Source organism: Sorex fumeus, unplaced genomic scaffold, assembly GCF_029834395.1.
Source record: "Sorex fumeus unplaced genomic scaffold, SorFum_2.1 ptg000129l, whole genome shotgun sequence".
Classification (NCBI taxonomy): domain Eukaryota; kingdom Metazoa; phylum Chordata; class Mammalia; order Eulipotyphla; family Soricidae; genus Sorex; species Sorex fumeus.
Genome location: NW_026606186.1, coordinates 472,244 through 616,422, shown reverse-complemented (window position 1 = coordinate 616,422; position 144,179 = coordinate 472,244).

Sequence of the window (144,179 nt, the reverse complement as noted above, 5' to 3'; positions counted from 1 at the left end):
ATGGTCCCTTCTCTATCCCAAGTGCCCTCTCCACCAGCCATTGAGACAGGATTCCAACTGTGGGCCAGCAACAATACTTCTACATATCTAGAAGTGTACTAGTCATGGTTTCCCCTGTATTATTTTCAGAACGTTTGTAAAGAAAATTAAACTAGATTTCTGTGACCACTTCTCTTTTAAATGATAGGATGATAACTCCAATATCTTGGAAGCATACAAGTGTAAAGCATGACATTAGTGAGAGAATTTTGAGGACCTATGGTCTTAGCTATAATATTTAATTCAAAACAAAAGGAGCAAGAAATAATAGGAAGTATTGCAACTAACACTTTTAAAAACTCAGTCTTGAAAAGTTTTACTTTTAAAATCCAGCCAGGACTTTTTATAGTTATGTATTGTTCCCCATTATAACTCTTGTCATCACTAACACCTAGAGTTTAAAGGAAGTTTGCCTCCTGCCTATCCTGGGCGTTAGTGAGATTGTAGCTGGCACTGAAAAAGAACTCAATTTTTTTGGCAGTAGAAATCAATTTTCACTTGGGTTATTTCTCTCCATCCTACAAAGTCAATATGCATTTAGTGAATAATTTTGATGCTGTTTGGACCAAATATAACAAACTTTGAGCCAAATGTACAGCCTTTTTTTCTAGGTATGTTTAGAATCAGCTCTACGTTGCCAGAGTGAGGGAGAAAATTGGATAAGTCTTAGTATTACAGACAGTCCCACTGAAACTTCTAAGTATAAAAATCTGCCTTGTCTGACTGAAATTACCTGAATTATTAGAAATTGCTTATTTATACACAAAATGGTTTCCTTTCTCAGAGAACATGTGTGTCAGAAAACCAAATAAATTTGATTTTACTAAATACTCTGTATTTGGAATGTTTTAAACAAAATATTACATTAGAAAAAATAGTCTAATGATACATAAAGGTGATACATAAAGGAAGTCTTTGCAACCCTAAATTATGTAAATTCTTTATCTGTTAAGAAAATATCAAATGAGGTTTAAGAAATATTTTTTTATTTTTTTAAGAAATATTTTAAAGCAAAGTATAATATAAGAACTATTTAACAACAGTTTATACTATTCTATACTAATTATATACAAAATATTTTATGAAAGGTTCTTTGTCCCACATATTTTTGGAGAGTTTTAAGAGAGATTCTTATAATATCTATTTAAAATTTTTTAAGTTTAAAAAATGTATGAGTGTCAAAAAAGTTCATATAGTCTAGTATTTGATTGAGCCAAAATTAGAACCCATATAAACTGACTTCAGACTCAGTTTTTTTTTAATATTTCACTATTTAGGGGCTGGAGCAATAGTACAGTGGGTAGGCCATTTGCCTTGCATGCAACCAACCCGGGTTCAATTCCCAGCGTTCCATCTGTTCCCCTGAGCATTGCCAGGAGCAGTTCCTGAGTGCAGAGCCAGGAGTAATCCCTGAGCTTCGCTGGGTGTGACCCAAAAAGAAACAAACAGAAAAAATTACACTACACTAACTATAACAATATAATAGACTTTGGTATTGACTGATCTACAATAAAGTAAAAGGACTTATCCCCCCACCCCATGATATTTTTTTATTATTGTTTTAGAATATAGCAAATGCTTGCACAGAATGTCCTGTAAGAAGACTGCTTACTTTGGGGGAAATTCCCAGATTATTATTTCCTGAATGTTATTAATGACAGAGATAATATAACTTAGCATTTTTTCATTCAACAAACCTGCTGCCACTTTGCACCTCATAATGTAAAAGAAAAGTGCAGGATGGACCTCTGATTCCAGGAATATTTAGTAGATAATCTTTTCTATTATTTTCCTTAAGCACAAAGTAAGTCCCTGGATACTGTATGCAAAACAACATATGACTCTGACAGGTAGAGAGAACAATGAGGTTGACAAAAAAATTCAGGAGACAAGGAACAACACAACAGTGAATGCTCTGGATTTTATTTTCATTACGTTTATTCTAGAACTTGACCTAAATAAGGGAGGAAGCTAACAATGTGGGAGAACCATAAAAAGAAATAAATAATTCTGAGGTGATATCTCTCTGGTAAAGTGACTGAAAAAATTGGTAAGACAAATATTTTTATTAAAATCATCACATACTAAGAAAATACTAGGGGAAACTGTAATTTCTCTACCACAGATGCATCAATGGCTGAGTGGGGAATCTAAACTTCCACTTCATTAAAAAAATGTTTATTTAAGGCACTGTGATTTACAATACTGATAGTTCAGAGCATACAATGTTCCAGCACCACACTCTCTACCAGACTATCTGCTTCCCATTGTCTCAGGGTCACCCCAATCCCCCCTGCCCACCACCACTACCACCCAAATCTTATTGCTATGGAAAGGACTTTCAATATTATGTTGATTAGTAGTGGTATAATAGAGTAGGAATCTCTGTCATTTGCTTGGAAAAGCTTTTAATTTCTCATCATTGAATAATGATATTACCTGTGTGTTTGTGGTATACAGCTTTAACTATACCGAAGAACACTCCTTTTATCCAAATTCTGAGTTTTTTTAAAATCATGAATGAGGTTAGAGTTTGTAAAATGCTTTCTCTGATAGCTATTGATGTGATCACATGATCTTTATATTTTCTTAGTGGATTAAATTTTCCAAAAACTAGATGGTAGAATGAGGAACACCTGTTTGTAACCACTCTAACAATCACAAATCTACACCAGCATTTGATTAATCTACACAGTCTCTAAATTTAAATATCAAGAACAGAGTTTTCACAGCAAAGAATAAAAGGACAACATTCAACTTGATCAAAGACAAATATTCTCTCGTCAAAAGAGAAACCCTGCTATGGAATGATAAACTGCCATTAGGAAGGGATTACCAAAATGTAGAATGTTGGTAATCTACATGGAAAGTCCTGTAGTTCTATAAGTCTATAAGGAGATGAACCCCTTGAGACCCTAACTTGAAGATCAGAGGGAAGTGAATTCCATAATGCCAGGAAAAAGTTGAAACTACAAGCTAGTATGTAGCCAACTCAATTGCATTGGAATTCAAAGTAATAATTCCAGAATGAGCAGCTCAAAACCCATAGGAGAAGGAATCAATTATTAAACCTGAAAAGAAATACTGACAGCCATATAACAGTGGTAGCATATATCAACATCTCTTTTTAACCAATAGGCAGATAAAGAAAATTAAAAAAGCAACAGCATTAGACAATTACGTCAGGTATACTTAATATACACTTATAAAGCTTTCACCCACAAAAGTCAAATTTATATTCATCTGAAATGCACATGGAATATTTTTGGAAAGTATATAATTTTGAGACACAAAACAAAATCCAATAAATTCATGAAGGGTAAAAGCATATCATGTATATTTTGATCAAAATAAAGCTGAAAATAAACCACAAAAAGAAAAGGAAAAACTTATATGAGACTGAAAAAATAATTGCTATTGGACAACTAGTGGATAATGTCACTGTCACTGTCCTCCCGTTGTTTATCGATTTGCTCAAGCGGACCCAGTAACGTCTTCATTGGAGACTTTGTTGTTACTGTGTTTGGCATATCGAATACATCACGGGTAGCTTGCCAGGCTCTGCCGTACAGGCAAGATACTCTCGGTAGCTTGCTGGACTCTCCGAGAGGGGCAGAGGAATCAAACTCGGGTTGGCCATGTTGGCTGCATGCAAGGCAAACACCCTACCCGCTGTGCTATCGCTCCAGTCCAGTGGATAATGAAGATGTAAAATGGAAATTTAAAAATTCTAAGAGCTGATTCTTTGAAAAGATAAGAAAAGCTGAAAAAAACATTAGTTAGATTTATAAAAAGGAAATAGAGAAAATCCTAATATAAATAGGATTACAATTGAAATGGGTGAATTATGGCAGGTACCACAAAATACAAAGATTCATAAGATACTTTTACAAGTAACTTTACCCCACTAAGTTGAGGAATATGAAGAAAATAGAAAATTACTTAAAATTACGCAACCTTCATGAGTAGTCATTATATATCATGAGACAATAGAAAAGCTGAATATAAGCTAAATGCAAGCAAGGAAATTGAAATAGTAGTCAATTCTCTCCCCGAAAGCAAAATTCCAGGGAGCTGGAGAAATGGCACTTTAGGTAAGGAGCTTGTCTTGCACACGGTAACTCAGGTTTAAGCCTTGCTACCATATGCAGTTCCCCCCCTAAATATCACCAGGAATGACTTCTGAATAAAGAATCAGGAGTGATCGTTGAGCACATCCAGGTGTGACCCCAAGAACATAAAAAATATCAAACTATAATTAGAAAGTTTCTGAGATAATCAAATACCCATCGGTTTCAAAATCTTTCAGAAAATGGAAAAAAAATTCTTTTCATGATGCAACATTTTTATAAAGCCAACTTTTTTTTATGAAACTAACATTATCCTGATATCAAATACAGACAAGGATCTCACAGATAAAAAGTAAGCTACAAAATAATATTTCTGATAAATATTGATGCAGGTATATTTAACAAAATTAAAGTAAACCAAACAAATTAGTACATTAAAATGTTCTTGTATATGACCAAGTGGCAAATATTCCAGGAATATAAAGTTAGCTCAACATGAAGCGGCAGGAGGTAGACAGGGATGGTCCTCCAATGAATTCTGGGAAGTAATAAAATCAATAATAGCTCCAAGGCTCCAAAATCCACCTGTGGGCACAGGAACTAAGACCTTTACCCAGCACCAGCAAAAATCCCCTAACCCCCTACCTCCTATCTCCGAGAGAAATTCCTGCAAGAACAAAAATCAGGAAAGGCATATCAAAGAAGACTATCAACTACCCCAACTTACCTCTTGGTAACCACCCTAGCAATGAACTCTTACCTAGATAGATAGCCCCAAGTGGGGCAGGTTAGCAAAACCCTATAAAAAACCAACTTGTACAATAAAAGCATAGCATGTGCTGCCAGAGTTCATATGCTGCTTATGTCTATGTGTTGCTGCCGAGCACATGTGGTACCCAAGCACATGTGTCACTCGCATCTCCCCTTTTGAGATGTGGATTTTCGTAGCTCATGCTGAGAAGTATACTGGTGTTCCTTCTCCACTCTGGAAAAGACTTTGTTCTCCCTTGAGCACGTTACTCTCTCTATCTCTGTCTCTGTCTTTCTGTGTCTGTCTCTCTCTCTCTCTCTCTTTCTCTCTCTCTCTCTCTCTCTCTCTCTCTCTCTCTCTCTCTCTCGCTCTCTCTCTCTCAGACTCTTGCCAGTCCTAGATTTTCCCCAGCCATTATCTTGATTATCTTTATGGCGGAGGTGGATACACAGATTCCCTTCTGGAGGCAAGTCTCTCCTCCTCATGTCACATTTGTCACTCGGAACCTCACCAGCACTGAACACATGTAAGTCAGTTAATGAGAAAGTCAGGCCTTCCTTTACTATGTAAAGGCCATAGAACAATTAGCTTATACGGTAATCAATGATAAAAATATGAAAGGTTTCCTGTAAGATGAGACATAAGAAAAATAAGTCCATTCACTCAACTAATCAACATAGTGTTTGCAAGTCTTATCCCAAAAATTATATAAGAAAAACAAAAATAGTTTTAACTGAAAAATAAGTAAAACCATCACTTTTTGGAGAAAGCATTATATGATGCATTTAAAATTCCTGAAGATTCTACTAAAAACTATGAGAAGCAATAAACCAATTCAGTATAGTAGCAGTCTACAAAATCAACATACAAACATCTGCTGTATTTTTTATACAAACAAGATAAAAAAATCAAGAAAAGAATCCCTTTTAAAATTGTAACAAAAGTTAATTCAAAATGAATAACCTGCTTAGATGTTAGTCCTAAATCCACAAAATACATCAAACAAAACAAAGGCAAGACACTCCGTAATGTTGGTTCCAGTGGTGTCTTTGGTGACTCAGTTTATTGGCAAGAAAAACAAAGAAGACAAATGGGATAACATCAAACTAAAAAACTCCTGCACAACAAACATAAAGTCATTAAACCAAAAGATATTGCCCTGAATGGGAAAATACACTTGAAAAATTACTCTAGAAATGAAAGAAATCAAGAAAGCAATACCACTAACAATCACACTAAAATGAGAACTGGCAATAAGCTTAACAAGAAAGGCAAAGCATTTGCACATCAAAAACTTCAAAACATCGTTAAAAGAAATAAAATAAGATACAGTAGCAGTATGATGTATCATGTTTGTGGATTGAAAATGCTTTTCCTACCAAAAGCAATACAAATTTAGTGCAATTTGTATAAAAATTTGTCTGATTTTCTTCAAGAAAATAGAACAAACTTTACTGAATCTTGTCTAAATTCACACAATAATCAAAATAGCCAACGTAATTGTTAAAAAATAAAATATGGGGCCAGGGTAATAGTAAGTATATATAGGGTGTTTGTCTTACATGCCATTGACTTCGATTCAATCTCTGGCACCACACAGGGTACCCTGAGCACTGTCAGGAGTGATTCCCAAGCATAGAGACAGGAGTAATCCCTGAGCACCACCTTGTATATTTCCAAAACCAACAAATAATATAATATAATGTAGCTACTGCATTCCTAACTTCAGACTCTGCTACAATATTGTAGTAATCAAAACAAAATTATATTAAACAGATATTCATATTGATGGAATCTATGAGTTTAAAAATAAATATTCAAGTTCATGACAGGATAAAATAACTAAGAGCATGAATGGAAAAAAGAAATGTCTCCTTAACAAATGGTTTTGGAACAACTGAATAGACACGTGCCAAAGAATGAAACTTGGTAATTATCTCACAGCATGCACACAAGTTAATACAAATGAATTAGACTTGGTGATTATAACCCAAAACATAAAATGACATAAGAAAACATAAACTAAATGTGTCACAACAGTGATGTCTTTGTGGGATTTGAATATAGCAGCAAAAAAAAATAACTGAAGCAAAAATAAGCAAATGGGGGACCCAAGTGATAGTATAGTGGGTAGGGCATTTGTCTAACATTCATTAAATCCCTGGCACCTGATGCAGTCCCTGGATCCAGAACAGGAGTGATCCTTGAGCACAGAGTCAGGAGTAAGCCCTGGGCACTTCCGGGTATAGCCCCAAAACACAAACGGATGGAAAAAACAATAACAACATTCAACTACATTCAGCTTAAAAGATCCTACAAAATGAAAGAAACTATCACTAATGAAATCACTTCACATTAAAATGAATGGCCTATGTCAAGGTGATCAGAAGGGAAAAAGTACATGTAAGACTGTGGAGAAAAAGTAATTCTCCACAAAAAAACCCATTCACTTCTGGTTGGAAGGTGAACTGGTTCATCCTCTATAGTTAACAATAAGGAAATTTGTTAAAAAATTTAAAATAAAGCTACCACATGATCTATTAATTCTATTCCCAAATTTATTTTCTAAGAACACAACACAATTTTGAATATATATATATACAAACCTATTTTCATTACATATTCATAATATGTAAAATAATGAAGCACCGTTTCCAATAAGCAAGATATTAAAGCAACTCAGGTACTTCATGACAAATGAGTGAATATAAAGATGGGAAGATAAAAGCTTGATATGTAATTTCTATATCTCCTTGTCATATAAATAGAAGAGAGTGATGAAGCTAAATCGAATAAATTAAAAGGAGAAAGACAAATATTGAATGGTTTCACTCTGCTATAGGGTTTAAAGAATCAAAGCAAGGAAACAACAATACTTAATGAAAACAAATTCTTGGAATCTGATTGCACATTGACATTCGCAAAGGGATGTAGATAGAGAATTGGTTTGAAAGAATGGGACAGAACCAGTGGATTCTGATAGAATAATATTGGGACTTTGGTAGTTTGGCATAGAGTGATTATCATCTATAAGAAGAGTTATAAAACTCTGCTTAAATTAAATACTATCTTGTAAATCAGTGTTCCATTAATACAACAAATTATAAAGGGAAAGCTCCAATAGAAAGTGATGAAGGGATAGTGGCATTTAGTGAAGAGGTAGTGTGGTAAATATCTTACTCCTAAAACATATAGATACTACAGTCTATATTGCCCTAAAAATTAAAAATTTAATAAACTAAATACATAAATTATAAATATAAAATAAAAATACCCAACTATATGCTGTCTAAAATTTGTCACAAGATTTTATATTCCAAAGTAACTAAGACAGTAGCTACTCTAAATTCTTACCTCAAGAAAAGTATTTGTAACCATATATTTTTGATGATGGATGTTAACTAGATTTGCCCTTGTAATCATTTTGAATCATATAAAAATACCAAATCCTTATGTTGTACACTTCAAACTAACATAATCTTATATATTAATTATATCTCAAAGCAAACAACTACAAGTGACAGAAAGTGATATGATGACATGAATTTCCCTTATAGTAAGTGATGGTGAACAGTTTTTCATATGTGAATTGGCCTTTCCTCTGTTCTTTTCTTGAACATCTTCTCTTCCCATTTTGATGGGATTATTGATTATTAATTGTTGCGTTTTGTGAAAGCTTAATATATCATGGATTAAGGGAGCAAGAAATGTGAAGAGGAACATAGAAAGCCTCTTCAACAAATGGTGCTGGCATAACAGGACAACCACATGCAAAAAAATGGGCTTAGACCTTGATCTAACACCATGCACAAAAGTCATATCAAAATGGATTAAAGATCTCAATATCAGGCTAAAATCCATAAGGTACATTAAAAACAAGGTCGGCAAAACCCTTCACGATATTGAGGCTAACTATCTTCAAAGACGACACTCCACTGACCAGCCAAGTGAAAACAGAGATAAATAAATGGGACTATCTTAAATTAAGGTAAAGGTAAAGGCCCTCCCGTTGATCGTCGATTTGCTCGAGCGGGCCCAGTAACGTCTCCATTGGAGACTTTGTTGTTACTGTGTCTGGCATATTGAATACTCTCGGTAGCTTGCCGGGCTCTCCGAGAGGGGTGGAGGAATCGAATTCCGGTCGGCCGTGTTGGCCGCTTGTAAGGCAAATGCCCTACCCATTGTGCTATGAAGCTTCTGCACCTCAAAAGATACAGTGACCAGAATACAAAGACAATCTACAGAATGGGAAAGGATATTTACCCAATACCCAACTGATAAGGGGTTGATATCATGGTCACGGTCATGGTCCTCCTGTTGTTCATCGATTTGCTCGAGCGGGCCCAGTAACATCTCCATCATGAGACTTGTTGTTACTGTGTTTGGCATATGGAATACATCACGGGGAGCTTGCCAGGCTCTGCCGTGCGGGCGAGATACTCTCGGTAGCTTGCTGGGCTCTCGGAGAGGGGCAGAGGAATCGAACTCGGGTCAGCCATGTTGGCTGTGTGCAAGGCAAACACCCTACCGCTGTGCTATCGCTCCAGCTCAAGGGGTTGATATCAGGGATATACAAAGAACTGGTTGAACTGTACAAGAAGAAAACATCTAATCCCATCAAAAAATCGGGAGATGAAATGAATAAAAACTTTCCCAAAGAAGAAATCCTAATGGCCAAGAGGCACACGAGAAAATGCTCTACATCACTAATCATCAAGGAGATGCAGATCAAAACAACAATGAGATATCATCTCACACCACAGAGACTGGCCCACATCCAGAAGAACAAAAACAACCAGTGTTGGTGCAGATGTGGCGACAAAGGGATTCTTCTTCACAGATGGTGGGAATTCCGATGGGTTCAGTCCTTTTGGAAAACAATATGGACGATTCTCAAAAAATTAGAAATTGAGCTCCCATTTGACCCAGCAATACCACTCCTGGGAATATATCCCAGAGAGGCAAAAAAAGGTCAGTCGATGCCTCCCCCAGATGAAACCCTGGTGACCAGAAGCCTCTACAAGCATAGCTCGAGTATGCGGGAACTAGGACTTTGCCTCCAAACTGCCGGGACCTCCTCGGCTCCCAGGTAACCTCTGATTCTGGAAGTCATGCCCACAACCCTCCCCCCAGCGCCATCTTTACAGCACATAGCCACAGAGAAGAAGGGCCACGTGGGGGGCTGGCTCCACAGCACCTGGCGAAGACACCAAAAAGAGCCGAGATCACCGGGAAGTCCAGATGGGGAAGGTGCCGCATCCCGCCTCCCCCAGATGGAACCCCGGTGACCAGAAGCCTCTATAAGCATAGCTCGAGTATGCGGGAACTAGGACTTTTCCTTCAAACCACGCGGCCGCTTGTGCGGCCACGTGACATCTCCGTGTATACAAAGTGATCAATGGGAAGTAAATCATCCAACGTTTCTCCCTGAAAATACAGTCGAAATGACATCTGCACTTGTATGTTCATTGCAGCACTGTTCACAATAGCCAAAATATAAAAAAAAAAAAAACCTGACTGCCCAAGAACTGATGACTGGTTAAAGAAAGATTGCATTCATCCGGGGAATATAAAGCAACGAAATAGGAAACACGGAAAACTAACACCCAAGAGTAGCCAAGATAAGTACCAGGAGATTCACTCCATGGCTTGGAGGTCAGCCACACATGCTAGAGAAAAAGGCAGCTCAGATAGAGAAGGGAGCACCAAGTAAAGGGTGTTGGGAGGATCCTCCCAGGATGAGAGATGCATGATGAAAGTAGACTATAGACCAAACATGATTGCCACTCAATGCTTCTTTTGCAAACCACAGCACCCAAAAGGAGAGAGAGAACAAAAGGGAATTCCCTGCCACAGGGGTGGGGTGGGATGGGGGATTGGGGGAGTGGGTGGGATACTGAGAGAATTGGAGGTGGAGAATGGGCACTGGTGGAGGGTTGGGTGTCCAATCATTGTGTAACTGAAACCCAAGCACAAAATTTTGTAAGTCTACAACTGTACCTCATGGTGTTTCACTAATAAAATTTTTTAAAAAAATATCATGGATAATAGTCTTTTATCTGATATACCTTGTTTATATATCTTATTCCATTCTATAGGGTATCTTTAAATTTTAGCATGTTTCCTTTGCCATAAAAATCTTATTTATTTCTGTTTATTATATTTATCAATAAAATTCTATCATGGAAAGTAACTTTGAGGTCTAGATCCTGATGCATTCTGCCTATAGTTGTCTCAGTAATATAAAATAATATATTTAATGAAAGATGTATCACCGGGTATAGAAAACCCAAGTTCATATTCTGTAGCATTGCTTGGAGACAATAACCTTGAAAAAACACTTAAAATTTCAGAATCATAGTTTCCTAGTCTGTAAAATGTGTAGCTTAGCTAAATTGGCACTTTAAACCAGGCTAAAGTTATATTTTTCTAAGATAATAGTTATTTTCTATAGAATCTATCTCTATAGAATATATTTTTCTAATGGAACATATGGTCATTATTTCAAATCTGGTAAAATAGAAAACCCAAATGTGTCTTTAATCCTGTTTAAATCAGCATTTCCCACAATGTTATAAATTATAGACCAGTTAAAGATTAAATGATAAACTATCTGTCTATCAGAAGACAAAAAAAATAGCCAAAGAACCACAGAAATATTTTCACTGTAGCAATGCCAATTTTTCTTTTGAATGCCCAACTTTTCTCAAAACACTGTTTCAAAGGGAAGGAGATAACTCATACAACTGTGGTAAGTCATTTAATTCACTTTAGCATCAGCAATGTTGGATTTGGTTTAATTACTAAAACTAACACGTTGACATGACATTTAGGGCATGCTTCGTCTAGCCTTTTGTCTGTCACCAGCTCATGGACTCCAAGACATTCTGAATATGAATTAATTGCTTTTTCTGGAAGCAAGTCCAAAATATATTCACACAGTGCTTTTTTAAAAAGACACCTTATTTTAAAATATCCAATGTTATAGAGTAACATTAAAGAAGCAAAATTTTTATTTAAAATTCACATGGCTTTAAATTTATAAAAAAAAAACTTTTGAATAATTGTACTGAAGTTGCAGGAGTAATAGTAAAAGTAGGGCGTTTGCTTTGCACACAGCCAGGCTATGTTCAATCCTTGCTATTTCATATGGTCCTCTGAGCACCGACAGGAGTAATTTCTGAGTACCATACTAGGAGTAAGCTGTGGGCATCACAGGGCATCACATCACAACCACCTCTCCCCAAGAAAAATTGTACTTATATGTATGTACATAAGTAAAAACAAAGTAATAGAGTTACAAGGATCAATATACAGTATACTATGTTATGTATACATAAACGTATACATAGAAATTTAGGAGTGGAAATTCTTGCAATTATAACATACTATGGGAATCATTCTGTAGGTCTGAATATCACCATAGGCTCTCCATTGAAATCTGAAGACTACATAAAGATATTTTTAAAGCTGTCATATTTATATCTTCCTTAAAATTTCAAGTAACATTTAGGGTTAGAGTTGACTTACAATCTTTATGTTTTCTATTTTATTTAGATTCCTTTGTTCCTCTCGGAGAGCCCGGCAAGCTACCGAGAGTATCGTGCCTGCATGGCAGAGCCTGGCAAGCTCCCTGTAATGTATTCACTACGCCAAAAACAGTAACAACAAGTCTCACAATTTGTTGTAAAATGTTACTGATGCCTGTTCAAGCAAATGGATGAACAATGGGAGGACAGTGCAGTGCTACATCTATTTATTTTACCTACATATTTTTGTAGTTTTCTATATGCCAAGTACTTTCTAGGTGCTAAATAGAAAAGAATCATTACACAGAGTGCTAAGTTATATTTAAAAAAGTAAGTAGAAGACTTAGGAAGATATCTAGCAAATATTGAGTTATATTTTTCACATGCATACTATTGCTTTTTCTTAAATCAGAACTTCATGTAAATAGGGACATCCAATTCCCCACATTGGGAATCACATAGACTCAAAGATTTCTAGTTGGCCTACTGGTATACTCAGAAAATTTTGACAATACAAGTCAAAAAACCTGTGAAAAACATTCTAAATTCCTCATAAAGCATGGTCATGAAACATTCACTGTTTATAAGAGAAAGGTGGTGAGACTGGACCCACCTACTGCAGGTTCATCAGAAATAAGGTTTTATGGGGTTCTCTAGAATGTTCTTCTATATTACTTGTGCTTCACCTCTCATTGACTCTAGCCTTTTTTGTCTTCCTTTCCCAGTATAATTTCTATAAAGAATGTGGGTACATGTTTTATAGTATTTATCCTGAACCCTGTCACATGACAAGCAAAGATCCAACTGCATTGTCTTAGAAAACATTCTCTGGAGGATACTGAACTACAAATCATAAGAAGTATGTTAAGGTTTTCTCCCAGAATTATGTAACATAAGAGAGCAGACTTGGAGGAAAACAGTATCCTCATGGACAGGATGACCTTAGGTTCCCCATGTAAACCCAATTCTCCTAAATCCAGACTGCTGGACTGTGTTAGTGTCTGGTCTGTCTGATTTGATTATGAGCCTCCTGGGCAAGAACTTTGTCTAATTCTATGTTCTCTAGAGCACCTAGCCCATTGTTGGCATCACCAAATGCCAAAGAACACTCAATTCTCCTAACTAATAATAAGATTGACTTCCCAATTCAATGTGATGAGGTTTTTGTCATTTTTTCAGGCCAGTGTCCTTTCTGATTTGTATTTCATTTTTGTGTCTGAAATAGCAAGCTCCACGTGTTACTGAATCACCTCTGGACAGATCTTCTTTTCAGGAAATGTAGGCATGAGGTTGAGTGTTTTTCAACCACAAGTTTTGGGAACACAGACTGCTGAAATATGCTAGGCTACACAAAGGTGAAATGTTTCTGAAAGAATCACTTTTTTTTTCAGCAGTCATGGGGATCTCTGCGAGCCAAGGATGCAGACTGGTTAACAGATGTGACCATAAAACCAGCAGGTCCCTTAAATGCAAATATTTAACCTTATTTTCTCTGTTCCTACACAAAAAATAGCTAGGTCTTCAGTCTATTAATAATTGATTTTAATTGTACTTTATTTATTGTTCCTATTTATTCTTGTGATGAATTATGTATCCCTTCGTGTTATATAAGTCACTGTATTGATTTTTGTATGCAGAAAATCAGATGTTGTGTATGGAATTCACACTACAAATATAGCAAAGAATTTTCTGCTCAATTCTAACTTAAGTTGACTTAAATGAAATATGTTTTTATAGAGAGACTTTTTGGGTACCAGAGTGATAGCATAGTGGGCAGGGAACTTTGTTTGCACACAGCCCACCTGGGTTCAATTCCTGGAACCCCAAGACTACCAGGGGTGATCTCTGACTGCAGAACCAGGATTAAGCCCTGAGTCCCTTAGCTGTGGCCAAAAAAAGCACAAGGGAGAGAGAGAGAGAGAGAGAGAAGAGCCTTTTTGCATTCTAGGATTATTATTACCACCATTTGGAACACCTTTCAATTTTTAAATGAATGTTAAACATGATGCATTGGATAATAAAAACTTAGTAAATAAATCTTTAATGTGAATTATTAGACTAATATTTTTGGATGTGAAGCTATATTCTAGCGCCTTCAAAATTCCTCTATTGTCCTTGGTTTTGTCTCCTATATTGTCTTAGAGAGCTAAGAACTCATCCTTGTAAATAAAGAAGGAACATACACTTGTAAGGAATCTTGCATTAAATCTTAGCCATTAGTGATCTCGGGTGGGCTGTGACCCTCACAAATACTTCATATCTTTACTATCATATTCATGTGAAAGAAAATACCTAGAAGCCAACAGATTTTGGTATTTGCCTTGCCCTTCCCCACAGTGAGAGTAAGGCTCTCATAAAATCTTTAACTCTAGAAAATAGGGCTTTGTTAAGGTGAATGTTCTAGATGAGTTTAAAATTGAAACCTTTTCCTTCCTGAATCACTATGGATTTTTTTTCACTCTTCGACAGGAGTATCTGGTGTCATTGCTGGAGTTGTTTGACCTTGAAGGAGACCTCCTTAGAGAGCATCTCCCAACAGTTTTTTTCCCCTCAGGTTAGTCTACTCTGAACTTTTAATAATTCATCAAAAATTATTATTCAACTTTTGATATCAAGTTTGTGACCTCTGCTCCAAACAGATCTTGCCACTGGTTTTCTAAATTCATCTATTTCAGAGTGGCACCTTAACCTGAGATTTCAGTTCTCTTTTGTGTCCAAGAAAGGTCATGTATGTTTAGCTTTCTCTTGGTGAAGGTAGGAGTCTCACCTTCCAAGTTGTTTATGCATCATTATTGAACCATTGGGCTGGAGTGATAGCACAGCAGGTAGGGCGTTTGCCTTGCATGCAGCCAACATGGCTGACCCGAGTTCGATTCCTCCACCCCTGTTGGAGAGCTCGGCAAGCTACTGAGTGTATCTCACCTCCACAGCAAACCCTGGCAAGCTACCCGTGACATATTCGATATGCCAAACACAGTCACAAGTATAACAATGTTACTGGGCCCGCTCGAGCAAATTGATGAACAACAGGAGGACAGTGACAGTGATTGAATCATCATATTGTTTTCCAAGTTAAAAGGAAAGGCTAAACAGGTACAAGTCTTGCTACAAATAATTGGGTTATTGTGGTCTGAGTTATTTTCAAGATTTATTTTGAATAATGACGCTAAGTGAAAAGTACAATTGTAATTATTAACTGAACTCACAGCTGCTTCTCCTGGAAGGGAGCATAACATGAGGCCCCCATGACCATGCCACCGGACTCCATGCCAGGTTGTTTTAACTTGGGGCATCCCAGAGGGGGGCAGGTGAGAGCCCTCCCTGCCCCAAGGAACCCAGCCCTGGCAGCTGACCTCCACAACCCAACTGCTGCCACACTCCAGGCTGCTCTCCACACGCTTCAACCAAGCTTCACATATGAGTGAACATATTTCTGGACTGTGTGGCCACAAAAGCAACCGCACAACATATCACAAGCCACTCCCTGCCCGTTTTCCATAATTACCACATTATATTTGATGGGGTTTAGATAGTAGGCAACAAAACAAAAGCTTCTGTCCCTCTTGGAGAGTCCAGCAAGCTACCCAGAGTATTCTGCCTTCACAGCAGATCCTGGCAGCCTACCCATGGCGAATTCGATATGCCAGAACAGTAACAATAACTGGTCTCATTGCCCTGACCCTGAAAGTACTTCTAATTCAGCAGCGTTGGGAAGTATGAGTAAGGAGAGGCTGCTAAAATCTCAGGGCTGGAACGAATGGAGACGTTACTGGCGCCCACTCGAGCAAAATTGGACAACAAGACGACAGTAATACAATGATACAGTGAACTGAATTACCAAGGCTGGCACTGCTGCTGCTCATATTCTGAACAATGTGTGCATCATAATCAAAGTTGATAATAATTATTCTTAATCAGAATCAATTATGGTATTATTGGATAAAAATATGCATCTATTATTTCATAGTGACACCTGAAAATAATCATTTGAAGCAATTTTTTCTACAGAAAAAATTAACTAATATGTGTTGAGAAAAGGTAAAATTGGAAAATAGTCATAACATAGTGATTTAAGCAATATATTAATGAATATCAAAATTAATATGGAAGAATCACTGGACAACAAAATATTTGTATAGTTTCAGAATTTTTCTCCATAGGATACTAAGTAAGTCCAAAAGAAAAGTGTATCTGTACATGAAGAAATTCAAATCCAACACCTTAACCAAATAATCATGTTTAATTTTGCCTAATTAGGATGGTTGTGTGTTGCACTTCTTAGTATAATGCTCTTTGAAGGACATGACATGCTCTATTTGTAGTTCTACCAAAAGTTGTTAGGTTGAATTTCATTTTACGTGAAAATAATCAATGTATGGATATTATGAAAAACAATGACTTACATTAAAAATGTTAATATTGAAAAAGAAAAAAATAGCTGGAACCATGTTAGAAGATGAATGATAACAAGATTTGACCTCAAACTGCAGAGCATAGTTCTTTATTGAATCCTGTAATAAAGGTTATATAATAGTTATCAGTTTTAACATAAAAACTTTGGAAAATTATGGACTCTGTTTTGACAAAACATAGCACTGTTAATTGTTCTTAAAATAATTCTATTGAGTTTTGTGGAAGAATATTCTTTTTCAGGAGAAAAGTGTTGAAACAGTGAGTAGAGTCATAATGTATAAAAATAACTCAAATAACTAAATGAAAAATTAATAAATCTAACTAAATATACTTTTCTCAAATTTCTTTAGTTTTCTTTTATGATTCACCTTTAGTTCTCAAATCAATATGAAAAAGTTAAAAGTGAATAATGGCACTAATAATCACTATAAAATCAAATGTTTTCTCCTTGTAGTATTAGGCACGGTAAGGTAAGGTAAGGTAAAGGCCCTCCCGTTGATCGTCGATTTGCTCAAGCGGGCCCAGTAACGTCTCCATTGGAGACTTTGTTGTTACTGTGTTTGGCATATCGAATACTCTCGGTAGCTTGCCGGGCACGATCAATCACTTAATCACTTAATCCCCGTTATTCATCGATTTATTCGAGCGGGTGCCAGTAACGTCTCCATTCATCCCGGTTGCGTGCTAGTGTAGCCCAATGGTATCTGTTCGTTCTAGGAACATGCAGAGCCTCAAACCGATCATTTAGGGTCTTGACGAAGAAGTCTGACCATCTTATAGGTGGGCATCCACGTGATCTTTTGATGTCCCGTAGAATCCAATCAGTAATGGCTCTAGTCCAGCGGTTGTCTGTGTTGCCGGGCACGATACAGACAAAAAAAAAGAAAATGATAAACTTATCACCAACTATAAAACACAAGAAAATTTTTGTATGTTTTTATGTATATGAGTTGATGTTTTGCACATAAACCCAACCCATGGTTTTTAGAAAATAATTAGTCAAATATAAACATAAGGCATAGAGTAGACAGCTCAAAAATTCTTGGGTGAAAACTCTTGCAAAAGACATTTATAAGCGATTTGGCAAACCGTGGTAGGAAATTAAAACTAAAGTTTTGGATGCAATAAATTCCCATATATTCTTTTTATTGCCACATAACCATGAAAAGGCCAATTAAAAAATTAATATCAAGTACAAATAATTGCAATAAAATGCTCTTGTTCCTTAATTAAGAACTTGGCACAAGCATACTTTCCTCAAAATGTTGCCATTTCACTGTAGTGATTACTTTGACAATATGTGAAATAATGAGAATGTACACCTAGACTTGCCTCCAAAGTTATCCCTAAATAGGGAACTTTTAAAACTTCTGCAAGTGATGGTAAAGTGATTAAAATCATGGCAAAATCCAACATAAAGGTCAGACTAAGTATTGCCAACTGCAAGAAACTTTTCGTAAAGTGTGTCTGAGTAATGTTTTTATCCTTCCACATCACCTCACCTCGTCCATTTGTGAGTGTGCCAACGCCCCAGGGAAAGGCTACTTAGTGTATTCATATTCACAGTGGAGGGTTATAAGGAAGGCAAAGGGGGTAGCTATATCAATCTGGGGATAAAAAGCACTGAGTCCTCCCAAAAAGAAAATCCCTTCCATGTTAAGACATGTATGGTATGTAAGCAGCTTCATTCCAAATGCTGTCATTTATAGCCTTTTTTTCCCTCTGAGGAATTTCAGGGATCCAATACAAAAAAAAAAAAAATCTTAATTGTCAGGACTGCAGAATAGTTATCTTTACAGGAAATAAGAATTAATTCACCTGAACATGAAGTCCTGAATTCTTCCTTGCCAAATTCCAAGAACAAATAGTCTGTTTTTAACAAGTCAAGTCACAACTTGATAAAGGGACAATGAATTTCATGGGAGATTAGGATTCCATTCAGCAAAATGAGCTAGGGGTGAAGATCTTCGGTCCCTTCAACACCTGCTCCTGTCTCACATGCTTTTTTGATGCTGAAAACCAGGAAGTGAGGGGCCACTGAGGAAGTGTAGAAAAATGATAAGGATTTATCCCCTCACCACTTTAGGACTTAGATTCTTCCAAATCCTCTTTTCTCTCTCTCTCTCCCTCCCTCTTTCTCTTTTGAAAAGTAGAATATTTACACCTCAGAATCTGCTGGAAAACAAAAGGAAAGGACTAGAGACTGGTAGAAGTGGTGTCGGTGGTGGCTTATGTGAAGCAGGGAGGAGAAAGATGGTCACTTTTTCCCCAATCTGCCTCTGCCACCCAGGACCCAGGGTTACTGAGTTCTTGTCTCACCTCGCAGAAAAGAATTTCAGGAGTAGACAAGCAGTGAAGAAAAACAGATTTTATTTGGAGCTTTTGAAGGTAAGGAGGAAGAGAAAGTGGGAAGAGTGGAGAGTAACATGCTCAAGAGAGAACACGGGCTTCTCCAAGGGTGGAAAGAGCCCCTACACACATCCCAGCATTAGACATGAAAGCATAAAAGTACACATCTCAAGAGGGGAGGTGCAGGTGACACATGTGCTAGGGCACTACAAGTACTTAGCCACAGGGGCACAAGAAGACATGGCTGTAGGTGCATATGCACTGCCCTTCCTTTATTCAAGGTGGCTTTTATAGGTTCTCTCCAACCTGCCCCCACTGAGGCTTCTACCTAGGTCAAAGTCCGTTGCTAAGGAGGTTACCAAGGTGGGTAAGGTTGGAAGTGGTTAAGGTCTTCTTTGAAATTCTCGTTTCCTGGTCTTGTTTCTGCTGGAGTTTCTCTGGGTTTGTTGCTGGTGCCAGGTAAAGGTTTTATCAGGCCTTAGTTCCTGTTTTCTGCAAGATTGGCTTTCACAACTTCAGGGCTATTACATCCCAGGAAATTTACTGCCATTGCCTTGAGTGGGGGCTTTCCCTAAGTGCCTGCCTGCCTACTTCAGAAGTACTATAGTCCTAGTGTAAGGTCCCTTGGAATCCCGAGGGAGATTCCAGAGTTAAAACTCTACTAATTAGTAACTCTCTCTTTCCTGCCCCCTCCCTAGTAGAGCCTTAGCTCTGAAGCCCTTCCTTATTGGGATGTAAATTCTGAAACCATTTGTTGACTCTTTCCTTCTGGGATGTAAATTCGGAAACCATTTGTTGGCCCTTCCTTATCTGTTACCTCTGTTAGGAACTTATCCCTTATCCTCTTCCCCTGATTCAAAAGGAGCCAGGTGATAACCAAACATCCGAGTTACCAGATGCCCACTAGTCACAATGCCTAAGTACGTAAATGCTGATCTTTGAATCTATAGGCTAAGGAGTGATGTACTTTTAAATGGATTGGTTAAGGAAGTATATGTTGTTACAAATCTATTGGCTATGAAATGTGCGGGCTTTGCTGTAAAGGTCAGTGAAGGCCTATATAAGATCCCCTTTGAAGAAGTCTGGGGTCTTGCCTCACCTATCTGACCTGCGTGTCTGTGTAGGCGGCTCGACCCTGGCTAGCCAGTCATACAATAAACCTTGCTTGCTGTTTGCAGTCTCTGGAGTCTCTTTGTCATTAAAGGGAGATCACAATCCACGTCCTAACACTAGGAATTATCCTTCAGTTCTGTTCCCAATACGGAGGATATTTCTCTGGGGTGAGCCCAGAATCTGGAAATTCTTGTGTACAATATAAAGCTCTGGAACATTTTTCAGATATGATTTTGTGTCTTAACAGCCTTTTAAAAGCATGGGCTTTATAGTTTGAGATTTAAACACTAGTCATTGTTGTTGCTGTTGTTTGGGAGCCCAATCTAGAACTATTCAGGAGCTACTCCTAGTTTTGGGGTCAGAAATGCCTCCTGAAAGTGTTCATCGGTTGATATGTAGTGCCCGAGATCAAACTGTGTCAACTGCATGCCAGATAATCACCTTAACCCCTGTACTCTCTTTTCACCCTAAACCCCAGTTTTATTGCTATGTTTAGAGGGGTTTCTTCAAATGTTTCTGGGAAGTGAGGTGACTATTTCCTGTGATGCTGCGCTTTGAGATGCTTGTGAAGTATTCAACTCATGTGCAGCAGATGTTGGGGTGATTTGGCCTGGTAGTGCTAGGCAAGGAGCTGGGAATATGTTACCAGAGATTAAATTTCAGACTTCACACAAGTTAGGCATGGGCTCTACACCTGAATGATCTCCTTGGTCCCTTGATATGTGTTATTTGACCAGTGTCAATATCTTACATTTGAAAAGGTTTTTTTTTAAAAAAAATGGGAGGCATCAAATTGTTCTTAGGCTAATGCAAACATCATATGATATTCAGGATTAAGTGTTTTTTTAGCAGTCTGATGTCATCCGCACTGGTCATGCTCTTCTGTCAATAAGGGAGGGAGAATTGTCTCTCTTTTTAATCTTATAATGCAAAATACACAACACAAGCTATGAAGACTGTAACATCCAGTCTGTTTCCGCTTCTCTTAAGGCTAACTCTGGCACACTATAAACCCTGAAACTAAATAATGCTCTACAATCACCGTCCTCCCGTTGTTCATCGATTTGCTCGAGCGGGCCCAGTAACGTCTCCATCGTGAGACTTGTTGTTACTGTGTTTGGCTTATCGAATACATCACGGGTAGCTTGCCAGGCTCTGCATTGTGGGGGGAGATACTCTCGGTAGCTTGCTGGGCTCTCCGAGAAGGGCGGAGAAATCGAACTCTGGTTGGCCATGTTGGCTGCATGCAAGGCAAACGCCCTACCACTGTGCTATCGCTCCAGCCCATGATCTACAATAATTAAGGAATTTGCTCTAATGCTCTTTTATATTCCTACCAAAATTAGCTTTCTTTTATCCAGAACCTTTTTCCCAGACCTTTCTAGATTTTGTAAGACTTACCCTATACAGCCCCTTCAAAGTCTTCACTTGTTGAGAAAAGTTGCTTCTGCCTTTTTTCATCTTCTCTTTGAGCATGCCGCCTATTCCTCCTTTTACTCTATTAGCATTCAGAGGTTACATTCAATTTCTCTTACCCTGTTTGATTAACAAGTAGTTTTAGCAGCAAGGATCATAAATTTGACGCCGAGAAGGGGAATAATATCCCTTTGTTATTCTGGAATTTAATTATTTCAAGTACTGTGAAAAAGCCATTTTCTCGAATAAAAATTAAATAAAACATCAACAATTCAAATATTGGCATAATCTTTGCTAGTTGATATTGTTCTTCTAACTTAAACAAACAAGCAAACAAATACATGAACCCAGATTAAAAGCAAGAAAAATGACCCTTAACTCAATGTGACTTTCAAATTTATCATTTCACTAATACCAATTTATACTCTCTAAAAGTAAATGGTGACATGATAACTGACTCTATACTTTGTCTATGTCGTCCTTAGATTTAGGAGAAAAAAAAACTTGAGGAATCGGGCTGGAAGAAAACTGGGGACATTAATGGTAGGAAATGCACACTGGTGAAGGGATGAGTGTTGGAACATTGTATGACTGAAACCCAATCATCAAAAACTTTGTAAAAAAATTGTGTAAGTAGCTATTAGTATGCTATAAGAACTATGGTTGCTTTATAGCTTTCTGAAAATATGTCCGAACCATACATACCTGGGCACACAGTTTGGAAAACTGAAATTAAATTTCCCAATATTTAGTTCATTACAGAATCCATGTTAACTGCCGAAAGGAAATTGACTTTTCAGTACCTTATCATGCTTTTACATTCTTAAGCGATGATTTTCTCATCACCAAAACCCATTAGTTTTCTGAAAGTTAGGTTTTACAATTAGTGAGATCATACTATTTCTTTTATGTTGTACTTCTTGGTCACCATGGGGCAATTTTAAGTGGTATGTGAAAGATTTATTATTGCTTTAGCCATTAGCATTGAAATTATCTCAATGGTAAGAACTTTTCCTAATATATTTATGTCAAAATTCAGGAATAGGTCACTTCATGATGATAATATCTTTTCATTATCCCAAACCAAAATACCCAGGTCATTGATTCCCCAAAGTTTGCCTAATTTCAAACCAGTGCTTTCATTTGTTTCCTATAATTGAACAAAAATCTTTTGGCTCCCAAAATTTAAAACAAACAAAATCCCTGACACCTTGTTCTACTCCCTATCTACTCCAGAAAAAAAATCACACAAATATTTATGAATAAGAAAATTAGCTACAGATTCATTTTTTGCCCCTCTTTTAATTATCTACTAAAGTTCTCTTAAAGTTTACTTGCAATCAAGTCTTTTTGAAAGTGCAATAAAACCTCTATCAAGACAACATGTAAACTCTCTCCACAAGGTTTGAGAAAGAAGTCCATGGCTTTAAATTTCTTTTTAAGACTGTGTCTTAATGCAAAGAGGAAAATAGTGAAGCCTCATAATGTTTTTCTCTGCCTATATGCATATTCAAAGTTTTCAAAGCAAAATGTTACTCTAGAAATAAAATAAACACAGGAAACTTTCCTCTCTGCAATACATTTCAGAGGGAAAAGCTAAATTAATAGCAGCAAAGGTGGATAGAGCATGCCAAGTATTTTTACATTTGTTGGAAAGTCTAAATAAAATGATGGTCCCATGGTTATATTTGCCACATGGAGATTCGGAGAGAAATCTGCCTGGAGAACATTCCTTGGGCTGGCACCCCTGGAGAGAGTTCCCTTAAATTCTTCACAGCTGGACTCCAGAGACAGGCAGCTGTTCTGTGTGCCAAGGACATGGAAGGAGAGGGAACTCCAAGCTGATTTCTAAGGAAGCTGGCTCCTACCCAAAATATGAAAATTACAGCCAGGACCCTGATTATTTGTCACTTTTTCCCTGCAATTTTGAATCAGTAATCATATTCCCGTGGAAGCATGGTTCATTAAATTATTGCCAACCATATTTTATTCAATCTTCAGTAAATAATTTGCCTAAATTTTCTAGACTAAGGGTATTTTAGTTAATAGTTATGTTGATATTACACAGAAATTCAATAGCACTAATAGCGATGAGTGGCTTCCAAACCTTGATGCACTGGGAGGTAAATTATTACCCCCTTTAAAAAAATTTTTTTCAGCTTAAAAAACTGGGTCTACTGTTTTTAAAGTAGCTTCTCTTTCAAAAATCAATCGCATCATCTCTAAATAAAAATTTTCTTTCTCTAGCTCCAACTCACATTAATTATTGTTCTATGTGAATGCATTTGTGATTATTAAACATCTTTCTTGTCCTTATTACTGTATATGTTTCTTAAAACTAATGATGTTTCTTGCTATGAACCATAAATATCTAGAAACAGATTAATTTTTTAAAAAGTAATTGACTCAGATATTTCTGGCTGTTTATCCATGATGAAGACAAATACTCTATATTCTTGTATCAGGAAAGATTGTAATAAAGATGTCATTTTAAACTATTGAAAAATCTAAATATGTGTAATACAAAATCAATTTTGTTACTGATTACTCTTTGATTTTATCATAAGTATTGGTGGGTACTTTTTTGGACATTTCATATTTTTATGTCTGTATAAAACTTTGATTTTACTATATAATAAATGGATTTCGTTTTAATGTTTCCTCTTTTATGTTGGCAACTTTACTAATGTAAATTTCTGGAAAACTACCAATGCAACACCTGCCAGCTAAAAGGAAGTAAATCTTGTTTAGAATAATAAATTTCCTTAGTAACAATGTAAACTCTAATTTATGTCTAAAAATAGAATAAAACAAAAATGTATTTCACACTTCACAATTGAATTAAAGAAATTCCAATATGCCTAAAGAGAAAACATGAATTAAGCTTTGATAACCTGCATACTTTCCAAGAATGTTGAGTAATCTATTGTATATCAGCTTCAGAAGTCATCATTGTGACACCTTCTTAGCAGAGTTCAACTACAAACCCAATAATAATAATAATAATAAATACCTACCTAAGTAGGTAAGACTGCTGAAAACCCTGGAATAGAGTTTATTTCTAACTGGGCAAGGATTCTTCATCATGGAAGAATGACAAAGGTATAATAAATCTACCTTCTTGCTTATATAGCTATTCAAGGAGAGGTTTAGAATATTTTTCTGGTATTAAACAGTTATTTTAAATCCTATGACTCTATTTTGTCTCTTTTTCCATTCGAATCCCACTCAGTCTCTCTCTCTTTCTCTCTTCATTAATATTATTGAAAGCTACACTTATTCTTGATATAACCAAAAGATGTTTAGAGCTCCATTACTGCAGTATTCATTATTTTATCAATAAGTAACAAAATACCATATTTTACCAGGAAAAAGGAAGAAAGGAAGAATAGACTAAATAAAGGAAGCAAGGAAGGATTAAATCATTGTCTTTCTATGTAAATTTTTAAGTTGACACTTGAAAATTCAGACATATCATCTTGACATATCTAGCCAAAAGTTCAAGAATTTCACTTTGAAGCTATAACTTGATTCCATTACATCTTTCCACTCATGTCTATTTCTCTCCCCAAAATTTATAATCCCATTTTAGTCTCCTTATTTTCAACATATTTTTTTGCTGTCAAGAGTTTGTTTGTTTCCTACATGAGATAAAGTCAGTCACCCTTCCAGGTCTCCATCTACAATGATCCTTGGAGCAGCAATGACCTGCTGTAGTAAGACACACACTCTCTGCTCTAGTTGCACATTCTTTTCTGTGACCTATTACCGAAATGTTGGATGTCTTTGCCTTCTGTCAAGAGTTTGTTCCTAAACAATAATTCAATCAAGTTACTCTTTTATTTGTAATGCATCGATAACTTCATTCTAAAGGCAGAATAACTTTTTAACATTAAAATATAAAATTCATGATTTACTCAGGATAACTTCAGTTTACCTCCTAAATAAAGTCCAGTATTGCAACTTGATTGAAAACATGGATATTAGATTTTTAATCCCTTGTTTTAAAGTCTGACTCTAACATTTTCTATCTAAGTGATCTTGCCAAGTGGATTCTTAATCTTCCTCAGTTTGCTTCTTCAGATATAAAATTGAAATAAAAATATATTTGTGGTGAATATTAAGTTACATAAACTATATGAATGTACATTAAGGATACTCAATGTTTTGTAGTTAATGCATTTTCAAAAGATGTCAACTGTCTGTAGTGTAACCCTACCCCTATTAAGTTATTCTCTACATGAAGTAGCAAATATATTTCAACTCCCATATAAACTGCTGAGAAGCTAGCTGTTAATTGAGCCTTACATTAAGAAGGATTCTGAGATAAATCAGTTCAGCTTGAAAGAATCCTAAAATAGATTAGCTATGGTTGTGATTGGGTACAGGAAAATGTCATAGGTATTTATACTATAAACTACAGTCTAGTTAGTTTGGAATGGGTGTTATTATTTCTGTCACTTTCCTCCCTAAATTTATTTTGTTTCCCTATGTATATTGTTTAATCTTTATCCTTTCACTTTTCTCTATTCCACTTCTCCAAAGCTTGCTTATGAAGATTCACATCAAACACTAAAGACCTAACATTCCCAGGATACTACCAATGGTATTTTGTACTCCTTTAGAAGCTCTTATCTGAAATTGCAATATAATTCACTATGTACTTCTCAGGTTTCTGTGTTTTGAAGGTGAGAATTGTTGTTTATTCACCTTTGTTTAACCTACAGCACCTGAAGGGCACCCTTGGTATTTTCTCTCAGACACATTGTGAGTTAGAACTCACTGTGGATCAGATACAGCTGTAATGCTTGCACAGTTTTGATTGTGGTGTTTGCCAAGAATTGGACAATTTAGTTGGTCACACATACCTCACTATGGTGTACCAGAGATTGCACATTATGTTGTGGTTCTGCAGAGCCATGCTCAGTACATGTGGGACTGATGCTGAGAATGGAATTGTGGGCTCACTTGCAAGGACAGTGCTTTTACCACTAAACTATGCCTGGGTCCAACAATCTGATCTGTCTTCTTAATCACTGTGCTATGCAGTTTTGATTCATTTGGGTGGGAGGCACACCCAGTGCTACTCAGGGATTGTTCCTTTCTCAGTGCTCAGAATTCACAACTGGTGGTGCTCAGGGTGCCTTGTATGGTGCCAAGGACTTGAAATGGTGTCATCCAAATGCAAGGCAAGTGCCTTACCTTCTGTTCGATGTTACCAGCTACCCCATTTTAATAATGATCACTTCATAGGAATGCCATCTCATCTGTAAAAGAGTATTAGTTCATAATCTGTGCAGAGGGACATGTTTTTATAAATTTAAAATTATCTACGAGTTATATGATTCAAGTTATCCATAGGCTTGTGTTTTATTTCACATAGACAAACACTCTGAAATTGAACATTAAAAATGTAATCTCAAAATTATTTCACATACACAACATTTAACATTGAAAATTTTCACTGTGAGATCATTGGAAGCTGACCAGAAAAGCAACCATACTCAGATGAAAAATTGTATTCACATGTGTCAGATGAAGCCAGATGAAACCATGGATGTTTTAATCCTTCTGTCAAGCATGCATAGCTACACATGGGAAGCTGAGTGAAGGAAAGGTGTCATATTTAACTTGGATTTTGCAACAACTCTCCATTTCCTAATATGGCTATTTTCATTCTACTTATCATGGTCCAAGTCTCAGTTGGAGATCATGCTTTTGCACTTTTCCCCTTAAAATAGGATAACCAAAGAAGTCAGGCTAGGTGGGAAATTTGCCACATTCTTTTGATTCCCTTGAGTCAACTCTGATGGTCTACTGAAGAGCTGTGTAAAAATAGCGCCAGGGATATTCCTGAATAAAGGAGAGATGTGAGCTCATGGGTTTTACTGGTAGGAAAAATCAGCCAGAACTGACCTTATTCTATTTTGTAGAGTAATCCTTTTTAGCAGACTAGTCACTTTAATGACTATGTGAGTCTTCAAGAGAATCTCAGAGAAAGAGCAGAATTGAAGGCACACTCCTAAGGGATACATCTTGGTTTAGTATTATAATCACATGATTACTAATTACAGTTGCATTTCCTTGCTATCTATGAGTCCCGAAACTTAATCTACTTTTAGATTGAAGATATGTCAATATTTTCCTTTTCCTAATGCCCTACTTTTGAAGGACATCTGTGGTCCTAAAGATCCAACAAAAATATTCACGAACCTTCAGAAAATAACCAAAAGCAGACCTGTTTACATTAATTGATATCTATGGAAATTGAGTCCTATATTTTTCCTACATGAGATAAAGTCAGTCATCCTTCCAGGTCTCCATCTACAATGATCCTTGGAGCAGCAATGACCTGCTGTAGTAAGACACACACTCTCTGCTCTAGTTGCACATTCTTTTCTGTGACCTATTACCGAAATGTTGGATGTCTTTGCCTTCTATAGTGCACTCACTCAATAGGAAACAACTGCATAAGCGAAAGCAAATTTGGCCTGATTTGGGAAGTCCTAAAGTGTTTTTTCCACCTTAAAAAGTATTTTATAGCTAGACTTCTAAATTACTGTCTGTTCCCAGTCACTATCATTCATCTTTCTTTCCATCTCAATGTGTTCCCAAAAACATTTTTAAAAAATCTTATAATTATTTAAAAAATAATAACTTCGAAGATTTTTTGAATTGAATTGAAATATTCTCTATCCTCTATGGTTAGTCCTTTTCTTTAGCTATTATTTCTTCAACATTCCCTGATGTTACAAAAAGATCAGGAAAATAAAAAAAGGCACTTGCAGAGCAAGTGCCGTACCTACTCTGTACTATATTTCTGGTCCTATAATTGAATTTTTTATTGACATTTTAATTACTAAAGATGTTACAAAGATTTGGGAAATATAGCTTAGCAGTAGAACATTTTCTTGCATGTGTGAACAAAACAAAACAAAACAAAACAAAAAAGTGAACTTGCATCACAGCACTTACGTATATAGTTCGCATCCTACTTATTTAGACTTGATCTAAAATTTCAAGTAGTTACTCTATATATGAATTAACTGAACACAAATCTGTTCATTCAAAAGTCCCACTTTTATGACTTTGTCTTAATAATATTTTTAGTTTTCTTGTTTTGTTCTGTTTTTGCTGGTCCAATAGTTGAACCCAGGACTTCACACATGCAAGAAAACGTTCTACCACTAAGCTATAATCCCCAAATGTTTGTAACATTTTGAGTAATTAAAAATGTAAGTAAAATATTAAATTATAAGACCATAAAGATAGTATAGAAGGTATGGCACTTGCCTTGCAGTTTGTGGACACTAGTTATTACCTGGAACCACAGATAGTATTACCCTAGGAACCATCAGAAGTAATCCCTAAGAAAAGAGCTAGGAATTAGCCTTGACTATCTCTAGGCATAGCTTCCACACATAATATACATACCTATTTATATTCTATGTACATGTAAATACATAAAATTATAACTTTAACTTGACCAAAGGGTGCTCTTTCAAATGAAAAAAATTCTTCCTCTGAAAATCTCCAATGTATTTTAAAATAGATTATTGTTAATTTGATACAAGACTTTTTATATTGGTGATAAATAGGAGAAATATCCTATGTGTCAATATTTGAGCTGACTTTAACCACTTTTCTTATTGGACAGGATGACAAGATAGAATATTAATCAGGAAAGACTTCAAAAAGACGTATACTCCTCAAACACTTTCAGAAAATTAAAATAGGAAACCTTCCAATAGTCCTTTATGAAGCAGTATCATTCTAATGTGTTTTATTAGCTAGTATAGCTTATAAGCCAGTTTAATTAAAAAGAATTATGCTTTCATTTCTTAATAGCTGTTCCAGTCTTATGAATATTCAAGTTTCTATCTATAAGCAACAAAGACAATGCTTTAGATTCACTTATTTACAAATATAAAGGACTTCATTTATGAACTGGGGACAGAATCAAGAATTATAAGATTTACACAGTATTTATCTTTAACATGTTCTCTAATATCCACCATTAATAGTAACACAGTAGGTAAGGAGATTTTAACCCCCATTCTTACTGGACAGGCTGACGAGAAAGAATATTAATCAGAAAAGACTTCAAAAAGACGTATACTCCTCAAACTCAGAAAACTAAAATAGGAATCCTTCCAATAATCTTTTATGAAGCAGTATCATTCTAATGACAAAATGAGACTAATATACCATTAAAACATAAACTACAGACCCATATCTCAGTGAACATAAAAGGAAAGATCCTCAACAAAATCTTAGTCATAGAAATTAGAAAAGAAGAGGATGTTTTGGGGATCCAGATTAGAAAAGAAGTCAAACTATCACTATTTGAAGAAGATAGGATACTATACTTTTTGGAAAGTCTAAAGACTTCTCAAAACTCCTAAGAACAATAAACTTGTATCATTAAGTGGTAGCCTATAAAATCAGTACACAGAAATCCATGCTCTTTCTGTATGAAAACAATAAAATAGAATAGAGAGAAATTAACGATTCTGTTGGCAATTTTTCCCCGAAATATCAATTACAGGGGAATCAACTTAACAAAAGGGATGAAATGTTTATATAAAGAAAACTACAAGTCATTATTGAAACAAACAAAAGAAGACACAAGGAAATAGAAGCATATCCTCGGTTCATGGACTGGAAGGAATAATATGATCAAAATGACAGTCCTACCCAAAGCACTATACAGATTCAATAATGTCCCTATAAAACACTAATGACAATTTTTAGAAACATAGAACAGATGTTAAAATTTATATGAAATACTAACTCCCCTACCACATATTCAAAACTATCCTAGGAAAAAAATATGGGAGCCTTTTTATTTCCCCCTTGAATCGCACTATAAAGCAATAGTAATCAAGACAGTACACTGCTGGAATAAAGACAGACTCATTATTACTGAGAGCCTAAAGAAACTCAAATATATAGACAGCAGGTCTTTGACAAAGAGGAACTCTGAAGAGGAGCAAGGAAAGTCTCTCTAACAAACGGCACAGAGAAAATTTGCCAGGCACATGTTTTTTAAAAAATGGACTCAGGACTTTATTTCACATTTTACATTTGAATCAGCTCAAAATAAGTTAAAGATCTTGATATCACATCCTACCTCATAATTTACATTGAGGAAAACATGAGCAGGACCCTTAAAAAAAGTGAATATAAGGGCATTTCCAATAATTCAATGCCATTGATCAAACATACATACAGAAGCAAAAATAAAGAAGACTACATCAAATTAAAAAGTTATTGTGTCATAAAAGTAATGGTATTTGAAATAAAAAGACACACTTCATACATGAAGAATTATTTGCTCACCATTCATTTGAAAATCAGCTTAACAGCCAAGATCTACAAATACAATCATATTCTGAGATACAAGGGATTAAAATGTCAATATTAAAAATTTTGGAGGTGCAAAATTAAGAGCTCTAAACCATATATAAATTTATATTCTGACTTTATATATATATCAAAATATTTGCTAACTTCAAACTTAATGTTGCTTGCTTAATGATTAATATGGTTGATCAATTTCTGTGAAATTGATATTGTATACAGATGTTATGCCAGAATGTGTGTATGTGTGTGCCTAGTTGTCTGTATAGGACAGTCAAAAAGGAAGAAATATCAAAGGAATGTAGGGAAAAATTGTTCTTACCTATCTGCAATCCCAACAAATAAAATAAATTCTTAAACTGATAATCAGACTTCAAGCTTAAGTATGTTAAGTTAAGGGTTATTTTTATGAAGTCACAAAGACTACACTCTATGCTGCTACATATGCTGGTCTTATGTTTCTAAACATTCTTGTGAGTGTTTTTATAGGGACTTTATTCGCGATAGCACAGCGGGTAGGGCGTTCGCCTTACAAGCGGCCAACATGGCCGACCCGAGTTCGATTCCTCCGCCCCTCTTGGAGAGCCTGGCAAGCTACCGAGAGTATTCGATACGCCAGACACAGTAACAACAAAGTCTCCAATGGAGACGTTACTGGGCCCACTCGAGCAAATCGACGATCAACGGGAGGGCCTTTACCTTGAATCTTTATAGTGCTTTGGGTAGAACTGTCTTTTTGACCATAATATTCCTTTTAATACATGAACAGAAGATATGTTTCTATTTCCTTGTGTCTTCTTTTGTTTGTTTCAATAGTGACTTGTAGTTTTCTTTATATAAATAATTTCACCCCTTTTCTGACGTTTTATTGCAAAAAATCTTTACATCTCTTTTTCAAAGCCAAAAACTTAAGTTGTTGAAGCAAAGGCATTCTATCTGCTATGTCATTGTCTCAAATATAACTATTTGGGAGGTTATTATTATTTTTTTTTAAAGGAGGTAGTTAGATTTTTCAGAGAGCAAAATGCTTCTTTGTTTTCCAGAGAATGTGAGGCTGAGGTAATACAACACTTTTAGAGAAATCTCCCCAAGGGGGGAGAAAATGGCAGGCTTTCAACTAAGAAAGAAATAATTGCTTTTGGAATGATAAGAAAGGAAGTTATTCTTGCGTAAGCATGTCTATTCGAAATGGCTAAAAATTTTTGGTTTATATTTGTTGTATTAGGTCAGATGGCATAAATCAGGATATTGAGACAGCTTAACTTTGCTTAGTTGATTTTATGGCACATTAAATCTAATGTTAGTGTTAATATAAAATGGGCTCAAATTTGCATTTTAATGTTTTTGCTTTGGGGAGACACTTGGTAGTGCTTAGGGCTTACTCTGAGCTCTATTCCTAGGGATCACTCCTGGAGGTTCTCAGGACACAATATGCAGTGCCATGGATGGCATTCAGGTCAGCTACATGCAAGGCAAGAGCCCTATAAGCTGTACTATCTCCCTATCTCCCCGGCTCTAAGTTTTCATTTGAACAAAGTCATAAAACTTATATCTTAAAATGAGGCAATTGCTTACAACCTTAAAAAATCTGAGCATTCATTTTATCATCTATTAATTTCTATAGAATACAATTGAGGTTAATGCAAAATTTTAAGATAAAAATTAAATGACTCTACTGTAAGTTTAATGCTTTATCAATTTACTCAGTTTAGTTACAAGCAGCTTTAATTCCCTAGAATTACATTCCAACTGTATATATCATTTTACCTTTGTTAAATGATGAAAATAAATCTGGTTTCTATGATTCACTTAGGATACTTTTTGGTTTGCATTGTCTAATAAAAACCTGTGTTTGATCCAATTTCTCCATAACTTGTTTCTCTAATTCAGGAAATTTATTTTTTTTCCTCAAATATAAATTTCAATTTCAATTTGCTCATTTTCTTCCTTTCCCTTTTTAGTGTTAGTGCAAAAGTGGATTTTCCTGTGTTGGTGGGTTCTTAAGAGCTCTTTAAAAAGTTAACATACAAAACTCAGGGAAGATGAAGCAGTCAGAGTCTGGGGACTCTCACTCAGTGTAAGAAAGTACAGCAGGAAGGACAAATGTCTTGCATATGGCCAAGCCAGTTTAGTTACAAGCAGCTTTAATTCCCTAGAATTACATTCCAACTGTATATATTATTTTACCCCCATTCTTATAACCTCCTAAAAGGTAGTTCGCCATAAACAGGATCATGATTTTATCTTTTTTTCCTTAATCCCTGAGAGAATTCTTAGCATACACCAGGTAGTCAGGTACTAATTAGGTATTTATTTACTGTCAAAGGACTAAACTTCTCATTTAAAATTATCTTACCCCTAAATGTTTGATTCAGAACACTGAAGGAATATATTCTCTAGGAAATGTTTTTTGTATTTGTGACGCACTGTTCCACTACACTTTACCAGAGACACTGCTCTCTATGGCTTCTTCAGAAAATCTGTTTCTCTTAAAAGAAAAAAATACATAATTGAAATTAGTTTATTCAAAAAAAATAATGTATATTGTATGAATCACAGCAAAGCCTGGCAAGCTTCCCATGCCGTATTCGATATGCCAAAAAAAGTAACAACAAGTCTCACAATTCGTTGTGAGACATTGCTGATGCCTGCTCAAGCAAATTGATGTACAATGGAAGGACAGTGCTACGTTGTATGAATAATCATGGTCAAAACAATAGTTTTTACTCAAGGCATAATATATATTAAATTGAGTCTTTAAGAAATAACCTTAGAATACATACATCTAATCAGTTCTTATAGAGATAAATGGATTGAAATAACCAAAATTTCATATAAAAATTGGTCTTTGGAACTCAACCAAAGTGGGTAGATTACTTGGAAACACTAATGGAATGCTGTCTATAGTAGCAATTTAAAACCATACAAATTTATTATTTCACTAGTTTCTCTTCCCCATATTCTACAAGGTTGAAAAAAAGGTTGGCCAGCTGAGCTGTTATCATAAACTTTTGGAAAAAATATCCTCCAAGTTCATTCAGGTTATTGGCAGAGTTAGACTTCTTGTAGGTTAGCAGTGTGGTCATTTTCCTTTGCTAAATTGCAGCTAACAGTTTCCCTTAGCTTTTTAGAAGGTTCATTTTATGCCTTAAAAGCATCTTCTGCATTTTAATTTTATGGCTTAAAAAATGTTTTAAAACAACGGAAGCACTACTGTTTTATATGGGCCATGCTATTACATTATGCCCACCACCAAAGTGCCCAGATCCTTTCACCTCTACCCTAAAGTATGCCTTCAATTCCTTCCTAGCACCCTTAGATCACAGTCCTACTGGCTGCCTCTCCAGGTTATTTCCCTTAGGCACTGTCTGATGCCTTGCTTTGTTCCTTTATGCTTTGCAAATAAGAGTGACCATCTGTTTTCTATCTTTTTCTTTCCCATCGACTTCATTTAGCATGACTCAAATTCCTTTCAAATTGCAGCAAACTGCATGAATTTGTATTATTTCATAGCTGAGTAGTATTTCATTGTGCATATTAAACATGATTTTTTTATCTATTCATTTCTTGTTGGATACTTGAATTCTTTCCAGATCCTGGTTATTATAAACAATGCTGTAATGAACATAGGTGTGCATAGGTATTCTTTGAGATTAATATTTTTGTGTTTTTGTCAATAGATGGCCAGGAATGAGATTGCAGGTTCAACATGGAAACTCTATTTACAATGTTTTGAGAAATCTTCAAACTATTTTTCAAAGAGGCTCGCCAATAATGAATGAAGTTTCCTTTTTTTGCTATATCCACATCAGAAACTATTGCTTTCAGAATTTTTGATACTAGATCATTCTCACTCATGTAAGGTGATACTTCATTGTCTTTCTTTGTGATGTATTTATTTATCAGCCCATTTTTGGATTATCAGTTCCCTCATAAATAGTCATGGTGATCATTTTTTCATCTCTAAGTTTTCTTTGAGGAACTGTTTTGTCAACGCCTTTCCCATTTTCTATAGGGCTATTGGTTTCTTGGCATTATTGTTGAATATAAGAGTGCTTTTGTTATTTTAGATATTATCCTTGTTTTCTTATATGTTATGTGTAAATACTTTATCCTAATCAGTGAAGTGGTTTTTTTTTAATTTTAAATTTAATTTCTTTCAGAGTACAGAAGCTTTTTTTAAAAATTTTTATTATTGAAACACCATGTGGTACAGTTGTAGATTTACAAATTTTTGTGCTTTGGTTTCGATTATACAATGATCAAGTACCCACCAGTGCCCATTTTCCACCAACATAGATCCCCAGTATCCCTCCCACACCTGTACCCCCATCCCACTCTGCCTCTGTGGCAGGGCATTCTCTTTTGTTCTCTCTCTCCTTTTGGGTGTTGTGATTTGCAAAAGAGGCATTGAGTGGCAATCATGTTCAGTCCATAGTTTACTTTCAACATGTATCTCCGCTCCTGGGAGGATCCTCCAAACACCCATTATTTGGTACTCCCTTCTCTATCTGAGCTGCCCTTTCCCCTAGAGTGCCCGGCTGGCCTCTAAGCTATGGAGTAATCCTCCTGGTACTGATCTCAGCAATTCTTGGTTATTAATCTCCTATTTTGTTCCTTTATGTTCCCCATACAAATGCAATCTTTTTATGTCTATCCCTCTCTTTCTGACTCATTTTGCTTAGCATGATACTTTCCATGTGGTACCACTTGTATGTAAAATTCATGACTTCATCTTTTCTAACAGCTACATAGTACTCCATTGTGTAGATGTACCAAAGTTTCTTTAACCAGTCATCTGTTCTCGGGCACTCAGGTATTTTCCAGATTCTGGCTATTGTAAAGAGTGCTGCAATGAACAAACAAGTGCAGATGTCACTTCAACCATACATCTTGCCTCTCTGGGATATATTCCCAGGACTGGTATTGCTGGGTCAAATGGGAGCTCAATTTCTAATTTCTTGAGAATGGTCCATACTGTTTTCCAAAAGGGCTGAAGCAGTCGGCATTCCCACCAACAGTGAAGGAGTGTCCCTTTCTCACCACATCCATGCCAGCCAGCATCGGTTGCTTTTGTTCTTTTGGATGTGGGCCAGTCTCTGAGGTGTGAGATGGTATTTCATTGAGGTTTTGATCTGCATCTCCCTGATGATTAATGATGTAGAGCATTTTCTCATGTGCTTTTTGCCATTCGAATTTCTTCTTTGAGAAAGTTTCTATTCATTTCATTGCCCCATTTTTTATGGGGTTGGATGTTTTCTTTTTGTGGAGTTCAACCAGTACTTTATATATCCTAGATATATATATATATATATATATATATATATACATATATATATATATATATACCCCTTGTCAGATGTGTATTCGGCGAATATTCTTTCCCATTCTGTAGACTGTCTTTGTATTTTGGTCACTGTTTCTTTGGAGGTGCAGAAGCTTCTTAGTTTCAGATAGGTCCATATATCTATCTCTGTTTTCACTTGCTCGGCCAGTGATGTGATATCTTTGAAGATACCATTAGCTTCAACGTCATGGAGGGTTTTGCAAACTTTGTCTTCAATGTACCTTATGGTTTCTGGTCTGATGTTGAGGTCTTTAATCCATTTTGATCTCACTTTTGTACATGGTGTTAGGCAGAGTTCTGAGCCCATTTTTTTGCATGTAGCCGTCCAGTTTTGCCAGCACCATTTGTTAAAGAGGATTTCCTTACTCCACTTCACATTTCTTGCACCTTTATCAAAGACTAGACGATCATATGATTTAGGGGAGATGTCAGTATATTCAACCCTGTTCCATTGGTCTGCAACTCTGCCTTTGTTCCAGTACCATGCTGTTTTAATTATTACTGCTTTGTAGTAGAGTTTGAAGTTAGGGAGGTTGATTTCTCCCATTTTCGTTTTCCCAGGAATTGCTTTGGCTATTCATGGGGGCTTATTGTTCCATATGAATTTCAGGAGAGTTTGCTCCATTTCTTTGAACAATGTCATGGGTATCCTTATAGGGATTGCATTGAATTTATACAATGCTTTGGGAAATATTGCTATTTTGACAATGTTAACTTTCCCGACCCATGAGCAGGGGATATCTTTCCATTTTCTCATGTCATCTTTTATTTCCTGAAGTAGGGTTTTGTAGTTTTCTTTGTACAGGTCCTTTACTTCCTTAGTTAAGCTGATTCCTAGGTACTTGATTTTCTGGGGCACAGTTGTGAATGGGATTGTTTTTTTCATGTCAGTTTCTTCTCTCTCACTGTTTGCGTATAGGAAAGCCATGGACTTTTGGGTATTAATTTTAAGCCAGCAACTTTATTATACAAGTCTATTGTTTCTAGGACTTTCTTGGTGGAAGTTATAGGGTTCTCTAAGTATATTATCACATCATCTGTGAATAGTGAGAGCTTGATTTCTTCCTTTCCTACCTGAATGCCCTTAATATCTTTATCTTGCCTAATTGCTAATGCAAGTACTTCCAGTACTATATTGAACAGCAGTGGAGAGAGTGGGCATCCTTGTCTCGTCCCTGATCTTAGAGGGAAGGCTCTCAGTTTTTCCCCATTGAGGATGATGCTTGCTGTAGGCTTGTGGTAGACGGCTCTAACTATGTTGAGGAAATTCTCCTCTATCCCCATTTTGGCTCGGGTTTTCATCATAAAGGGGTGCTGGATCTTGTCAAATGCTTTCTCTGCATCTATTGATATGATCATATGGTTTTTATCTTTCCTTTTGTTGATATGATGGATTATGTTGATTGATTTCCAAACGTTAAACCATCCTTGCACCCCTGGGATGAATCCTACTTGATCATGATCTTTTTGATGAGTAGTTGGATTCTATTTGCTAATAGTTTGTTGAGGATCTTTGCATCTGTGTTCATCAGGGATATCGGCCTGTAATTCTCTTTCTTTGTGGTATCTCTGTCTGCTTTTGGCATCAGGGTAATATTTGCTTCGTAGAAACTCTTCGGAAGTGTTTTTGATATTTCATTTTCGTGGAAAAGCTTTAAGAGGATTGGGAGTAAGTCCTCTTTAAAGATTTGGAAGAATTCACTAGTGAATCCATCTGGGCCAGGACTTTTGTTGATATGATGGATATGCTTGGGGAGACTTTTTATTACCACTTCAATTTCCTTGATGGTGATAAGTCTGTTCAGGTATTCCAGGTCTTCTTGGTTCAGCCTTGGGAGGTTTTGATGTTCCGTGGCATAAAGCTTCTCAAAGTACTCCCTGAGGATCCTTTGAATTTCTGTAGTTTCTGTTGTAATGACCCCCTTTTCATTTCTGATTCGGTTTATTATGGTTTTCTCTCTCCCTTTCTTTCTGAGTTTTGCTAGAGGCTTATCAATCTTGTTAATTGTCTCAAAGAACCAGCTCTTGGTTTCATTGATCTTTCAGATTGTTTTTTGGGTTTCCATCTCGTTAATCTCTACTCTGAGTTTTATTGTTTCCTTCCTCCTGTTCGAGTTGTGCTACTTTTCTTGGTCCTTCTCCGAGCTCGTAAGATATGAGGTTAGGTTATTTATGTGGGCTCACTCCTCCTTTCTGAGGAATGCTTGTAGAGCTATAAACTTTCCTCTTAACACAGCTTTTGCTGTGTACCATAAGTTTTGGTAACTGTGTCCTTATTTCATTCGTTTCTAGGAATCTTTTGATTTCCTCTTTGATTTCCTTTCTAAGCCACTCGTTGTTCAATAGTGCACTGTTTAATTTCCAGGTGTTTGATTTACTTTTCTGTTTTTGTGTGAGATTTATTTCTAATTTCAGCGCATTATGGTCTGAGAAGATTGTTGACACAATCTCTATCTTATTAATTTTATGCAAGTATGTTTTGTGGCTCAGCATGTGGTCTATCTTCGAAAATGTTCCCTATACATTTGAGAAGAATGTGTATTCAGCTTTTTGAGGATTAGGTGTCCTGTATATATCTACTAAGTCCCTTTCTTCCATTGTTTCCCTCAGATGAAGTATGTCCTTATTAAGCTTGAGTCTAGTTGATCTATCAAGAGGTGATAAAGCGGTGTTGAAGTGTCCCACTAGTATTGTGTTGCTATTGATGTCTTTCTCCAAATCTATGAGTAGTTGTTTTAAGTACTTTGCTGGTCTCTCATAAGGTGCATATACATTTAGTATTGTAAGTTCTTCCTGTTGTACAGAACCTTTGATCAGTAAGAAATGGCCTTCACTGTCTCTTGTGACCTTCACTCTGAAATCGATGTGGTCTGATATTAGGATGGCTACCCCAGCTTTTTAATGGGAGCTGTTTGCCTGTAGGATTCTTTTACAGCCTTTGACTCTGAGTCTGTGTTTGCTTTGACTATTGAGATGTGTTTCTTGCAGGCAGCAGAATGTTGGGTTCAATTTTCTAATCCATCCCACCACTCTGTGTCTTTTAATTGGTGCATTTAGCCCATTAACATTGAGAGAGATTATTGTTATGGGATTTTTTCTCATTGTTCTGTTGAAATTTGGTGTATTTGAGAGGCCTGTCTTGCCTTAAAGTAGCCCATTTAGTTGTTCTTGTAACCGTGGTTTTGAGTCTTAGTTCCTGAGCTGTTATTTGTGAAACTGTGTGTTGTTCCTTCTGTTATGAATGAGAGTCTTGCTGGGTAAAGTATTTTTGGAGAGGCATTAATTTCATTGAGTTTTTTCACTATATCCCACCACCGTTTTCGGGCCATGAGGGTTTCATCAGAAAAATCAGCTGTGAATTTTAAGGATGCTCCTTTGTAAGAGATTTCTTTCTTCGATCTTGCTGCTTTCAGAATTTTGTCTCTATCTAAGGTTTTGGTCATTTTGATCAGGATATGTCTTGGGGAATTTTAATTCAGATTTCTTCTAGCTGGTACCCTTCTGGCCTCCTGAATGTGGTCACAAGTTTTCTTCAGCTCTGAAAACGTTGTAGCAATGATGTTTTTGACAGTTTCTTCTTCATCATGGTTTTCTTCCTGTCCCTCTGGGATTCCAATAATTCTTATGTTACCCCTCTTGGTTTCATCATGATCTTCTCTTTCCATCTGTTCCCGAATTGTGAGTCTCTTTTCCATTTTCTGCTCTTTTCTGGAGAGTCTCTGAACTTCATCTTCGAGCTCACTGATTCTGTTTTCAGCAGCTGTTACTCTGCTGCTGATGCCTACAGAAGCTTTTTAGCTTGATATAATCCCATGTATTTCTGCTTTTGGCTGACTCAATGGTCAGGATCTTGGAGAGATTCACTTATGTTTTCCTCAACATATTTTATATAAAATTTTGATATCCAGGTCTTTAATGCATTTTAAGTTAATCTTTATAAATGGTGTGATACACACACTAATCTCATGCCATTCATAAATGTATAATATATATATATGTATACACATATGTATACATATATATATTTTCTGTGTGTGTTCATGTATGTCTGTGAGTGTGTGTTTGTGTGTATGGAATGTGACTGACTGTCCAGTTTCCCAACATAGTTGAAGAGGCTCTTCTTGTTCTATTTCATCCTCCTATCCCTTTTGTTGTAAATTAAATATGCATTTACCTGATGGTTTATCTCTGGGCTCTCAGTTCTTTTTCCTGTTTGTTTTCTGAGGGAACTCTCGATTCTATTTCATTTATCTAAAATCTATCATCATTCCTTTATCATGCAGTTTTAATTACCATGTCTCCACAATAGGGGGCTCTGTGTTTTAAAATTAACAAAAGCAAAAATCCTTTCCACACTGTATGTTTTTTGGAATCTTTTACACCTCTTTTCTGCTTCTAGTGATACATTTCTCCTGTGCTTGCAACTAGAAAAGAGTCCCTTTTTAATGATTATCTGATTAGACTGGGACTACTTGGATAAGAACAAAGCATGATCAACAACAGTAATGGTTAAGCCAATTAAAAGCTCTGGAACTAGATATACCTTAAATATTATGTCCTCTTGTAGGAAGAGAACCTGGCCTTTGTTAGTTATTTGATGTATACCTCCACCTCCACCCAGTAAGATATTAATGTGTGAGGCAGCTTTCTAAAAGGTTCCCTGAAAAGGCTGAGGACTGGTCTGTTCTGACAGTAGTCACACAACTGGAAAAACAGTTCTTCATTGAAGGAAAATCAGGGTTGTGAATCTCAATATCCAGCCCAATGTGCCAAACCAAACTCTGGAAATTCAAGCAATGCCCTGCTGCCCAAACATAAACTTTTTACTATTTACCAGTCTTACCATTTCAGAAATACATCAAGCAGTTTTAAAATCGGAAACTTAGGAATCTTTCTTCCAGTCTCCTTTATCACTGCTTAGCCTTGGTATTTATTAATGTAAAGTGTTACCATTTTCACTTGCAAATTATATCTTGACTTATTTCCACTCCCACCACCCAAGCCTAAACCACAACCGTGCCTCACCTGAACAATTCCTACAGTCTTTCTGTTAGTTTCTTTGTTTGTTCTATAATCCTTTTCAGTAAATCCTCTTCATACATGTCAGTATAACTTTCATGAAATATAAATGGAATCACCTCAAATCCTGGTTTCAAACTAGAATTAAATGCAAAGTCCACATTTCCCACCAGACTTTGATATTTTGATACATAGAAGGGTCATTGATACAATCCCCAATCTTACCACAGGTCTATCTCTGTTAAAGAATGATGCATCTGGCTCTGGTGGAGGGATGGGTACTTGATTATTGTATAACTGAAACCCAAGCACAAAAATTTGTAAATCTATAACTGTACCTCGTGGTGTTTCACTAATAAAAATAATTAATTAATCACTTAATTTAAAAAAGGGAAAAAAAATTGATGTTCCATATGACCTAATGATAGCAAAGCCACTTCTTGGCGTCTATGGTTCCCAAGACTCTATTTTAAAAAGACTCTCACCCTTTTATGTTCATTTCAGTGCTATTTACAATAGTCAAGATATGGAAACAACCCAAATGCCCAAGAACAGATGAGCGAGTATATATTCTCAACGAAATACTGCTTGGCTATAAGAAAAGATGAAATTATGCAATTCTCTACTGTGTAGACAGAACTAGATGGTGTGCAGCCAAGTGAATTTAGTCAGAGTGAGAAGGAAAAGTCCATCTAGTATATGGAATGCAAAGAAACATAAGATGGGAATAACAAATGGCCAATGGCAGCAGACCTTGAAGGTTTACCTACAGGACTCAGTTTGGAAAGGGAAGGGGGTAGTTGGGAAGGAGGAAATCTAGAAATGCATTGGAGGGACATTGGACTTTTGTGGTGGGGGTGGTGTTGAAACTATTTATGCCTGAAGACTTCTTATTAACAGTATTGTGAATAGTGATGTGTTTATTAAAAAATCTTAGTCACCACATCTATAAATACAAGGTAATTTGAGAATAAGCCATATCTATGCTAAATGAAAAGAATATAATATAATTCTGTTTTCAATGATAAAAAATGACGCATCATTCTTTAACCATATGGAATATCAGTACCTGAAAATTTCTGAACTCTTCTCTCCCACAAATAAAAAGCATTTTTTTAGATTTGTTATTTTGGCTTAGTGGGTTCTTCCTATCTGTTCCTTTAAAAATCTTAACGTACTTTTCCAGAGAATTTTCCCTTGTCCTATAACAATCTATGTTACACATTGTGGCAGTTTTCATTTTATCAATATTCTTTTATATTAACAGAAATTTACATAATATAGATAAACCCAGATCCTCAAGGAAAATCAGAATTCAATTCTCTGCTGCCACAAGAACTAGCTAAAATACAGAATATGACCCTGCATCTCCTAGTCACTTTCACCAGTCAGCTCTCCACTTAGAGAAATGATTATTCTTTTTTTTTAACCTGGGAGAGAAAGATATTTTACTTGTTTCAGTCTTTTTTTTCATGTTTTCTTAACAGTGTTCATTTTTTTATTATTAATGAATCACCACGAGTCTTACAGATTTACAAACTTTCATGCTTATGTTTCAGTCATACAATGATCGAGTACCCATCCCTCCACCAGTGCCCATTCTCCACCACCACTACCCACCCCAACCCCCTTTCCCACACCCCACCCCCCGCCGCTTCTGTGTCAAGTGCATTCCCTTTTACTTTCTCTCTACTTTTGGGTGTTGTGGCTTGCAATACAGGTATTAAGTGGCCATCATGTTCGGTCTATAGTTTATTTTCAGCACACATTTCCCATCCCGAGCAGGCCCTCCAAGCACCCTGTACTTGGTATTCCCATCTCTATCTGAATTGCCTTTTCCCCCAGCATGTGAAGCCAGTTTCCTAACCATGGAGCAACCCTCCTGGTCCTTATCTCTACTATCCTTGGGTGTTAGTCTCCCATTCTGTTACTTTATATTCCACAAATAAGTGCAGTCCTTCTATGTCTGTCCCTCTCTTTCTGACTCATTTCACTTAGCATGATACTCTCCATGTTGATCCACTTATATGCAAAGATAAATGATTACTCTTATAATTCATATTTCATAAGTAGGTGACAGAGTAATAAGTTCCTCAGAGCATCGGTAGAAGACATTTTGAAAATCCTTCCCTGCTTTACTTTATGTAGTTTTACAACCTAGTAATGGTTGCCATGTTGGAGCAGCTCTCTGTCGAGTGGGTGGGTATTTGTCCAAGAAGTCCTAAATTTATTAGGAGCTCTGTGAGTCATCTGTTTCATTTAAACAAATGTCTGTTCTACTAAAACCAACCATAGTGGATTTTGTTGTTGTAACTGAAATCCAGCATCTATAATCTTCAATATAATACTGCATATGTTTTATCCTCTATTAAAGGATGTTTCCTTCATTGCATTAACACAATGGGTTCCTTTTTGTGTTGCCTATCCTCTACTTAATTAAAAAATTATTGAATTTATATGTCTATAATTTTGTTTTACCAGAAGTTTCATTTTGTAATTGAATTATAATATCATATGGTTCAAATGTTCATATTAAAAATTAATATTGGGGGGCTGATGAGATAGCATAGTGAGTAGGGCATTTGCCTTGCACACAGCCGACCTGGGTTCAATTCCCAGCATACCATATGGTCCCCTGAGCACCGCCAGGAGTAATTCCTGAGTACCAAGCCAGGAATAAACCCTGAACACTGCCGGGTGTGACCCAAAAAGCAAAAAAAAAAAAAATTAATATTAGGCCTGTTGGCTGGAGCGATAGCACAGCGGGTCGGGCGTTTGCCTTGTAAGCAGCCAACATGGCTGACCCAAGTTCAATTCCTCTGCCCCTCTTGGAGAGCCCAGCAAGATACCGAGATTATCTTGCCCACACAGCAAAGCCTGGCAAGCTACCCATGATATATTTGATATGTCAAACACAGTAACAACAAATCTCACAATGGAGACGTTACTGGGCCCGCTCGAGCAAATCGAAGAATGGGAGGACAGTGACAGTAATTAGGCGTGTATTAAAGAATTTAATTCTTAGGTTCACCATTAAAAATTAGGCGTGTATTAAAGAATTTAATTCTTAGGTTCACCATTAAAAATTCAGTTAAAGGACACTTCAACACATATTTGCTGGCCTTACAAAAAATATGAGAATTGTTGATCAAGTATTGTTCCAAGTTCTTTTTCTTTCATTTTATTACCACTAATTTGTCTTGTACTTTTAAAAGTATGATTTTGTTTTATTTAGTTTTTCTCTTTGGTCGCTTTTAATGTAGAGCATATAGGAATAAGATTTAAAAGTTCCTTTCCCTTCTGACTTATTTCACTAAACTTGGTAGTCTCTAGGTCTATCCATGCCATTGCAAATGACAGAATTCCACATTTTATGATTGAATAATTATGTGCATATATAAATAATATGCATAATTATAAAGGCACATTTTCTTTGTCTAATTACTCATGGGCACTTAGATTGTCTATTGTAAATAATACAGCAGTAAAATAGAAATGCATATATATTTTCAAATTATTATTTTTAGATTGGGGGAAATATTCAAATGAGAGATACTAAAAGGATATTTTCAGATTATTATTTATTGTAGTATAGTACAATAGCTAAAATTGGGAATTAACCTAGATATCCAGTAACAGATTAGCGGATCATGAAGATGTGGTATATATACACAATGGAATAATACACAGCTATAAAGAATGATGAAATCATGCAATTCACTCTAACATGGATGGAACTGGAAGATATCATGTTAAATGAAGTAAGCCAGAAGAAGAGGGTCAAACACAGAATTACATCACGTATATGTGGCATTTAGAGTAACTGGATGAGGAAATGCAGTGGTTTAAAGTGGCAATGGCTAGATCACTCTTAGCCCCAGAGTATAGGGAGGAGGAGCAAAGAGAGTGAAGGGGAAGGGGATAAGCGATAGATGAGAAGTTAAAGGGACTCAGGTACATCTGTCGTGTTAAGGAATGGTAGAGCTAAAATTCCGAACCACAGAGTCAACAACGTTGAAATCATTAGACCCAAACTTTAATAACCAAACTTAAAAGATGCCTGTTCAGGATGGGACCAGGGGCAAGGGGCCACGGGTAGGAGAGGGAACCTGGAAAACCTGGTAGAGAGAAGTTGATATTAGTGGTGGGATTGGTGGTGGAATATTCTATGTCAAAACCCCAACTATTAATAACTTTGTAACTCTTTATGTTTTAATAAAATTGGGAGGGGGACTAGAGATATTGCATCATTTGGAATCTTAATTCAAATTTTTGAAGGAATGCCTCTCTTGTTCTCCATAACATTTGTGCTAATTTACATTCTCAACAATAGTATATGAGGATCTTCTTCTCTTCGGATCCTCTCCAATATTTGTTGTTTTCTGTCTTTTTAATAATAATAGACATTCTCAGGGGCCAGAGAAATGGTACAGAGGGTAAGGAGCTTGCCTTGCAAGCACCTGTCACAGGTTTGTTCCTTAATACCCCATATGGTCACCTGAGCAGTACCAGGATTTATTCCTATGTGTATATCCAGGAGTAACCCTGGAGTATCACCAGCTGTGACCCAAAATCAACAACAAAAAATTAATTATGGCATATAGATTCTTGTGTTAAGAAACAGAGCTGTAAAAAAAAACAATAAAAAAAACGTTTGCTATAGAGAAGGGAGCACCAAATAAAGGGTATTTGGAAGATCCTCCCAGGAGGGGAGATGCATGTTGAAAGTAGACTATGGACTGAACATGTTTGCCACTCAATGCCTCTTTTGCAGACCACAACACCCAAAAGGAGAGAGAGAACAAAAAAGAATGCCCTGCCACAGAGGCAGGGTGGGATGGGGGGAATGGGGGTGGGAGGGATATTATCCATGGTGGTGGAGGATGGGCACTGGTGGAGGGATGGGTATTTGATCATTGTATAATCGAAACCCAAGCACAAAAAATTGTAAACCTACAACTGTACCTCATGGTGTTTCACTAATAAAAATTAAAAAAAAAAATAAAAACCTCTGCTTTACATTTTTTTTACCTACACGGGTAATTTTTAATAAGATAATATAGTGCCATAACAATAACGTAAAAGGAAAGTACACAGAATGATTTACCATAGTATACAGGTATACTATAACAAAATATTAAAGAGATACTTATGCATGGTTAATTGGTACATCTATACATGAAATTTGTGGGAAATAAATTTCTACCATTTCTGATTTAGATAAGATTTATTAGTTAGTGTTCAAAGGCCTTTGTGGGGAGTATCAGTTTCTGAACTATTAATAAAAATTGCAATGAATCAAGAATCACACTTTTACTTCAATTTTATACAGTTGTTATGGCCATGGAAAATACCAACCACATTTTTAAATTATTTATTTATTTATTGAATCACTGTGGGAAAGGTTACAAAGCTTTCAGGTTTAGGTCTCAGTCATGCAAATATCAAACACATTTCCCTTTACCAATACTTATTTTTTACCATGAAGAACCCCAATAAAACCCCACCCCCCCACCCCTCCCAGTCCCTGTGAGGCAGATGAATTCTAGTTAACACTCTATCTGCTTTGATTAGATTCATTGTTTCAATAAAAGATTCACCACTATTATTTAGAGTTTACCCCCCCCCCAAATCAGACATGCTGAAAAAGCATTGTGAAGTGATTTGCTTTCTACAGCTGGGTTCAAGAATTAAATGTTGGTTTTGGATTTCTGCTATTTTACTTATTGACCCTGGAAGTATTTCTACTGAAAGTCAGATAGTTAAGAAATTGGTTTCTGTGCTCTGGAGTTGTGGCCGTGCTGGAGAGCCGCTCATGGGGGGCAACTGGTGGCCTCGGTAGGGCGTGAAGGGCGGACCAAAACGCCCCCCTTCCCATGAGGTTTTAGTCGCCCCCACACCCCCGGCTCATACCTGCTGTCCACAAGGCTCCCATGTGGCCGCCATCTTTCTTTCCAGAGAGAGGAGGGTAGAAGGGAGCAACACCCTTTTCCCTCCAGGCAGACATGATGGCCTGGATTAACGCATAGTCCTTTCACTTTTCTGCTCCAAGCTGCTGGGTTCTGCATTAAGTCCTTGTGCTTCTGGGGCTGTGGCCATGCTGGAGAGCCGCTCGTGAGGGGCAACTGGTGACCTCGGTAGGGCGTGAAGGACGGACCGGAACGCCCCCCTCCCCATGAGGTTTTAGTCGCCCCCACACCCCCAGCTCATACCTGCTGTCCACAAGGCTCCCATGCGGCCGCCATCCTTCTTTCCAGAGAAGAGAGGGCGAATGGGGCAACACCCTTTCCCCTCCTGCAGACTTGATGGCCTGGATTAACGCATAGTCCGTTCACTTTTCTGCTCCAAGCTGCTGGGTTCTGCATTAAGTCCTTGTGTTTCTGGGGCTGTGGCCGTGCTCCAAACTTAACTCTGATTTTCAGGGAGAAAGGTTGGGTGGTTTACTTCCCATTGATCACTTTGTATATAGAGAGTTGTCGCGTGGCTGCGTAAGCGGCCCCGCTGTTTTGAGGAAAAGTCCTAGTTCCTGCATACTCGAGCTGTGCTTGTAGAGGCTTCTGGTCACCGGGGTTCCATCTGGGGGAGGCGGGATGCAGTACCTACCCCATCTGGGACTTCCCGATGATCTCGGCTCTTTTTGGAACCTGTTTTTTTTTTCCCTCCGGGAGCTGTGGATCCTGCCCTCCATATGGCCCTTCTCTTCGGCTGTATGCTGTAAAGATGGCGCTTGGGGGCGGGCTGTGGGCGTGACTTCTGGAATCAGAGGTTACCTGGGAGCTGTAGTCCCGGCAGATTTGAGGAAAAGTCCTAGTTCCCGCATACTCGAGCTATGCTTGTAGAGGCTTCTGGTCACCGGGGTTCCATCTGGGGGAGGCTGGATGAGGCACCTACCCCATCTGGGACTTCCCAATGATCTCGGCTCTTTTTGGAGCCTGGTTTTTTCTCCGGGGGCTGTGGAGTCTGCCCTCCATGTGGCCCTTCTCTTTGGCTGTATGCTGAAAAGATGGCGCTGGGGGGCAGGCTGTGGGCGTGACTTCCGGAATCAGAGGTTACCTGGGAGCCGAGGAGGTCCCGGCAGTTTGGAGGAAAAGTCCTAGTTCCCGCATACTCGAGCTGTGCTTGTAGAGGCTTCTGGTCACCAGGGTTCCATCTGGGGGAGGCGGGATGCGGCACCTACCCCATCTGGGACTTCCCACTGATCTCGGCTCTTTTTGGAGCCTGGTTTTTTCTCTGGGGCCTGTGGAGTCTGCCCTCCATGTGGCCCTTCTCTTTGGCTGTATGCTGAAAAGATGGGGCTGGGGGGCGGGCTGTGGGCGTGACTTCCGGAATCAGAGGTTACCTGGGAGCTGTAGTCCCGGCAGATTTGAGGAAAAGTCCTAGTTCCCGCATACTCGAGCTGTGCTTGTAGAGGCTTCTGGTCACCGGGATTCCATCTGTGGGAGGCGGGATGCGGTACCTACCCCATCTGGGACTTCCCGCTAATCTCGGCTCTTTTTGGAACCTGTTTTTTTTTTCCTCCGGGAGCTGTGGATCCCGCCCTCCATGTGGCCCTTCTCCTACAATTATTTTTAATATTAAATACATATACTTGATAAATTTAAAGACATGTCATTAAAACCTGTACTACTCTCTGGTGTATGCCTCGAAATATGTCCTGAAAATAAATTATCCCATATTAATTAATATAAACTTTTGCAGAAGAGGTAGGATTCAAAGATTGACATTGTCATGCTAATGTGATTCATAATTATAGGATTCATATACATTTCTCCTCCAGGCCACACTTGTTCAGATACCCGTTCCCTTCTTTTCTTCACACAAAAAGTAATGTTCTTAAGGCTTCTATTGTAATGCATTCTTATTTCAGGAGGAAAAAAGTTTCCTCACAATCTCCTTAGCAAAGAATCTGGGAAGAGTAAAATGAAAAGTGTTATTGACTGGTTAAAAACTTAACACCCAGTAATCATTCTTAATACTGTTTAGACACTATCTAAAACACTGCAAGAAAGAATAGTGGACAACTTTTATGATTATATCACAAAGAATACCATCCATAGGATGAATCTTTAATGATTGCATCACTAACTCTCTGTGTTTCTCAGAGTACAGGGGTCTATTCTGCTTTCAATAGGTTAATTACCACAGAAGCATTTTTCCTCTGTGGTCTAGACATAGAAATATCCAGATATTGTTTCCCTTGAAAGGCAGCCATCCTGCGGAATATACTTGATCACCAATTCTCATGTTTTCCTAAGGCCAGATGGGACTAAACACAGTTTCTGAAGATTTTTCTCTCTCATTTTTTTACCGATTAATGGCTTGTTTGTTTTCAATTGAGGATACTGCCAGACAGAGAGAGAAAAAGAAATTTCCTTAATGTTGAAGGTGGGGAAAATCAAGAATGATGGGCTTACCATTGCCAAACGGAAACAGTCCTTGTGATGACAGGCGTGGAAAAAGATTACTCGGTATTATATAATATCTACAGTACAAGTACCTAATGACATTTTGAAAGGAATTATAATTATACTAACAAACCCAAATAACAGTGTGTCCGTGTGTGTGTGTGTTTGTGCATGTGTGCATACATGCATATGTTTGTATGTAATTTCAAACAGGTAGAAAAAAATTCTCAGCTATCCAAAAACATGTTAATTCTCATATTACTAACTATAGCTGTGACCTCAGAAAAGTCTTTTATGAGTCTTTGTGTGCGTGTATGTGTAAAATATACAAATGGCTTTGTATGTAAGCTGTCCCATGTCTAAACTTCTTTGTCTTCCTATGATTCTTAGCTAATAAATCTGTTTGGAATAATATTGTTTTTCCTTTTCTGTCCTCCTATCCCCACTGTATTTAGAGAAATTATTGTTTTACTTCTGCAGGAGTTAAACAATAAGGAAAGTGAAGAGATCTGAGCCTTCCCTGATATCATGATAAATAGCCCCAATGTCCTGAGTGCACTTTATCTGTTGGAGGCAAGGATCTCTATACAGGCATGGAAAAGATTAAATGGTACTATAGTTGGTACAGAAGCCCATAGGAGAATACTCAGAGACACTTTTCTGGGACAATATGAATTCTCTTCCTCCCATTACAGTCTCAGATTGCTTGGTCCCAGAGAACCTTGCGTAGCCACACTGATCTGTATTTCCATGAACAGTGGTAAGAAGCAGAAATCAACCCCAACTGTACCAGGACACACTCCAACTCTTACTAACTTGGGCAACTTATTTGAACACTACCACTGTTTATTCCTAACTTGCCTAAAATAGTCTAGTCTATGATTGCTGATGCCCAGTAGTAACATTTTCTTTCTAGGCCAGAGGCCTGTGAAAAATAAGTTTAAAACCATGAGTCAATATGATTAATGTCCTTTAAAAATCTATTTTTTAAGTATCAAGACATTAAAGTGACTGGAGAGAGTAATCACTTTTGGTCACCTTGTGACAAAACAGACTCCCCACCCAAGTTCCAGCTGACACAAAGTCAAACTGCTCAATACTACTGAACTGTATAGGAAAAACAAAAGATGGATTGGCAAATGACAGCTTGGTGAGGTAAATCTCTCACCAAAGGAATGCATGTCACTCTTTGGAGTTAAGAGACTGGACCTCTTGATTCTCTCTAAAATGCATATTCCAACAGCATTAGACATGTTCTGGAAGTTGCTTCACATTTCTAAAAGATGAGTTCAGAGTTAAAGACTTGTCAGTAGTATGGTAATGCAGATAAAAGAAAAATATTTAATTTGGTGGTAGAATTTCTTGGCTCTTAAAAATATACTAAAATATTCTGTTGAACTATAGATGAAGTTAAGGATCATAGTTTTCTGTCTAATTTATTGTCACAAAAGAAAACCAACCCTCCATCTATCCCCTTATTTTCCTCACATAAAGCATACCAAAAATAGAAATTTCACTCTTAGGAACAGAATTTTAATAAAAAACTCTGCACACCAGATTGCTTTCTTCAAGCACATCTAGATGTATTTTATGATTCTCCTGTTACCTTAAAAAAAGAGAGTTTTTATATGGTTTCAGGATTTCAACTATATTCTATTGGGTAAAAACCCTATTAAAATCACCAATCAACATTAATTGCTCTTTGACTAAAGGGATGCACCATCCAAGTACCCTGCTGACCCAAGACCAAACTTTGTTTACTATCAGTTAATTGAGTCACTGTCACTGTCACTGTCCTCTCTTTGTTCATCAATTTGCTCAAGCAGGCACCAGTAACGTCTCCATTGTGAGACCTGTTGTTACTGTTTTTGGCATATCGAATACGTATAGTTAATCTAGTATGAATAGCAAAATCTGAATCAACAAATGACAGAAACAAGGTCTCTCACAGACTACAACCTTTACTGGAGAGTTTCATATAATGTCCTCAATTAAAGTTTTTTAAGTAAGTTTTTTTAGAGAAATAGGAGAATGAGATGGAGAAAGAGAGAGATGCTTAATGCAAAAATGACAGAAACAAGTGTAGATACAGGTGTAGAGAAAGATTTTAAAAAAGGAACTCTTAATTGGTGAACTCTCTTAAATGTTTGTGGGAATGTAAATTTGGAAAATAGTATGAGTATTCCTCGAAACATTAATGTTAACAATAGAACTATTTAATTAACCAGAAATTCTACTTCTAGGTATTTTTCTGAAGAACATTGAACAGTTGATTCAAATTATACATGTATCCCTATGTTTGTTCCAGCAATACTTACAATTGCTGAGATATGGTAACAACATAAGTGTTCGTTGATAGATGGCTGAATAAATATGTGAGATATATATATATATATGATGAAAGAGTGCGTAGCTATGATAACATGAAATCTTATCATTTGTGACAACAAAGACATATCTGAGGGGATTTTATTAGGTGAAATAAGCCAGAAGAACAACTGACATGTGGAAACCAACAAAGCAATGTAAATATGCATGCTAAATTAAAAAATAAAACCCCTGGATTCTGACATCACTGATATTTCCAGAGTAGAAGTGGCTGGGACTAGGACTGGGAGTAGAGGGTAAAGAGAATACAGAGGTCTATGAAGGGTCATTGGTACTTTAGTGGTGGAGATGCTGTAACCTATTATTTGAAGATGTGTGGACCTGTATTCTAGAACATACACAGCATTATAAATCAATCTTACCTCAATATTGATTAAATAAAAATTGCACATTTTTAAATATATTCCTGAGGTGATTTATCAAATAGTATGATGGTATATAGTATTTTTATTTATTGACCTTTCTTTAAATTCATTATTGTATATACTTCTCTCTTCAATATACTCTTAATTACACCCAATTGAGTTGTTAATTTTATTTTCAAAATATTGTGTTTTACGTTTCTAGATGCCACACATTTTCTATAGAAAATAATATGTGAACAAATTCTATATGTTTTCCTCTATTTTTATCTCTAGTGATAGTTGTGACTTCATAAATTATAGTTATTTCAAAGTTCTTGTTTGTTAACTCTGGTCTGCATCATCTATTGACCTCTAGAATTTTTCCATGTTTTTTCCCTCATAGATAATAATATTTACATGATTTTGTATGTATGGTAGTATTTAATTACATCTGATATTAAATATAAAATATTGAAAAAGAATTAGAATGATGCTAACTTTTGCCAAGTGTCCCCTTTTCCTATGTTATTCAGCTCAGAGGATATTCCTTAATAATGGGAAATTCAATTTTTTTAAATTTAAAAGTAGAATTGACCTCCTTCCTCAATATTAAAAGACTTCAGGATTTTCAACTGTGCCACTCCTAAGTTTCCATTCCATTTTAGCCTCCTACTCTCATTTTAATATATAGCTAACTCTTAATTTGAGATACAAATGGAATACCAAAGTAGAGCCACTAAACCCGTTTGCATTTTCTTAGAGTTGACTATCTTGATCTTGAGATGCATTTTGTTTATATACCTGTGTATGTTTAGAAGTTTGAGCTCATGGTTTTTCTAAAGATAGTGCCCACAATCACCCACCACTAAAGTTCTAATATCCCTTCACCGCAGGACTCTGGACCCCTTCCATCCTGTGACTCTCCCAGGCACTCAACTTCAGTTTGTGTTCTAATTTCAAAATTTGATTTCTTTCAGTTTTGTCTATTCCCCCTATTTTGCTTCACTATATCTGACATATGAGGAAGATCATCTGGTATTTGTGTTCCCTTCTGACTTATTTAGCTTTGTACTTTTGAAGTTCTTGGATCTCTTATCTCCAGTGCTACTGCAGATTTCTTGGGCTGAACCATTATCACATGGAGTAAATTAGCCATGCATTTTTAAAAGTCCCTGAAGTTTCCAACGTGTCTCTCCCTGGCCTCTTACAATTGCTAAAAGCAACATCGACAACACTTTACTGCTTTCTTTTTCTTGCTGGAAGTGGATCAATGCCTAAACCAAGTCCAATCTGTAGTCTGTGACCTGAATTACTTCATTTTTCCAAGTGAAAAAATTCCCAAGTTTCTTCAGATGATCCTAAGGGGAAAAAATAAGATCTTCTCAGAAGTCTTCCACTCATCTTTCTGTCTTTATATTCGTTCATTATGTCTAGGTAAAGGGAAGAGTTGGGACCTGGAATGTGAGTGAACTGACTCGCCAAGTATTTTTTTCAAATACATTTTGTAAGCAGGAATATACATCCATGGAATTTCAAACACAAAGCATTAACCATTTTTCATTTTATCCATGGCCAGTTGAAAACAATCTTCAAAAGAATAGACTGAAGGTGAATAAAATGGCTTAAAGATAAAAGGAAGAGGAAATTTATCCTTTTTCATTTTTTTAATCATCTTAAAAAATAACTATATTTAACTGCAGATTCCTGATTATGTCCTCTCTATTCAATAACATTTTAAAAGTTATTACCTTTCTACAGAAAATGATGTGATCCTAAAGATAATAATTATTTTACTTAGGAAACACTATCCATATTATTGGTATTATCTATTTCAAGTGAGGGAAGTATATATAGAGGGTTAATCATATAGTAATTAAGATCATGGTCACTGTCCTGTCCTCCCATTGTTCATCGATTTGCTCGAGTGGACCCAGTAACGTCTCCATTGGAGACTTTGTTGTTACTGTGTTTGGCATCTCAATAAAATATATGTTATTAGAGCTTATATTAAATTAAAACTTCCCATAAGTACATTCTAGGCTCTAAAGCATAAAATAAATGTATGCTAACAGAAAAAAAGATAGCATTATACAATTCTCTTTTTAAATTTTCCAGCTACAATGACCAAAAGGTTTCCAGTTCCTAAATTTATTCTGAATCATGTATATTTATGATTGTTTTTGTCCAGAGGTGAGAATTTATTATTTACATGGACAAACTGATCTCACCCTGAAAATTTAAGACCCCCAAACTACCTTTAGCTCTTTGACTCTCAAAAAATTAGATTCTTTAACTCTCAAAAATTAGATTCTTTAATACTTAATACTGTTGGCAATACTGAATTGAATAGACACTATAGCACTGTCTTTCCATTGTTCATCAATTTGCTCTAGCGGGCATCAGTAATGTCTCCATTGTGAGACTTATAACAGTTTTTGGCATATCAAGTACGACACAGAGAGCTTGTCAGACTCTGCCTTGCGGGAGGGATACTCTTGGTAGCTAGCCGGCTCTCTGAGAGGGACAGAGGAATTGAAACCGGGTCGGCTGTGTGCAAGGCAAATGCCCTACCTGCTGTGCTATCGCTAAGAAAGATTAAAAAATTGCAGACCAGCTACTTCCATTGGGTCTGTGTGTTTACACTAAAGACAAGATCAGTTTCAAGAAAAAATTTCATCCAAATGATTTGTTCTTAAAATACTGGTTATATGTGCTCTTTTCCTTAATAAAAGTGGTTGATTATATGAACCATATATTTCTTAATCAGAACTGGTTATATGTGATAGGTTCCCTAATTAGAATTTTTATAAAACTGTTCAAGTTCAAAATGACTTTTGGATCTTTTCTGTAGGCAATCTTGGTCATATAGATGAGCCAGATTGCAGATTAATTTGCAATACAAATGAATAGGTTAATAGTAATTCAAATATTCATAAACCTGAAAGTACAGGGTTTCTTCTATTTGAATGTAATATTAATGTTCCATAAATAATGATGTCAACATTTTAAAAATCAATGTAAATAAAATCCACTTAATAGACACCAAAGGCCACAACCATAAAATTTCTTCCTCTTCTGATAATCTTATCTCAACAAACATTTAGGATTTCAGCTACATTAAAGCACTTGATACTCCAGATGCATAATGCTATCTCTCATCACTGTACTTTCACATAAGCTTTTTCAGTACCTAAAATTTCTTTCCCCACGTATTTTAGAGTAACTCAATCCAAATATACATTCTCTGTAAATATTTTCCTGAATCTCCTAAATATAAATAGAAACCTCCTTGCTCTTGTAACATTCTATTCTTATATGTATTGCAGTCACTATCTCACCATCATAGTTTTTATATCCTTTTAGGGCAGGAAAAATAAAAGCACATTGGTATTCATAGTACCAGCACTCTACCTAAAACATAGGGGCTATAGTTAAACAGAGAGAACTAGGAAAGAGAAGGAAGTAAGGAAGGAAGGAAGGAAGGAAGGAAGGAAGGAAGGAAGGAAGGAAGGAAGGAAGGAAGGAAGGAAGGGAGGGAGGGAGGGAGGGAGGGAGGGAGGGAGGGAGGGAGGGAGAAATGGAAAAGAAGGGAAAGGAAGGGAAGGGAAGGGAAGGGAAGGGAAGGGAACGGAAGGGAAGGGAAGGGAAGGGAAGGGAAGGGAAGGGAAGGGAAGGGAAGGGAAGGGAAGGGAAGGGAAGGGAAGGGAAGGGAAGGGAAGGGAAGGCATGAATTAAAATTTAAAGGTGGTATAAAGTTCAGAACCTAGATTTTCAATTAGTCACTGTCACTGTCACTGTCACTGTCCTCCCGTTGTTCACCGATTTGCTCGAGCAGGCCCTGTAACGTCTCCATTGGAGACTTTGTTGTTACTGTGTTTGGCATATCGAATACGTCACGGGGAGCTTGCCAGGCTCTGCCGTGCGGGCGCGATACTCTCGGTAGCTTGCTGGGCTCTCTGAGAGGGGCGGAGGAATCCAACTCAGGTCGGCCATGTTGGCTGCGTGCAAGGCAAACACCCTACTGCTGTGCTATCGCTCCAGCCCCTTTCAATTAGTAATGTTAAACTATTTATAGGATTCCTAGAGAACCCCTAAATATTAAAAATGTAACGATATAATAACAGCAAATTTTGCAAATAGTATATAGGGTTACAATGTTATAGCATCAGGTGTAAAAATATAGTGAGTTATGTTTTGATTTTTTTACTTTTTCTTTTGGCTTTACTTCCAATGAGTTTTTATCTTATGAAAATAAATTTTATTTTCAGTTCAGGACTTTTTTCTGTTCTTTATTACTTTATTTCTTTATGATGAACCTGGTTACTTGAAGTCTTTTTCTGTGTTTAAAGATTTCAATTGATGCGAAGTGCTATAAAATAATTCTGTAAAGTATTACAAAATGCTATTTTTTATTGCCATTACATTCTGTAGAATTTAAATTGGAGTTTCTAACATGAGAAAATGATATGGGTTGCTGCCATGCCAAATGCCAATTCTATTTTTGAGACAGAATCAGGGATTCATTAAAATCTGGACACAGCTCAGGCATGCCCAGATCTCAGATTAAAGTATGGTGGCTACACAGTGCTTATGATTCACAAAGTATTTTATATGCAATATTCTTTTTTATGATTCATGTAGGAAAATAATCTTCTAAAGGAGAAATAATAGACATTGCTATTTATCCAATAAATTGCAAAAATTAGTGTTTGAAACTTGACATAAGCTTCAAATCCTGCCATTTTCTCTATAACAAAGTTGCCTTCTTGTACTCATTTATTCCTTGACTCCCTCTCAGCACATGTTCCAAAAAATAATACTCTGAATATGGGCTCATCATCTGTTCCTTTAAACTTTGCTGCTGCATCTAAGTTCATTTTCATGCTTATGAGGGGTTGATTTATATAAGTATAACTTTAAGTCTAGATGTCTCTGTGGTACAAGGGCATAGTGAATGAACAAATCAAAACACATTTTAATTATAATTTACAGGTTTTAGGTGGATTAAAGTTCTATGTAATGGTTATTTATGTTCACCAGTATTTTTAGTTCTCTGTCTGAGAAATATGCTGGGTTTACCCTTTCCTTTTCTTTTTCTCCTTTTTTAATTGAATCACCATGAGATACAGTTACAGTTATTGATGATTGTGTTTCAGTAAGACAATTTTCTGCCACCAATTGCCCAATTTTCCTTTCTTCTTCTTCTTCTTCTTCTTCTTCTTCTTCTTCTTCTTCTTCTTCTTCTTCTTCTTCTTCTTCTTCTTCTTCTTCTTCTTCCTCTTCCTCCTCCTTCTATTCCTCCTCCTCCTCTTCTTCTTCTTCCTCTTCTTCTTCTTCTTCCTCTTCCACTTCCTTCTCCTCCTCTTCTCCTTCTTCTTCTCCTCCTCCTCTTCTTCCTCTTCCACTTCCTCTTCCTCCTCCTCCTCTTCTTCTTCCTCTTCCTCTTCCTCCTCCTTCTATTCCTCCTCCTATTCTTCTTCTTCTCCTTCTTCTTCCTCTTTCACTTCCTATTACTTCTCTTTCTCCTCCTCCTCCTCTTCTTCTTCTTCTTCTTCTCCTTCTTCTTCCTCTTCCTCTTCCTCTTCCTCTTCCTCTTCCTCTTCTTCTTCTTCTTCTTCTTCTTCTTCTTCTTCTTCTTCTTCTTCTTCCTCTTCTTCCCCTCATCCTTCTCCTTCTCCTCCTCCTCTCCATCCTCCTCTTCACCCTCCTTCTCCTCCTCCTCTTTCTCATTTCCCTTCTTTACTTTTAGGCACTGTGGTTTGCAATACTATTACTGACAGGTTATCGTGCATATCCCTTTACCTCCTTTCAGCACTCAGTTATTGTCCAGAGTGATCTTTTCCAACTATTATTGTCATAGTACCCTTTCTCTGTCCTAACTTCATTTCCCATTCCTTTTTGTGTCAAGATTCCTTCTATAAACCAGTCCTCCTGGCCCTTGTTTCTACTATATTTGGGTATTATCCACATACTATGGTGTTTTTCTTTTATTCCACAAATTAGTGCAATCGTTTTATGTTTGTCCGTTTCCCTCTGACTCACTGCACTCAGCATTATACTCTCCATGTCCATCCATGTATCAGCAAATTTTATGACTTTATTTTTCTAACAGTTGCATAGTATTCCATTGTGCAGGTGCACCATCGTTTCCTTATCCACTTATCTTTTCTCACTTGGGTTGTTTATAGATTCCAGTTATTGTAAAAATTTCTGCAATGAACTCTTTTTGTGCTTGAAATTAGGTGTGACCAAGTAAATAACTTTGACCAATGAAATGTGAGAAGTGATATGTTGCTTCCAAAACGAGTTTTAAGAGAAAGTGTATAATCTACCTTGTTCATTTTAATGCAAATTTCTTTCTATCTTCTAATTTTTAATAGTCCTGCATCATGATCATGCAGCCTTCCCTGTCCTGCATCCTGACAGAATAAAATGTAGGAAACAGTTCCGTGCCAGACATCCACCCATAAATCAACATACAATGTAACGTAATGAGAGAAAATTCTTCAAACCTCTGAAATTTTAGAAGTGTGTGTTCCAAGACTAACAGCGTATCTTACTGGTACAATTATTTTAAATATGTTTTTCTAATCTGGTAGTAATGCCCAATGGACAAAGCAATTGGGTCTTTTAGAATCTATAAAATTTTCATGCAGATTGTTCTTAAGAATTTTCCTTGACTATTATTTAAACATTCAAAGATGTGTTGGTGCTTAATGCTAACAAGCTCTTAAACACATATTTCTCTCTTTAAAAAATAAACTAATGAATGAAAAAATTTTAAGGACAACCATCTGTGTAAAAGAGCTTAAGAAAAAATTGAGAAATGACTGCATTTATGAAAATCTTCAGATCTTTTCAATCCCTTCTGAGGTGACAGTTTAAAAATCAATTATTTCTATTGAGAAAAGCTAGACAATGTTTTTCTTAATCTTCAGACTAGCACTAATATTGGCAAACAATCAGTAGACAGAGGTTGATCATACTCTATTACTACACCTTGATTTTTGTCCAGCCTAAGGAATTGAGGGCTTTTTTTTTTCACAGATTTTACTGTTCCTATAAACTTCCTTAGTCCGAACTGGCAGCTCCATGCAAAAAGATGATTGCAGTGAATAATTTGAAAATTCATTAATGGACTAGGCAATTTCCAGGTTTCTTTACAATAAATTCTCAGATACAGGCATTCCAGTCAAAATCTTACCCACACGTGTTAGCAAAGTTTCCTATCAAAACCACCGAGACTGCTGTAAGCACAGTAAAAATCTGTGCTTTAACTTAATATTGGTATGATAATTTTCATCTGGAATTTACCTTAAAGAGTAAGGATTGAAGTTCTCAATACGAAATTTGAGTAAATAAGGACTGTACACAGAGCATTTATGCCTCCCAATTCAAAGTAAAAAAGCATCCATCCAAACCTACCACAGTGGTTATTCTCATTACCATAATCAATAATACATTATGAAAATAGCATTAATAGGAAAGTTAATTAAATATATATAAGGCCCTTTTTCTTTGATTCTCAGTAAAATTTTTACTGCAGGTTATAAATAGAAGCTAGGATTTTCTATCACAAATTCAAAAACACAATTTAGTTATAAGGAAACAAAAAAATTAAAATGTTTTCACTACCATGGGTTCAAATAAAATAACCTGACAAATTTTCCCATCTACTTAATTAGTTTAAAAAAGAAAATAAAGGCAATTTTGAATGTATTTTTATGATTTTATTTCCCATTGCCTTGATTTTATTTCATTTTATTTAATTCAATTACATGACATTTCAGGAGTACATAATTAAAATCAACATATGAAATCAACAAAATCAACATATCTTTGCTATGCAACTAACACCATTTACAGCATTCTGACTCCTAAGCCCCTCTCTTTTGAAAGATCGCTAATTGGTTTTATAGTCTAAATTTTAGCCATTGTTTTATTTAGTTTATTTGTTTGTTTTATCTATCTAACATATTCAAGTGGAATTGTATGTTTGGCATTGTCCAGCTCATTTCACTAAACATAATCCCCATGAATATACCAATATTGTTGCAAACTGTAAAACCTCATCTTTCTATATAGATGAGTAATAATTTAATTAAAAACTTTAATTTCATTTTAAAATTAAATAAATATAGATTAAATCACTTTACTTTTCACTTAGGTTGTTTCAAAATAATCCAATATCTGCAGTATGATTATGTAGTGGAATTATGCAGGTGCCTATAATTCTTTGAATTAGAATTGATTTTAATTTTTTGTATTTTGGCATAAATATCTATAAGTGGGATAACCAGATCATGTGAAATTGTGGAATTTCCATTTTATTTTTTTAGGCATTTGTATACTTTACTTTTTTTTTTTTACTTTTTTGGCATTAGCATATGTTAGCATATTTTTATAGCAGTTGCCAATTTACATTACTACAAACAGTATAAAGGTGGTTTCTACTAACATTTCTTTTGTATCTTTGGGATAATAATCCTTTTTACACATGTGAGGTGATTGTAGAATGATGTTGCTTTGTGCTTTCTCCCTGGCTTCAGGGAGTTTAGGTTTATTGGATTTATTTCTCGATTTAAGACCCATCACAGTGCTCCTGAGGCACTCCCATTCCTATCTTTAATCTCTTCTCTGTGCTCTGCTTCCCCAACCAGCCAATCATATTTATCCCCAAATCAGACTCTGTTGATTTATATTTTTAAGTGAAATATTGCTTTTCTCTTTCCCTTAGGTCCTTTTGTATAGTTTACTTCAGAGCAATGTCCTTTTTGTATAGACAGAGGAAGACAGTTAATGCCTTGCTTTTGAAACTTGGGAGTTAATTGACACCAAATAATATTCATTCCTTGGCATCTGTTTTCTCAACTTAAGACTCTGTTACCCTTAGTTCCTAGCACCCCAAAAGCAGGGTCCCGAAGAAGAAATGGATGAACCCAGGGAAAGCTGTGAGCTACCCTGGCACTGAAACAAGCCAGGCCAAGTGCCATAAGTTAAGGGCACAGTCATGGACAAATTCTGTCATGATCCAAAGAGCAACAACTGGATTAGGACCCTGCTAGGGTTAGGAAAGACTAATCTGGCCTGAGCACTGTAGTCTGGAAACTATAGCCAGACGTCCCCAGGACAGTCACCCTATAAGCTTAATGTATCTCTTACCGTGTCCATACAAAATGATTAGAAAGATTATTTAGAGGTAAGTAAATCCAAGATGGTTGTTGGACTAAGGAAAGCAGAAACACAAACCTAGGTATTATTTCACCCTTGAGAGGATCTCCTGTCAGCAGGAGATCTTTGTCTTCCCTCTGAAGGAAGGGTTTTAATATGTTGATTGTGCTATCTCCCCTGGATGTAGTTACACTCCCAAAGCTTGGAGGTTGGGTGGGAAACCAAGGATGTGAGAAAGAGCTCAGAGACTAGCATTGGAGACAGGAGGAGATGGGAATGAGGGGCAGTGTGAGACTGGAGTGGGGAGCTTAGTGAGACTGGAACAGGCATATAGGGAGAATGGAATAATGGCAACTAACTACCAACCAGGGCAGCAGCTCTGTTTCCTCCTTCATGGGTCTGCTGGAGGCAGCTGTAGGCCAGGGTGAGAAAGTGACTCATAGCCACCAAACATGTGGTGGGTGACAGATCACCACCACCACCTCCTCCGTTCACTTATTTATTTTGTGATTACACAGGTGATATCTCATTTTTATTTTAACTTGCATTTTCTAGTGATAAAAGTCACTGTCCACAGCAGGTAGGGCATTTGCCTTGCACGTGGCAAACCCGACTGACCCAGGTTTGATTCCTCCACCCCTCTCGGAGAGCCCAGCAAGCTTTTGAGAGTATCTTGCTTGCACAGCAAAGCTTGGCAAGCTACCTATGACGTATTCGATATGCCAGACACAGTAACAAGTGTCACAACGGAGATGTTACTGGGCCTGCTCGAGCAAATCAATGAACAACGGGAGGACAGTGACAGTAACAGTGATAAAAGATGATGACCAAATAGTCATGTGCCAATTGGCTATCTTCATGTCTTCTTTGAAGAGGTATCTATGTTTTTAACTAATGAAATGAGTATCAATGCTTCTTAACATCAGTAACTTAGATATGGTGGTATTCTTCAGTATCATTGTGCAGATAAAGAATAAAAATCTAATAATAACTAGAACTTTTAAGGAAAGGTGTGTTTTCAAATTTTACTTTCGCAGCAAAGCCTGACAAGCTCCCCGTGACGTAGTCAATACGACAAACACAGTAACAAGTGTCACAATGGAGACGTTACTGGGCCCACTCGAGCAAATTGATGAACAATGGGAGGACAGTGACAGTGACAATGACTTTTGAATATCCATTTTTTATTTGATCATTTTTGATGCTAACAGCTTATAATCCATTTATAAATTTTAATAACTTTTATCATTTAAAAATATGGCATTAATTCTTAAATAAATGCATAGAGGATTGCATGAAACCATGCTTATATATAATAAAGACAAAATATTGACTAATTCAAAATTGTGATTCAAATTCCATAAGCCCCTGAGATCGATTGTAATCAAAGAAAGCATAGAATGAAGATATAATGACAAGTAAACCCACAGTAATAATTTAAACTATCTTTCAGGCACTGTGTCCAATCTGGGTCACTTAAGACATTCCAGTTTCATACTCCGGGTGGAACGAATAGACCAAACTACCTTCACCAACCCTTGCCAGGTAATACGTTCGATCAGATCATTCTCTTCACTTGCGGGTTACATCAATTCTGCAACAGCGGGGTATGTGGGTGGCACATACTGGATTTACTCATTTTCAAAGAGAAACCTGGGCTCCTGAAATGTCACAATGCCTTCCAGCTGGGGGTGGGGGTGGGGGGTGTCTATGACTTGGGAAGAGGTGAATATGGAAAGGGAGAAGTACCAAGAACACATTCCTGGCAACTGTGGACACCGCAAGTGTGTAGACCACTTACATGTCAAGATTACTTGCAAAGAGAAGAGGAGCAGCCATTTTCCCCTTCTATTCCAACAGCTGGAACTGTCTACGCAGTTGTACACCCTGGGTTTGGGACAGAGGAAAAACTAAGGAGAAGCAGAACACTTTGCATTCGTTTGTTTAGAAAAAGCAAGCATCTGAGGAAAGTCACCAAGGGAAGGACAAAAGTCTTCTTTTCACATGCCCTGCACTGTTCAGGTCAGGCTGTTGCATAACTATGCAACCCCCCCCCCCCCACACACACACACACACCACCACCACCACCACCACCACCACACCCAATACCATAAAAATTGACTTTTCACTCATACTAAAATATTTTTCAATCCAGAATGCTCCTCAGTACAACCATATGTCCTGTGGTGATCCTGCTCAGCATCCCACCCCCATCACCTGCATGACCTCAAGCACATGCCCTCCCCCTTCCTCCACCCTATCAGCATAAAAGTAGAAGGGAGGGCAGGAAAACACAACATCAGTCTTCACATATCACTACAGCTCACAATTTCATTGACCACCTCTAGTTATTTCTAGGAGATGACTAGCTAACAAGAGTGAAGGATTGCAGTTACTGTGTATGAGGAAGTGGAAGGTAAGAAACACTTAAAGCCATGTGATTTCTTTGTGTGTGTGTTGGGGGGGGCACAATCCATTCTTTTTGTGGACCATACCCAATTATACCCTGCTGTGCTAGAGAGAGAATCCTAGGGTTCTCATATGCAAATCATGCTCTCCGACTCTTTGAACCATCACCCTAGCCCAGAAAGTCATGGATTCTCATCCTCTGAGTTTTCCAAGAGGATACACCTCATTTCAGTAATGTCCAACTGGAAAGAAGGAAGGAAGGAAGGAAGGAAGGAAGGAAGGAAGGAAGGAAGGAAGGAAGGAAGATGGATAAGAAAGGAGGGATAAGGAAAGGAAGAAAGATGGAATAGGAGGAGAAAGAGGGAGGAAAAGGGGAGAAAAAACAGAAAAAAAAAGATAAGTTAAATTGGCTAAGTTAAATTGTCTTTATGTTGTTTCAATGACACAATATATAGGACCGCAGAACAACCCTTACAAACACACACACATATACACCATATAATATTTCTCTATATATATATAACATATATATACACAGGTAAACACAAAGATATATTTAAAACTTTTAAATATTTTCCCTCACAAAACTAAACTCAAAGGGCAGATAAAGCAAACGGAGCAGAAGTAACTCTTCTCCACATATTCCACTTAGTTCAAGACCTTAGGAAACCCAGGGATAAGATCGTGTTTAACACATACCTGGCCTCTTCTGATGCCCCTGCCTTTATATAAATGTGTGTTTTGTACATATTTTCTTTTTGATTATATTTATATTGTACACACTTTTTATGTACAATTTATATTTGCACCTTTAATTTAGTTTTCAGGTGATGGCTGACTCTCCCCAGTCTTTTCAACTAAACTTAGGAACTCAAACTGTGCTTGTGCTTATTTTGGATCACAGGCCCATGGCCTCCTTGAAGCTTCTTTCTAAGCTCTAAGTGCCAACTCATGCGCCATGTGCACCCAACTTGACCTGCTTCACCTCCCCATGAAGAGGGCTCTGGTTCAAACCAGCTCTCTCTAAAATGGTTTGTTTTGTACCCAAAGCCCCACCTCGGTGGTTATAGGTAGACAAGGAAGGAAGAGGTAGAAGCCTGAAGCCGCTGGATTTGTGGGCACAATGGTGAATGCTCCCTTCAGCCCAGACATTAAAAGTCAGGCTGCAGAACAGACAGAAAAACTTTCTCAAGTGCCAAGCTACTTAGAAGAATGTGAATGCCAGCAGAACAGGCTGCCAGCGGGGCTGCAAAAAGGTGCTGGGACTTGCAGAGTGAGGCTGCAGAGTCATGATCGCCTACAGACAGGGTCAGAGCAGGCCAAGAACTATGCAAGAGGAAGGGAGGGAGCAGGAATGTGTCTCCCAACAGCATGTTTGAGAACAAGCAGTTATTTTCCCCAAAGCCATCTGTGGGACTCTTAACTTGTGCTGGAGAGGGGGAAAGGGTGAGCCAGAGGGAGAGAAAAGTGAATTACTGGAAAAATCAGGTATCTCTTTGGGAGTTGCAAGGGCAGCAAAAAGACTGTCTACCAGTCTGTTAGTCTTGGCAGCTGCAAATCTGGCCACAGGCAGGGTTTCTAAGGCCTTGTTTCTGGAAAACGTGGCAAGGATTTAACCTGAAATGTGGACTATGTATGGCCCTGGAATGATCTAAATAAGAGGGAATTGTGCATTTCTGAGCAGCTCCCTCAGCATACAAGGTCACTGGGATGACATCGTGACTTTCTTACAGGCCCTTGTTCATGGGAGACTGTATGAAACAAAATCTCATGTCAAACTAGAGTCTCCTAGGAGACAAGTCCATCCAAGTTTTTTATCTCTCTGCATTGCGACCTCAGAGTTGCTCTGAAGTGTAGGCAATGGATGAGAATTTCCCCTAAATGAAAGAATTCTTACCAACCATTGTTCCCATGCAACAGAGAACAGATTTTTCTTTTTTTTGGCGTAGTCACTAGCCTTCCTCTTAGTTATTTAGTATTCTCCAACAAATACCATCCATATTTTTCATGCACATTAAAAGCATCTTATTTAGGAATGTCTTTGGTTGCAAGCAGCTCAAAATAATAGAAATGCATTTTTCTTACAGATTTTGAATTTTGGACTTAGGGTGCAGCTGGCATTGATTTGGGGGTTCAATGACATCAAGTTTGGCATCTCTAGCATTCTTTTCCATTCTCCTTCATGTTTGTTTCTTTCATGGTCATAAAAAGAATGCTGATCAAAGGGTGTACAGGTAAGATTAAAACTGTTATATGTATATATAATAGAGTATTACACAATTTAATAAAAAGGCAATTCCACCATCTGCAAATATATAAATATATAAACAGCATGATCTCAATTAGCTGTAAATCTACATAAAACTGAAATATAGAGACAGTGGTTAGAGAGGTAGGCAAAGAGAAAGGGGTGTGGAAAAAAAAGATGCTAGTTAAAATATATGAAGTTGCAATGATAAAGTCTTGAACCAGTCAAGATGTCTAATTACAGCATGTTGACTAGAGCTACTAATATAAGTATATACATAGAAAGACAGTAGCTATGTAAGTATAGATGCTAATTTGATTGGTTTTAGTGATTGTATCACAGTGTATATGTACATGAATACTCTGTTATATGTATATATAATAGAGTATTACACAAATTATATGTATATAATAGAGTATTACACAAGTTATCAAATATTAAATAGATAAAAATTTAATATTTGAAAATATGGCTGCTGATTCACTCGGCATTTAATTTATGTTGAAAGTAGGAAAAAGGCAGTGGCCTCTGTGATTATCTTTTTATCTCAGAACAGCAGTTTCATTATAATTCACGGTAATCCTCTGGGAGTATCACACACATCACATCTTATTATACAACTGCCTAAGGATATGAGGGAACCTAAGGATATGAGGATTTATCTGGACAACCTGCCAAGCTTTACAAAATAAGGAGTCTATTGACTGTTAAAGAAGAGAAAATGACTATAAGGAAGCATACCTTGTACGAAGAACTAGTCACATAGCATTGAAATTTCTGATCCTGTCTGTCTAAATTACATTAAATATTGCATGCACTGATCTTTTTTAATATTATGGGAGATAATCGTGTGAGATAAATATCAGTTGTCAAAAAGACTAATGTTCAAAAGAATAAGTATGTGATGCCATTTGCGATGCACACAGTCATTTTATTTGTTTGTTTGGCTTTGGTTTTTATTTGTTTTGTTTTGTGGCCACATCTGGGATGCTCATGGCTTACTCCTGGCTCTTTATTCAGGGATCACTTCTGGAGGGCTTGGGATCAAACACGGGTCAGCTGTGTCCAAGGCAAGTATGCTATCACTCTGCCCCTCTGCACACAGTTTTGAACCAAATATAATGGGGTATGTAATAATTATAACTACTAATATTTATTCAATCTATGTATAAAATTTTTAGTTCTAAGAGTGTACTGGTTAAGTAGCACATAGTCTTAAAGCAACAAATGATGGAGCCAAAAAATGACCCAAGTGGTTATATCCTTATCCACTCTCTATCTTTCCTTGTACAACACCTTCACTTTTTTTTTGTTTTGGGGGACACCCAGCAATGCTCAGGACTTACTGCTAGCCATACACTCAGGAATCACTTCTGGTACTGCTTGGGGGACCATACTAGATGTCAGGGATTGAACCAAGGCCAGTCACATGCAAAGCATACACATTACCTGCTATACTAAATGGCCCTAGCACTTTCATTTTATTCAAGGAAATGTTCCATTACTGTGAGTCTATATTCAGATCACTACATATTAAGTTTCTCCAAGACTACTTTTCTGACCTGTTTCTCTGTCTCCCTCAACAACCCGCTAAGCAGAGAAAGCAGTGAGCTATGATCTTGAACATTTAGTGGTATTTCTGAGCATAAAGAAATGTTTATTGAAAGCTAGCTTTCCCTCCATGGTCCATTAAACACCTACAAGAGAACAGAAGTGAACCAAAACATGGTATACTCCTATTCTCTGAGTTCACCTTGGAAGAGGAATATTCTAAATCAAGGCCTGTATGTTGTAACAGAAACATCTATTGACTCTTCTTTCAAGCAGCATTCTGATGCCATTATACTGAAGATTAATAGCTGGGTACGTGCATTGACTTTGGACTACTAGATGAAACTTGTTAGGAATTTTGATAAACTGAGAGAGTAAGTTGAAAATAAGAATGAAAGGCTGAGTTTTGGCTTTAGGCACAGGTTCTCCAGAAGGCCCACAGATGACTCCAGTCCCCAGCCACTGACTCTCTCTCCAATTGATCTATTAAACTCTATGCCAAGAACACAAAGCTAGGTAAACCATGGTGGGGGAAATGTGATACCTTAATCCTGCTTTACTTAAAAGCCAATATCATACATCCTAGTCTTGGATATACCCAACGGGTACTAGTTACATTGCTTATGGAAAATACAATACAGATGAGGTTCTTCGAAAAGAAATCAGAACCTAATTTAACAAAACTTACTCATGCAATTCAAAAGCAACCTTTTTGAAGGATTTCATGGTGCCCAGGGGCTATGAGAATAGCCCATCCAAGTAGTGTTTGTGGCATGTGCTCTGTACTAAAACATTCACTTCTGAGAATATGTACAAAACAACTGTGGACTTGAATGAGGTAAAAAAACACCTCAGATAAGACTCTGCAAGCTAGGGCTGGAGCGATAGCACAGGAGGTAGGGCATTTGCCTTGCATACAGCCAACTGGGATTCAATTTCCAGCATCCCATATGGTACCTTGAGCACCGACAGGAGTAATTCCTAACTGCATAGCCAGGAGTAACCCCTGTGCATTGCCAGTTGTGATCCCACTCCCCAAAAAAGGGAGTGAAAAAGACACTGCAAGTCAAAGTTGGTTTTAATGGTCTCAAACTCAGAAGCAGGATACAAAGTTCTTATAATTCTTTGCATAGAACAATTATCACTTAGACCAAAAGAACTATTCCTAGATATTCAGGCACAGAAACTGTATATTTTGGTAAGGAATTGAAATAGGCCTGAAAATCAGAATTATGTGCTTAAAATGAGAGAAAATTTTATCTAGGTTTGGCAAACAGAAGAATTTTGTTTTTTACATCTTCAACAAAATTTTATGTATTTTAGCAGTGATATTTTTATTGGTGTTAAGCATAGTATTCAGGATTTCTCATTTTGGTTTACTGGGAAGAAGTTTAGCAAGTGTTCAAATAACGGTACAAAGAAATGATCAAATAATTTGTGTCACTGATTGAAAGTCTCTAATGTGCTGCTTATATTGTTACCTGCAGACCAAGTGTCTTTTAACCAAGTACACATGGCCAGTCTCTCCAGGAGTTGGTCCCAGGTTTTGCTGGGCTATCGCAGAGCCATTCATTGATTCCCTGATTTTGTTGTAGTCTGCTAATCTCTCTCAATTGAATCTAAACCAGAGATAAATCCTAAAGTGGACCATTCAGAAAAGAAGAGGATACCCAAAATGTACACATAAAAATCTCTGCAATCTGGAACTCTTTGACCAAGAACCTCCACTGAGTTCTGTCACTAGTTACAAATTCTAGAAATAACACCATGTAAAAGCAAAATGACTGGGTTAGGGCTTTACCATTTATTCTTTCATGGACTACTAAAAAAGCAACTCAATTGCTTATAAAGTCATAATGGTGATAGGTCTAGAAAACAAATAAATCCCAGTAATGCCTGAAGGTAGAAAATGTTTACCCTTTGGAAGATGATCTCAGTCCCAGTGAAACCACCATAAGTGCAATGACAGATGGTATTGTGGTGTTGCAGTCACCACAGAGAATCTATGGGGGGAAAACAATTTAATTTCTTTATTATTTTTTATATATTCATTTGCCTCTTTTGGTGCTTTTTTGTTTGTTTTCAGGTTGTTGTTGTTGTTTAGTTTTTGTTGTTTTTGGGGTATTTAATTTTGTTGTGTTTTGGCAGGGACAATATTTGATAGGACTCAGGGTTTCTTCCTGGCAGGGCTCAGGGGACCATAAGTGGAGCTAAAGATTGAACCCAGGTCATTTGAACCATGTGCAATGAAACACTCATGGTAATAAGCTAATTTTCCCTTGCTTATACATAGTTTATTTTCAATTAATTTAGACAATTTAATAAATTTAAATTATTCATGAGATTTGGGGACTTTGGACAAATCATTTCACAATCTGAGTAACAGAATTTTTAATAGGCAGTTAGTATATAATATTATATATAATATCGTTAGTATATAATATTTATGTATAATAATATATAAATATATAATATTTATATTTATACATACAATTATATTGTGCCAGATATCAAGTGATTTTTCTACATGATTTCTCTAGGTTTAGGATATTATTTTACCCAACTTCATAAGTCACACAAATAGTGAAGCACAGTCTTAGTTCAAAACAAAATATATTTGATTTATAGGCTGAGTATTGATCTGTTCCCGTACTGTTTCTCAGAGAGCGTCATATCACTTCTAGATTTTAAGCATATATTACATAAGTTCACATGATTCCAAAAATATTGAAAAGGAGAACACAAAATGAACCACACACTAATAAATGAATAAATTAGTATAAATCATAGACCTATGGTCATTGCCCTCATGTATTTATTTGCATTGCAGGACACTCCACACAACACCCATTGAAGAAACTTAATATGATTCTTACCAGTAAATTATTTTACTGATTGTGCAAATTGACTAATATATCATTACCTTAATGTATTGACTTAAAAGATGATAATTGAAGAACCAGAGTGATAGTACAGCAAATATGGTATGATCCTTGGCACCTAATATGGTTCCCTGAGCCTTACAAAAGAGATCTCTTAATACAGTCAAGAGTAAGTCCTGAGCACAGTCAGGTATAGCCCCAAAAGACAAACCAACAAACAAAAGATGAAAACTGTGATTTTAATACCTAGAGGTATTAATAAATGCTATTATTTTGATCTGCTTTTCCCTCCATTGTATCTATTGCATGCTTGCTAAGTAAATTTTGTTATCTTTAGAGCCATGCTTTTTCCTGTTAGTGTGCTACTTCTCTCCAATAACAAAAAGACTTCAGATTGAGGCATACGTAAAAACTTGTATGTTTATGAAGTGAGGAGGGTACTTTGTCACTCTTCTACTTGTGAAAAAAATAACTTGTCTATGCCTTAAATGCCATCCTATATTTTTGGTCTATATATGTCTACATAATAGCACAAAATTGTAATTTATAGATGTGTTCATCAAAAGGTCAAAAAAATTTATCTTGCCAAAGCTCAAAATACCTCAAAATGAAGATCTACTCCTACCACTACTGGTGTATATCTCCATCATGATAACTGATCCACTTATCATCTACCACAGAAATTCAGTCTCTTGGATACAATGGCCATGATGTTGATCCTCACACCAGGTCTCATACATAACAACTTTCACTAGTATGGAATAAATGAAGGTTTAGGACTGAGCACAGAGTATCTCTGAGTGAAGACAGAAGATGGGGGACAATCAAACAACATTGCTCCACTAGGGAACCATCAAAACCAAATGATCCTGTAAAGATGCTTTATCATAAATCTTAAAATAAAATATTATCACATGTGCATTATATTTTGTAGGACTAGAAATGTAATTTTGCAAGCCAGGTTATTTTTATTCAAACATAGAATATATAATAATTTCATGTCCTTCAATTCCATGAAGACTCCTATAAATTCTTCTCCATCCACCCACTTTCTCGTGATGCACTCTCAGAGTTTGTTTTTTGATGTTTTTTTAATTTTCCTTTTCTGTTTATTTATTTTACAGTGAGAGAGAAATGATTATTCATAATGGGGATTCAGTCATATAAAGTTCTGAAATCTGTCCCTTCACCAGTGTCCATTTCTAAACACCAATGTCCCAAATTTCTCTCCCACTCCCTCACTCCACCTGCCTCTATAGCAGGCACCTCTCTCTTTCTCTCTCTCCTAAGAGTTTGATTTCTTTAATGCAAAATTTAGACTAAAATTTAAATTCTAATATAAAAAAAGCATTTTATTGAAGTTAGAAATCCTTTATATTTGGTACAAACAAAATCTTCTACAACAGAATTTCTATTAAAAGATGATGAAATAGTGATGAAATTAAGATATAAAAATAAAAATCACAAATCTCTTCTTTTTATTTATTTATTGTTGTTTCTGGGCCACATCCAACATGTAAGGAATGTACACTACCTGCTCTACAACTGTACTATACGTATGTAATGAACAGTAGCTATACCTGTAGCTAGATGCATTTACCCACTTTCACCTGTGTACAGTAAGACCAGATCCCTCTGAGATGCAAGAGCTAAAAAAAAAAATAGCCTTCAACAATTGTTTCTTAGTACAACAGTTAGGCTGCTGTTGCAACTTCCTCAGCCTGGAGAATCACCCAGCCATCATTAGACTCAGGAGAATGACTTGGCAAACCAAGATTATAGTGTGTGCTGACCGCAGACACAGACGGGTGGCCCGGTCACAGTTTCACAAGTCTTTAGCTGTGAGTCACAGAGAAAGTACTTTACACATATTAGCAAGTTGCATAATCATGTGGATCCTGAGAATTATGTGACTAGGATTTGCCATCAATTAGCTGTGTTGGTACCTGGCACCTTCAAAATAAGACTCCTCAAAGACTAGACTGAGTTAATATGTACTGTGAATCTCAAGGGAAAGAAAAGGTATTCCCTGTTCCCCAAACATTTAATCTTGGGATCCTGTTTCTAAATATTTATCAGAACTAGTATTCTATTCGAGACAATTTGAAAAGTGCTCTGCTTCAAGATTGCCACAGCCCACCTAAGCAATATTATGTAGTTTTATTAACCCTATGATGCTTCCCTTTTGTTCATGAAATTTTCATGAGTTCTTCAGATGTAATAAAACAAAGACTGAGTTTGAAGAAGTTACTCTGTCACTAGTAAGCTGTTGAAAGCCTTATTTTCAGGACCCACTTTGTGCACACAAGAACGAAGATCTGATAAGACTAATTAGCACCAGCAGAGACCTAATGATGTCTGAACACCTCTCTGAGGAAAATACCAGCAGAAAAAAGAAAAAAGGATACGAGGTAAATTCAAAAATTTCAATGTCTGTCAAAGAGATAGTATAGCAAGTAGGAGATGTATCTTGATCACAATCAACCTGGAAACCTTGAGCACCACAGGATGTGGACACTAAGCAAACAAACAAACAAAAAGCCCAAGTTTCAAACTCTTCTCCTTGACAACGTCACAGCAACAGATTCTTAACTAGATAGAAAGATAGGAAGCAGTTTGGGAAGAGTGTGTGTAATCTAACTTGAGCAAAGGAAGGGCGTGCATGTGTTACCACCCATAGTACCCATTTACATGGTACCAGCAAGCATGTGCTTCCCACATTTCCCCTCCTGAAATGTGTACTCTCAGTTCTCTCTGTCTCTCCATCTCTGTCTCTGTCTCTCTCTCTCTCTCTCTCTCTCTCTCTCTCTCTCTCTCTCTCTCTCCACTGCACTCCACCCTGGCCTCCCCATTCTTGGGGGTGGCCTGAATTTCCACCTGAGATGCATACCCTCCACTTTCTCTGCCTCTGGAGAGAAGCTGCATTCTCTCTTGAATGTGCCACACTCTTTCTCCCCATCTCTCTCCTTCCTCGTCATTTCTAAATAAGTGTTTCCACTTCATTGCTTAACTTCTACTTTAATTTTTTTTTAAATTTTTATTAGTGAAACACCATGAGGTACAGTTGTAGACTTACAAATTTTTGTGCTTGGGTTTCAGTTATACAATGATCGAGTACCCATCCCTCCACCAGTGCCCATTCTCCACCACCACTAATCCCAGTATCCCTCCACCCCCCACCCCCCCATCCCACCCTGCCTCTGTGGCAGGGAACTGCCTTTTGTTCTCTCTCTCCTTTTGGGTACTGTAGTTTGCAAAAGAGCAATTTAGCGGCCATCATGTTCAGTCTAAGAGAGTAAGGCGGCAGACTCGAAAAGCCTGGGTAAGGTCTAGGGCTGACTCTCCTTTCATTCAAAGACAAATTCTTCACTCCAGTCTGAGTCCACGGCTCCCACAAAAATCAGGTGACAGGAATCATCTCCCGCTCCATGCAGAACCAGTGGACTTTACACGCAGTTTGACAGCTGGTGAGACATGAGATCTGTACGATGCGAGACTAACCACAAATTTTTATCAGTCTTAGATTTCCCCAGCTGCTTTCAAAGGTGACCCACGTGGATAGAGAGAAAGTAGATCTGCTTCACAATGCATCTCTTCACATAAGTCCACTTCACATAAGTCACCCAGGCAATACATTTCATGTATATAAAAAAAATGCCTCATGACACAGTTGAAAATACATTCTAGAGCTCCAGAACTCTATCGATTTGGGAAAAATTACAAAATCCTTCGCTTTGAATTATTGGTGTTACAACTAATTAAAGGGGAAATTAGCTGGCGGGTTACATGAAAAGACAAGGCTCAGTTCCACTGACATCTTTGCAGCCATTAGAAGCGAGCTGATGGTCTGCTGCCTGTGTGGTGTTCAGTTCAGCCTCCTCCGACTGGGAATCATTAGCCAAGGGTTACAAAAATGTAACCAATGCCTTTTCCAGATATTCCACCGCAAACTAAGTACCACAGTGTCTGTCCCCTGCCTAGAAGGCCTGGGTCTGAGCCACTCAAGAAGCTCCCTCTAGCCCAGCCTACAGCACGGAATTTTCATTAGATGGGGTTACTTGCAAGTCCCAGGCAGCATAAATGTTGCTTCTTTCTTACTGGAGAGTGGGGAAGGAGATGAACATGTAGATAAACAACTACTTTGTAACTTCTGAATAAATTTACTGTTTAGTAAATAGCTTCTGGTCCTATTTTTATTTGTCTGAAGGCTTAGTTCACATAGATTCTAAGTGACATCGAGAATTGAGTAAATATTGCAAAAATCTTGTTCTCTTAATGTGAATTTTGTTCTTGGAAAGCTTCCTCACAGGCAATGTTACCCAGAAAAGCCCTGGAACTGCTAGAATCCTGTGGGACCTGAGATAATGGGATGTCCAGGTCAGACAGGAGAAGCTCAAATGCACACAAAATGTCATCTGCGGTCCAAGAACATAGTCTAAGTTTTATTGCTTTGGAAAAAAGCTATAATGGGCCCAAAGCCAGGCTGGGTAAGGAGGCCTTCTGCCATGAGGGACACCCTCCTTGGATCATCTCCATTTGCCATTGGAGACCCTCCAAAAGGAGTCAGAGAGCAAGAGTAGGAACCCTTTTCAAGACTGCTGTTAAAATCTACTGGTGTTCCTTCCCTCGCCCTTACCTAGCTGATAAAACCATCCCTTTGATGGGACTGGGAAATTGAGACCACAGAGAGGAAAGCTCATTCTGGGAAGTGGGTGTGCCCTTGAGAGAATCCGGGTGACAGAAAGATAGGAATTCTCCACAAGGGCTGCCCTCAGCAAGACATTTACATCCCACAGCACCAGCCCCGCCAGAAGCAGGAAGAAAGAGCTAGAGAAGTGTTCCTCAGATTTACACAGGGAACTTATTACTGTCAAGTGGTGATAAAAATTTCCCCAGAGAAATCAAGACAAAAGAGCTCTGGCAAGTCCAACCCAGCACCCATTTAACACCATCAAACACTTTCTAGTCTAAACAAGAAGTTAGTTTGTACCAAACAAGAAGTTACTCACACTCTGAAGAGAAGAGAGAAAAGAAAACAGTAAATATAATCCACTGTGTTCATTTAGCTCTTCCATGTTCTCTGGAGGCAAAAATAGGAAGAATCTAGAGAATGACTGTCACTGTCACTGTCACTGTCCTCCCTTTGTTCATTGATTTATTCAAGCAGCCCAGTAACATTGTGAGATTTGTTGTTACTGTGTTTGGCATATCTAATATGCCATGGGGAGTTTGCCAGGCTCTGCCGTGAGGGCAGGATACTCTCAGTAGCTTGCCGGGCTCTCCCAGAGGGGTAAAGGAATCGAAGGTGGAGGAATCGAACTTGTGTCAGCTGGGATGGCTGGTTTGATTGTGTTCAAGGCAAACGTCCTACCCACTGTGCTATTGCTCCAACCCAGAGAGTGACATGCAAAAAAATAAAATAAAATATGTTTTTGTTTTATTTCAGTAAGCGGTGGTTCCATGGCCCATAACTTAAGCCATGTGGCTTAAGAGGACATGGACACCCTAGGGATAGGGATTGAAACTTTTCCCTAAGAGAAAAGGATAGTTTTGACACTGCTAACATCCTGAGCTGGATAGTTTTAACACTGCTAATATTTGAGTGGTGAACATTAAAATAAACTCTTCAGACTGCAGAGATAGCACGTGGGTAGGGGATTTGCCTTGTATAAGCCCCACTGATGTATCATATATGGTGCCCCAAGCACCATCAGTAGTGATTCCTGAGCACAGAGGCAGGAACAATAATTCATGTTTGGGAGAGCTCATTGCAAGGAAATTACTCAAAGGGGGCAAAGACATCTGAAAATCCTAGTAAACTCACCAAAAAGAAGGAAAATAAACAGAGGTGGATAGCCTCCTTATCCCCATATAAAACTACCTTCACAAATATCACCTGCTCATCTTCAAAAGCAACAACTCAAAATCTTGGTGTTTTGATAATTATGCCACCAACTTTACTCTTGAGAAGTCAAAAAAAAAAAAAAAAACAAAGCAGAAAGGCTAACCACATGTTTCTTTTTGGAGAAAGGACCTGGACTTGACAAAAATTTTCAAAGGGCAAACAAGGTAAAGTAACATTGAAGATATATTTTTACTCAAACTTCACAATACCCAGAATATTTTTACTTAACTGCCATTAAATTTCAACAAATACCATGGAATAATTCAAGAATCTTTATTACGGAAACCCCTATGAAAGCAAAAGGCAAGGCCTGGCCTTAAGAGAATACACAAGAGCTACTTAAAAAAAAAAACTATGTTTGAATAAACCGCAATATAGTTGATCATTGATGCACCCTAGAAACTTCATGTTTAAACTCCTGTCTGCTAATTGAATAATAGGTGGCTGGATTTTGTTTGATTTGGTTTTGCCCAAGTGGAATGCATTTCTCTAGGAGCACAGTATGTCTCAAATCTGGGTCTGGATAGAATCCAAGGAATATAAGTCAGAAAATGCCTGATTCTGTAAAATAAAGAATTGGACTAGATGAACTCAGAAAAGTCTTTCAGTTTGAACACTGTGAATCTATGATTCCACCCAACATTCCACATTCACTGACAAACAAGGAAACTGTGATCTGGACTTCTGGTTTATGAAACCTCACAAATCCATAAAACACCAGGAAAATGTGGTCATACCAGACATATTTAACTTGTGTGTATTTCATCATAGATGAGCTTTCCCCAAACATTAAACTGAGGCTAGGGGTCAAGGACATTTGAAAGGAAATGCACACAAATATTCTGGCTATTGTTTGGGTGTGTGTTGCTTTAACTTCTTAAGAAAATTATAAAGATCATGAGAAAGGATTAATAGGCCTGATAATTGCAATCAAATCTACTCTGGAAAACTGTATCATGAGGGAGAAATCCTTTAATGGATTTCTTGAAGAGAGCTTTAAAGAGAGAATTCAAAACAGTCTATTTGCAAATGTCACTCAGCAATTATTAGCAGTATTTTTGGATGAGGTTCACCCTGTCTGAGAAAAAGAAAAATGGTTTCATGCCCATTGGCAATAGAAACAGAGAACTGGTCTTCAATAGGAAACTTACCATGATGAGAGGAAGAATAGGGAAGAGGTCAGGATGGAGGGGAGACATTGGGACAATGGTAGAGGAAGTGACCACTCTGAGGAGGTTATGTTGCTGGAATGATTTATGCAAGAAGTCCTACATTAACAGTATTGTAAACTAAATGCCTAAAATAGCACTGTAGCACTGTAGCACTGTCTGCCCGTTGTTCATCGATTTGCTCGAGCAGGCACCATAACATCTCCATTGTGAGACAACTTACTGTTTTTGGCATATTGGATATGCCACGGGGAGCTTGCCAGGCTCTGCCGTGAGGGCAAGATACTCTCAGTAGCTTGCCGCGCTCTCCGAGAGAGACGAAGGAATCAAACCCGGGTTAGCCGCATGCAAGACAAACACCCTACCTGCTGTGCTATTGCTCCAGCCCGACAAAAAGAAAATCTTAAAAACTTAAGTGGCTTTATTTTTAAAAAAATGTTGGTAACAAGAACAAAGAATACACCCTTATTTTCAAATATAAGATTTAGTTTAAATAAATAAAATTCACCCTATTTCACTTTATAGATCTTTGTTGACAGGACATAAGCGCATGTGTTTTTACCACCACAATCACATCATAGAATAGTTATATGACCTTTCAAAATTCTCCAAAGCATTTTTATAGACAACACCTCACTTCTTGCCCTTCAATGAACTTGTTCTCTATCCAAATAGTTTTTCCTTTAAAATAATATCACATATATGGAATTATATAGTAGTAGATTTTTGACACTTCTTCCTTTCAGTAACACAAATATTCCAAAATTCATTCATGCTTCTTATATGTGGGTAGCTTATACTTTCCATTCAACATGTATATCACACTTATTAGCTTGGTATATTGTTTTTTTAATTCTTAGTAATTACAAATAAGTGCACTATGAATATCCACACACAGGCCTTTGTGTAGATGAGTTTTTATTTGTGATATTGCTATATGTTTTTTGTTAGTTATATGTTTTGCTTTATAAGAAAGTGACTATTTTCCAAAGTGACTGAAAGACTTTGTAGTCTCTCCAGTTATGTAGTAGAGAGCAAATTTCTTTATATCTTTGCCCATACTTTGTTTGATTAGATTTTTCTCTTAACATTTTTAAATAAATGTCAATTGCTACTCATGTGGTTTTAATTTCCATTTGTTTAATGGCTAGTGATGCTAAAGACCATTTCATATGCTTATTTGCCATTCATGTATTTCTTTGGTGAAGTTTCTATTTAGATATTTTGCCCACTTTTTGTTGGGTTGTTTATTTTCTTGTAACTATTATTTCGCTGTTCTTTTATGTTTGGAACATATCAGATATGTGATTTGAAAAATATTTTCTCTCAGTTTAGCCTTTTTTCTCCTATCATAAATATTGAAGAGCTATAGCCTATTTCTGGGGCTCACTATTTAGGGCCAATAAATGGAGAGACAGTACAAGTCTACACTTTTTGCTTGATTCTTATCTTCTCTATTGAGATGTTCTGCAAAACAAATATTGTGACATAAACACTAGTTAAAGAAGATTTAAGATGATATTGATGAATAAATTTTAATATAACCTCTAGTTCTCTAAAAAAGAAAACATTTGATTACAATAGGAAAAACATCATCTGGCTAAGAGAAATGCAAATGTGTGATGTCCCAGTGTGAAAATAGAAAGACTAACTAGAATAACTGGATGATTTCAAGTTACCTCAGATCAACCAATTTGACCTAGCACACCAATGTGGTATATAGAAAACATGTAGCATCTAATTTTGTTTTTTTTTCTTTTTTTTTTATTAGTGAAACACCATGAGGTACAGTTGTAGATTTACAATTTTTTGTGCTTGGGTTTTGATTATACAATGATCAGATACCCATCCCTCCACCAGTGCCCATTTTCCACCACCATGGATAATATCCCCCCCACCCCCATCCCCCCATCCCCCTCTGCCTCTGTGGCAGGGCATTCCCTTTTGTTCTCTCTCTCCTTTTGGGTGTTGTGGTCTGCAAAAGAGGCATTGAGTGGCAAACATGTTCAGTCCATAGTCTACTTTCCACATGCATCTCCCCTCCTGGGAGGATCCTCCAAACACCCTTTATTTGGTGCTCCCTTCTCTATCTGAACTTCCCTTTCCTCTAGGATACCCGGCTGGCCTCTAAGTTTTGGAGTAATCCTCCTGGTGCTGATCTCAGCTATTCTTGGGTATTAATCTCATACTTTGTTACTTTATATCCCCCAGATGAATGCAATCTTTCTATGTCTATCCCTCTCTTTCTGACTCATTTCGCTTAGCAGTAGCATCTAATTTTACAAAAATTCTTTGATATATGAGAAAAATGAGGAGTGACATGATCATTGACTCAGTCACCTGTAATTTTAGAAAAAATATATACAGTGAATATTTAATCATGTTTTATTGGTAACAATAAATAATAAGCGGCCAAGACTCAGAGACTACAAAATCCAGATCCCGGACGAAAACAGTGCAGTCTTCTGCCCCCGCACCTGGGTGTTCCTTCCTGGGGCCCCTTGGAGGGGAGCGGGTTGAGCTTTCCTCCCCGCCCCGACCAGGGCTCCAGCAGCCGAAGACCTCCAGGACCAGCCACCACCATGCTGAGACCACTCTCCGCACGCATGAAGGTACTGGCAGAGGGACAAAGCCACGCAGGTTCCGGGGCCGAGACCTCCAAGCCTACTCGGATTGGAGTTGAGCATCTTCCACTCAGATCCTCCAAATTCCAGTAGGCAGGGGTCACACCCACCACCTGGCCCCCTGGCGCCGTGTAATCCCATCAGCGGCCAAGACTCAGAGACTACAAAATCCAGATCCCGGAACCACGCGGCCGCATTCGCGGCCGCGTGACATCTTATCAGAACTTTTTTTTATGACATCTTATTGTCTCATTCCTACTTTGGACAAACTTGCAGGCTATCGAATGTTGCCTGCCCACAGGGCAGAGTCTGGCAAACTCCCCGTGGCGTACCAAATATGCCAAATACCAGTAACAATGATGGGTCTCATTCTCCTAAAGAGCCTTGAATATAATCTCAGAGCTAGGATGAAAGAGACGTTACTGGGGCCTGCTCGAGGCAATCGACGAATAACAGGATGATGAAATGATGAAATGAAAAAATGAATTGGTAACTTACTGAAAGTCTTTTTTGTTTCTTTCGCACCAAATATTTTTACAAATAAAATTAATTGATTTACAAAATATTTAAAGTAGCACAGGGGGAAGGGCATTTTCCTTGCATGCAGCCAACCTGGGTTTGATTTATCAAGCTACCAAGAGTATCTCACCTGCAGGGCAGAGCCTGGCAAGCTCCCTGTGGCATATTCGATATGCCAAAAACAGCAACAACAAGCTTCACAATGGAGACGTTACTGGTGCTCGCTCGAGCAAATCAATGAACAATGGGATGACAATGCTACGGTGCTACATTATAATAAAACAGTAAGTCATATAGTAGGGATGGTGCTGAAATAGGATGGGTAGTAGTGGGCTTGGTATCATGGCAATTAGGTAACATGTGACTAAAACAGAAGCATATTCCCACACGACAATAAATTTTCTTAAATGATCCATAGGTCTTGGAGAGCCCGGCAAGCTACCGAGAGTATCTTGCCTTCACGGCAAAGCCTGGCAAGCTACCTGTGACGTATTCAATATGCCAAACACAGTAACAGCAAGTCTCAAAATAGAGATGTTACTGGGCCCGCTCGAGCAAATCAACGAACAACGGGAGGACAGTTTGATCCATAGGTATGTGAATCCTATTTTAGGATCACTACTTCTCTTGAATACACCTTCTTACTCACCCCCCACAATTTTATTTCCAAACAAGCAAATAAATTTTTACATTAAAAAAAATCTTGTACTTTAAGTAACATAGATACAGCAGTGTTAATATTTGTGATTTTAATGTACTAAATTATGGATCTTCATCATCAACTAAGTGCCTAAGACCCTCCACCATAGTCTTTATTTCACTTCTAGTCTTTTCTCTCTCTCTTTCTCTCTTTCTCTCTCTCTCTCCCCCCTCCCATTTCCCACCTTTGTAATCAAAGGCCAACAGTTTGTCACTATTCAAAACTCTTTAATCCCTTATAATCAAATAGTTCTCAACATTTTGTCTTTTCACCATTTGTTAGTAATTTTGAATCTGATCTCTTAGAAAAAGCCTGAAATACTACTAATATATAATATATATATACATATACATACATATATATATATATCACTGTAGCGCTTTTCTTCCATTGTTCATCAATTTGCTCGAGCAGACACCAGTAACGTCTCACAACAAATTGCTATACTTGTTGTTACTGTTTTTTCCATATCGAATAAGTCACGGATACATTGCCAGGCTTTACTCTGCGGGTGAGATACTCTCGGTAACTTGCCGGTCTCTCCAATAGGGGCAGAGGAATCGAACTCGGGTTGGCCACGTGCAAGGCTGTGCTATCACTCCAGCTATATATATATATATATGTGTGTGTGTATATGTGTGTGTGTATGTATATATATATATCGTTATGAGTGTTAAGGATCTTGTCAGAAAGGCATAGACTAGCATGAAAGAAAGTCGCTGTCATCACAAATATATTAACCAAATGATAGAAAAAAAATTTAAATAAGACCAAGTAGTTGTTGACAGTGGGACAAATGGAGTGAGTAAATTGGATAATGGCGCACATTTGCATGGTTATTGATAATAAGAAACTTTATCAAAGATTCATATCAAATTATGATATAAATGTGATAAATTTTTCAAAAGCTAAAAATCATGATAAGTTAATACATGATACTCTGAATGGTCTAGTACCAAACAAAGACTCAAACATTTTCCCCAGTCAGAATGAATATACTGATTTTTTTCTTTTTTTTTTTTCTCTAAATAGTTTATTTCTTTATTGAATCACTGTGGGAAAAGTTACAGAGCTTTCGGGTTTAGGTCTCAGTCATGTAAGTACCAAACACATTTCCCTTTACCAATACTTATTTTTAACCGTGAACCCCAATAGTACCCCACCCCCCACCCCTCCCAATTCCTGTGAGGCAGATGAGTTCTAGTTAATACTCTACTTTTGACTAGATACATTGTTTCGATAGAAGATACACAATTATTGTTTATAGTTTACGACCCCCCCCCCCAATCAGATATGCTGAAATAGTGTTGTGAAAAGATTTGCTTTCTACAGCTTGGTTTAATAATAAAATGATGTTGCGCGGCCGCAGTAGCGGCCGCGCGGTTTTGAATTTCTGCTGTTTCACTTATTAACCCTGGAAGTATTTCTATTAAAAGTTAGATAGTTAATAGATTGGTTTCTATGCTCTGGAGTCGTGGCTGTGCCGGAGAGCCGCTCATGGGGGTCAGCCGGTGACCTCGGTCGGGCGTGAAGGACGGCCCAGAACGCCCCCCTTCCCATGAGGTCCCTGCCGCTCCCGCCGAGCCCGGCTCAAACCTGCTGTTCACAAGGCTCCCGTGCGGCCGCCATCTTTCTTTCCAGAGAGGAGCTGGCGAGCGGGACAACACCCTTTCCCCTCCGGGCAGGCTTGGTGGTGCGGTTTAACACATAGTCCATTTACTTTTCTGCTCCAAGCGGCTGGTTCTCTGTGCTAAGTCCTTGTGCCTCCGGGGCCGTGGCCGTGGCCGTGCCGGAGAGCCGCTCGTGGGGGGCAGCCGGTGACCTCGGCCGGGCGTGAAGGACAGTATACTGATTTTTTCAAAGGAGCATAATATAAATTCTTGTAGGAAGACCAAACACAGTTTGAATTCTGGGGAGTAAATGATACATGGTTCAGTGTGAAGAAGTGAGAAAATGACTAATGACTTAACCAATAGTAACCTGATGTGAGACAATAATGAGGTTTATACCTAAAATTACAAATATGCAATCTCAAGACATAAAAATGAATGTTAATTATTTTTGAATAAGGAAGAATGATGGTTCTGTTGGGTTACATCTGAAGCTTGTTTTTATTTGGATTAATATTCTCCAGAAAGACCACATCTAAGAGAAACAGTGAATCATATAAACAATGACCAAGGAAGTGTGAAAAGATGGAGACTTGAGAACAGAAGATAAACTTGGTGGGTGAGGAAGGAGGATTTCAATTACTGATATATAGGAAAAAAATTTTAAAGTCATTAACTCCAGAGAGGATATAATTCAAGATAAATTCAGATCTAAAACCATGAGGAAAAGTTTAGGTGAAGAAAGTTTGCCATGACTGCTTAAATATGGACTGCACTTCTAAAAAATAGAAATTCTCCATTCTTAGGATAATTCAGTAGTAATAAAATGATCTCTTATAGACTGTGTATATAAAGGGGATTTAAAAATACAATTAGTAGGGCTCAGTCTACTACTTCTGAGTTCAAAGAGGAATACTGAAGCACTCCTATTCCAAAGCTGCCTTTCTCCTGGGCTTCAATTTTTCATGCCTCTCCTCAGAATCTGGTCTACCAAAACAATAGAACTACCTCTCCATTTTTCCAGAGTACACAGCTGCTAACATGACAGAAATTTATTTCCTTCTTTCATATCTCAAAAGGAAGACTCTTGAGAAGTCTGCAGTAAACCCACAGTCTCTGGAATGTCATGGCTTCCCACAACCACATAATACTTGTAATAATTTAATCTTCACTTTACTCACCTACTGGCACAGAAGAAAAAACTCATAAAGGTAACTGGTTAGTAAGAAATCATGGAAACCTAAATTATATAGTAGAAGCAGGACCAATAAGATTGTAAATCACCCTAGGACTCTCACACAAAATTTCAAACAACTAGGTCAAAACAGCAAAATTGATTTGGATAGCTCAAACAGAAAAGAAAGATTAAACTCATCTCTGTCCCTCAGTGAGTTCAAAGATGGACAGTGAATAAATTAGACTCACCCACAGACAGCAGCAGACAAGAATGGGGAAGTTGTGTAGAAGTTTGCCAAGTTTGGTTAATGAAGATAGTATCCTAGAAGATTAGATTCAATCAGTACAAACATCTCAGTAACCTCTTAGGTAAGAACTTCAGAGATAACATGTTGAGGATGTTTAATGAGTTCAAAGAAATAATGGTAAAGGAAAGCAGGAGGTCATAAATGAGAAAATTATAATCAAAAGTGACAGAACTGACTGAAGAGTTGGGCCAGTAAGATTAAAAAAAAATCTCAATGAAAATTCTTGGCATCAAAATAACAGTGGTTGAACATAACCCTAAACTAAGTGCCTACCTGTGAGGGAGTTTTTTTTCTCTTCTACTTACTTTCCGATAAAGTTTTCTATTTTCTGAGAAAATTAAAAACAAAACAGTAAGATAACAGTGACTGAGGAAGCATCAGGGGAGTTTATCAATGAATTTTTAGTCAAAGACATTATAGTTGAGAAGTCCCCCCAAAATTGAGGAGTGCATGCACCAAGATTCAAGAGGCATAAAGATTCTCATCCAAGAGAGAGACAAGTAAGTATACTCCAAAACTAATCATAATCTGAATGATAAAAGCCAAATAAATCAATAGAATATTGAAAGCAGCAACAACATTAAAAACAAAGAACTTCCTTAAGAGTCACAGCAAAGTTATCAAGTGAGTGGCTATAGGCCAGAAGAATATGGTAGAAAATATTAAAAAAAACTCAATTATGTGGACAACTTAACAAAAATATTCTCCCCAGCTAGACTATCATTCAAATTTGAAGGAACAATACACAGTTTCATGGTAAAACAGCAACTCAGGAACTTGACAACCTTGAGAGTAAATTTGTGGATAGCAGTGAAGGGACTTTTATAGACATGAAAAACTTTATAAATGACACAAGCTCTGTGTAATAATGGCAAAAAAAACCTCTTCTATATCAATAAATTTCAATATCAATGGCCTGCAAAAGACACAGAGTAGTAGGATAAATCAGATAACTGAATCCAACTTTCTGCTGCCTACAAGAAAAACACATGAACAGTCAGTCTCAAAGAACAATACAGTCTCAAAGTAAAAGGTTATAAAACAATATTTTAGTGTAGTAATTCCTTTTAAAAGGCCTGGGTGGTTATACTTAGATCAGCCAATACAGACTTAATGTTAGAAGAAGTTTTGAGACCATAATGAGCATATCTTAATAATCAAGAAATATACATGTATATATTTAAATATGATGAAGAATTCACACTCCTAAACATTTACGTTCCTAATGAATAGTCATTAAAAATATTTAAAACAACTGATAACAAACATGAAAAAGAAATTGACAGCCAGTACAACAGTAGTTTGAAACCTCAACAATGTTTTATCACCTGTGGATAGATCAACTAGACTAAATCTAAAATGAAAACACTGGATTTGAAAGAAGAATGGAAGAGACAGTCTTAGCAAACATATATAGGTCTCTACAATCCCCAAAACTCAAGTATAAATTCAATGTACATTGAACACTCTCAAGACATATCACATGCCTGGTTCAAGACTCCAGAAAATCAAGAAGATAGAAATTGTATCAACTATCCTCTCAGAACATGATGTATTGAAAATGAAATAAATTACAAGCATAAAACAACAAATAAGCTCAAATATTTATAAATTTAAACAATTTATTGCAATTTGAACCACTTAATGTCCAGTGATTCAAAAAGAAAGTTAGAAAGGAAATCAAAAGATTCCTGGAAACAAATGAGACTATAAGCTACCAGAGACTATAAGCTACCAGTTACTCCAAATCTCATATATAAGCAATACGATTCTGTATTTATCCTTCTTCTTCTTTCTTACTTCATTTATCATAATATATTCCAGTTCCATCCATTTCATCCAGTTCCATCCATTCCAGTTCCGTCCATATTGCATAAAATTGCAGTTTCATTGGGCTGGAGCTATAGCACAGCGGGTAGGGCATTTGTCTTGCATGCGGCCAACCCGGGTATGATTCCTCCATCCCTCTTGGAGAATCCGGCAAGCTACTGAGAGTATCCTGCCCACATGGCAGAGCCTGGCAAGCTCCCCATGGCATATTTAATATTCCAAAAACAGTAACAACAAGTCTCACAATGGAGACATTACTGGTACCCACTCGAGCAAATCGATGAACAATGGGAGGACAGTGCTACAGTGCTAAGGTACTAGAAAATATGAGATACAGCAAAAGCAATGTCAAAAAGGAAGTTTATAGCAATGTAGGTATTCATTAAAGGGCAAGAAAGGGTCTCCACAAATAACCTTACTGCATAGATTAAGAAGCTATAGAAATACCAACAAAAGGAATACAAAGAAAATGATGAACATTAGAAAAGAAATTTAATAAAATGGAAAATTAAAAAATTCAAAATATCAATGAAGGTAAGAACTGGTTTCTTTTTAAAAATAAACAAGACAAATCATTAACAAGACTTACAAAGAGAAAAAAATAGAGAATTCTGATTAGAAAATAAAATATCAAATTCTCATTTTCTGTAGATGACATATTAATATATTTTGAAAATTTGAAAGACACAAAATTCTCCTAGGAACAATAAACTTGTAGAGAAAAGTGGCAAAGTACAAAATTAATGTGCAGAAACTCTTGACTTTTCAATACATATTCTTCTTTTCTTATTATCTCAATGATAATCTTTCCCAAAACATTATGTAGAGTCAATGCAGTTCTTATAAAAAGTATCAACGACATTTTTAAAGACATAGATTAAATGCTATTAAAATTTCTACGGAGCATATAAACCCCACAATAGACAAAGCAATGCTAAGAGGAAAAATAAGATGGAAGGATATTTCTCACCCCAAATTTGAACAGTACTATAAAGCTAAGCTCAGAACATAGTATAGTGGGTAAGGCATTTGCCTTGCATGAAGCTGACCTAGGCTTGATCCTTGGAACTACATAATGGTACCCCCAGACTGCACGAGTAGTTCCTGAGACAGAGGCAGGATAAAGTCTTGAAATCACTGGGTGTGACCCCATAACAACAACAATCACAAAATCTATACTATAAAGCTAAAGTAATAAAAACAGTATGGCATTGGAATAAGACTAGACTATCATACCAATGGAATAGAATTAAGAGTTCAGAGATAAATATTCAGATATATGGTCTGTTACTCATCTGAGCAAACCAGGTTCCGAAAAGGATTCAGCATGATCGACCATATCCACACAATAACCAAGCTCATTGAGGTTTCTCGGAAGTTCAAGGTGCTGTTCTGTCTAACGTTCATTGATTTGAAGAAGGCCTTTGAGTCTGTTGAGACTGAAATGGTCATTGAAGCCCTAGTCAAACAGGGCATTCAAACTCAATACATCAGGATCCTTCATGAGCTCTATTTTACAGATTCACTACCAGGATCTCGCCATTCTACAAGGAAGTGGTCATTGGCATAAAGAGAAGGATTTGGCAGGATGATACCATTTCACCAAAACTCTTCAGTTCCACCCTCGAGAATGTCATACGATGACTGGAATGGGAAGGAATGAGTGTGAAGAGAAACAGTCGGCAACTACACCACCTCCGCTTCGCTGATGACATGGTTCTACTAACACCAAACATTAGCCAAGTGGCACAAATGCTGGCCGACTTTGACTGTGAGTGTGGAAAGGTCGGACTCCAGCTGAATCTCATGAAGACAATGTTTATGAGAAACAGACTCATTCTTGACGTTCCATTCACTCTCAACGGAATGAACATCTCCGAATGCAGCAGTTATGTGTACTTAGGTCGAGAAGTCAACATGACAAATGACCTGGCACCTGAGTTGCGCAGGAGGAAGAGAGTGGCTTGGAACGCCTTCAAGAGCGTCGAAGAAATAGCTAAGAGGATGAAGAACTTCCGGCTCTGGGTCCACTGTTCTTCCTGCATTCACATATGCCTCAGAGACCTGGGCCCTACGAAAACAGGATAAGAATGCAATTTGGGTCTCCCAAAGAGGAATCGAAGGAGCTATGCTTAGAGTTTCATGCTTCACTCAAGTGAAAGAAGGAATCCGAAGTTCTGACCTTCGTCAAAGATGGAGAATCAGGGATGCTGTATCATTTGCTGTCCCATCCTGCGGGACTAGTCAACGTGGATAACAGGGAGAGGGTGTGAGAGCGAAAGAAAGAGACAGACAGCAGGATTAGAGTATAGTAAGCCAAAAGCTGCTTCATTGTAAACTCAACAGCACTTCTAAATGTTGACCTTAAGCTTTTGTCCTCAAAACTTTGGGACAAAGGCAGTTAAGGGTAGTTATCAGACAGATGAGGCGGATAACAACTATCAGGGGCTCTTCAGAAGGCTACTCGTTCAATCACAGGCTGACATCAAGAATGTAACATACTTTTTTTTAGTTCCTGTTCTTGTAAAATGCCTTTCTTAACCCTGTAAATATTTTATAGGCAATGTCTTGCAAAAGTTATATACCCAAGAGGCCTCTCACCACACCTCCTCCTCTTCTTTATTTTAAGAAAGGTAAGGTTGTTTTTGAAAGGGCATTAACCAGCAAAGGAGAGTAGAGGCCTATCCCCATTTAGGCCCCAATTGGGGGCCGGTCAATAAACTAGATCCTTTTTATAAGGGGGGAGGAATTTCCAGGGTCTAACCTCTATGCAGATAGGCATGCTCTTTGGCAGTGGGTTGGGACCTGCTCAGGGGTTCCCCTTCCCGTGGTTACTTCTGTTCCATGCTTTGAAGGTGCCTTAGCCCAGGAGGCGATTGTTGGTCCCAAGTGCCAGCACACATATGAACCGTTAAGGATATAGGGAACTTGGTGAAGCATTAAGGTCCTCACCGTATCCCCTATCTGCCAGGTCCAGCCGGTGGTAGTGGACTTGTATGGGTTTAGCCTACAAGGAGTCCAATTGTTGCTTAATGAAAATAGTAAGGCGCCCAAAGGCCCATGGTCCAAAGGAAATTAACAGTAAAAGCCCAATTAGAGAACCAAGTATAGTAGGTAACAGAGTGGTTATCCAAGGAGAAGTAGAAAACCAAGTTTGAAAACGGCTTTATTCCTGGTCCCATTGTCTCCCTGGTCCCATTGTCTCCAGGCCCTCCCACACTTTAGCCATAGAGTTCTTAACCCGCCTCGAGTGGTCCATGTAGAAACAGTACTCTTCTTTCAGAGCAGCACATAGTCCTCCTTGTTGGAGGAGCAGCAAGTCAAGACCTCTTTGATTTGGCAACACCATTTCAGCCAGGGAGGTCATGGTTAGATACCACCCAGATGCAATTGAGAGGCACATGCAGATTAGATCCTTGAATCATCTCCAGCCAGGTTAGGGTTATGAAGGCCAGTTGCTGAAACAGCAGAATTTGGGTCAGTGATTTCTTCTCGGCCATCATTGTCGGTTTCACCTAGAAAGGAAGGAGAACAGGTCTCAGGGTCTTCTGGATCCCTGGAAGCACGTATATCATTAAAATGTTTCACTTATCTTTCAGGAAGCCATCTAGCAGATCCTTCTTTAAGATCAAAGATGCACACAGACCCACTCCCTCATATAAGTACAGGGTCGGGACCATTCCATTGGACAGTCAGTGGGTCCTTCCATAAGGCAGAGGCATAGTGCTCTTTTGTGGTGGGATGCCAAAGCCTATCCACCGAGAATAGTCCTTGAGAATCCAAGTTTAGGAAATTAATAATGAAAAGAGCATGTGCTAAGATATTACGGGGTGCTCCTTTAACAGGGTAGAGCTGCCCCCTCTTTAGTTTGTGAAGCATGTTTTGTACAGTGACCTGTCCTCTTTTCACAATCCCTTGACCCTGGAGGTTGAAAGGGATACCTGTTTGGTGAGTGATTCCAAAAGAGGAGTAAATTTTTTTTCTGCGTAACTGGGTCAGTTTTAATCAGTTTTAATGATTTTGGGTCTCCCCAAGACAGCTAAGCAGGAAAGGCTATGCACAAGAATATTCTTTCCTGCTTCTCCTGCTTGCAACGAGCCATAGATAAATCCTCTAAAGGTGTCCACGGTGACATGTAGGTACTTCAATTTGCCAAATTCAGAGACATGAGACACATCCATCTGTCAAATGTCATTAGGTACTAAACCATGGGCATTAACCCCCAGGTGTGGGGTAGGCAAAGAGGTCATGCAGGCAGAACACTGTTTAACAATTTGTCTAGCCTTTTCGAGACTTAAGGAAAACATTTGTCACAAGGTATTGGCATTAAGATGGTGCAATGAGTGTGCTTCTTGGACCAATTCAGCTCCTGTGGTGGTGATCATTCCCGCAAATTTAGTAGCCTGATCAGCCAGAGAATTTCCTTGTGTAAAGGGGCCGGGAAGGCTGGAGTGAGCTCTAAGATATATAGAAGGGAAACTTTCTAACTCTAATTGATTCTTGAATTTGCACAAACAAGTGAAGCACATTAGAGGATTTGAGATAACTAACGGTTTCTTTTTTCTTTTCTTTTTTTTTTGGCTTTTTGGGTCACACCTGGCAATGTACAGGAGTTACTTCTGGCTCTGCACTCAGGAATTACCCCTGGCAGTGCTTAGGGGACCATATGGGATGCCGGGAATCGAACCCAGGTTGACCACGTGCAAGGCAAACGCCCTACCCGCTGTGCTATTGCTCCAGCCCCTAGAGGTTTCTAATAAAGGGATAGAATAAGCAACATATGCATTATTCATATACAAATTAAAGGAAAAGTTACTGCAATGGGAAAAAGCAGCAAGAACTGCACATAATTCCACAAGTTGAACTTACTTAATATGAGGTAGGGAAGGAATAGCTCTGCTCTTTAATCACAAGTGCGGCTATTCCAGTGGAAGATTCATCAGTAAATATAGTAGCGGCCACAGGGATAGGATGAGGCATGCAAACAGAAGGACAAATCAATGGTATCATTTTCAAAAACTGTGACAATTTATTGGAGGGGTAATGATTATCTGTGGGGCCGGAAAAGGAAGCACAGGCAATGGGCCACAGGTCCTCATTTTGGAATAACCAGCCAAGCTGGTCCTTAGCATGGAGTTGAATCAGTTTGCGAGGATCTTTGCCAAAGTGTTTTCTGCTAAAGTCACGGTCACGGTCCTCCTGTTGTTCATCGATTTGCTCAAGCGGGCCCAGTAACATTGTGAGACTTGTTACTGTGTCTGCCATATCGAATACCTCACGGGGAGCTTGTCAGGCTTTGCCATGTGGGCAAGATACTCTCGGTAGTTTGCCAAGCTCTCCGAGAGAGGCAGAGGAATCGAACTCGGGTCGGCCATGTTGGCCGGGTGCAAGGCAAACGCCCTACCCACTGTGGGCACCAGAATCCTTCAAGAAGTGGCAGGGGCATAGACCACTCTCTGAGAGTGAGAACTAGACAATAAGAGGTCTCCAGGCCGCAAATGCTTCCAGGAGCTGGGGTTTTTTGTTTGTTTGTTTGTTTTATTAGTGAAAAACCATGAGGTACAGTTGTAGACTTACAAGTTGTTGTGCTTGGGTTTCAGTTATACAATGATCAAGTACCCATCCCACTACCAGTGCCCATTCTCCACCCCCACCAATCCCGGTATCCCTCCCACCCCCCATCCCCCATCCCACCCTACCTCTGTGGCAGGGCACTCTCTTTTGTTCTATCTCTCCTTTTGGGTGCTGTGGTCTGCAGAAGAGACATTGGGTGGCAATCATGTTCTGTCTATAGACTACTTTCAGCATGCATCTCCCATCCTGGGCGGATATCCCCAGCACCCTTTATTTGGTGCTCCCTTCTCTATCTGAGCTGCCTTTGACCCTACAGTGTGCGGCTGACTTCTAAGCCATGGAGTGAACAACCTGGTATTTATCACACTAGGAGCTGGGTTTTATAGTCCCTGGGTCTTGGCCATTGATATGATAACACGGTGCAGGGGCTGTGCTACAGTGCTACAGTGCTACTTTTTAGTTGTTTGCTTCCTATATTGAGATTACTTAGAAGCCTATTTATTGCTTTTATTTATTTTGCAAGTTTTTAAAATAATTTAGTATATACTTTAATTATTTGTTTTTAAAACTATTTTATTTAGACACTTATTTTCCAAATTGCTGATAACAAAGTTTCATGACAAACAAGAAACAAAATAAAATAAAAACCAAAAACACTTAAAAAAAATTAGGGATAGCTACCGGAGAGGGCAAGCCCGTTTGCAGGGCTTCAAAAATGACCGTAGTCTTAATAGCTCTCAAATCCTGTAACAATCTCCAATGGCCAGATTTCTTTCTTATTACAAAAATAGGTGTGTTCCAAGGAGAGGTGGTGGTCTCTATATGGCCCGCAGAGAGCTGTTCCTGCACTAACTGCTCTGTGGCTGCCAATTTAAGGCAAACATGAGGCCACTGATCAACCCCTACTGGGTTGTCAGCTTTCCAAATTATTTTTTCTGCATGGGGTGCAGGAATATCAGTGGCCATTATCAAAAATTTCCAAGCCCGACCCTTCCGTTATTGGGTTTGAGAGCAATGGGCTCTGTAATTCTTTGCAAGTATTTACCTAAGCCCGCTCTGGGCACGAAGCCACTGTTTAACATTTGTTGAGTTATGGGGCTATCAGGTCCACATATGAAAATGTTCATCTGACTTAAAATGTCCCTTCCCCATAAATTTACTGGGAGTTTGGGGAGGACATATGGATGAACCGTGCCATACTGTCCAGAAGCATCTTTCCAGGGTAAGAAAAAGGTTCTACGAGAGGGGTTTTGAGACTGCCTAATTCCTTTGAGCGAGGGATGCGGTCAGGGGTTAGTTTGAGGGCCATTCTGCTTGCCTGATAATTGTGACGTCTGGCCCCATGTCTAAGAGACCGTCAAATTCTCTGGCAACCAGAGTCAACTTAAGGGGTAATTTTTCATCAGTGAGTTTTTGAATCCAGAAAACGTCCAGGGATTCTGAATTTGCATGACTTGAATTTCTTTAAAGAGGCAACTGCGTCGCTCAGTGATGATTCCAGAGGTATGAGGGGGTAGAGGGCCACAGGCAGTGGTGGGAATAATCTGAGGCCCAGAGGTATTTGGTAATATTGTGCGGGCAGCGGTACAGAGGCCAAATCCTGCGCAGCCGGGGTAGACATTGTGGAGGCTAGAAATGGATTGGGGAAGGGGATCTGTGACAAGGTTCCCAATGCCCCAAGGTTTCATGTATTGAGAAGGGCCTGGGGCTGGCCCTGTTTGAAGTTTCCCTGATCCTATTCTTTTACCAGAAGATTTCCATGAATATCAGTTAATGATCGACATTCAGATGCCCAATGATTACCCCTCTTACAGCTAGGGGCAAGGGCCAGGTGGTTCAGGTCCTTGCTTGGCCTCAGGGCACTGTTTGGCAAAATGTCCCTCCTGTTTTCAATTAAAGCATTTCTTGGACTCAGTAATGCCTGCCTCCTTAAGTGCTATGCTGATGGCCAGTCCCACATTATGGGCTGTGCAGATGGTCGGAGCACAAGCGGATGTCATCTGCGAGTGTTTTTCCCTGTTTATGAGGCCGCAAGGCAGCCTGAAAAGTGGGGTTAGCACTCTCAAAAGCAAGGTGGAGTAAAATTCCTGGTACTAATAGGGGGAAAGGGAGCTCAGATAGAGAAGGGAGCACCAAATAAAGAGTGTTGGGAGGATCCTCCCAGGATGGGAGAAGCGTGCGGAAAGCAGACTATAGACCAAACATGATTGTCACCCATTGCCTCTTTTGCAAACCACCACACCCAATAGGAGAGAGAGAGAACAAAAGGGAATGCCCTGCCACAGTGGCAGGGTGGGATGGGGGGTGGGAGGACTACTGGGATCCATGGTGGTGGGAAATGATCACTGGTGGAGGGATGGGTATTTGTTCATTGTATAATTGAAACCCAAGCACAAAAATTTGTAACTCTACAACTGCATCTCATGGTGTCTCTCTAATAAAAATTTTTTAAAAAAGCAAGGTGGAGAACAAAGTCAGTTTCTCCCTCACTTGGGGCAAAAAGTTTCTCTGCAGTGGTAGTGAGCCAGCTAACAAAATCACAATAAGGCTCACGGGGCCCTGACAGACATTAGCTAAGGATGTGATCACGGCCCCCTATTGAGGCAATCTGTGCCAGGCTTGAGTTCTGCATTGTGAATTTGAGCGAACAACCCAGGGGGGTAGGTCTTTTGCTGTTCATTTGAGTCAAAAGGTTGGTTTCCCACTATCATATCTAGAGTCCAATTTACTCCTTCCCCATAAACCACCATGTTGCAGCGGGCAGTATCTCTGCAGTTTTCATAGAATTCAAATTTCCAGAGTATAAACTCTCCTTCGCACAGGATGGCTCTGGCCATCTGATGCCAGTCATTAGGAGTTAGTCATAAATCTCCTAAGGTCTTGAGAATGGAGAGAGTGAAGAAGGCCACAGGGCCATACTGAGTCACAGCAGCTTTTAACTCTTTTAGGGTATTAAACCCCAAATGATGATACTCTCTTTGAGCTACCTCATGCCTGTCCTCGCCCTCCCCTTCCTGCTTGATAATTTCTTTTATGGGAAAAACATCGAGGGTGGGAGCCCTTGGTTGGTTGAGGCAAGATTTACTGTCAGTTTTTTCCTGCAGTGTTGCAACCACTTTAGGGGCATTATCTGGCGTGGCAGGTGAGTCTGTTAATTCAAGATCAAGGGCCCGAAGTTCAGCTATCAGAGTGTTATGTTCCTTTTTCTTTATTATTAGTGAGACACCATGAGGTACAGTTGTAGACTTAGAAATTTTGTGCTTGGGTTTCAATTATACAATGATCAAATACCTATCCCTCCACCAGTGCCCATTTCCCACCACCACGGATCCCAGTATCTCTCCCACCTCTCCATCCCCCCCCATTCCACCTCTATGTTCTTTTTTTAATTTAATCACCTCTCGAAGTGCCTTTATGTGGGACGAGAGACTTCCCACATAGCTGAAGGCTAGAAAAGGGAGGGTAATCAACACATGGCTCTTCCATAGGGTTCTGGGCACTGGGGACAGGCTTCACAGTTCCCCTAGAGTGTAGATGATCTAGTGAAAGTCCAGGGAAGTGAAGGGCAGGAAGATTATAGGGAGGCGGTCAATGAGAAATGGAAGGGGGGCAGTCAGTGTGAATATAACGAGATGCTTCAATTCTAATTCTGCTTCTTCTTCTGGGGGAAGTTGGTCAGGAGGATCTATGGGAAGGGCATGGGATTCCAAAAGGAAGACTTCCGGCTCTCGGTGTAAGAGCTTAGTCTTTTTTGCAAGTTCAGGGGTAGTAGGCATGGTAATGGAAACAGAATCCTCATTGTCAGGGGAGTTGGAATGGAGAGATCTAAGGCTATGGCTTGGCTTGAGCGGAGGACACTCAAGGGAAGAGGGGAGTCTAGAGTGCTTTTTCTCTAGGAAATCCTGACAAGTGAAAACAGCTTTTTGGATCTCTGGGTGACACTATTTAATAGAGAGGATTTCATTGATCAAGGACCAGTAATTAAAACATGTGATAAGAACTTTATCAGGACCAAATGTATTGTAAAAATCCTGAAGAGCATCACCTACTCTTTTCCAACGCTTTACATCGATGGTGCCCTCTTGGGGGAACCATGGGCAGACATCATGAAGGAATGTAAAAAACTGGATTAAGTCCTTCTTTAAGACTTTAACCCCCCTAGTTTTAAGTGCCTCCTTTAGCTCAATAATGAACTTCTCTCTAACCAATAATTCCTGACCCATGATCAAAGGGAAAAAGTCTAAAAGGAGAAGTGAAGGAGGTGAGAAGGAAGAGAGGATAGGTTCAGAAAAGCTGCCAATAACAATTCCTTATAGTCGTGGTGAATGGAATGCTTACTGACGAGTACGTAGTTGATGTAGATTTTCTTCTGCGGGGACAGGAATTTATCTGGGATTCGCGGCTGTGACTCCCTTATCCTTTCACGGGAGTCTTCTAGCAGTGGGTGCCCTAAGTGCCAGACCTGTGCCTGTAGGGGAGTAGTTATTGGCCTAGGAGAAACAGCGTTCAAAGAGACAAATAACAATGAAGATCATGGAAATCAAAAAGAATATGAAAACAAATGGCAAATCTTGTGATAGGACACAAATGAAATCAATAGAAGAGAGACATGCCATAAGTGGGAGAGAAGAGAAAGATTTCTTTGATTGTTCAATTCTTCGACCACCTAATCCTTTTCTAACATAGGTTGAGAAAAGAGATCCACCTCTTATCTTTCCGGAAGTCTTCGTGACTCCTGTGATCATGGCCACTTCTCGGCAGTGCTAATCACAGGGGTCCCTCCTGCCCTGCCCCATGCTGGGTGCCACCTGTTCCATCCCGAGGTACTAGTCAGGCGTCAAAAATCAAATGGGCTGGACATGTAATGCAATTTGGAGACAACCGCTGGACTAGAGCCATTACCAAGTGGATTCCATGGGATGTCAAAAGACCATATGGACATCCACCTACAAGATGATCAGACTTCTTCATCAAGACCCTGAACAAATGGTTTGAGGCTCTTTGTGTTCCTGGAGTTAGCAAACACCATTGGACTACACTAGCATGTGACAGGGACTAATGGTGACATTACTGGCACCTGCTCAAGCAAGTCGATGAGTAACGGAATGTCAAGTGATCAAGTGAATCATCTCTAAAGTGGCAAAGTATAAAGTGGAAAAGAAAAGAGATAAAAAAACCCTCTTCATAAAATTGTGTTGTAGAGGAATTTTGAATACCTTTTTAACACCATATACAGAAGTTAACTCAAAATGTATCAAATACCTTGATGTAACTGAAAATACAGATTTTTATTGAGAAAAACATACGAAAAACACTTTATAACTTTTTTTTTGCTGATAAGACTTTATTCTTTTATTTATTTATTTATTTATTGAATCAGGGAAAGGTTACAAAGCTTTGAGGTTTAGGTCTCAGTCATGCAAATATCAAACATATTTCCCTTTACCAATACTTATTTTTTACCATGAAGAACCCAAATAAAACACCACCCCCCCACTTCTCCCAGTCCCTGTGAGGCAGATGAATTCTAGTTAACATTCTAACTGCTTTGATTAGATTCATTGTTTCAATAAAAGATTCACCACTATTATTTAGAGTTTACCCCCCCCCCAAATCAGACATGCTGAAAAAGCATTGTGAAGTGATTTGCTTTCTACAGCTGGGTTCAAGAATTAAATGTTGGTTTTGGATTTCTGCTATTTTACTTATTGACCCTGGAAGTATTTCTACTGAAAGTCAGATAGTTAAGAAATTGGTTTCTGTGCTCTGGAGTCGTGGCCGTGCTGGAGAGCTGCTCGTGGGGGGCAACTGGTGGCCTCGGTAGGGCGTGAAGGGCGGACCAAAACGCCCCTCTTCCCATGAGGTTTTAGTCGCCCCCACACCCCCAGCTCATACCTGCTGTCCACAAGGCTCCCATGTGGCCGCCATCTTTCTTTCCAGAGAGGAGAGGGCCAATGGGGCAACACCCTTTCCCCTTTGGACAGACATGATGGCCTGGATTAACGCATAGTCCGTTCACTTTTCTGCTCCAAGCTGCCGGGTTCTGCATTAAGTCCTTGTGCTTCTGGGGCCGTGGCTGTGCTGGAGAGCCGCTCGCGGGCGGCAACTGGTGACCTCAGTGGGGCGTGAAGGATGGACCGGAACGCCCCCCTTCCCATGAGTAAAACACTTTATAACTTTAATTTATCTTCAATGATTCAATGTCATTTACCAAGAAAATAGAAGCAAAAAATAAATAAATATGACTAAGAGTTTACACACCACAAAAGAAATGATAACTAAAACAAATTACACCACGTGGTCTGGAAAGAATATTTTTACACCACTTATCTGATAAAATATTTATATCCTAGATATGTAGAGCACTAGTAGAACTTTATTTTTACTTTTTTATTTTTGAAGTAAAACATATTTTATTTGAAGTTTTTTTTTGGAAGGGGGAAAAGGGAGAGAAAGTGAGAGAGAGAGAATGCAGCCTTCTCCAAAGTCAGAGAGAGCCTCTACATACATTCCAGCATTAGATAATGAAAACATGAAAGTACACATCTCAAGAGAGGAGGTGTGGGCACCAGCAGCACATTGGCTCAGGCAGCATTATGTGTCAACTAGTAGAACTTTAGAAACTGTCACTGTCACTGTCCTCCCATTGTTCATCGATTTACTCGAGCTGGCCCAGTAACATTGTGAGACTTGTTGTTACTGTGTTTGGCATATCAAATATGTCAGGGGTAGCTTGCCAGGCTTTGCCGTGCGGGCAAAGATACTCTCAGTAGCTTGCCAGGATCTCCGAGAGGGGTGGAGGAATCAAAGTCAGAGGACTCAAACTCAGGTCGGCCGGGTTGGCCAGGTTGATTGCATTCAAGGCAAACGCCCTACCCACTGTGCTATCACTACAGCCCAGAACTTTAGAAAAAAAAATAAAAAGTCATCTGAAAAATGGAAAAAAGAGATGAATATAAACTTTCTTTAAAAAGACATACAGATAGACAGAAGGTTTATGAAAAAAATTCTCTGTATCATTTATCATCAGGGAAGTGCAGTCAAAACAATGAGATATCATCTCACACTAGTGAGACTAGCACAAATATACAAGAATAAAAGCAACCAGTGTTGGACCTGGAAAAAAGGAAAATCTCATTCACTTCTAGTGGGAATGTTGACTGATTTGGCCTTTTTAAAAAAACAGTATGGACACTTCTCAAAATAACTAGGAGTTGAACTTTCATATGAACTAGTAATTCTGCTTTTTGGCATCTACTCCAAGGGTCCAAATGCTATTCATAAAAGATATTTGCACTCCAGTGTTCATTGTACCACTATTCACAATAGTTAAAATCTGGACACAATCTAGGTGTTTAAGAACAGATGACTAACAAAACTATGGTAAATATACAAAATGAATTATAGTTCAGCTTTAAGAAAAATTCAGAAAAAGATCTGGGGAACAGGTTCAAGATGGTAGAGTTGTGAGAAAATACTGGAGTCGTAAGAAGGCAAACCACATTTCTTCCTACAGTTAATATATATACATTGCTATAGATGTGGTTTTCACAGCTATCATTCTCAAGTCATGAAGCACAATGCAACATAGTAGATCCAATTTCATACTAAAATGATATAAATAAATTTTAAAAGTCAGTGAGGAAGACATAAAGACTTTTAAAAACACATGAAACGATAGGCACTCTCTGTTTGCACTAGGTGCATGCAAGCCAAAAAATTTAAATCTAAATTTCATGCCCGTTAAAGGACAGTTTCAAAAAGTTATAAAAACAACATGTGTGGGCGAAGGTATGGGAGGAATCTTTATCTCATACAATGTCAATGGAAAAGTATATTGGTGTGACCACTATGAAAACTTTTATGGGTATATCTCAAAAATTTCAGAAAACAATTGGGATCTAGCTATTCCACTTGTTTTTTTTTATACAAAGAATACAAAAGCACTACGTTGATAAGGTATATGCAGCCCTGTGTTCATTGCAGCACTACAATAGTCAAAATATAGAAACAACCTGAATACCCATAGGTAAATTAGTGGATATATGCATATATGTGTTTATATATGTACTATATAGAATACATATGTGTACTATATGTAGATATATAGAGAGAGATATATGGTACTTAACCACTATTCCTCTATTTAAAAATACGTAAATTTATCTTTCACAACAAGAAGTATGCCTCTTGAGGGGATTATGGTAAAAGAAATAGTCAAGTGGATAATGAAAAATACTTATGCTTTTACTCATTTGTTTTAGATAATTAAAAAAAAGAAAATAACAAAAACTTCAATTCTGACAGCAGAATGATGGTCATAAGAATGTGAGAGGAATACTGGGTTGGGGATTCCAAGGAGTTAAAACAGAAAATGGTTTAATACTTTAGTGATAGATTAAAAGCAGACTTGAATATCATAATGTAATACATAGAGATATTGAAAAACAAAGACTCCTAAAATTTAATGATATAAGTCAATATTATCTCAATGAAAAATGTCATTAAAATATAGCTTGATATTCTCATTCCAGGTTCTTATGGAGCTTACTTAAGAAACAATTCCTGGGACTGGAGTGATAGTACAGTGGGTAGGGTATCTGTTTGCCTTGCGTGTGGCTGACCCTGGTTCAATCCCTGGTATATCATATGGTCTCCCAAGCACTGCCAGAAGTAATTCCTAAGAGTAGAGCCAGGAGTAATCCCTGAGCAGTGTTGGGTGTGACGAAGGAAGGAAGGAAGGAAGGAAGGAAGGAAGGAAGGAAGGAAGGAAGGAAGGAAGGAAGGAAGGAAGGAAGGAAGGAAGGAAGGAAGGAGAAGGGAAGGGGAGGGGAGGGAGGAGGGGAGGGAAGGGAAGGGAAGGGAAGGGAAGGGATGACCTTCCTCTTTATAAATTCAATTAACTTTAATCAAACATAAACATTCCCTATTATAAAAGATGTTTATATATTACAGAAGTTACTCATAGTGGTTAAGAATAAGAGGTTTGTCCAAATAATACCTTCTTCAAGAAGGCATCAAGATTCCTCAACTGTGATCTCTATTCATTACTCTTCTTTCTCCTCTCGAGCTCTGTAAACTATCATAATTTCTTCCACTTAGATAGCAAACTCCTTTATATTCCCAAATATAAAATACAGTCAAATCCCTGGCATAACCAAGAATACCTATTTGATAACACTCTGATACCTGAATAAGCAAATACAAAAATATTTGATACATTAAAGTGGGAAATTTAATAAATCCTTTTCCTTTCTTTAGTCACGGAACCATTTCAGAAGTATTAACAAGTAAATATATCAACTGGCAATTCCAGCAGCAGTTATAATGTCTTCTTTGTCATCACTGCCTGCATTTCATTCTTGTGAAAATATCGATGTGTTTGGGGAGGTCCCAGGGAAATGAACCAAATTTAGTCTGAACAACTCAATCCTTTTTTCATTGAATCCACATCCTCTTGGTCTGCGGACTAATGTAGAAATCATTTCCCTCCTGCAAAGGAGCTGGAATTTGCCAAGTCAAACAGCAGGCACAAAAGCAAACCAAGTTGGTACTCTGGCTCTGCCTACAAGTCCTACCTTTGATTGGCAATAGGCATTTCTCTCCTTCCTGTGCCTTTTGCAAGATGCTCTCTGAACTCTAGGGGGGCTTCCAGGTTCTCTGACAAGTGCTCATGGAGGCCAGTTGGATTTCTCTTGAATTTCTCCACCCTACCACCTAGTCATGGAGAATTTCAAAAGTTATGATAGTTCTGGAATCAATAGCTTCTTTTTATAGAAAAGACAAAGCTTGCTATGTAACTGCTAACCAAAATAGCATATATTTTAAGTGCCAGTAAATGTCAATGTTTACTTTGGGATAGTACTAGATATTTTAAGTATTTGTAGATGTGTTGGAATATATTCACAACAATCCAGTATATGCTACACCTTTTGTCATTATTTTTAATTTATCATTATCTAATCACATTATAAAATAGGAAAAAACAAACCTTTATTCCAAATTAATATCTTTCCTTTTCTTAACTCTGCCCATTGTATTTTATTTCTTTAGAGGTAACATGCTCTATTACAATTTACAAAAGTGACATCGAAGTACGGGATGCCTGTATGTCCTAAATTGTTCTTTTCTTGCCTCTCTACTCCAGTGGCTGATCTATTATTGCCCATAGGAGTATTCCCATGAGAGTATTGAGATCAAACTGGACCCCAGTATGGTAGTAGTCTAACAACTTCTCCTGACTCCTTGTTCAGATTGATAGATTAATTGTTTCCACTGAGTCACAAGGAAAATTTAAATCTTCCAAAGGGTACAAGTTACACATAAGAGGTCTAGCCTATTGACGTTCATACAGTCATTTTAAGTATATTATCTTATTGGCACTTTAATGTCTATACAAAAAAAAAAAATCCTTAGTGCACTGGGCCCGCTCAAGGAAATCGATGAACAACAGGAAGACAGTGCTACGGCGCTACAGTGCTACAGTACTGGTCTCAATAATTTGTGTATAATGTTAGGCGCAAGATTGCCTGTACTAAAGTATATCTTTCACTTCTAGTTCTTGGGGTTTTCTCCAAATGGAAAACCAGAACAATTTAACTTCTTGTTTCTCTTCCTCCCACCTTCCTGTCTCCATGGGAAAACTAAACAAAATACACACACCCATACACACACTCACACCTCCACCAAAAATCCTGATGGGAACTTTCCTTATACAGACTCCAACTTGTCTACACAAGGGCTTACAATAAAACTCTATTAAACAGATATGCCAACCCTTGGCTTTTGATATTTATAGTCAGGAAAAGTAGGAAGTTTAATAAATATTTTTCCTTTCCAAGAAAACTAGATTTCAAACCCATTCTATTACTATGGACTAAATAATAATTCGTCATTGAATTTCGTCCCCAGGCAAAAACTTCATGGATTAGACTTACTGACAGAAGGTCTCATGAAAAGGTTCCAGGAAGAATTTAAAATAGATTACATATGTTCAAAACATCGATAACTTTTAGGTGTTTTTCTGATCATACAGAACACCAAAAGTTTTATGCTAAAGCACAGATTCACTCTTTATAATGTGCTGTACTCAAGAGTATTGATGAAGAAAAATAAGACAAAGAAATTTTAGACAATTTCTAAATAAATGTAAATAATTTTCATAAAAACATCCGAATGTAATGCTTTAAAAATAAAAGTTGTAATTTAAGAAACCCAACTAACATAGATGAGGCCTGCCATACAAATAACATACATGATGTCTGTTTCATCCTACTATAATCAAATAAAGAACATGATCATCATCTAGTCATTTTTATGCTGCTTGACCCCTGACATCATTCTCTTCAAAAAATGTTTTATGTACCTAACATACACCCATAGATAGAAGTAACTGTATCTATTCTCTTCTTACAGTAAGTGAAAGGTAGTGTCATGCTGTTTTAGAACACCAGCATATGACAAGAAAAGAAAGTGTAACCTTATAGACTGATAATAAAATTAAGTCCCAATAAGCTTAAGTAACCTCTGTAAACTATTCAATTGATAAGTACTAGTTAAGACATTAAACTGAACATTCTAGACACTGAGCCTGCCACTTCTCATCTGCATCATTTTCTCATCTCCTTATCATCAGAATCCCAAAGGGAAGGTCTAATAACCTACCTACGAGGTTAAGTAATATGTAGCCCTGAACTCTGGATCAGTACTTATAAGACAGGACTAGGACAGTTATGGAATTTAAGTGAAAAGAACAGACACATCTATTCTAGTATATTCCTTTTAGAATTTAATCTAATCATTATTTTGAAAATATTTTTATTTAGATACTCTTATTTACAATGCTATCAATTATAGTTTCAAAGATACTCTGTACAAATTCTGAACCCACCACCATCAGTGTACCTCAAATAACATCGTAGGGTTCCTTCCCACACCTTACCCCTAATCTTCTTAACAAATTAATTTTTTCAATTTAATTTTTATTTTTTGAAACATGTTTACAAAAATGTTGACTCTTGTCATTTTGATAAGGACAGTAACCTAACTTCCACACCTCCAAATTATTTAAGCTCCCTGGACAATACCACTCTGTTACCACCAGTTAGGTTCCTCCTTCTTCCCCACCCCATTCCCACTCTCTTTTTAATCCAGAGCTAAGGGTTTGCCCACATTGATGTTTCACATTTTCCTGTCATGGGTGTTAAGTGAGAGCATCAGGTATTTGTCCTCCTATGATTTGCTTCATTTAACATGATACCTTCCAGATAATCCAAATTGTAGCAAAGTTAGGATTTCATCCTTCCTTGTTGCGGCATAAAATTCCATTGTTTAGACATACCACAACTACTTTATTCAACCATGGTTTATAGGACATTTGGGTTGTTTCCATATCCTAACTATTGTACTAAGCACTGCAAGGAATATAGGTGTGCATGCTTATTTTCAAATTCGTATTTTTTAGTTTGGGGGATAAATGCCAAGAAGTGGAAAAGTTAGGTAAAATAGGAGTTCTATTCTTATTTTTGAAAAACTCATTACTGTCTACCATAGAGGCTGAACCAACTATTCTAATATATTCTACTTATTGCTGCCTCCCAGGTTTTAAATTTGTCCACAGGTATTATTTTCATAGTAATAATATCCTGTATTTTACCTGCACACTTATCTTCATCATCCCCTCTCTTATGACAATGGAGGTAAGATGCTGTGGAACAGGGTAAACTCTCAGGATAGTATCGCAAAAAAGATTGACAGGAGCTGGGATCCTTACATTCTGACACCAATCAGCCAACTTGAACTGTTTAAGCTTTGGCTCTAAATAGAGAGTTTATAGTTTATAATAATTAAAAGTAAAGTAAAGTAAAGGCCCTCCCGTTGATCATCGATTTGCTCGAGCAGGCCCAGTAACGTCTCCATTGGAGACTTTGTTGTTACTGTATTTGGCATATCGAACACGTCACGGGGAGCTTGCCAGGCTCTGCCGTGCGGGCGAGACACTCTCGGTAGCTTGCCGGGCTCTCCGAGAGGGGTGGAGAAATCGAACTCGGGTCGGCCATGTTGGCTGTGTGCAAGGCAAACACCCTACCACTGTGCTATCGCTCCTCTAAATAATTAATTTACTAATCAAGTGTACATTGCTAATACTGATGGTCTCTTTTAGGCCAGATGAATCTATACTTTAATGTATTTGTCTTCTCAAATCACTCTTGAGCATATGCTGGTATTTAGGAACCATTGTCATTTTCCATTGCCTGCACAATGAAATCTAAGCCCAGTATTCAAGAGCTTTCACAATCTGACTCTCACCTACATTGCTCTCATTATTTCTGCTAGGACTATTCACTAGGAACATACTGATAGTTTTACTGTTTCTTGGACATTCTACCACCTTTTCTTCTCACCAAAGACCTTCTTCTATGAACTCCAATTGCTAAACCCACTTTATTCCCTCACTGAACTGTATTCTATGCCCAGAAAACTCTAATAAAGATTCTTTTGTTCAAAAAGAGAAAGTAGAGGAGATTAATGGAATGAGAAAGGAAAGGGGAGGTGAGGAAGGAAAATGTATAAAGAGTGGGATAAGGCAAAAGCTATTAGGAGTGAATATTTTAATTCACAAATGTCAATAATGATGGAGCAGTGTAGATGATAGGTCCAAAAAATAAACTTTAAAACTATTAAGGCATGGAAAGCAGTCCTCTTGCCATAAGCATGTGTTACATCTTTCATGAACTTTATATTTGATTGTTTATTATTTATTCCTTGGGAAAACACTTAGACAAATGAGAAACATTAAGAAACTGGTTCCCATTCATTTTCTGAGCTATTTTTTCCTCATGTAGAGTAATTTAAATAAACCACAAATTGATTTCTACCCACTGTGCCAAAATGGCTTTGAGCATTTTAAGATATTCAGAGTGGCTGTTTGAAGCTGTAATTTTCAGCACAATCTTAGTAAAGGTAAAAATATCAGCATTTTGGTGTATTTGAAAGGCATACCATTCTGTTTTCACTTAGGATTTCATGTATAGATTTCCCAAACATAAAACAAGAGCTGTATATAGACAGTATATTAAAAATATACCCCACTTAAGAAAACTTCATCTGAAATATTAAAATAAGTAAGGGGAAAATTAGCAAGACTGTTACAACAAAAAGTATGGTTCAATTTAAAGAATGTTTCCTAAGTGATATTTAACTAAAGATTAATTTCAACTTCAGTATAAAACTGAACCATTGGAATTTTTCTTCTGACTTCATTTTCCATGTCATTATCTTCAAATTTGTATTTCTAAGTATGTCTAAAATTCTATGATGTACCCTCATAGAGATTATAATATGCAAAGAAGTTTCTTCCAAAACATTGCAAGAGCAATAGGTTTTCTTCATGGGACCTAAGAAGTTAGTACTCTCTGGCCTTATACTCACATAATGGAGTTTTCCTTTTCCAACATTAAACTCAAACCATGTGTACTTGGTACCTCAGTATGATATTTGCCCTGGGGACAAATCTATCTTAAAGATATTGTGTGCCAGTTTGGATGAGGTCCCAGGAGATCCTCTGACTCTCAATGACTTTGAAAAGGGCAGGCCCTCTAGGAAGCAGGACTCAACCTGTAAGTTTGCTCCTATCACAGTACCTAGAAACTGGATTGTTTGCATTCCCCCAAATATAGTATCATCAAAGGCAGACTCATGCCTGCTTTTAGTTTGTATTTTCCAGGCTCACTACTCTGTATTATGATTTACTGAGATACAATATCTGACACTCCCTTCCTTATCAGATTAAATCTGTGATTCATTATGTAATGTAAATAGCTCTTGTTATGTTACTCAACGTACTTTTTAGAATAACAAAAATATCTTACATTTGCATCAAATTGTAAAGCCTCACAAAATTTCATAATGTACTATTTAATGTTATTTTCCTTTTCAATTTATGATAATATGTCATTTGATTTTGCCAGTATACTTATTTAATGCACATTCAATTCAACAAAAATTAACTGTATACTGCTAAACTCATGTTATACTCTAAACATATTTACTAAAATTAACCAAAATGGATTTCCATCTCAACCTTAAATAAATTGATTATTTATACTGTAAATCTCATGACCATATCGGGCTGCAGTTACAGCACAAGGCTTAAAGGACATTCCTCCCATGTGACTAAGCCCAGTTTGATTATTGACATCGCATATGTTACACTGAGCATTAGCAGGGATCACTCGAGCACAGAGTCAAGAAAAAACCCTGGGGACTGGAGCTATAGTACAGCGGACAGGGCGTATGTCTTGCGCACGGCTGACTTGGGTTAGATTCCCAGCATCCCATATGGTCCCCTGAGCACTGCCAGGAGGAATTCCTGAATGTAAAGCCAGGAGTAACCCCTGAGCATCGCCGGGGTATGATCCCCCAAAAGAATAAATAGATAAATAAATAAATAAATAAATAATCCTGAACACTCTGCTCCAATCTACCCCAACTCCACCTGGGGGAAGAAAAAAGACTATATCTAAATCATTTACAGTTAGGAATATTAAGATCTGCCTTAAGAATGGTTCTTAAAGTAGAATAAAGTCTTAAGCTTTCTCTCCTTAAAGCAGCTGCCCTTTCCCAATGACCAGAATGTATAATATAGATTACTAAAACAACGGGGGGGAGGGGGGGGAGATAAGTAGATACTACTTCCTTGTGAAAAAATAAATTTTTACGAGGGAGTAGGCTGCTTTGGTACTTTGGGTTTGTATTAATTTGCAGATGGTTCCCACAGTCTAAAGCTATCCTTAAGTACCCTCAGCTTTTCTAAGTTCTCCCACTCTTCTTTTATTCCATAGTCACGCCTTAAGATCCCTTAGCCAGTTTTAGTATCCCAGTTGACCCCCTTTCTGGAATCCATTCTAGTATCATCTTTTCTTCCAGACAATCTTCTCCTTTCCGTAGACAGTAGACCCAAACATCTCCAATTTATATTCCATTACCTCTCTAACAACCCACACACCCTCTTAAATGGATATTTTACTCATGTAATCATGATGCTCTTTTTGTTGTTGTTTCTCTGGGAGTCTCTGTATTAGGTGAAAGTGTCCTGATTTTTAAATCATAGACTTGAGAACTAAGACTTTTTGAAATCTTGTACCAGGTGCCATGGTAAGAACCTCATTTATGCTCCATTATAACTTTGGAGAACTCTATTAATCTCAGAGTATTGATGCAGAAATATCCTTTGATAGCAATTCATTTCCACTAATGAATTTCTCATGGTGTTCCCAGTGTATTTTTTTATTGGGGATGGAAGAGGTTGTGGCCACACCCAGTTGTGTGCTAAGGGCTTATTCTTGGTTCTGTGCCCAGGGATCACTCCTAGTGGCTCTCAGATAATGGATCCAGGATTGACCACATGCCAGGCAACCATCTTAACCACTCCATTATCTCTCTTGCCCTCAAATGAAGACTTTAAACTTCATCTGTCATTATTAGAATTGTAGAAAAGTTCTTCAAAAGAGTACTCAGTCTTTACTTAATATACTAGAGTAAAATATTTCCAATATCTTGTGGGTCTGAGGAAAATCGCAATCTTATGGATCTTAAGAAAATGCTAACATTCTCTTACAAAATGAAAACAAACAGATTTAGGGTTATATTAATAAATAAACATTTTTATTGGAGAAATATATGTTAGGCAGGGAAACCATCTATAATCAAAGATATGTCCTATGAAATTATCCCCTCCCCATCATATCAGACCCTGTAAAGTCTCCTAACAATGGACATAAGTTCAAACTTAGGCCCCTTATTTTGAGATATATACTTTTTTTGTCCCAACTACTTTAGAGATTATAGACATGTAAATTCTTCATACATATGTAATTATATTTGGTCTTTTACCCCTAAAATATGTTTGATGTTGGTTTATTTGCTCAACGAGCTTAACAAGAATCTAAAAATGTGAAGGAATTTTTCATGTCCCTGTAGCATAATTCAGGATGCATTCAAGAAAACGGTATCTATCCTAGTAATTTAATAGGTATTATTTACTATATTTGTAAGGGTGTAAGTACTACCTCCTAACTCAAGACTGAAAATTTAGTAGCAGTTACGGATCAGTATGCTCAGACAATGGGAACGGGTCCCTAGAAGGAAAAGTTGTCTGATAGGAGCTAAAGTTAGTCACTACTAAAGATAATATGAAACGAATAAATTAAAGTAAAGACTATCAACTACTGATTTCACCATTTTTTATATTTACTGCCAGAGAAGGGAGCAAGGAAATGATAGGGAATGGAGTTGAGAACAAACTAGGAATAACAATGGATATGAGTTCAAAGGCCATCCAACCTTCATCATCATAAAACTGTTCCCTCCATTGTTCACATTCTGGACTTATTTCTGAGGACAGCCTGTGGTTGGGGCAGCAAGTCAATCATTTGTCAATTCAATAATGTCTGTTCTTCCTAAGCATGGTCAACTTAGGAAGATGGGGAAGGGGTAATTTCATAGGACAAATCCTTGACTATAGATTGTTTCCCTGCCTAATATAGGTTCCTCCAATAAAAAAGTTTATTTATAAATATAACCCTGTCTTTTTGTTGTCATTCTGTAAGAGAATGTATGAACACGTCACACAGATAGGAACAAAACAAATATTAGGCTATGTTTTATAATTCCTCAAAATTTGCATAAAACTATCAAATTATCTATAGATATGGCAAGGTGTATCTAAGACATGAATCTCAAGTAACTAAATACTAAAGAAAGAGATAATTATTTCCCATTATTCAAAAAAGAACTAAGTACTTTTTAATATGGAATTTTAAAATATTTTATGAACTTAATTGCTAAATAAATTCCATGGTTCAGCTATCCAGAGGTCACCATGCAAGCCAAAAAACTAGTATTTAGGTAGTCTGGGAGAGCTTTGGGGAGTTAATTGATACTTATTACCTAGTCCTAATTCCTCCTCTAGAGACAAGAAAATGATGATACCACTTTAATGCTGTCAAAAAGTCAGCCTCTTTGTTTTACCAGTTGATATTGTTGTTGGAATTCATTTCTTCTCAAGTGTCTTCTATTTAATCTATTTCACATTCATAAGGAGCATAAAATCCAAAACCATCACAGACTCCATTATACTCATTACTTGATCTTAAAAGTAATTTCCTAACATATAAAAAAGGACACTTTGGGATAATGTTAATGGTTCTGGAGCATCAAACTGACAAAGTTCCCACTGCTTATTACAAAACAACAAAACAAAACATGTTTAATTTCTTCATTACAAAATTTACATGAGAAATTTCATAAGAACCATCTTACTAGTAGAATTCTAGGTATTTCCTGTTCCCAGGAGCAGAGAAATACTGCAAAATCAACATTTTTTAATGACATTTCAGTACTGTCTCTCTTGGCTGAAAACGGAAAAGCAAGAACACATAAAAATGAAAAAGAAAAAATGTTTAATTAGCAATTTTTAGCCCTTATATATTCAATTGATTTTTTGCAGTAAAACTTTAAACCAATTTATATTTTATCTATCCAAGTTTGCCTACCCATGTTGACAACATAAAATTAATTAAAATAAATACATGTGTTTTCTCTAAGCTTGATTATTCCATAAAGTATTATAATTAACTTTTTAGTATCAAGACTGAGAATCACTTGATTGAGTTTGTTGACTGCATATGCATTTCAAAATAAAACTACATGTTACTATTCATTTGAAACATAATATTAGACAAGTTTAGGTGACTTGGTGGCAAGTTCTAATATTTACTAAAATTTTTTAAATGAATTCACATCAAATAGTTGAATACAATCCTTTGGTCTCAACTTTGAGTATGGGGCCAGGATAAGCATTACCTCTTGTTTGTGTCAAGAAAGTTAAGATTTTCCCTCTATTTTAGACCACTTTCTTATCCCCTAGCCTGTACCCACTGCACCAGTCTCTCTCTATCTCTATCTCTCTGTCCTTCACTCTCTCTCTCTCTCACATACACACACACACACACAAACACACATACACATATAAACATATCTATCATATTACCTGTGAAATTTCTACAAGAAGAATGACTGCCCCTTGGTCTATTTGTTCTCAGATCAATTCCTCCCCTTCTCCCAAGTTGCTTTGTGATAAGGAGGTGCTGCCCCCATCAGGCTACATTCCCAGAGATGAGTTCCTTGCTAACTAAGCCAAGGAAAAGCAACTTGTGAGAGATTAACAAGCATGAGAAAAGGAAAAGCATTAGTACTTCTACTTCTCTTTCTTCTTCATGATGCAGCTCTTTGGGGGCTTCAGCAAAAAACAGCTGCAGGTCCCAGATTTTCCTGCATGATTCCAAATCCTTGGATCTCATAAATTCTATAATGCAATATATAAATGTACAAAATCAGTATAGTATATAGCTTAAAACTGAACAACGTTGCATCTCAATTACATTTTAACTAGAATTATCCTTTGTCTTTTTGTTATGACTTTAGATTTTTTTGTTGTTAATTTCTGTGTTCCTTTTCTAACTCATAAACTTCTCAGATCTTCTATCATATATATAACCGATACTTTATTAAATTTCCACTAAAGAATGATTTCTAGTTGGATACTGATTAATATATATGTTCACACTAAAACTGACCAGGATAATCTCTGTGTTTTCAATTATTCCTCACAGAAACTTCATAAAAACTAAAACTCTGAGAGAAATTAAAAAGAGATGGGAGAAGAGGGAAGAAGAAGATGGGAAAGAATAGGAAATGATAAGTAGGAAGAGGCGAAGGGGAGAGGAGAAAAAAAAAACAGAAAAGGGAGGGGGAGAAGAATGCTAAACTGTAGAGAGAGGAAAAATGAAAAACTTCATGATCCTCCACAGAACTTAGTAGCCTTTCTCTATAAAAATTACTATCTGGATCTTTTTGACTTACCATTCATTCCCAATAAAGCAAATGGAGTCTGGCTGTTACTGGTCATGGCAAGGAGTTGTGGTTACTTGCAGATTCTCTTTATTTTTCCATTATCAGAGTAATTCAGTATACATCCCCTCAAAATGCCCCTTCTCACAAAAACACAGGACAGTCAATCTATCCAAAATTCCGTATGGGAAGCTACCTCTCTTCTGCCCTTTAAACGGCAAGAGTCTGGGGTAGTCAGGAAATAAAGGTTAAGTTCAACTGCTTAAAACTGCTGCATGTTGTGCTGGGAAGTGCATTGTGAGGTCTGCATTTTTAGGTCATACTTCTGGCACTGCTTCCATACTAATGACCAAACATGCCTGATTATGGGGCCACCTCTAAAGTTTACAACACTTCCCTATGTGCAGGGAACAAGACTATCTGCTGTACCTCCATTCTTACCTGGCCTCCTCGGAAGCTCTGCTAATTATAATCTCCAAAAAATCTCTTGAACCACCCATTCTTTAGTACTGAATTTTCTGATTACCTAATTGTAAGAACTGCAAGTATCCTGACCCAATGGGAATTGATCTCATCTATCTCCCCTCCTTACTCACTCAGTTCTACCTTTTCCCACGTTCCAGCAGAATAGAAATCAAGAAATAGGAAAAGCTCCTTTAAAAAGTAACACTAAAAAATCTTATGTCTGTAATTTTCTTCTGAGAAAGATGTGCTTGTCAACACAAGTGTAAATGCTAACACAGTTATATGTAGAGCGCCAAATGCCCACCAACATGGATAGGAGAAATCAGATTCACTGAAGAGGAGGAAACGTGGAACTCTGGTCTCATCCACCCCAGCCACCTCAACTGATTTGTATTAAACACAGAGCATTTAAGATACTATCAGAGCATCTTGTATTCACTTAAAAATTACATTTACTATAGCTGTAGGGATTAAAGGAATTCAATTGCTCTCATTTTCCTTAGTTCCCTTTGCAGGTTTTGTATGAAAATATTTGAGCTTCATGGGAAAGTACCAAGAAAACTTTTTGTGAACAAATAGCCTTATTGCCAAAATTTCACGCTCCAAGAAGTATCACAAAGTAGACCTGGAATCAAATTAATTGATTCATAGGACTAATAACAGTATTTATAATTGCATTTTGAAAACATATTAGTTTTCCTATTCTTTAGGGATAATACTGAGTATTTTTAGTAGTTTCTAAATAAAGGTATCTATATTTGTAAGTTAAATCTGACTGGCTTTTTTGACTACATAGAGATGCATAAACATTTAGATCTTATAGAGCAACTGGTCCTAGTTTTATTTAATTGTTCAATTTATTGTTAGATTAATACTCACAGACAGTACCTGTACTTCAGTTCAATTTTAATTCTTTTTTTCTCATTATTGTTCCTATTGATGCTGAAAAATTCCAGTGAAAGCATAAACTTTAACAAACACATAGTTAGAATGTTTTATTCTTTGGCTTCATGCAAATTTTGCTTTTGAGAAAGAATGATACTCATAATAATGTGAGGAACTTCCGGAGGGGTCTCTATGAGCCTGTATTTCCATATTAGTCCTTTTTGTTGGGGAAAAACAAGCCTAGGTTACATACTTGAAATGTTTTCAATCAGCAGCTTCACATGCCAAGCTAAATCCACTTTCTAGTTCACTGGTCAAATCTCAGAGATTTGTCAGAACACTGAACTCTTTCAATTGGCCAACATCTTTGTGGAGTCAGATGTTCTGATCCTAAGCTCTAAATCAGTTAGTTAAAATTGTACAAAATTAATCACCAAAATTGTGGATAGCTTTCTGGCAGGTATGTTTATATGAATTCAATCTCTCTCATGCAGCTCGGATCGGGGAGTTGAAAATCATACCAGAGATTATTCTGGAACTCTGAGTAAACCCATTCTTTATATTAAGAATTATTAAGATACTATCAGAGCATCTTGTAAACCCATTCTTTATATTAAGTAGTATGAAAATAGTTATAGGAGTAGATGATAATAGCAATTAAAACTATATCTACTATTAATAATATCACATTTTGAGTAAGAAAAAACAAGCAGATTTCTATTAGATAAAATCATGACTAAGAAAAAAGTAAGAAACCAAAGGAAATTGTCAATTACATAGGCTTCAACCAAGTACCAACAGAACTTTGATAGTTGTGTTTTGGGCCATTTCTGTCCTCCCTGGAAGTACAAAGGACACACTTGATAGAAATATCAGCCACTGAAGAAGTCGTGACTATCAGATAAGTATGTTCCTTTAGCCGTAACTTAAGTCATCACATTTAATTTGATCAAATGAAATGTCAACTTTCCCTTTAATAACAGAACAATGTGCTTTCCTTGTTCATGACAGATGGCTGATTAAGGTGCAGAAGTTTGAGGCAGAGAACCCATGGCAGCACAGGGAGACCCCTCCCTAAGGCAGGCATCTCTAAAACAGCAATACTTTGGGAAGACCTGACCATTTTTATTTGATGGGTGGGGTACGATATGTTGGGGAGGGGGGCGCTGTATGTGTGTGTGTGTGTGTGTGTGTGTGTGTGTGTGTGAGTGTGTGTGTGTTGGGGTGGGGATCCATACTGTCTGTGTTCAGGCCTTACTCCGAACTGGAATCACTCGTAGCAGTGCTCAGAGGACCATATGTGGTACTGGGTACTGGGATCAAACCAGAGTGAATCACATGTAAGAAAAGGATCTTATTCTCTGTACTATCTCTCTGGGTCTTCATCTTGTTATTTTACCAACATTATTTTACTTTGTTTTGACTGGTTCTCAAAGAAATTCTCCTGATTTTCTCCTTATTCTTTCTCTTAATTTTAATGATTTATACAGGTGGTGCAAGGCAAACGCCCTATCACTGTGCTATCACTCCAGCCCCTTAAGAATTTTTAGAGCAAATCTGAAGATTTCTTAATTGATCTCATTTTAACACTTTCTATTTTATATCACGGTATCACAGTCCTCCCGTTGTTCATTGATTTGCTCGAGTGGACCCAGTAACGTCTCCATCATGAGACTTGTTACTGTGTTTGGCATATCGGTAGGGCGTTTGCCTTGCACGCAGCCAACATGGCCGACCCGAGTTCTATTCCTCCACCCCTCTTGGAGAGCCCGGCAAGCTACCGAGAGTATCTCGCCCACACGGCAGAGCCTGGCAAGCCACCCGTGATGTATTCGATATGCCAAACACAGTAACAACAAAATCTCCAATGGAGACATTACTGGGCCCGCTCGAGCAAATCGATGAACAACGGGAGGGCCTTTACCTTTACCTTTACCTATACAGGTGGTGGACCCTATATATTAGACATGAATTATACATTGAAAAAAGTGTCAAAGTTCAATGCACTTTTTGTTTTTCTGACAACTGTAGTATATCTTCAAATAGCTTTCCCAGAAATTTTCCTCTGAACTCAGTTTAAAATAAACAAATGTTTCTGGAAATTCTTTAGAAATTAAAGACCATTTCTATAGTCATGTAGTCAATACATTGTTGTTAAAGGCAATTTCAGCCATTATTAAGCTTCTCATCATTATAGAGCTGCTTCACATATATAGATTAACCAATAATGGAGTTATTCTTTGACTTCAAACAGAAATTCAAACTTCAACTCTATGTATGGGACATACAAGTTGTAGGCAACAAAAACAACATGGTTGGGTGGAAGAGAGGACAATGCATCACAAATAAAGCATTAAATTATTTTCCTAGATATAGCTTCCGAATTTTTATTTCTGAGTTTTAAAAAACACTTTAACTCAGTTGAGGTTTGTTACAGCTTCAGAGTTTTCACTTTAGATCTGTAATAAAAAGTGCGCTACCACTATCAAACCTATAGTTTTCTTAGATGAACTGGAATCCGACTTTCAAATTTGTTTCTGACATGAAAGGTGGCATTTTCTGACCAATATCTATCCTGTGTTGAGGAAGAGAAAGAAATTGAGGTAGAGATGAAAAAGCAATCAAAATGTCAAACTTGAAAACATGTTAGTCAGAGTGAAAAAGCATTCAGGTGCAGATGGAATATTTTTAGCTCCATGGCAAAAGTTTAGTTCAATGTGTCAGAAATCTACCAGGCATATTAGGTCTGAAAACTATATATAGAAACCCAAGGTAAAGACCCTTAATAGGAAATGTATTATAGAGAGTACAAGAATTATAGACAATGCACTTGTTTCTTGTTTCTAAACAGGAAAATCAGGCATATAATATACAAATGACATAAAATAAAAGTGAATTTCACTCTCATACCATACTTACATTCTCGACTGAAATAGTCACTGTTCATTATTTTGTATAAATTTGTAGAAATTTTTCATAAATATTCTTATATATTTTAAATGCCTGCAAACTATAATGCATATATTATTGTCCCTCTACTTTCATTTAAATTTACATAAAACATTTTGCCATAATAAATTTTAAAGTCTCCATTTGATAAATAAATGGACTATTTTGAAGTTTTATGTTGTTATGGACAACTTATTACAAAGCTAAAGAAACATGGATATAACCACTAGTCTACTTTCTTTATCCATGTGATATCTGAACTGAATCACATAGAATATGTTGGACCTGGGGCAGTGCAGTTAAAACTAGACCCTAAATATAATATGTGATTTAAAAATCAAGTCACTGAAAAATGGAGTAATTTCATATATATCTCATAATCAATGTTAGTCATAACTCATACAAATATGTATGAGAGTAATTAAAATGACAAGCAGATGCAGCCAACATGTGCATCTTTACCCCCAGGCAATTTTACATGCCAATGTTCTAAAGCTCTCAAGAATAAATGAAATCTGATTCCCTTTGTTTTAGACTGGTCCATGTGCTTGTGTCAGAACATTTCAGGATTTTGAGATTTGTTGGCTGGAAAACTTTGATCAAGGCCTTGATTTCTACATGCCTCAGTTTGCTTATTGAAAATAAGTATACCTAGCCTACTAAATATTTCAAGTTTCATGAGTCTTACTATTACATTTTCAGGACTAAAGAAAGAAATACAACAGTCAGGTTTTTTTTTTAACGAACAGCTAAGTTCCACGGAGTAATAAATCTTGGAAATTCACTCCCTAATATCTTAGGATTTTTACATTGAATTTTTTTCTATACTGTATTCTTCCCCTTTGATCCTTGTGAAGCATTAGTCTTTTCTTAAGTGTCTTCCCAGGAAGAAAGCTAAAAAGAATAAAATTTCAGAAAGAGACCATGAAAGTGAAACATTATGGTTGAAAATTACCATAATTCAAATTTTTGTTTTTATTAAATTCAAATGAATGAATTATAGTTGCCCTAAAATTAGGAGTTCTACATAGAGTCAACAACAGTTAGATGATATGCCACATAATTAAAGTTTTAGATAATCAGATTCCCAAATGTGTGGGAATACACACACTTCAGTAGACTTCAGGGCAGATTAATTTCTAATTGAAGTAACATTGAATTATTACGTAGGCATTTCAGATGTAAATAACTTAAATGCATATGTTTTGAGTACACTTTCTTAAAAATCACTATTAAGTTTACTTTTAAAAATTTAGTACAATTGATGTCTTTTACCAAATATAATTTGGCCAGTGAAAAATTTTCATTTTTAAGTGAAGGTAGTTTCTAATTAATTGTAATTCAATTAAGAAATATGAAGAGTTTAATCAAAATGGAAACGACGTTGAAAGTCTAATATTCTTCAACCTACATCAAAATAATTCTACAAATTCTAAATGTCAAGGTACCTAGTCACCAATGTAGATTATATATAATAATATATAATCATGATGTTAAACATTAATGTTAATGGTCAGAGTGAATCCCAAATCATCTTTAGATTAGAAATGTTAAAAGATGAAGATTTAACATTGGGGCATTGAAGAAGACTGGCATTTAGATCTGCTTTCATCAATAATATACTCTCTTTTTAAGATTGTAGAAATGAAGTTTTGTATTTTTAATAGTGTTTTTCCTGGAAAGAACACATAACTAAACCTTCATATTTAGGAATGAAACCAATTTGTTGATATATGTTTTGATGGCATATTGTTGAGTCAAAAATATATTTTTAAGATATAGCATTAGCTATTTCAAAATAAAAAAATCCATTCATTTAGGCCAGCAAAATCACAGAAGTCTCTGTACACTATACCAATTTAAAATAAATTTTATAAATATATATATTTGGAAGGACCAAGAGGCAATATACGATAGAAACATAATGTCCACCCCTCTTGCCGCCTGTGTTCAGTGGTCTCAAGCCACTCCCCCACCCTGGACAGCTGATGCCATGGGTGGATGAAGAAGGAAACAAGGCCGCCAGACTGATTGGTGATCAGTTGCTATTTATTGCATTCTCCCCACACGCCTGTTCAATCTCACTAAGCTCCCAATTCTAGTCTCACACTGTCCCTCATTCCCATCTCCTCCTGTCTCCCTCGCTCATCTCTGTGCACTCTGCCTTGCAGTCTGGTCTCTCCCTAGTCTCTTTCCAACTCCCCGCATTGGGGGTAGCCACCACATCCCATCAGGTAGGACAATTAACATATTAAAGCTCTTCTTTTGCTCAAGGGTAAAATACCACTAGGGACATTTCTCCTCTACTTAGTCCAATACTTTAATTAACATCTTAATTAACATCTTAATTCTACTTCTTAATATTAGTTATTTTGTATGGACACAGTAAGAGTTACATTAAGCTTGTAGGGTGACTCTCCTGGGGACATTAAGCTATAGATCTCAGACTACAGTGCTCAGGCCAGATTAATCTTTCCTAACCTTAGCAAAGTCCTATCTATTTCTTACTTTTTGGATCATGACAGAATTTGTCCATAACCAGGCTCTTAACTTATAGTTAAGTATTATGGCGCTTTGACCTGGCTCATTTCGATGCTAGGGTTGCTCACAGCTTGCCCCGAGTCCATCCAGTCCCTGACCCTGCTTTGGGGACGCTAGGAAGTAAGAACAACTGAGGCTTAAATCGAAAGAATAGATGCCCAGGAGTGAATATCATTTGGAGTCAATTAACTCCTAAGTTACAAAAGCATAGCATTAACTGTCTGCCTGTGTCCATCCAAAAGGACACTGCTCTGAATTAACTATGCAGAGAACTTAAGAAGAAGAGAAAATATTTACAAATTAACAGAGTCTGATTAGGAGATAAAGGTGATTGAAAAAAGTTGGGAAAGCAGAGCACAAAGAAGAGTTTCCAAATAAACACAGAGGAATGGGAGCACTGTGATGGGAGTAAGCCAATAAACCTAAACTCTCTGTGGCAAGGCAGAAAGGACAAACCAATGTTATCCCACACTCAAACATCCTGGTTTCTTTATTTTTTTCCCAAAATTTTATTGAGTAGTTGATTTTTTAAAATGTTACATTAAAAAAATTTATTTTAATATAGACAAAAGCCACCACTGTTAATACAATTAGAATTGAAATTGATTACATAACAAAGCTCTAATATTGAAATTTGATTGACATTAAAAATCAATGTTTATGTGAGAGTTGTTATAATTCATCACCGGGTTATGAATCCTTGTCTAAGAATTTACTAAGCTGTTTGTTGCTAGTTGAGCACCTGTGTTCATATTTTTGTTTATTGAGTCTAGTTGATTTCTATGCTACTTTCCCATCTACTTTGGTGTGTTCCACTAAAATTTCAATATTGAGGAACTAGGGGACATGATGAGACCACTTAATTCAAGATCTATAATCAACATGGTGTTGGCTGTGGGAGGTGGACATGGCTGCTGGGGCTTCCAGAAGTACCAGGAAAGAGGGGAAGGCTCTCCACCCCCAATCTGAGAAGATTCTATAGTTCTCAGCTTGGGTGTAACCTGGTTTCTTTAATAACAAACATATTATAGAGGCATGTGTTTTAATATATTACATTAATGACTATGTGTTAACAGAAAGGAAACTCGAATATAGCTATTACTCAAACATGATCTATTTCAGTTTTCAGAGCACCATCATACTAGATGATGTCTGAGAATATATTTTCTTTACATCATATTAAAATAAGCTGAACTTCAGCTATTACAGCATTGATCATTTGATCACTTGATACCCCGTTACTCATCAATTTGCTGGAACGGGTGCCGGTAACGTCTCCATTCATCTCTGTTGCGTGCTAGTGTAGCCCAATGGAATCTGCTCGTTCTAGGAACATGAAGAGACTCAAACCGATCGTTCAGGGTCTTGACAAAGAAGTCTGACCATCTCGTAGGTGGGCATCCATGCGATCTTTTGACGTCCCGTGGAATCCAGTCAGTAATGGCTCTAGTCCAGTGGTCATCTGTAAACCTCATTACATGTCCAGCCCATCTGATTTTTGATGCCTTGGCAAATGAGACAGCCTCCCTGATTCTTGAGCATTGATGGAGATCAGAACTCCGGATTCTATCTCTCATTTGAGTGAAGCGTGATACTCCAAGAATAGCTCTTTCGATTCCTCTTTGAGAGACCCGAATAGCGTTCTCATCCTGTTTTCGTAGGGCCCAGGTCTCTGAGGCATATGTTAATGCAGGAAGAACAGTGGAATCAAAGAGATGTGCCCGGAGCCGGAGGTTCTTCGTCCTCTTAGTTATTTCTTCAACGCTCTTGAAGGCATTCCAAACTGCTCTCTTCCTCCTGCGTAACTCAGGTGCCAGGTCATTCGTCATGTTGACTTTTCGACCTAGGTATATATAACTGTTGCATTCGGAGATGGTGGTTCCGTTGAGAGTGAATGGATCATCAGGAACAAGACTGTTTCTCGTGAACATTGTCTTTGTGAGATTCAGTTGTAATCCAACCTTTCCACACTCACGGTCAAAATCAGTTAGCATTTGTGCTGCTTGGCCGATGTTTGGTATTATTAGAACGATGTCATTAGCAAAGCAGAGGTGGTGTAATTGCCGACCATCTATCTTCACTTCCATTCCTTCCCATTCCAGTCATCGCATGATGTTCTCAAGGGTGGCACTGAAGAGTTTTGGTGAAATGGTATCACCCTGCCGAACCCTTCTCTTGACATGGATGATTACTTCTTTGTAGAATGGTGAGATCCTGGTAGTGAATCCGTAATAAAGCTCACGGAGGATCCTGATGTATTGAGTTTGAATGCCCTGATTGGCTAGGGCTTCTATGACCGCTTCTGTCTCAACAGAATCAAAGGCCTTCTTTAAATCAATGAACGTTAGACAGAGCGGCATCTTGAACTCCTGAGAAACCTCAATGAGCTTGGTTATTGTATGGATATGGTTGATGGTGCTGAATCCTTTGCGGAACCCAGCTTGCTCGCATGGTTGTCATTCATCTAGTGTTCTGCCAATGCTATTCAGGATGACTCAAGTGAACAGCTTGTAGATGACAGACAATAGGCAGATTGGGCTATAGTTGCCAATGTCGTGGATGTCTCCCTTCTTGTATAGTAGTACAGTCCTGCTGGTTTTCCACTGGGACAGAACCTTGCATTCAGACAGGTAGCGAGTGACGAGCCGAGCCAGTGTATTAATGAGTACTGACGGTAAGTTCTTCAGGTGTTCAGGCCTGACTTTGTCTGGGCCAGGTGCTGTTTGTTTCTTTACCGACGAGATGGGGTGTTGGATTTTGGAAGCGAGAACATTGGAAACAACATATCCATCCTGCGGAATTTGGTATGTGGGCAAGTGGATGTGGCTATTAAAGAGATCTGAGTAGAATTATTACAGCATTAAATTAAAAAATCACTAGATTTTAGATTAAAAGCTGATGGAATAAAATATTATTGTAAATATATGTCTAAAAGTTTCTATCCTCACATGAAAATATATCTATAAAATATATTGATAACATCATTACTAAACCACTGACACCCCCAAGGTTACAGAGGTTCTGAACTTGTGACCAAAAAGTGTTTAACATTTTTTTTTAGAATAAGTGTGTTGCCACCAGTTTTATTTCCCTTTTTCCCTGTCACACTATCATTCGTATGCGTCTGGTTTTTGCCAAAGTCTGTGTTCATTCACTTTTCATCATCCTCTTCCTGTCAATTTGCCTGCTCAACTTTTAATCTATATCTTCCAGCTTCTCTTCCAGGCTCAGTGTTACTGAGATTGTATAAGAAGTAAGATGTGTTTGATGGCACATGCTAGGCAAAAGGAAAGAAAAAAAGCAGTAAATATAAAGAACCAATATACAAGTTGGTTGTACAGAGAAGAATGTTAGAAAATTAACTTTGGGTGATCCTGTGTTTAGAACATTCAGTGATCTAAAGTCAGAATTCACTGCCTCTTGCTTTTTTGCTAATTTGGGTCTTTGTCAGTTTTCACTGGTTTTATTAATATCTCGTGTTTCTCACTTTCTCCATAATACTTTTTTTCAAGCATTCTATATTCCTTTACTGAAATAGAATTTTCACCTTATAATCTCAAGCCTCTAAAATATTTAAAATTAAGAAATTTTTATAAAAGAATTATCATCACCATGAAAGTAGGATCTTGTGACTCTATTTTCTGGACAAAAGGATTAAGTTTTTCAGAATCATGACTTTAGTCCTTAGATGTTGAGTTTATGTAATAGGTACTTTAGGCAGAACAAAAAAAACTAATAAGCATCTAAATTAGAAAGAAATAAGAAAATTGTCACCATTTACATATAGATAATAGAGAAGTTACCTAAAAAAATAGACTTACCATGAGACTGGAGAGATATTAGAGTGGGTAGGGTTCTTGCATTGCACTCAGCTAACACACGTTGGATCAGGGTTAGAGTGATATAGCACAGTGGTTATCCCTAGCTTCCAATATGGACCACCAAGCACCACCAGGTGTGATCCCTAAGCACAGAGCCAGGAGGAAGCCCTGAGCATTTAGATGCGACTCCCACTAAAAAATAAATTTATCATGTGGTCCAGATTCTCCTTTTTGGTACATACTCAGAGGAAATGTAACAGAATATTAAAGACTATATCACAAGGTATACACCCACATAGCCAAGATACAAAAAAAGGCTTAATTTCTTATGCAAACTTTAGTGGATGCATATATAAGGATTTTCTTTGCATGCATGTGTATACATAAACATATATATGATCATACTAAACATGCTGAGCTAGAACTTAATTTTTTGTTTTTTCTTTTCTTTTCTTTTTGGATCACACCTGGAAATTCACAGGGGTTACTCCTGGCTCTGCACTCAGGAATTACCTCTGGTGGTGCTCAGGGGACCGTATGGGATGCTGGAAATTGAACCCGGTTTGGTTGCGTGCAAGGAAAACACCCTACCCGCTGTGCTATTGCTCCAGCCCCCGTAGAACTTAATTTTTTAAGCTATAACAAAGACAGTAAAATTATGCAATGCTGTAGGTAGTAATTGTAGCTCTAATATTACTATTAAAAGTACCTCAAATTAGGCATTTTATTTATTAGGGGAGGTCACACCTGGAAGTGCTCAGGAATTACTCTGTGCTCAGATTCAGTCCTGGATGATGTTCAAGGAACCAAATGTAATCCTGAGGATTGGCTGTATGTAAGGCAAGCTCCTTATCCCCTGCATTATTTCTCTAGCCCTCAAACTAAACATTCTTATATATTATATTTATGCATTACATATCAAATATATTTAAATTGTAAAACAAGTTTCTTTAAATCAATATTAGCAGTACATTATGATGCTGATTTCTTAGAAATGATAATTCCTAAGTCACTTCTTATTTCAGGAAGAGAATGCAGGGATTTAGCTCAAATCAAAATATCATATGCCCAAATCCTAGGCAGACATTAATTCAGATCTTTAATACTCTAAGTTTTTTCCTCTTTGGGTAAACTGAAAGCCATAGTGGTCAATTCAAACAATGGACAGGACCCAAAAATATTAAAATGAACATCAAAGATCATCTGGATAGGGTCAAGAACTTATTGAAGATGAACTTTTGGATGACAAAACTGAGTAATTTAGAACTTTAAAAACATAGTGATTTTCAGTCTTAACAACACCAAGTGTTAGTCAGAATTTATGTCAAGAACTTTATTATAAAATCCTGCCAGAAACCAGAATCTGGTTTCTAGAGATTTTTTAGATTCAGTTTATTCTAGTGACACATCAAAGTGCATTTTAATGGAAAAAGATTTAGTGCTAGTAAAATCAGATAGTGAATGGTTCTTTGGCGACTTCAATGTGAACTGTGTGAATTTGCAGTGTTTTTGCAGTACATTGGCCTGTTGTGATGTCTGCCTCACGTTAATCATTACCATCATGCTCCCTCTAGTTTTCTATCTGTTTAGAAACTGAAAGACAATAAGAGATTTTTCATACTAAAACCTCTAACAGTTGACAGCAATTTGACTTGCATTTTTTTTCCTGCAGTTTTAGAATTCCAAAACAGTACAAAAGGTACAGCTGGTAAATGCAAGCATTGGAATAAACTTGAAAATGTAAAGAAAATAAAGACATCACTACACTCTCCCTCATAATTGAGGAATGAAAACAGTTGAAAGAACAATTCTCCTTGCTTGCCCTTCAGAGACAAAGCAGCAGGAAATTGTGAGATTCCTCAGAGCCCTACTTGCGAGGAAGCCCATTTAGCAAATGGTATGAGATGCGGGATCTGTTGTTATTGGTTTCCTTCCCTGGGAACACAGCACACTGGGGATTCAACTATACCACAAAACAGTCTTCTCAACCCTTAGACTTGTCAAGCACAGACTGAGAACTACTCCTTATGGGTTCACAAAAAGCCATAACTCTCCTTCTGGGCTCATTCATTCCTGGCACTGAGTTTGCTAGGGGAAGTTTTTGAACCCATCTGTCAAGGCACTTGTTGTTATGGGCCACCATTAGCTCAGCCTCATAGCATCTGTTCTGTATTTTTGTTGTATAGGGAACCTAAAGTCCTAGGACAAAAGTGACATATCAAGAACTAAGCCATGGAAAAACCTTCAGGGAGAGAAGCATCAAGACATAGCCTCCATTTAATTATTGAACAAGAATAACTCATGATTTCACCCTTGAACAAGTTTTCTGTGAATACTAAAGACAAAAAATAGACCTTGAAATATTTTAATATCACTGAAATACAAATAAAATAATCCACAAATTTAGATTTTTAAATAATTTAAAAATCTTGTGTAATAGCATTCATCATTTATTGTTATATGCGGCCCACCCAGCCAACCCAAGTTCGATTCTTTCATCCCTCTTGGAGAGCCCGGCAAGCTACTGAGAGTATCTCGCCCGCACAGCAAAGCCTGGCAAGCTACCCATGACATATTCGATATGCCAAACACAATAACAACAAGTCTCACAATGTTACTGGGCCCGCTCAAGAAAATCAATGAACAACGGGAGGACAGTGCTACAGTGCTACAGTGCCACAGTGCCAAATATCACTCTAACATTTTATATTAATTTATGTAATCTTAATATATTATTAGTCTCATTTTTCATTTCTATTTTATAGGTAAAATATATCAGTATCATTTTCTCAATTCTATTTTATAGGTAAGAGAATGGAAGCATGTCCTGAACTAAAAGTAATAGAACTGTGACTTCAACCTATATCTTCTGGGATTAGGTATCAGATTCTTCCCTATTAGATCAGAATGTCTTTATTATTACTAAAGCCTAGAAATTAAACAAAGAAATGAAAATCAGGTTTCAACACTTAAAAATCTCTTGACTTTTATATATCAGTAATTATTCTCAGAGGACTCTTTAAAAATTCAATTTCTTTTCTGGACTTTGTGAGAACACAGAACCTCCTAAAAGGTATAGGAAGCATCTTTGGTCCTTCCCTTTTACATACTTGACATTGTGCTGAAGAAGGCAACAACAACCCCCACTGTGCTGCCTAGACTTGCATGAGGAAAAAGTTAATGTGCAGCTGGAACAATTTTCATTAATGAGAAACAATGCTCAGAATTGTTGATGTACGTGTTGTGTCTATGTACAAATATATATGCTTGTAAAAATAATGAGTAATTAAGTAATTCATACTTTTTTGTTTGCTGTTTGGGTCACACCCAGCGATGCATAGGGGTTTTACTCAGGAATTACTACTGGAGCTGCTCAAAGGACCATATGAGATGCTGGGAATTAAACCAGGGTCGACTGCATGCAAGACAAATGCCCTACCCGCTGTACTATTGCTCCAGCCCCAAATAATTCATACTTAGAAATCCCAAAATCTGCAGTTTGAAAAGTTCAGAGGTGTATTACAGTCTAAATCCAAAGAGCTCAAAACTAGAAAATATCCTGGTGTATATCATAATACAAAGTCAATAAAGGACCCATATACCCAGTAGACAGATAGCCAGGCAGAAGGGGGAATTACCTCCATCCTCTATCCTTTGGTGAGATTCAAGTCCTCAGTCATCCACATTGGGGAGGTCAAGCTATTTTCTTTACTAAATCTATTGACTCAAATGCTACTGTCATAAAAAATCCTCACCCATATACTTAGAATAATGTTTTATGTGAGCCTCTGGTGGCACGACTAAAGTAGCATCTAAAATTAATCATCAAAACTACCTTATTTACAATATCTAACATAGTCCTATTTGGTCAGTCAATTCAGTCATATCTGTGATAGGTGGGTTCCATATATGATTTTCAGTGACTGTATGATACATATATGCTTTTACTTTATTAAAAATGGTTTTAGTGTTTGTGAGTTCAGAGAACCTTAAGCATACACTCAGTGATGGGTGACATGCCTAAATGGACACACAGCACAGTATAAACAATACGTTTTAAAAGTAAAAAGAAATATCTTCTAGGTATAGTATCATAACACCCGCAAACAGTGATAGCATGACCTCTCTCTTTCATATCTTTATACACTTGATAACTTTTTCTTGCCTAACTGCTATGTCCAGGACTTCCAGTACTATATTGAATAGGAGTGGCGAAAGTGAGCAACCTTGTCTTGTGCCCAATCTTAGAGAGAAGGCTTTTAGTTTTTCCCCGTTGAGAATGATACTTGGCATGGGCTTGTGGTAAACGGCTTTGACTAAATTGAGTAAAGTTCCTTTGATGCCCGTTTTACTGAGCATTTTCATCATAAACGGGTGCTGGATCTTGTCAAATGCTTTCTCTGCGTCTATTGATATGATCATATGGTTTTTATCTTTTCTTTTATTGATATGATGAATTATGTGGATTGACTTGCAAATGTTAAACCATCCTTGCATCCCTGGGATGAATCCTACCTGCTGTACGATCTTTTTGATGAGTCATTGGATTCTATTTGCTAATATTTTGATGAAGATCTTTGCATCTGTGTTCATCAGGGATATCGGCCTGTAATTCTTTCTTTGTGGCTCTGTCTGCTTTTGGTATCAGTAATATTTGCTTCATAGAAACTCTAAAGAAAAGCTCCTAGAAACAATAGGTAAATATAGTCAAGTGGCAGGCTACAAAATCAACACCCCAAAGTCCATGACTTTCCTATATACAAATAACGAAAGAGAAGAAAAGGACATTTAAAAAACAATCCCGTTTACAATAGTACCTCAGAAAATCAAGTACCTTGGAATCAGGCTAACCAAAGAGGTGAAGGACCTATACAAGGAAAATTACAAAACACTTCTTGAAGAAATAGAAGAGGACACCAGGAAATGGAGATACATACCCTGCTTATGGATAGGGAGGATTAACATTATCAAAATGGCAATACTTCCCAAAGCAATATACAAATTTAATGTGGTCCAAATAAGAATACCCATGACATTTTTCAATGAAATAGACAAAATACTCCTGAAATTCATATGGAACAATAAACCCCCACCAATAGCTAAAGTAATCCTTGGGAAATAGAAGATGGGTGGCATCATCTTCCCCAATTTCAAACTCTACTACAAAGCAGTAGTAATTAAAACAGCATGGTATTGGGCTGTTCTAGGCTAGATTACATGCCCAGTTTTGTGCCTGGAGCAGATATCACACACTGGCATGTGTGAGACATGGGAACTTGCCCTTATTTGAAATTCTACAAGTGGAGTTTTTTTTCTCATTATTTTGTTAAATCGCTTGTGAAGGATAACTGATTGAACATTTTTACCATTTATACAGTTTAAATTTTATTTCCAATGCCACAATTAAAAAGGAATGGAACACTCAAATGCCATTTTGCTAGGGCAAAGTGAAAGGATAAGCCTAGAGCACTATGTGCCCTCAGGAGTGCTGATGGAGTGAAATTCACTAATGCAGAGGAGCTATTGATGCAGCCAGAAATGCTGAAGGAGGGGAAAAATGCAGAGAATTGTCTTGCTGCTGGCAGGGTAGGAAAGATTTGCTGGTGTCAACTGAAGAGAAGACTACTAAGGTTTTTTTTCTAGAATTGATAGAGTTTTTAGGAAGAATATTTTTTGTTAAGTGTGGTTTAAAAAAAAAATTTTGTAAGCCATAATAAGTAGCTTAGGGGCTGAAGCAATAGCACAGCGGGTAGGGTATTTGCCTTGCATGCGGCCGACCCAGGTTCAATTCCCAGCTTTTAATATGGTCCACTGAGCACCGCCAGGAGTAATTCCTGAGTTCAGAGCCAGTAGTAACCCCTGAGCATCGCCGGGTGTGACCCAAAAAGCAGGAAAATAAAAGGTATCTGAGAAGTTGGTGGGATGGCATGGATAAGGAACATCCAACAATTAAAACATACAGACTTTCGTTCTTTATAAATATATATATATATTTATATAAATTTATCTACATAAATATATATGGGCTGGAGCAATAGCACAGCAGGTAGGGTGCTTGCCTTGCACGCAGCTGGCCCTGGCCAACCCAGGTTAGATTCCTCTGCCCCTCTCAGAGAGCCCAGCAAGCTACCGAGAGTATTGTGCCTGCAAGGCAAAGCCTGCCAAGCTAACTGTGATGTATTTGATATGCAAAAACAGTAACAAGTCTCACAATGGAGACATTACTGGTGCCCACTCAAGCAAATTGATGAACAATGAGAGGACCGTGCTACAGTGCTACAGGTATTGGGCTAGAAACAGACCTGCAGACCAATGGAACAGAGTCAAATATTCTGTCACAGATCCCCAAATATTGGCCACTAAGTCTTTGACAAAGGAGCAAGAAATGTGAAGTAGAACAAGAAATGCCTCTTCAACAAGTGGTGCTGGGAAAACTGGATAACTGCCTGCAAAAAAAATGAACCCTGACCTTTGCCTAATGCCAGGCACAAAAGTCAGATCAAAATGAATTAAAGACCTCAATATCTGACATGAATCCATAAGGTACATAGAGGAAAATGTAGGCAGAACCCTTCATGATATTGAAGCTAAAAGCATCTTTAAGGATGAAACAGCACTGACCATGCAAGTGGAAACAAACATACATAATGGGACTACATCAAACTAAGAAGCTTCTGCACTTCAAAAGAAACAGTGACTAAAATACAGAAAGAGCCCACAGAATGGGAAAGAATATTTACCCAATACCCATCTGATAAGGAATTAATATCCAGGATATATAAGACACTGGTAGAATTGTGCAAGAAAAAACCTCCAACCCCATCAAAATATGGGAAGAAGAAATGAGCAGTAGTTTCCTCAAAAAAGAAATACAAATGACCAAAAGGCTCATGAAATAATGCTCCACATCGCTAGCTATCAGGGAGATACAAATCAAAACAATAATGAGATATCATCTCACACCACAGAGACTGGCACACATTCAAAAGAACAAAAGCAACCAGTGCTGGTGTGGAAAAGGGGGTACTCTTTCACTGTTGGTGGGAATGCCCACTAGTCCAGCCTTTCTGGAAAACAATATAGACAGTCCTTCAAAAACTAGAAATTGAGCTTCCATATGACCCTGCAATACCACTTCTGGGAATATATCCCAAAAAAAAGCACCGTAGAAATTACATCTGTACCTATATGTTCATTGCAGCACTGTTCACAATAGCCAAAATCTGGAAACAACCCAAGTGCCCTAGAACAGATGACTGGTTAAAGAAACTTTGGTACATCTACACAATGGAATATTATGCATCTGTTAGGAGAGAGGTGAAGTCATGAAATTTCCTTATAAGTGGATAGACATGGAGAGTATCATGCTAAGTGAAGTGAGTCAGAAAGAGAGGGACAGACATAGAAGGACTGCACTCATTTGTGGAGTATAGAATAACATAACATGAGGTTGACACCCAAGGACAGTAGATACAAGGGCTGGGAGGATTGCCCCATAGCTGGAAGCCTGCCTCATGAGCCAAGCGGAGAAGGCAGATGGAATAGAGATGGTATCACTAAGAAAGTGATGGCTAGAGGAATCAGTCAGGATGGGAGATGTGTGCCGAAAGTAGATAATGGACCAAACATGATGACCTCTCAGTGTGTGTAATGCAAACCATAATGCCCAAAATTAGAGAGAGAGTATGGAAAAAATTGTCTGCCATGGAGGCAGGGGGAGAGTGGGGAAGGGGGATATAGTGGGGAGATTTGTGTTAGGGAATGCGTACTGGTGAAGGGATGGGTGTTTGATCATTGCGTAATTGTGACCCAAACATGAAAGCTTGTAACTTTCTCACGGTGATTCAATAAAGTTTTTTTTTAAAAAAAGAAATATCTTCTAAATCAAACTGAAATAGCCAGACAGATTGTGAATTTAATGAGAAGTAGCCAGATAAATTAGAAGCCCAAAATGAATTAGAGCTCTTATTATTATTTAGATCTTCCAACTATTTATAAGAAAAATTTTACTTTGGTGTATATCACTTTTATAATACCATCTTAACTGCTAATACAGTTTTTCAAAATATAGTCTATTAAATAGTATACAAGGTCCTATTGAAGATCTCTCTAGTTGTAAATCAGTTGTACTTTATCCAGAGGAAAAAGATTAATTTTACCTCATCCCTGAATGTAGTATTTGGCCCAAATTGCATTTTTGCAGCAGGGTGGAGTTTAAGATCAAAAGCACCAGAAATATTATGCATTTAATGAAAGACAATCCTCTGGCAACTAGACTAAGTAAGCACTGTTTTGTACGATTTCTGTGGAATTTTGGTCATATCCCAGATATCAATGAATAATCTTTATTCTTACACAACTATAACCTCGGGAAACACAGAAATTATGTTCTTTCATTTACTAAAAGTATATTTAAGTAAGCCAGAGGAAAACATGCGTCTAAATTCTTTACTTTAAAAATGAACACTATGAATACTTTCCTGGTGGTGGGTGGGTGTAGGAGAAAGAGAAGAGTTTAATTATCCCTGACTTAACTTCTAAATCAGTAAACTTTAAGAACTAAAAGGGAAACTTTAAAATAATCCAGTGTTTTAGTTTAATGAGTAAAAATAACATTTGACTATTTTTATTTTATTTTTTATTTTATTATATTACTTTATAATCATTCTCTGGTGATGCTTTGGGTTAACATCATGGCGATATCACTTTGGGCTATTATATAATAGTAGTACTCTATGTTTAATTTAAAGTTATATTTCAATGGGTGGAGGGATGGGTGTTTGATCATTGTACAATTGAAACCCAAGCACAAAAATTTGTAAATCTACAACTTTACCTCATGGTGTTTCACTAACAAAAATTTTTTAAAAAATGTAAATGATGGAGAATGGGCACAAAAAAAAAGTTATGTTTCATTAAAATCTTCTTAACTACTTGTGTGATTTTGTTCACTATATTTGCTCATTAAAAGGAAAACTCCAGTAAACTTCCTTCTCTTTATTTACTTTTCAATTTTTAAATAATATTTTTCTAATTTTGATTGAGTTCATCATACCAACAATTAGGAGAGTCAGAAAGACAAAACTATGGTGTAGTAAGGGACTTTAAAGGATTGAGCTGATTTCTAAGATGCAACTCATCCTATGTGTCAAGTAGATTGATCAGTCTCCAAGACAAGAAAGTAGATACTCCTGATTACTGGCCACAATGACAAACTTTGTCTTTGCCAATATACCTATTTAGACTGAAGACGCCTGCTTTACTTCAGAGATGTCCTGATACTAAGCATGTTCATGCTTTTGTGTATTTTTTGGCGTGTCCACATAGAAAGAGAAATTTTTCTCAAATAAAGTATTGAGTCATTTACTTGACCTTGTTCATTCCTCAAAAATTGAATATTTATGAATGTTAAATTACTCATAATAACTCATTTTATTATACCGAGGAAAGAACCACAAGACTTAGAAGTGAATTCCAACACTGAATTATAATTGTTCATTTTTCTAGAACTGATTGATGTATGCACCATTTAGAGATGTAAGAACTCAGTAGTTGATATAAATCAAAAAGCTGATTGCTTTAATTCTTTATTTTATTTGCGCTCCAGAGGTGCAATTCCAGGAATTAAGGAATTTAGATCATGATACCAGCCTGATCTTTGTTTTCACTTAAAGGCCTCCTCAACGTCACAAGTATTGGTATATATCAAGAAGATATAAATTGCTCCTTTTCTAAAATTTGATATGAATTTTAGAAGACCAATAAAGAAAAAATTTTAAAGCATGAAGCAATCAATTTTATTAATTCATATTTCATACTAATTGCATTATAACAAAAATTTCAGTTTTATAAAATAAAAAATATTAGTGAGAAACACTGGATGGAGGGGCCTGAGTGATAATATCACAGGGAGGGCACTTGCCTTATTTGTACAGACCCAACTTTAATCCTCAGCACCCCATCTTATTCCCCAAGCCTTCAAGGAGTGGTTGCTGAGCACAGAGTCAGAGGAAAGCCCTGAGCACCACTAGATATGGCTCCCAAAATAATAAAGAAATAAAGGAAAAAGAAACACTGGATGGAGAAAAATAAGATGCAACGCAGGTCACTTATATAATTTTCTAATTTTTCACTTTTGTAATTAAGCAAAAGGAAAAGAAACACTTCATGTTTCTCTCGTGATTATTCAAAGCATCATTTTTTCTCAATAGAATTCTTAGGAAAATTACCAATTTCTACTTTTATTAAATGCATTTGGCCATAACACATTCTACAAAGGTATTCTTTAGTTACATGACCACTTCTATATTGATTATAACTTACTTTTGCTTTAGAGGAGCCATACCTAGTGGGTTTGGGGTTGCTTTACACTCTGCTTCGAATTCACTCCCCATGGTACTTAGAGATGAAAGATTGAACTTAGATTCTTCCACGTGCAATATATGTGGCTCACCCAGTTGAGCAATCACTCCTACCCACTATAGTTATCGACAATAATGATAATCACCTAGAATATTCTAACAAAAATGGTAAAGTTTTAGATGCTCTCTCTTTTATGGAATTAGATTTTCATTCCCTTTAATTATCTTTAATTTAAGTACCTCTAAATAATAGTGATTCTGGTTAATTTTTCACTTTGCCTCAATCATGATTCCCAACCCATTTAATTTAGTGACATTTTAATTTTATTTCAATTTTTTGTTTATGGGCCACACCTGATGGTGCTCAGGGCTCCTCACTCAGAGATTACCCTTGGAGAGACTTGGAAGAGCATATAATAGTGCTGGAGATCAAACCAAGGTTGGTCACATGCAAGGAAAGTCCCCAACCTGCTATAGGGGCAATATTATTGCTCTGACCCCTATTAGGATATTTTTAAATGTATAAACGAATTGTAAGAGTGAATTCATAAGTGCAAATATTTATTTATATTACTATAATAAAATACCTCAAAAATTATTTTTGCTAACCTAAATCAGCTCAAAAGAGAACCCTGGGATATATATATATATATATATATATATATATATATATATATATCAATTTGAAATTGAAGTTGGGAATTAGATATCACTCTAAAGCAGGAGGGTGGGGCTATATAATTAGATAAATGCAATTACTGCTCTTCATATAAAAGTCAAATTTCTTACTAAAAACTTTGAATGGAATTTCTTCACTTAATTTTCATAAATCTATTGAATTGGTTGTAATGTTATTCTCATTGACATTCTCATTGACAATTGAAAACTCACAACTGGCAGCCACTCATAATGAAGCAGAGCCAAGAGTTGAACCCAAGTCTCTGAAACCAGATCAAGATTTTAGTTTCTCAAATTAGGTTGAATAGATAAGATTGAAAAAGAAGGCATGTTAGGAAAAATACAAGTCATGAAATTTGCTTATAAATTGATAGACATTGAGAATTTCATGTTCAGTGAAATGAGTCAGAAGGAGTGGGGCAAATATAGAATGACTGCATTCAGTTGTGGAATATAAAAGGAAATAGTATGAGGCTAACATCAAAAGCCTAGAAAAACAGGAGGACTGGTCACTGGTTGGAAGCTTGCCATGAGAGTGTGTTGGGGGCGAAGAAATGTATAAACAGTTAGGACTAAGAAGGGACTAGTTTGACAATAATAGAAATGATCATTTTGGACAGGAATTTAGTGTTGAAAGTAGGCAATGATATAGATAGATAGATAGATAGATAGATAGATAGATAGATAGATAGATAGATATGATAAGCTTTCAGTATCTGTATTGCAAACCATAAGGCCGAGAGAAAGAGAGAGAGAGAGAGAGAGAGAGAGGATAAATGTCTATTATAGAGGCAAGAGGGTAGGGTGGGGGATGACAGGAGGGAAACTGGGGTCATTGGTGGTGGGAAATTTACACTGGTGAAGGGATTGGTGTTGGAATATTATATGACTGAAATTCAATCGTTAATGACTTTGTAACTGTGTATCGCATGGTGATTCAATTTTTAAAATGTATTTTTTTAAAAAAAATGGTATAATCTACTGCTTGACAAAACTGGATCTGACCAGCATATGACTGCAAGATGAAACATTGTGAAACTAAATCATCAGTTTTTGAGAAAAGCAGGGAATCCTTGAAAAAGATGATCTGAGAAAGAAAGCATGAGAAAATATGGTAAATTTCTACCAGTCAGCAAACTGCAAATTAAAACAGTAATGTATTATCTGATTTTCACCCATCTATTTCAACTATAATAGTTGAAAGCACTGGGGCTGGAGCTATAGCACAGCAGGTAGGGCGTTTGCCTTGTACACAACCAACATGACCAACACAGGTTCGATTCCCAGCACCCATATGGTATCCTGAGCACCGCCAGGAGCAATTCCTGAGTGCATGAGCCAGGAGTAAGCCCTGAGCATCACCGGGTGTGACCCAAAAAGCAAAAAAAAAAAAAAATAGTTGAAAGCATTAACAATATTTGGTTCATGTAGGATACTGGTAAATAGGGGTTTTTTCTACATACTTGTAACAGACACTGAGGGAAAGTACTTGAGAGGAATGGTTTAAACATTTTCCCTCTAAAGGAAAATTGACATTTAGATGGAATAAAAAATTTGTGAGTATAAAGAAATCAATATTTACCAAATTTTCACTCACAGTTTTATTTTATGTATTTCTGTTACCTGACTCATTTACAACAAGAATATAGTTGTATTACCTTGTATAATTTAAAACACAGACTGAAGGGTAGCTTGTGAGAGTCTGGCCTGCTCAGATTATATCTACTTCTCATTTCTTATATTCTTTAAGTTTCCTGCTTCCTGTTTCTCTCGGGAGAATTTGGAGAGATGCCTACTTCCCTTGCCATGGCAATATAAGATGCTGCTATCACAATTCCCTTACTCTGCTACAATGTGAATCCTGTAGCTAGCCCCTTTATATTTGTTCTATCAGAAGAAAGAAAATACTGAACGTGAGCGGTCCTTTTCTGAAACAGAGACCCACATCACTAACCCTAGTTATATCCACTTTTCTTCAACCGTATGATACAGGGTAGGATTTGGACCTTCTGATCTATGAAGTGGTCATCCTATGCCTAGAACCACACAGTTGCCCCAAGGAAAAGCCCTATGCCCATATTAACATGAGTCTGTGCTGTAACTTGACCCCTAAAGTGGTTTCTTTTAAACCTTCTATGCTCTGGGCTTTGCAAGACTCATTCCTTGCTGCCTCGTCTCATTTCCTCTGATTGAGCTTCTCTCTGCCCCGAGAATAGTGGAATTTTGGTATTCAATCTGCCTTGTCTCTCTTAGGCTCTCTCATCAGTTTTTCTTCTCTCCTGTCCTTAAGAACCTGCACCCTGGTTTCCAGTCTTGGGAAGTGCAACAACCAGCAAATTAAACAAACACAAAAACAATGTGGAGAATTGATAGAAAGCTGCCAAGTGCTGATTTTGCCAAATTGGTTTGTCAAAAACAAGAAATGCCATCTATTATCACCATCGCTTTGTGGAAGGCATTTTTAACACTAAATGGGGAAAACTCATAACTCAAAAAAAGAAAGAAAAAAAAGATTTTTCTCACGAAAACAATGTGGCAACCATGGGGAGAGACACAGAGGGAAAAGGGCAAAAGACTAGAAGGAATTGATGGTTTAGAATACAATCAAAGCAATTTGTAGAAGGAACTGATGAAATTAGAATACACTCGAATCTATTTGTTTAAAATATAAGACCCTCTTAAAAATCAGCTGAGCGCATTTTTTACAGCTCGTCATTCCAGTGTTTTCCCTGGGCAGCGTAACTTAAGCAGTCACAGAAACTATTCTTTATTTTTTCTTTTAATAATGTAGCAATACTGCTATTTTATTCAGCCATTGGACTGGAGCGATAGCACAGCGGGTAGGGCATTTGCCTTACAAGCGGCCAACATGGCCGACCCAAGTTCGATTCCTCCGCCCCTCTCGGAGAGCCCGGCAAGCTACCGAGAGTATTCGATATGCCAGACACAGTAACAACAAAGTCTCCAATGGAGACGTTACTGGGCCCGTTCGAGCAAATCGACGATCAACGGGAGGGCCTTTACCTTTACCTTTACCTATTCAGCCATTGATTAAGCTGATTGAATTGGGCATGAACTCCACATTACTTTTTTATTCTGAATGTTAATTTTATTTTATCATTTTATCATTATTTCCCCCACACACACCTTTTTTTTGATTCACTGTGAGATACAGTTAAAAAGCTTTCATGTTTGAGCTTCGGTCATACAATCATCAAACAGCCATCCCTTCACCAGTGCACATTTTCCACCACAAATATTCCCAGTATTCCCCCAGCCCCGCCCCCCACCCACCATTCCAACCCTTGCCCTGCCTGTGCGGCAGACAATTTCCCCCATACTCTCTCTTTACTTTGGTTACATTCGATATTTCGACCCCACTCAAACCTGTGGAAAAGGCAATGCTAGACGATTTGTTTTGTATCGCTTGTTATGGATAGACTATAGTGTCCAGGAAATTATGTGACATTCTCTTCCAGGAGCTTAGCTTTAGTTTATAGTCTCTGGGACTTGGCCGTTGATGAGATTACATGGCTCTGGCAGAAGTTTATGGGTGTGACTGCCAAGCTTTTGAAAGACTGGAAACCTGGAGGGAGGAGGCCTAGTCTGGATCCAAGCGGGCTTGAGGATCTCAGTCACAGGTTCCCGCATACCTGGGTTTTCCTGCCAGTCCGCTCTCTGGTGAGGTTCATCCCCTCTTGGGTGAGGCACGTCCGAGAATGCGGACAGTGGCCTTGAGAAAACTCGGAGGTTTTTCGGCTGCTGAGGTTCTGCTTGGGGTGGGGAGGGAAACTCAACCAGCGACCCTTCGAGGTGCTTTAGTGAAGACAGCCTGGCATGGTGTCAGGACTCTCTCCAGCGCTCTCTTCTGGGAGCTTTAGTTAGAGTGGACCGGCAGGAAAATCCAGATATGCAGGAACCAGTGACTGAGATCGGCAAGCCCGCTTGGATTGAGACTAGGCCTCCTTCCCCCAAGTCCGCAGTTTTCCAGTAGCTTGGCAGTCACACCACAAACTGTCCCTGGCGCCATGCAATCTCATGAACAGCCAAGACACAGAGACTAGAAACTGTTCTTTTATTTTGAATTAAGTGCTGTTCTTCAATGACAGCCTTAAAGACGTGGTGGAATGTCTAGCAAAGTGAAATTTACCCTGGAGTTTGCGTCTCCAGCCTGCCCTTCCCCTGTACCCAAAGACACCATACAGACTCTTCTTTATTTTCTTCAGCCTCAGATATTTTAAACCCACTGGGTCAGAGAAATACTATAGTGTGTAAGGCGTCTTGCAAGAGGCCAACCTGTGACCAATCCCTGGCGTCCCATACAGTCTCCTGTGCACTGCCAGAAGATTTCTGAGTAAAGAGGCAGGAATAAGCCCTGAGCATTATTTTGGCCCCCAACCAAAATAACAATAGTAATGATAATAATAACAACAACAGCAGCAACAAATATAAACTCCTTTCATGATGCACAGAGAAGCTATGGAGAAGTACCAGTGGATATTCTTGGGTGAAATTAGAGTGGGATTTGTACAGTGATCATTCTATTCACAGGCATGTATCTGTTCATAGAAAGGTTTTTAGGGCAGTCATGGAAAATGTTCCAAACTGCTTTACAGTCAAAAATGTATGTATTAATGTTATTTTATTTTTTCTACCTGAACTGAGTTCTTTAAATGCAACTCATGATTTACATTAAATAAAATTCAGTTTATTATTCACCTTGATTAAAACATCACAGATTTATTCTAAAGTCAAAAGGGTGAATGGCTAAATAAATGGACTTTTTAAAAATCTGAATGCCTATGTTCAGCTATTTGACATAGATACACTATCAATGGAGAGACCCTAATTCAGATCTCAGGATAACAAATCTCATACTTCATACTATGATTTTTAAATCAGCAAGCACTGAAAGGAAAAAGATGAGATAAAAGAATAAGGTTAACTCCTTGGCCAAAGGGACCTGAGTTATAAGAGAATTTGGAACCAAATCATGATATCTAAGGACAGATTGCATATATAACTCACTTCCTCAAGTACGAAAGAAATATCAAAGTCAGTTTTATCAATGGTATGATTTATTTGCTTTAGAAACATTTGGGAAGAGTCATTGCCTTACACCCAGTATTGTTTCTAAATGATACAAAAGCTACACGGAAATGCAATAAATTCAAAAATGTTAACATACAGTGAGAGCAGGGCATATACCCACATGCATACATGATGCATAAATTTACATTTTCTTCTGTAACTCTGAAAAATAATTGTTCTTTTTATCTCCAACATTAAAATAAAATTTCTGAAAACCATTCATCACTAGGGCCAAATGGGATTATTCCAGGCTTTCAGCCCAACTTTTCTAATGCCTTAGCTGGTTAAACATCATGACCATTTAATTTTGCCAACACTGATTTACTGATTGCTAATAAGTGTTTGTTTGATGTAACCAAGATCTAAAAGAGAGATGCAGGAAAACATAGTGAGCATGTCATTCATGTACTCCTCAATGACTGAAATTATGTTTTTTCCTACTTGGCAAATAAAGTTTAACTCAGGAATCTTCTGTAACTAATATTTTTGAAATGACTGATTATTACCATCCTTTTAGAAGGCATCCACTGAATAGGAAAAAATAGCTTCAAAATTTTTCAGTCTGGTTATTAATTCTAAGTACTCCATATTGCTTTTGTCTTGCTAACTTTTATCAAGCCCCCCCCTCCACACACACACACACACATCTTTTCTAATTACTACTGGTAATCAAAGAGGAAAGATAAAGAAGGTCTATCAGTCAAATTTTATTAAATGAAAGGCCGGAATTAAAAATTATCCATGGGATTGTTTACATATTTTATTCTCTGCAATATTTCTTTCTTCGGTGTTTTTTTTTAATTTTTTTCTATTTTTTTTTTAATTTTCCCTCCAGTGGTTTTGAATTGAAAAACTTAGCTGTAGTTGGAAGGTTTTAAATTCTAAGAAGTCTAATCACTGCAAAGCACTCTGACAGTGGAGAATACAATGAATATCAACTGCCAAGGACCCCTACTCAGCTGGTATCTCATGCTGCTTGGGATAAGCATAAAGCAATAAGTAATTCTGTGCAAACCCCTCACACTTTGAGGGATTACACGTGAAAGGATGTTCGCAGGCTCTCCAGGCGGCTCTCGCCACCCGCTTCCGTGCTCTTGAGCTGCTTCTCCAACTAAGACGGCTGTTGCCTTGGACGGATGAAGGAACAACGAGGGCAAGGCTGGCTGCTGATTAGTTGCTGTTTATTCAGTCTCTCGTCTCTGCAAGCTGTCTCCAACCCTTCTTTCTCTCTCTTTCTCTCTCTCTCGGTGTCTGTGTGTCTGTCTGTCTAAGACAATTCTTCCTTCCTGCTGTATGTGTCTTCTCTATCTCATCCTCTCTGCTGTCTCTCCCTGTCTTCTCTCCTTCTCCCTCAATCAATCTATCCATCCAACCAGGGCAAACCAACCAGTCCAATCATCAATTCCTTCCTCCCAACAATCCAATTCTCCAATCAACAACCCCTTTCTCCTCCCAAGTCTCTCTTTTGCTCTTTTTTATCCTCTCACCAGGCCTCCCCAACAACACCTTCACATGGGGAGCATGATCAAAAATGTTTTTCAAGACTTCCTGACCACCTGCAGCCCCAAAGGGCAAAATAGCCTTTAGGTGTGTTTCTCCTCTCCTTAGACTTGCAACTTAAGTAGCATCTTTAATTATCCTAATATTTATCATTCTGTATGGACACAGTAATAGACATTTTTTAGGCTTATAGGGTGACTCTCCTGCAGACATCTCACCACAGACTCAGACTACAGTGCTCAGGCCGGATCAATCATTCCTAAGCCCAGCAAGGTCCAAATCTAGTCACTACTTTTGGATCATGACAGAATTTGTCCATTACCAAGCTCTTAATTTATAGTTAAGCATTAGGGCACTTTGGTCAGACCCATTTCGATGCCAGGGTAGCTCATAGCTCACCACTTGCCCTGGGTCTATCCAGTCCCTCGTTGGGACCCTGCTTTGGGGGATCTAGGAAGTTAGGGCAACTGAGGCTTAGGTCGAGAGAGAGCAGATGTCCAGGAGGTAATATTATCTGGACTTAATCAACTCCCAAGCCACAGGCTTGTCTTTTTAACTGTCTTCCTGTAACCATACAAAAAGCAATTCCTTTCAAATAACTAACCATGCAAATGACATTAAGGAGAAGGGAAAGACAATATTTACTAGTCAGAGTCTGATCAGGAGACAAAGGTAATTTACAGGTTGGGGGCCAATCAACAAACACAAGCTCCAGGCTTCCAGGGAGGAAGGAGGAAGGGAAACCAACGTTATCCTACAACTTGCGAGCTTATTTTACATTTTAGAAGTATGAGTTTGACAATTGCTACCTTCACAAATATAAAATTAAATGATCTATTTGCTTGGCATTAATGACACTGTGAATAAAAAGAACCAATGTAACATCAAATTAACTTATTTGGCTTTAAAACTGAAGCATTGGGTTTAAAAATAGAAACCATTTGATGTGTATTTTTCAGGCTCCTTTAAACACCATTTCCAGCCATAAGTCTTAATTCCCCAGGCAATGAAACAGAATGAAAAAAGTAAAAGTGTTCAAATTTAAACAAGTTCTAGAGTAATGGTTAAATCAACCCGCATTTATTTGTATTCCTATTTACTACTACTCTAGTCATTGTTACTAATTGCATACATTAGAACTTAAAACTAAGTAATTTAAAAGTTCCCTGTCATATTTTCTCTCATTTTACCTGGCCTTTCCAATTCTGTAATGTAGCTCAGAGTTAGTCTTCAAACAAATTTGCTGACTTTAACAAAATCAGCATCATTATCATCATCATCATACTACATCTCCACAATCCCTTACTGAATACCTACTATTAACCAAGCCCAGTGGTAAATATTTGGTGTGGATAATCTCACTGTGTGCTCCCAGTATACCTATGCAATCGGTTTTATTATTACTTTTGTTTTTCAGATGAGAAAAATCAGTTGATTGGACCTGGAATTTGAAACTTATGAGTCCAAGTCCAGTGTTCTTTCCACATTGTTTTAATAATAGAGTTAAAAAAGAACAAAGCAAATGCTAAAGTTTCCAGTTCATTTCATATCAGTTTCCTTCAGACAAAAATAAGGCAAGAAGGGGACCATGAAAAAGAAAGTTAAGTTTTTAGAGTCTTCCCAAAATAAATACTTGCAAAAATGCATCAGGCAAAATTATTTGCCAACTGTTTTATATTTTTACAAATTATAGTAAGTTTTCAATTCCATAGTACTTACAGTTAAATGCAAAATTCTATTTTCTAAGCAGAAACTGACCAAAACAAATTATTTTTTAAAAACAAGAAAAGAAAAATCTATTTTAAAAGGCATTGTTTAAAAGTCCGATAGTATAGAGTGGTCTACCATCACTGATAAAATTCTTGATTCCCAAACCACCCTTACTCCAGCTTGATTAGTCTTTGGCTCTATCAGATTCAATTTCCATTCAGCAAGTATTTAATAAGTGCCTACTGCATATTTGTTGCTGGGGGATGTGGAGAAACACAATACTTATTGTTCATGTCCTTCTAGAGCTTATTATGTTCAAGAGGCAGAGACAAGTAGATATGAGATTATTATGTACTGTTTTACAACAAAGGATTTATCCTAATCTTGGAAACCATAGGCAGTTCCTAAGTGAATTGTAGTAGAAAAAATAATGTTTAGGTGAAATATGAATAGCAGAAATTAGTCTAAGGACAAGGTAGAACAACTCAAGAGAAAGACAATCTTAGGGACTGAAGTAGGGTTATTCACAAATGTTGGAGAAGATTTACATATGTCTTGAGATGAAGAGATTTTTTATTATCTATTCTAGGAGGTATCAGAAGAGTATAGTTAATTATATTGGCAGTCTGACTTTAAAATATTTCCCTTATATGGCCCCAAATTATCATAATCTTAAGAAACTACAAATTATTCCCTTATTCTGAAAAGGTGGTGAAAGAAATACACAGATATTTTATCATCTAATTCCAATAGTCATTTCATTAATATTGGAGAGCAGGGGATAAAAGTATTCACTTAAGAGTTCATGATGTAAAATAATAGATATTAAAAAGGATGATTGGGTAGGTGTACAAATAGAAAAAGAACCAGGGGAATAACGCCCCCTCCCCCATAATAATAATAATACATAAACTCTGAGAGACTTGTATCTGATATAAATAATTTACATCACATTATTCCAATGTGTCCGTACTTGAGATCACAAGAGAAAATTCAAAAGTGCAGAAGATGCGCTAGCCTATAGTTTTGATAGAATGGAGTGGAAAAGTGGAATGGCAGGTAAACTGGTTAAATTATTTAATAATTTTAAAACTCACTCACCAAAAAGGATCCAGTCAAAATAGGTAGACTTAGTATAGTAGAAGGCAGGAGAAAAAAAGGAAGCCCCCAGTCAGGTACACTCTCTTTTCCCCCTCCCCTACACCTTGACAGACAAAAGGACAGTGGGGATTGCTCCCATGTGTATGCAGAGATAAGTCTTAGTTTTCCAGTTATATGTCAGGAGAGCGTATACTGACTAGAGAATGGAGTAGGAACAAGACTGGGCTATCTTACACTGGAAGCAAAGGACTGTGTACATCTTGTCATATTTTGGACCAGACACTCAGTAATAGAACTCATGGCACCATATAATGATAAAAGAAGAGGTTTGATATTGGCTAATGACTTTGAACCCATCTACTTAAACTGTACATTAAACTTGGACTTCTTAAGCATCTGACTATTGTATGCAAATCTTTCATACAACTTTCAAGAACCCAGGAGTTTAGGAATAAATTCACTTTTGTACTAACAGTTTCTGTTTAAAGCTTAGTTTGTGAAACAGAAGCAAATACACAAAAATCTTTGATACTTAACCTGCTTTTATAGGTCAGTTCCCTAATTTCTTTCACCTTGCTGACAAAAGATAGTGTAACAAACAAAAGTGCAATAGAAGCTTATGACAAGACTGACAAGAAAAAAGGTGTATTTATGTGCTAATATGTTGGAACAGAAGCCCACTTTAAACCATCTTTGAGGAATATCCATTGATTTTCCTCCTATATCAAGAAGGCAGAAAGAAAAATAACCATGTAAGAAAAAGATAATAGAAAAGAGACAACCTGAACCATTGTAGAACACAATTCAAGATAAGCACAGAGGGATTAGAAATCTGAAGAAAATATTTGGGAGAAGCTTAATATAATTACAGTGAATTTTTCTGAAGCTTCCAAAATTATAATCTTCCAAATACTATCTTGGAATACAAATCTCTACCTCTCAAT